Source organism: Tasmannia lanceolata, unplaced genomic scaffold (assembly GCF_043159265.1).
Source record: "Tasmannia lanceolata isolate RefF3 unplaced genomic scaffold, GAP_Taslan_0.1 ptg000018l, whole genome shotgun sequence".
NCBI classification, from domain to species: domain Eukaryota; kingdom Viridiplantae; phylum Streptophyta; class Magnoliopsida; order Canellales; family Winteraceae; genus Tasmannia; species Tasmannia lanceolata.
This window is the reverse complement of record NW_027518695.1, coordinates 5,708,971-5,833,843: the sequence shown is the minus strand read 5'-3', so window position 1 is coordinate 5,833,843 and position 124,873 is coordinate 5,708,971. Positions and strand designations below refer to the sequence as shown.

Genomic DNA, 124,873 nt, shown 5'->3' with positions numbered 1-124,873 from the left:
TCGTTCACACTCTTCATATGTCGACGTGTTGTTCACATTCTACATGTGTAGACATCCCCACATTTGGCGACGCATCTCTACTATAAAAAGGTCATTTCCATTTGTATAAAGGCAGATAAGCTCAAGAAAGAAGTGTTGTTCCCCTCTTCTTCTCAATCGCCGGAAATCCAAACCCAAGGTACAAAAATGTTTTATTCGTCGACCCCTTGAATTGAGTTTTCAATTTTCCCTCTTAAGTGGTGGCACGCCCGCGCATCTCACACACACATCCAACAATCGGCGCACTGACCGACTATACCGGAGACCTTTTACCGAACAGTTATATTAATTTGATTTTCAGAAGTTTAATTTACTCCTTCAATATGGTCGTTCACATTACATACTATAGAGGCAAAAGCCCTTACAAATAGACGATTAAAAGCCATGGTTAGGTGCTTCATGGTTCTTACTAGGGCTGCAACTCGAGCCTGGTTTTACCCGACCCGCATCGACCCGACCCAAAAATAGCCTGGGTTGGGTTCAGGTTTCATGGGTTTCGGGTAGAGCCGGGTTGAGCATTCAAAAGCCCGCATGAATCTCGGGTTGAGCCAGGTTTGAAGGGGCCCGACCCGACCCGAACCGAGTTACATAAGTTATAGTATGTACATTTTTTTCTATTGTTAGTTAAAAGTTAAAAGTGAAAACCCACTTTTATTGTATGTGAGTGTAATTTCTGCTTCTATGAGTTGAGTTGATTCAAGTGTTTGATTCAGCATTGTTTGATTGTAATTACAACATTGTTTGATTACAGCATTGTTTGATTCAAGTGTAATGTGAGTGTAATTACATCATTGTTTGATTCAAGTGTAATGTGAGTGTAATTTCTGCTTCTATGAGTTGAGTTGCCTTGCAAAACAAGAATTTTCCTTAAAAAATTGCGTCAACGTGAAAAAACCCGACCCGACCCGACCCGAGATATTTCTCGGGTAGGGTTGGGTTCTCCAAAACCCGACCCGAGTTGCAGCCCTAGTTCTTACTTATATATTTACAAGAAATCAACACTTGCTCAAACATTACAGATGCGAAAAATATGTGCTTAATTCTTTTTATCTTTGGAAAAAAAATGTGCTTAATTAAATTTTTATGAAACATAGTTATGTGTAACTACCGATTACTCCAAAAGCTTAAGCTGTTGGGGAAGGTGTTATTTATTCTTTTATACTTTAACAAGTTAGATGTCAGAAGCTATTAATTTGCTAGCCTCACACCCTTGGGGCACTCCTAGAATGCTCCAACTTAGTCTTAAGTCAGCCTCTTCCATATGGCCAAGCCTTAGACCTAATGCCCTAAGGCAAGGATGATACTTAGACATTCGGACAAGTGAAAAGAATACCTTTTACTTCTTGTGAAAGTACCTTTTATTATTTGTGAAAGTACCTTTTAAGATTGAATGCTCTAGGTTTAAAAGCTAATTTAAGATAAGCAGGCTTCTTCTAGGGATTGAGCCTCTAGCTCAATGGTCCAGGCTATGTTCTTCAACATGGAGGTAGGAGGTTCAATTCCAGCTTAGCTACTCAAAAAAAAGAAGCCTCTTCTATTTACGTTTTACGCCTTGGAACCACGTCATCAATGGACATTTATAACAGAACTAAAAATATTTACAACCCAACAACTACCTTTTGGAAAAGGAAGGTGTCGTTCGTTAATGGAAGAATAGTAAGATGATGTGGACCCGTTCATTCAGTGGCCCCCGACCTCTCTCCCTCCCTCTCATCAAATACTAATTATAATATAATAAGTAGCTTCTTTTTGAAAAGGAAGGTTCCCAGCTTGAAAGTTTCTTTTTCATGTATTAGTTTATTGCCAAACGAATTGCGCGTTTTATAGTTACGCATCTAGAAGTTGAAGAAGAGGGGAGTGGAAGCTAGGGGGTCCATGGATATGCTTCCAGACAAAGAGGAGTAAAAGAGACCCGCTAACCAACAAGGCCTAACTCTCTTATCACCACCATAAGGTTGGTGGGCCAACCTTCTATTACATGGTAAATATAATTAGACGAGTATAATAAAAGGGAAATGTTATCAACACTATTGTATTTTGATAAGGGCACTCCTCTCTTTATTAAAAGTAAAGTATGGCCCCAACCATAGGATGATCCAAACGGTCCATTACATGGGCCACAGCCTAAATAGGTTGTGCCCCAAAAATCATTTCCATAGGTTGATCTTAACCCTATAGAAGGTTATGATCAACATCGGAGGGTTAGGATCAACCTATGGAAATGATTTTTGGGCACAACCTATTTAGGCTGCGACCCATCTAATGGACGGTTTGGATCATCTTATGGTGCGGGCTATACCGTACTTTTAAAAAAGTGAGAGTGCCCTCATCAAAATACGGTAGTGGTGATAACATTTCCCTAATAAAAATAAGACAAGAACACCTCACACGTTGCTGCAAAATGACTGTTTTGCCTCTTTATCTCTCTCATGTACCCTTTTCTTATTTTTTATTTTTTTGAAAAAAAATATTTATAACCAAAGATTACTGGATTCCTAGTGATATAGCTAGGGAAACAGTCATTGTCAAAATCAATGTTTAACAGTCAATTTTTGGGTCCTACAGTGGGACATGTATGCACAATCAAGATCATTGATAGTAAAAGTTTGGCAAAATTCACTGATGATATTCTACAAGATCAAAGTCCTATGCTACCCAAAGATTGCCTCTTTAACATTGATAGTAAAAGTGACTTAATGCTTAATCGTTTTAGGAGCAATGATAGAGTGAAGGGCGCCCTTGCAAAACTCAGCTCCAAGGGCTCCCCTATTGGTTGATTTATGCAAAGTGCTAGGGCGCCCTTGACCCAAGGGTGCCCGTCATTCTACCATCTCTCTTATTTTAAACTACTTTTCGTTGTAAAGTAAATTTATAAGGGCAGTTTTGTCATATGGTCAAAAGACAACAAAAGCACCTCCCATAATTGCATAAACGTACAAAAAGAAGAACCCCAAAACAGCCGAAAGCAGAGAAGAAAAACCAAACCCCCCACCCCTTATAACCCGGTCACACTTTTCTTCTTCTTCTTCTTCTTCTTCTTCACCACCCACACCTCGTCTTCGTCCTACTTCTAGAAGAGAGTCAAACGAATCAGCGAATAGTCTAAAAGGAGACATCAAGAAAAAAAAGGAAAAATTAATCCAACCCCTCTAGAAAAAGAAAATCCAATCCCCTCTCTTTCTAGAACGAAGAAAAGTAGTTCACGACAGACCTCCAAAGAACCTTCCTCACTTTCTGAGTTTCAGGTCCATATATAATAATGCTCCATCTCTTCACCATCTTAACCCATCAAACAACACCAAAATAATTAAGATGTTCCGATCAAAGGCTCCCACTCCCGTACAAATGCTGCATCTCTCAGATTCCGATTCCGATTCTGACGAAGTACTTTCCTTCAGGGATCTACCGAGAGAATGCGAATTCGAAAACACATCCCAAAGAGAAAATCAAGCACCACAAGATCAAGACCTCTTCGAGTTCTTCAACACTTTCAATACAGAGATGTGCGCTGCAGAAGATATTTTCCTCCGCGGAAAAATTCTTCCCTACAAACCTCCCAAACAGGAATTCGAAAAACGGAAGAGCTTCGTGCATTTCAGATCAGAATCTCTAAACAATTTTCAAACTCCTCGATCGAGTATTGAGAAATTTCATAGGCCTAGCTTTTCCGTTGATTATAAAAAATTGGATAGGGTTTCAAGCTCAAAAACGCCGAATCCGAATCGGAATTCGGTTTCAAGTTGTTTCGGCGGCAATGATTTTCCGGTACGGAGAATTGATTCTTCGAAGCGGAAATGGCAGAATCTGTTTACGTTCGGATTGGTGAAGCCGCGGGTAGAGATGGAGATGAAGGACATTAGAAATCGTCAGAGAAGACGGAATCCGTCGACTTTTTACCCGGCATTTGACGGTGGAGAAACGGTTTCCGTTAGCCGGGATGAGGGGAACAAGAAGAGCTCTTCTTGGAAGCTGATTCGGGCTTTGAGCTGCTCAAGCAATGTAGAGAGGTCGGTGGTGTCGTCGTTGGCACGTGTCAGAACTCGTGGGAGATTTGGTTTTCGTACTTCCTTGTTTTGATATTGGCACCTCTTTGACTCAGTCAACCTTGAGGGGTTTGAGTAAGACTGATTTAACATTTGTTTGAGTGGACTCATTTAACATTTGTTTAGTTAGATTAGGGTATTATGGTTATTTATTAATAAAATTAGGAGGGTTTTTGTACTATGTAAATCAACATTTAGGTGGCATTGCCGACCTGCAAATGAATGAAAAAGTCCTCCCTCCTTATAATATATAGATTTATGAGAACACCAGCGTATCGCGTGAAAGGTATTTATTGCCTTGCTAATTTCAAATTTTTACAGTTGGATTATTTTATCAAGTAATATCGCACAAGACAGAAGATAGAGTTAGAAAGGGGATCAGATAGGAACATATTAAAGGGTTATGTCCCCGAGATAACAAAGGGTGAATTATAAGAGAGGTAAGTGGACGACAATTAGGAACATATTACAGGGCTATGCCCTTAAGATAACAAAGGATTAGCTTAATTGACGGCACTCCAGCTAGGGGTACAATTTGGTCAAGTTGGATTGAGCTTTTCCCAAAAAAGAATTGGAATCAATACGAACCCGACCTCATTTTATGGCAAAAGCTCAACCTGAATTCCCAAAAATCGATCCAAGTCGTGCCCTTTAATCAGGAATTATCCGTGGGTGCATGCATCTATTGACAGAACTGAGTGACAACAAATGCAATGTCGGGTCTTGTTAGCATAACATATTGGAGAGCACTCATAGCAATCCTTATAATGGTTATGTAGAGAACTCAATGCCGAGCTGAACGATGAGAGTTAGAATACTAGCTGTACTACTAATAGTGACAATTATATCATCAACATAAATGAGAATGAGAATCATCATGGAGTTGTCCGGCTTAAAAACTAGAGATCATTTGCAGCATCACGCTTCAAAACGAAGGTGAAGTAAGAAGGTACTCAGCCAATTGAACAGGCTAGTGGTGCCTAGCTATTTCAATCCGTATTGCACCTTGCGTAGAAAACCGACATGTTGAGGATTCCTTTCATCCAGAAAACCGACATGTTGAGGATTCCTTTCATCCGAGAACTCGGTGATTGTTTCATGAAGAGACACTCATCAAGAACCCCATGAAATGAACATCTAGTTGATGAAGAGACCACTTGAATGTAATCGTAATAGTAAGAAACATGGTTTGACCACTGGGCTAAGTGTGCGTAATCAAAACCACACTTTCGATAGTATTCTTTGGCAACAAGGCATGTCTTGTAGCGGTCGAGGGATCCACAGCATGACACTTGAGTTTTTAAAACCATTTAAAATCTACTAAGTGTTGGATTTTGTTCCAATTAATAGTTTCAAATTATCAAATTAATGGAGGCTTTAATGGTGACTTTTCATATTCGTTGAAACGCCAAAAGTCATGACTTTGATTAGTAAATGAGTTGTAGCAATGAATATATTTAATGGTTCACATTAATAGGTTCATGAAAGCTTTGACTCTTTTTGAGCAACTCTTCATATTCCATGACTCTTTGATTAACCTATTAATGGTGACTCTTGGTTTTGAGTACTCTCATTAGTGATGACTCTTGGGATTAATTAGAGATTCAAGTATGACTCTTGGTAGACTTTGAATCTACGAAGAGTCACCTAGAATTCTATAAATCCATAAATTGTCACATTAAATGGGTGTATCTCTTCAAGGAGTTCATTGGTTTTCCAATGAGACCTTTGAGTTACTATTTGAATTCTATAAATAGAGCCATCATTCTAGCATCCAATGAGAATGAAAAAAGAGACTACTTTAGAGCCTCAAGAGGAATAGAAAGTGTCGAATAGAGAGCTTGCCGTATCGAATTGTTGAGCGGTGCATTTCTACAATCCAATTTCTGTTGTTCCTGGAGGTGGTTCAGTCGTGTGATCCTTGCACCAGAGTTGGGCCGAATAACACTTTAAGGTGGGCGTTCAAGGACGTACGGCAGTATCACAATCAAGATCGTTATTAATCCATCCTCCATTCAAGTCAGTATAATTTTATATTTTTGCACTGTTTTTCATTAGTAGATCCTTTGTTTTCAACCACTTGCTCCAACAATCTTAAAGTGTTATTCATTGGAACGCAATGGATACTGGTACTATGGGTTTTAGCAACTTGAAATTGGAAACGTTCGATGGTTCTAATTTCAATGCTTGGCGTCGAAAGGTTATTTTTGGCATGCAACTAGTTAAAATTTATTATGTTGTGACCGATGCCAAACCTATATTTGGTGAGGATGATGCTGCCGAAAATGCTCAATGAGAGCGTGACAATGACTTCTACAAGATCTATTTGCCAAATAGCCTTTTCAACCACCTAGCAATTGTCTATACCCAAAAGGAGTCCGCTAAGGAGATTTGGGATGGTTTGGTCCAGCAATATTGAGATGTAGATAAGCTCTCCAAAACCCACCTCATTGACAAATTTCTTAACATGAAATTTGAAGATGACAATGAGGTTTTTTACCTCAAGTTAAGGAGTTGGAGAAACTTGTTTAGAAGTTGAAAGACGAGAAGGTAGAGCTCGACAACGTCTTTGTCACTGGAACAATTGTAAATAAGTTGCCTCTATCTTGGATGTCTTTCTCTACCGAAATGCACCGCAGAAAGAAGCAAGTGCCACTTTTTTATTTGAAGCGTTTTATCAGGATTGAGGATGAAGTAAGGATTCGTTCCAAAAATGAATTGCTTGCTAATAAAAAACCAACTGCAAACTTGGTAGTTCAGAATACTGGTGAAAGCCAGAAGAAGAAGCAAACCAAGTTCCAGAAAAAAAAGGCGGTAGAACAGAAGTCTAACCTAAATGTTCAGAAGAAGACTTTCAAGAAGAAGGGAAACTGCTACAACTGTGGAAAGCATGGCCACTATGCTAGTGACTGCAAGGCACCGAAAAAAGAGTCTATGGTTGTAGTGGAGAACTTTGTGGCAATGGTCTCTAAGACTATGGATCCCTCTAATGTTACGGACCGGTGGCTAGACACGGGTGCTACATGTCATGTCTGTGCCAACAAGTCCCTATTCTATACCTACACTACAGGATCAGAATCAGTGGCTATGGCAGATCGGTCTTCAGTTGTTGTTCTCGGGGTCGGAACCGTGGTAGTGGAGCTCACATCTAGTAAAACTCTTATGCTGAAAGATGTGAAGCATGTTCCTTCAATAGCCAAGAATCTGGTATCTGTGAGTCTTCTTTGTGATGCTGGAATGCACCTGAATTTTCAAGACGGTAAGACAGTGCTATCATTTAAGAATTTGTACTTTGAAAATGCATACAAGACTAACGGTATGTTTAAGATGAGCGTTGTTACTCATACCCCTGAATTAATAAATGAAGTTTCTACTTACTCCTCTGAGTTGTGGCACAATAGGCTTGGTAATGTTAACTACGGAAAGTTGCATGACATGTGTAAGCTAGGTCTTCTACCCAACTGTGGGGGTGAGAAGCCATGCAAATGTGAGGTCTCTGCGCAGGCCAAGATCACAAGGAAGCCTTTCCTCAATGTCACTAGGAGTACAAAGGTGTTGGACTTAATTCACTCTACCACATGTGACTTCAAAAGTTTTGTTACAAGAGATGGCATAAGTACTTTATCACCTTCATCGACGACCGGACAATGTTCTGTCATGTCTATCTACTGAAGTCCAAAGATGAGGCTTTCGACAAGTTAGTCGAGTTTTGATCTCAGGTCGAGAAGCAGTTGAGAAGTTCAGTCAAGAGACTTCGAAGCGACAGAGGAGCTGAATATCGCTCTAAAGATGCTGAGGCGTACTTCAAAGAACATGGGATTCTCGCTAAAATGACTGCCCCTTATTCTCCTCAGTCAAATGAGATAGCAGAAAGGAAGAACCGGACTTTGACCGAGATGGTGAATTCCATGCTTCTGCTGTCTGGACTTCCAACCTGATATTGGGGTGAGACGCCATCTTGAACAGAGTTCCTTATGCCAAGACGAAGATCTCTCCGCACGAACTCTGGTTCGGGTATCCACCATATTTGGGAATGCTCAAAGTGTGGGGGTGTCTAGCTTATGTTCGAGTGCCAGATGTTAGATGGCCAAAGCTTGGAGCCAAGGCAAACAAGTGCCTTTATAGCAGAGTTGACAAAGGCAAGTTTCTCACAGTTCAATATGAAGGATCTTGGAGCTGCTGACACAATCCTTGAGATCAAGATCTTAAGGACTAAGTCTGGGATTGTTCTATTTCAATCTCATTACATAGAAAAGATGTTGAAGAAGTATGGCTACTTTGGCTTATCAAAGCAGTAAGTCGTATGATTACAACAAGAAGCTCAGACCCAACACTAAGTGCCGTATGATTACAACAAGAAGCTCAGACCCAACACTGGTAGGACAATCAGGCAGTTGGACTACTCGAGGGTGATTGGCAGTCTGATGTATGCCATGAGTTGTACTAGACTAGATATAGCCTTTGTTGTTGGGATGTTGATTCGGTTGACCAGTAATCCGAGAAAGGCACATTGGAATGTTATTCAGAGACTGATGAGATATCTAAAAGCTACCCTTAATCTTAGATTGATCTGTTCTGGGTATCCTGCAATGGTCGAAGGATTCTTAGATGCTAGTTGGTGTTCAGAGCCGGATGAGTGCAGATCGACAAGTGGATTTGTGTTCACTCTGGGTGGTGCAGCCGTGTCGTGGAAGTCTAAAAACAGACTATGATAGCATAATCATCCATGGAATTTGAGTTCTTTGCCCTTGCAAGTGCAGGAGATGAAGCAGAGTGGCTCAGAGATCTCTTGTTAGATCTTCCGTTACAAAAGGAGCAACTGACTGCGATCACAGTGTATTGTGACAATCAGGCTGCTAGTGCTGTTGTTGAGAACTCATTATTCAACGGAAGAAAGAGGACAGTTCGGCTGCAGCACAACTATATATCTATTTTGATGAGTCAAGGAATCATTGCAGTGATCAATGTTCGATTATCAGAGAATGTTGCTGATCCTTTGACAAAAGGTCTGAAAAGGGAGTTGGTCCTACAGACACCTCCATAATGGGACTTATGTCCATTTGAGGTATGGTTATTTGCATTTGAATTATGATCATTTGCATTTGAGAATGGTCATTTGTGCTTATATCTACTATTGTAATGTCATTTATGGTTCAAAGACTTGTTTACCAAATTATAGCATTCATGGTTCAAAGAATAAAGCACAAATAGACTGATTCATGGTTATTTGCATTTGTTGCAAAGTAGACTGTTTACATGTGTTGCAAATCATATTATGTGCATGTGTTGCACAAAGGACTAAGTGCATGTGTTACACAAGGGTCTAATTGCATGTGTTGCAAAAAGGACTATATGCATTTGTTGCAAAAATAGTATCTTACTTGTCGGAATGGGTCTCATGCCTCAGTAATCTATTTGTATTTGTATATACCATTAATCGATATTAGTGGTTCAATGCTTCGTCTACCATCAAATATAGTTCATGGTTCAAAGAATGAAATACGAATGAATTTATTTTGTTGCACTTTAATATAAATTGTTTGAGACCATTCCTGTGTTAGTGCACTTAACCTGTCGGAGTAAAGGATGGTTGTAAGCCTTAATGAGCCCAAAGCACTTTGTGTGCGGGATGCCTGGCAGGTGCATACCCTGAGGGATTCACCTATGTATGGGTAGAGGCATATCACCTCTTATGTAGTCTGAAGAGGCAAGAGTGCTAGAGCCCATGCAGAAACATGAATGAGTTGAGGATGGCATTAGTGCCTTAATAAGCTCTGAGTATTGTGTATACTCGAGTATTTTGTATACTCTGAGAAGCTCACCTATGTGCGGGTGGAGATTTGCAATCTCTTATGTAGTATGAAAGATTCCTAAAGCCCACGCAGAAACTTGTCATAGTAAAGAGGTTGGTTTTTTAAGCCCTAATGTGGTCCGAAGTACTACGGGTACGGGGTGTTTGACAGGAATACACTAAAGGACACACCTCTGTTAGGATGGAAACTGTGTGTCTCCTATGGAGCTGGCATACTCCTAGGGCCCTCACAGATCCGGGACAACACTGTGTGTGCTATTGTTTAAGGCAAGTTTGTGAATAGTGTGATAGTTCAAGGCTTGATCCACTATGCACACATACTCTGGATCTAGTCATGTGTGATTACTGAAAAGTAGAAAGGTGTTGGTTCAAGGCTAAGTCCACCATGTACTTATACTACAATTCAGATAATCTATTTGAAAATTCAAGTCTTCAGACATTTTCATTATGCAAAATGTGACTAGAGCTCTCTAATACTTGATTGATAAGTTTGAAACTTGTGGGGGATTGTTGGATTTTGTTCCAATTAATAGTTTCAAATTATCAAATTAATGGAGGCTTTAATGATGACTTTTCATATTCGTTGAAACTCCAAAAGTCATGACTTGGATAAGTGAATGAGTTGTAAGAATGAATCTATTTAATGGTTCACATTAATAAGGTCATGAAAGCTTTGACTCTTTGTGAGCAACTCTTCATATTCCATGACTCTTTGATTAACTTATTAATGGTGACTCTTGGTTTTGAGTACTCATTAGTGATGACTCTTGGGATTAATTAGAGATTCATGTATGACTCTTGGTAGACTTTGAATCTACGAAGAGTCACCTAGAGTTCTATGAATCCATAAATTGTCACATTAAATGGGTGTGTCTCTTCAAGGAGTCCCTTGGTTTTCCAATGAGACCTTTGAGTTGCTATTTGAACTCTATAAATAGAGCCATCATTCTAGCATCCAAGGAGAATGAAAAAAGAGACTACTCTAGAGCCTCAAGAGGAATAGAAAGTGTCGGATAGAGAGCTTGCCTTATCGGATTGTTGAGCGGTGCATTCCTACAATCCAATTGGGGAAAGGATATGTAGGTCTCTAGCAGTGGGGAAAGGATCTGGGGCCTGGAGGTCTATATGCTCGGCTCAAGACTCTTTCTTAATCCACCTCAGATTTAAAGCTGGAAAAGGTCATTCAATCCGATTCTGGTCGGCCCTTTGGATTGGGAATCAAAGCCTCCAATCACGGTTTCCTGAGATTTTCATAATTGCATCGGATAGAGGCCACAATAGCCGACTATCTGAGGCGGATCGATAATACTGGTGGCATTTTCTGGGATATTAGAATCAGACGCAACTTGAAGGACTCCGAGATTACCATCTTTATGTCTCTTATTGAGTTGTTGGAGAGCCATTACATATCCCTGGTGGAAGAAGATGAATGGATTTGGCGCCCGGACCCCAGTGGAATATTCTCTGTCCGCTCGTTTTTTCAATTATTGAACGATGAATCGGATCCTGATTCAGACATCGCTCGCATCTGGCGAAACTATGCTCCCCCACGGATCACTACATTCATGTGGACTGTAGCTCACAAATGCATCAATACTATCGACAAACTCAAGCATTGCGGATTTCATATTGCCAACAGGTGTGTAATGTGTCTATCTAACGAAGAGAACCTTGATCATTTATTTGTCCAGTGCCCTTTTGCCTACCGTATATGGATGGCTATCTTCAAATTATTTGGCGTAAGCTGGGTCATGGACAATAGAATTGATCCGATGATCATTCACTGGAGGGGCATGTTCAATGGTTGTATTGGTAAGAGCATGTGGTCTGCTGTGCCGTATGCGATTTTGTGGCGTATTTGGTTGGAACGCAACTCTAGAATCTTTCCTAGCAACGAAAAATCATGGCGATTTATCCTCCTCGATGTGAAATTATCAATTATTGCTTGGGCCCAAAGGAAAGGAGAGATCCCTTACTCTATTGGAACTCTAATTCAACAGTGGTCCATATCGCATGAGAAGTGGAGGGTTACTCAAATTACCCCGAAATGGACTCCGCCGCCTGATGGGTGGATGAAATTGAACTTCGATGGTAGCGCTCTTGGAAACCCGGGTCCGGCTGGAATTGGTGGAATCCTTCGAAACTACGACGGCCAAACTTTTATGACATGCTCAGGCCCGGCTGGTTGGTGTGATGCTAACGAGGCGGAAGCAAAAGCTCTTTTAGCAGGCCTAAAATGGTATGCCACTAACAGAATTGGTCCTCTTGTGATTGAGGGTGATTCCTCAAATGTTGTGGGTTGGGCTAGGTACAAAGGGGGTGGTCCATGGCGAATACATGCAATTATTGATGAGATTCGGGACCTAGTGTGGGATATCCAACCTTCCTTAGAGCATCGTAGAAGGACTGCAAATTCTAAGGTGGATATTCTGGCTAAAGAGGGGGTTCATTTATCGGGTATTCGATTTGTTTATCTGCCTGAATCTGGCATACCACCCATTTAGGGGGTATTGTCCTATGATTTCTCTTTCTTTTTATTTTCGGGAACATCTTGTCCCCGCTCTCTGTACTTCGTTTTACTTCTATTAAAAGTTACCTTTCAAAAAAAAAAAGGACGTACGGCAGTATCGCAATCAAGATCGTTATTAATCCATCATCCATTCAAGTCAGTATAATTTTATATTTTTGCACTGTTTTTCATTAGTAGATTCATTGTTTTCAACCGCTTGCTCCAACACTAAGTTCATCTTGGGATTGTACAGAACGAGTCCAGATGCCATTGCGAATTTGGGCATTGAGCTCTTTAGTCGTGGTCACTCACCACATCAGATCCTTGTTTGCTTGGGTGAAGCAAGAGGGATCAATCTTGTAGTTACTTTGCGAACTGTAGCATGTAGGTAAGGGATGCTTACTGGTTAGATATCACTTAGGGCTTGCTAATGCCATCTTTAATCCGGGTGAGCGTTGGATGAGAGGACGTACTAGCGTGTGATTCGGAAGAGGGTATGAGGGGTGGCGAAGTAGACATGGAGGTACGTGAAGTCTCACAGGTAATGGATCTAGGTTCACCTGAATGTGATGAAGATGAACAAAGATCTACAGGATGATGACAAGGCCATCTAGATGATTCTGACCAAGAAACGTTATTGTTGGATCAGATAATTGCAGCCCAGAAGGGCAAAGTAGAAATGACTGAACTGGGCCAATTGAGGCAGTAGGTGGGTAGGTGAGAAAATAATAGAAGAATAGAGAAAGCAAGGCGATGGTACTATAGCCGAGAAAGATACACTGGTTGGATTAAAAATTGAACTTTTTGATAAGGGCAAAAAGTTCTTGTTTTTTTTTTTAAAGCACAACCAAAAACTACAAGGAACATATAATCAGGTATCAACCAAATAACATTTCAAAAGATAACTCATGAACGATAAGAGTAGGAAGCTGATCGATGAGGAAGGTGGCAGTAAAAAAAAAAAAAAGCAAAGTCTCAGTAAGGTTAGAGAATAGAAGCTCGAGCAAGAAGAGTAAGACATGTCTCACCGATATGTCTATGCTTCCATTCACCAGAGCCATTTTGTTCGGAAATGAGATTCAATGAAGGATGCCGTGGTATTCGAAGAATGATTTTCATGGAAGACAGGATTCAATGCATATGAATAGCTGACTTGTTATCCCAATGACGTGAAGCAGGTGATTAAAGAGCCGAACGATTTAACTATAGGAATGATTTAACTGAAGGCATATTTGTTATTTGTCTTTACACATTAACTCAATCTAAAATAGGGGGCATGTTGGTAGCCAGCATAATCTCCAAGCTGAAAGCAGGTTCAGAGTTCAGATATGACAAAAATGGCATGGATAAGATGATCCTTGTTCCGGTATCCTTTATCTTTGCTTTGAATCATTGGGTTTAGACATTACTTCGGTGATCCTTAATCGTTTCAAAATGGTCGCAACATACCTTTTGTTATTTCTTTCTATTGAATCTTCTCTTCCCCTATTTTATTTATTTGTTATTTGATTTCTTGTTTTTGTTTGTGCGTAATGCGGATTTACTATTGTTTTGTTTCCTATTGATAGGAATTCTCTTGTTGAGACCCTATGAATCGATTGAAACCTCAGATTCATACTAGAACCACGATGATTCAATAAAGCCCGAACCACCCAATTAGTGGGCATTAAAATGAACAATTAACACAAAAAACCACCTTTATTGGGAAAACTTTACTGCACGGACACTTAGGAATGATGCAATTTTACCTTTGCCCGGGCGTTTCTGGATGGACCTATGGATAAGGGAAAATACACTACAAAATTCTTATCCGAATTTGTTTAGTTTCCACTAATGGTGAGTCAAAGGTCTCTGATTACTTGGTGAGAAATGCGGAGAATGGTAGAGGAGTTTGGGATATTCAATTACATAGAGATCTTAAAGATGAAGAAAATGAGAGTTTAGCAGCGATGCTCCATACCCTCAACTTCTTCTATTGCTCGGCCTATGTAGCAGATGAGAGAATATGGATGCCCGGCCCTAACGGCAGTTTTTCTGTTAAATCTTTCTTCTCGGAGCTGAACAATGGCCAAAGGAAGGCAAAGCGCAAGGCAAACGCTCCCCAAGAGTGGTAGCGTTTGCGTGGACGGTCGTACATATAAGTAAAAACACATGTGATGGGCTCAAGAGAAGGAAGTTTCATACGGCAAGTAGATGTGTTTTGTGCACGCAGGAGGAGGAAACCTTAGATCATTTACTGCTACACTGCTCATTTTCATAAAAACGTGGGTGGATGCAATCAGATCTTTTGGCGTGGCTTGGGTACCTCCAAGGAGTATTAGAAGATTGCAATTGAGCTTCAAGGGCTCCCCTATTGGTTGACTTATGCGGAGCAGAGTGCATAAAAAAGTGGAATGTGCCGAAAAAAGTAGAAAGCGTGTTGACTTTGCATAAATCCACCAATAGGGGCGCCCTTGGAACTGATTTTTGCAAGGATGCCCTTCATTCTATCATTTCTCTCATTTCAAACAACTTTTTTGTTGTAAAATAAGTTGATAAGGACACTCATGAACTAAAGGGCAGTTTTGTCATACGGTCAAAACACAACAAAAGCCCTTCCCATAAACGTACAAAAAGAAGAAGCCCGAAACAGCCGAAAGTGGAGAAGAAAAAGCAATCCCCCACCCCTTATAATCCCGTCACACTTTTCTTCTTCTTCACCACCCAAACCTCTTCTTCCTCCTACTTCTAGAAGAGAGTCAAACGAATCAGCGAATAGTGAAAGGAGACATCACGAAAAATGAAAAATTAATCCAACCCCTGTTGAAAAATAAAACCCATTCCCCTCTCCTTCTAGAACGAAGAAAAGTTGTCCACGACACACCTCCAAAGAACCCTCCTCACTTTCTGAGTTTCAGGTCCATATATATATATAATAATGCCCCATCTCTTCACCATCTTAAACCCATCACACAATACCAAAATCAATACCAAAAAATTGAAGATGTTCGGATCCACAGATTCCGATTCCGATTCTGACCAAGTACTTTCCTTCAGCGATCTACCAAGAGAGTTTGAATTCGAAAACACATCCCAAAGAGAAAATCAAGCACCACAAGATCAAGACCTCTTCGAGTTCTTCAACACTTTCAATACAGAGATGTGCGCTGCAGAAGATATTTTCCTTCGCGGAAAAATTCTTCCCTATAAACCTCCCAAACAGGAATTCGAAAACCGGAAGAGCTTCAGACATTTGAGATCAGAATCTCTAAACTATTTTCAAACTCCTCGATCGAGTATTGCCCAAGAGAAATTTCATAGGCCTAGCTTTTCCGTTGATTATAAAAAATTGGATAGGGTTTCAAGCTCAAAAACGCCGAATCAGAATCGGAATTCGATTGGAAGTTGTTTCGGCGGAACGGATTTTCCGGTACGGAGAATTGATTCTTCGAAGCGGAAATGGCAGAATCTGTTTACGTTCGGATTGGTGAAGCCGCGGGTAGAGATGGAGATGAAGGACATTAGAAATCGTCAGAGAAGACGGAATCCGTCGACTTTCTACCCGGCATTTGACGGTGGAGAGACGGTCTCCGTTAGCCGGGATGAGGGGAACAAGAAGAGCTATTCTTGGAAGCTGATTCGGGCATTGAGCTGCTCAAGCAATGTAGAGAGGTCGGTGGTGTCGTCGTTGGCACGTGTCAGAACTGGAGGGAGATTTGGTTTTCGTACTTCCTTATTTTGATATTGGCACCCCTTTGACTTAATCAACCCGGGTTGAGTAGATGCAAATAACATTTGTTGTTTAGTTAGATTAGATTAGGGTAAGATTCAAATAACATTTGTTTAGTTACATTAGACTAGGGTATTATGGTCATTATATTAAATTAGGAGGGTTTTTGTACTATGGAAATGGACATTTCGATGGCATTGCCGACCTGGAATTGAATGAAACAGCCCTTCCTCCTTATAATATATAGATTCACGAGAACCCTGTGCATTGCGTGAAAGGTATTTATTGTGGGTTTGGATGTTTGATTAATTGATTTGTTTTGGTCTTAAGAGGAATCTAGGGATATGATATTTTCACCCCTCTGCGGTACTCATTCGCCCCCTTATAACGTGAACATACAACTGACAGAAGATACAGTTAGAAAGTAGAACAGATTAGGAACGTTACTGGGCTATGTCCTTAAGATAACGAAGGATGAATTATAAGAGAGATGACTCAACTCAACTAAGCATTTGTCCCCATTCCCCAACTAGTTGGGGAATTATAAGAGAGGTAAGTAGGTAAGTGGATGAAAATACGTCCTTAAGATAACAAACGATTAGCTTGATGGCATTCCAACTAGGGGTACAATTTGGGTCAAGTTGGATTGAGCTTTTCGCAAAATATGAATTGGAATCAATACGAACCCGACCCAATTTTATGGCAAAAGCTAAACCTGAAATCCAAAAAATCGATCCGAGTTGTACCCCTAACTCAGGAATCATCCATAACTCAGGAATCATCCATGGGCGCATGCATTTATTGATAAAACTGAGTGACAACAAATGCAATGTCGGGTCCCGTTAGCATAACATATTGGAGAGCACCCATAGTAATCCTTATAAAGTAGCATCCATCATTGGCATGCCTGTAGTCGAGGATAGCTTGGACTACATAGCTTTGCACCGTCCATGTGAGTTCGTAGTCTCGTGCAAGTAGGTCACATGTATACTTGATTGAGTCAAGTGGAGACCATCGGAGGTCCATTTGAGTTTCCACATAGAAAAAAATAGTTTTAAGTAGGCCAAGGTGAGGTAAAAAAGTTTAGTAGAGAACTCGAGAAGACCATGCGAGTTGAGCGATAACAGTTAGAATACTAGTTGTACTATCAATTATATCATCAACATAGATGAGAATTTGAATCATCATGGAGTTGTCCTGCTTAAAAACTAGAGATCATTTGCAGCATGACGCTTCAAAACAAAGGTGAAGTAAGTAGGTACTCAGCCGGTTGAACAAGGCTAGTGGTGCCTTGCGTAGAAAACCGACGTAGAAAACCGACGTGTTGAGGATTCCTTTCATCCGTGAACTCGGGTGATTGTTTCATGAAGAGACACTCATCAAGAACCCCACGAAATGAACATCTAGTTGACGAAGAGACCACTTGAATGTAATTGTAATAGTAAGAAACATACAGATAATGAGTGGTTTGACCACGGGCTAAGTGTCTGCATAATCAAAACCACCCTTTTGATAGTATTCTTTGGCAACAAGGCATGTCTTGTAGCAGTCGAGGGACCAATCAGCATGACACTTGAATTTGTAAAACCATTTAAAATCTACTAAGTTCATCTTGGGATTGTGCAGAACGAGAGTCCAGATGCCGTTGCGAATGTGGGCATTGAACTCTTTAGTCATGGTCACTCACCGCATCAGATCCTTGTTTGCTTGGGTGAAGCAAGAGGGTTCAATCTTATAGTAACCTTGCGAACTGTAGCACGTAGGTAAAGGATGTTTACTGGTTAGATATCACTTAGGGCTTGCTAATGCCGTCTTGAATCCGGGTGAGCATTAGATGAGAGGATGTACAAGTGTGTGATTCGGAAGAGGGTATGAGGGGTGGCGAAGTAGACATGGAGGTAGGTGAAGTCTCACAGGGAATGGATCTAGGTTCACCTGAATGTGATCAAGTCTCAGAAGAAGATGAACAAAGATCTACAGGATGATGACAAGGCCATCTAGATGATTCTGACCAAGAAATGTTAGTGTTGGATCAGATAATTGCAGCCCAGAGGGCAAAGTAGAATTGACTGAACCGAGCCAATTGAGGCAGTAGGTGGGTAGGTGAGAAAATAAGAGAAGCACAGAGATGGCCTGTTGATGGACCAAGGCATTGGTACTATAGCCGAGAAAGATACACTGGTTGGATAAAAAATTGAACTTTTCGATAAGGGCAAACTCATGGGCAGAAAGCACAACCAAAAACTTCTCTTTTTTTTTTTTTTGAAAGCACAACCAAAAACTGCAAGGAACATATAATCAGGTATCAACCAAATAACATTTCAAAAGATAACTTATGAAGGATAAGAGTAGGAAGCTGATTGATGAGGAAGGTGGCAGTAAAAAAAAGAAGCAAAGTCTCAGTAAAGTTAGAGGAATAGAAGCTTGAGCAAGAAAGAGTAAGACATGTCTCACCGATATGTCTATGCTTCCATTCACCAGAGCCATTTTGTTCGGACATGAGATTCAATGAAGGATGCCGTGGTAATCGAAGAAAGATTTTCATGGAAGACAGGATTCAATGCTATATGAATAGCTGACTTGTTATCGAAATGAAGTGAAGCAGGTGATTAAAGAGCCGAACGATTTAACTAAAGGCCAGAATTAACTGAAGGCTTATTTGTTACTTGTCTTTACACATTAACTCAAATCTAAAATAGGGGGCATGTTGGTAGCCACCATAATCTCCAAGCTGAAAGCAGGTACAGAGTTCAGATATGACAAAAATAGCATAGATAAGATTATCCTAACCACCCAATTAGTGGCATTAAAATGAACAATTAACACAAAGGTAGAAAGCAGCCGTTCTCCACTGGGATAAAAATCCCTGGATAAACTGTTCCTGGGATTGGCTAACCCACTTGGATGACTATATTTTGAATAAACCGCTGGGATTGGCTACCCTGCTAGTATGGTATACTCAATCCCGGTAGGGGGGTTTATTTTATCGGGGGACTGCTATCCTGGATTTTGGCGACCGCCGGTTACTGGGTTACGCAAGTAGTGCAGATAGAAGGGAAAGGAAGAGAGAGGAGGTAAGTAGGCCACTTTCAGTTAGGTGGCGAGGAGAAGAAATGGAGAACAGGATACTGATATCAGTTACTGTCTCAAAAAAACAGGATATTGAAATCTCATCTTTCAGGCAAAATTTTCATATCGAAGAGGTACGAGACAGTGAGGGGATAGCTGACCAGAAACCAACCATTCGAAAGGAGCTACAGTTGTAAGAGGTAGGATTGGTGCAGGTATCATTTTAACCCGCTACTGTTTCCTGGGTTACCTAGGTTGCGCTTCCTTGTTGCAACCAGAAGGAAGCTGATGCTTTTAGGGGGTGGTTATCAAGAAGATAAGCCATCCCGTGCCAAAGCAGCCCCAATGGGGCTGTTCTCGACCTCAGCAGAGGATATCAAACCTGTCTAAGGACAAATAAACCCCAGCTTCCTATTCCCATGGAGATAGCCCCACAAGGACAACTTTTCAACACCCTTTTTTTTTTTTTGCTACGTAACTTTTTTCTTTTTTTTTTGCTAGGTAACTTTTCAACACCCTTGCTCAAGAAGCTAAGGATCAACTGACAAGATTTCACAGGCTTGATCAAACACAAGCATAGTGGTGGTGGCACCAGCCCTACAGTGACTATTTACCTCAACAAAACTTGTAATCATTTTAAAAAAATATCATATCTTAAATCATCAAGGAATGTTTGCTGAATCAAAAGTATTAATTCAATTGAAAAAGGAAAATAACACACACAGAGATCAATTAAATAACTAAAAAATCATCATAAACTCTATAACACTTCAAGTAGATAGCCTACCTTCATCTTCATAAGAAGCTCTATGCATATATATCTATGCATATATATCTGCTTAGCTTGGCTATGAGATTTATTACCAATAACAAACACATGAACCCTGTTACCGACCTCAATCTAAATGCACCCTGGCTGTTTTTTTTTTTCTCTTTTTTTTTTTTTTTAAATGGTAAATATATTAAAAGGGGAAGGGAACCCGCAACCGAGAAGGTCAATAGTATAAAGAAATGAGAAAAAAAAAACTATACAAATACAAGGAGCTCACCCAACTCTACAAGAGAGTCGCCTCTAGGCCTCTCAAGGCGGCCAAAAGTCAAAAACCTCAAGACTAGCCTTGGAAACGCCTTCCATTGCCATTCGATCCCCACGGCATCTCTATTGGGAGATCTCTCAACATGAATGAAAGTAATCACCGAAAATCCCCCTTTGTTTTGAATTTCGTCAAACGACTCAAACCAATGAGCAAACCTCCAAGGGATGGGTAGACCCCCCTAAATCCATTTGAGCTCCTTAGGTGTGATCCTATGGAACTTCATTATGTATACTGTTGTGGGAAATGTGGAAGGAAAGAAACCAACACACTTTTGATGAACATCTCTCCAGTACCATCGATTGGCATGTAATATCAGGTTTATTGTTGAGAATTGGGTGATGATCGGTGATGCATAAAGAATTTTGGGGTTACTCTATGGACTGCATTCTTAGGAATTGAAAAACCATCATGATAAGCAGAATTCCTAAGATGAAGAAATCCCCTACATGGCAGCCCCCTCCTCTCAATACTGTGAAGATCAGTTCATTGTTGCCCTAATTCCTAAGATGAAGAAATATCCTACATTGCAGCCTTCTCCTCTCAATATTGTGAAGATCAATGTTGACTATTACCCTCTTGGCAACCCTTGCTTAGTAGGCATTGAAGGATTCTTTAAGAACAAGAGTGCCATTTTCCACTCTTTTTCGGGTCCTATTGGTACAACAGACTCATTGGAGGCTAAGATTTGTGCTCTTTATTTGGCCATTAGCATTTTTACTAGTCAGATGGAAGACCTACATTTTGGAGTGTGACTCATCTAATGTGGTGTCTTGGACTAATGGTAACTGTGGCATGACATGGAAGTTAACTAAGATCATTGATGACATTAAAGATATGTCTAGGAGGAAGGAAATCACCTTTGTTCATGTCCTTATGAGTGGTAATGTGTTGGCTGAATGATTAGCTAATTTGGGAGCCACTAGAGATCTCTTTCTTTTTTTTTTGGCAATCCTTGCCCAATGACATGCATTTGTAATCCTGTTTGTCCTAATAGTAGTCATCTCTCTTAATAAAAATCACTTAGCCCGGTGTCAATGCAATAGCATCTTAACCGACATCAATGAGAATGTGCAATCCAAGAGAACACCCCATTATAATAACCAGATGTACACTGCTTCAAGAGCCTAAGATAATGTCTGAGGACCTCAAAGAAATCAGCCTCAAGATAAATCAAGATCCAAGCATAATGAGATATAAGTTGTGGGGAAATCTCTTGCACTGTCAAGTTCTATTTTTTCTTTAATACAATGATGTTCCCTTTGTACAAAGAAAAAGAAAAAACAAGAACAAAGATTCACAGCCAACTACAAAATGTCAATTCTGACCAATGAAAGTGGCACACATGACAATTCTGACAATGGAATGTAGAAGGACATTCTGGTGATAGAACTAAAGAGGATTAGATGTCCACACCATCTCTCTAGCAGCCATAACAGCTCTGTTGACCTCATTATCTCTCATTTCACACCATGCTCTGATGCTCATTTCTTTTTCCTCCATCACTGAAGCAATATATTTTCAAGGAGTTTGTTTTTAATCCAATCATAGTTAGGATATATGGCTGAAACTATATCCAGTCATCATTCCACAAAAATCTTATTAACTACACACATAATTTGGTCTAAATTTGGCAGGTTTAATCAATTTTTAATAACTATATAAGAATAAAAATGATAGCCCCAAAGCAGCCACTGAGAACTGGAACTCTGCAATGAGTTGGATCAATTCCCATATGAGAATGAATTATAATCATTTTCCAAAGATATTAGATTAATACCAATAAAAGAGAAGGAGAGGGAACTGAGATGGCGTAATTGAAAATAAAATTTAAAGAATAAAAATCGGATACAAAAATGAGTCCTATGCACGCATGCAAAATGTAAAATTCTCACTCCAGGGGTACTACAACTAGTTGTCTCCTTGATACTACTAGTTATAACACAATGGACTGTTTGCATTGGGAAAAATACAAAACGATTATATTCCACCGATGGAAATGAACCAGTAACAATTTTAACAACAACCTAACAAAGCTTGGGCATTGTGTCTTCATGTACCACTCCCTCTCTCTCTCTCCCTCAATAAATTTTGCATCTGTGACTTCAATTTGGCTTACAGAGATGTGAATTCTGCAAATAGATAAGTTTAAAACAAACACATTTGACCATGTGGAAAGCAACAGAAGGTACTATTTATTAAACAGGTTAACAAACAACAATTGAAAACAAAAGCTTTGCAAGTAAGAATAGAGACTCAATATGGTTTATCGACCCAACTCCAAAAATCTTACAAACACACTGACAATACTCAGGAAACTACAATAATAGGACAAGTGAAAGGAGAAAATAAAAAACAATACAGGCTGCACGAAGGCAGCCATTTATCTGGCTTAATTGCACATATAAATCCCACTTGCATACCTGTGGTTTACCAAATAAAAGTCCATCTGATCATCAGAAACTGGCCTTAGAGAAACCCCAGATAGTGTACTAGCTCCTTGAACAGAAAACTTCACCAGTCCAACAACTTCAATTTCTCCACTAGATGCATCACTGGAATCCTGGTCAACAGGCATACGCACTCTTAGACAACCTGGAGGACCCTTTAAAGGAACATGCTGCACATGCCATCTCAGTTCCCTCTCCGACCTATTCAAAATTGCCTTTGGCGACACCTTCAACAACGTGGGATCAACTGGCAACTTCAAAATAAATGTTACATCATTTAAGGGAGCCAGTAACTCTGGGTTAGAAGCATACTGAATCATCACAGAAAGCAAAGTCCCACTGTGACGCTGGACGAGACGAACCCTCAAAGGAATTGGAGTGAATTTTGGTTGCAAGCTATATTTCAAGATCGGTATAGGCTCCTCGGCGGATGGTGTTCTCACATGAAACAAACCATTCTCTAGGCTGCTGATGCGCGAACCTTGCATCACAAATCTCTTAACCCCAGTTGTACCATCAACACGGAAAGAGAACTCAGTTTCTTTCCCTCCCGAATTCTTTGGAGGCAAAGTTTTCAAATACACCACACCTTGCAAGCCCACCCTAGCAAGAATCGACTCCCGGAATTCTGCGCTGATCTCTTCTGAAATATACAATTCCGGACCCTTCATTTCCGGCGTTTTCGTCACCAAAAGGTTTTCAAGAGAAGTGCCAGTTCCACTCTCAGTGGGTGCCTCCTTTGTGGCACTCTTCCCTGATTGTAACTCTTCAAGCCCACCAAGCCCCTGTGACTTAGCAACTTTCGTCGGTCCGACAAACTCCGATGCATCCAAACCTCCACCAAAAGCAGCATTAAACCCTTCAAAAGCTTCCGACAGAGTCGCCTCCTCGTTCCCAAATTCCACCCCACCATAGTCTCCTTCAAACCCCTCCACCCCAATGAATGTCGATTGGGTCGCTGCAGCCGGAGGTAGAGTCGTGACATCAAGACCCACCAGAGCTAATGTCAAATCCGACGCAGACGCATCTTTGCTCTTCTTGAACCCACCCACCAATTCTTGCTGCTTATTAACAGCATCACTCGCCGCAAAAGGATCCTTCTCCACCGCAGATTCCTCAACCTTCGGCCGCTCATCCTGTTGCTCAGGCAATGCCGAGCTCTGCGGGACAAGAGACGCCGCAACCTCATCACCAGCTGCCATTGTCTCCATCGGCAGCTCAAAACTCGCATTCGAAAAAAGTTCCACATTCGCCTGGTGCTCAACCGATAGCGCCTCCGCCCCACCAATCCAAGTCTCCGCCCCCCTCGCTCTATTCTCCGCATCAATAGCAGAATATACCATTTTCGCAATCCCCTCCCCGTGCATAGACGATAAGATCTGCGCGAGTCGAATACTACTGACCCCACGAAGAACAATGTCTAAAGCCATATATACCTCAGCGTACTTTCTATGAAGCTTCTCCGGCGTAACTTCCACTCCCCGGCAGGCGGTGACGACGATACTCACCGCCTGATTGACAATACCTATACACTCAAAGACATTGTTGACACAGACATCATCTCGATCGTCGATGGTCGTTATGCCAAGGACATAGATCCCGTTGACGAGGCGGTAGACCACGCGGTATTTGCTCTCGACGCCGACGATGACCTGACCGCCGGAAGCAGCGAGGGGATCGTCGCCGAGGGCGGAGTCGGCGTCATCTGTGGCAGTGGGTTTAACGTTGGAGAAGAAGATTCGGGTCTGACGGAAGGCGGAGAGGGCGGCTAGGGCTCGGGCTGGAGGGAACCATTCACGAGTTTGGAGAAGGATGTCGGATCCGTTTGAGGGTTGGAGGGCTAGAGCTAAGCAGGCCATTGTTTTGTTTTGTTTTTCTAGGGATTTGGATTGTTGGAGATCTGGGTAGGGTTTCTTGTTTTTGGTCCTAGGGTTTTTTGTGGTTCTTGGAAGGGGAGATTTGGGGGAGTGGAAGTAGAGGATTGTGTTTGGGGTTTGGTCTGATAATAATCATGTTGTTGGAGGGTGTTTTCTTTCTAGGGTTTGTTTGTGCTTTCAATCTGAGAAGGATTTCTTGCTCAGATGAAAAGGTGTGAAATTTGAATGTGCGGAAAAGAGAGCTAAATAACAAGAGATAATCACTTACAGAGTATTTTAGCCTGAGCGGAGATGGCGAATTTACGCTTCGGAAACGCAGAGAGAAAACGAGAGAGGAAAGATCACAAAATCAGATCCCTGTTTGATCGACTTGAAATGTTGCGTGTTTTTTTTTTTTACCAAGAATGCCCTCTACTTTTGATATAATAACGAAAAAGCCAATAGTGATAGCGGATACTTTTCTAGTCAGTCGCGCCTGACTGGATATGAGCACTTATCATCAGCTGCCACCAATACTTGTGGACTCGTTAGAGGATCCGGATCCTCTATCTTGTGGACCCCACTGAGCTACTATGGATGTTTTAGATTCTAACAATAGAACGAATTTGGGCTACAAATTAGATGGATGGTCTGGATTGCGAATTTTGAACGAATCAGGACCGTTGGAATTCTAGAACAGTATGACGGGACCCACAAGGTCGTGGTCAATCAGGACATTTGGAATTGTAGAACACTGTGGTGGGACACACGAGGTCCTGGTCCCATGCCTAACAGTAAGTTAAATGGAACAGTTCAATGGACCCGCAATGTCTAGGTCCCATCTTAGATTGATGTCAACTGTCTGCTAAGAAATAGGAAGGAGCCTTTGCGGATGAATGCGGGATAAAATAAACGGTTCGGATCAAAACTAAACAGGGACCCACTACTTTGTTTTAATTCGAAGCGTTCAATGTAAATAAATACGGATTTGCATGTGAGAGCAGCCAGCCACAGCAGCTCACTTTTCAACAGACTTTGTCTTCATTTATGATGTGGCTGCTCTCACATGCAGAAGCCCCTCCACAAAATGCCTTCTCTGCGATGGACGCTAGCAATCCCAAAGGAATAAAGGGCATAATACGATTACCCTAAATATCAAACGGTCAACATTAAGATTGAATTGGGGTTGTCAGCCGGACCAATGGGCCGGATAATCAAAGTGCATTTAGTATTCATTCAGGCATATTTTTCTTAGAGCAAAATTATATGTTCGCCCCCTTTTCTTCGCTGATACAGTCCCTTTTAAGCCTTTAGGGGTAGTCCCGGTGAAGAAAAGGAGCGAACATATATCACTTGCCTTTTCTAAGCCATTACAAATGCTCTGGCATGGCTACCATATTTGTTCTGACAAAAATGTCCTCACCATCATTACGAAATCTATTCTTGCCACAAATGCGCACCTAGCGCAGTTTAGCAAATCAGAAAACTCAACCTAGAATAACATCAAAACCTAATTTCTCTTCTACCTCTTCACGGAATCTCACTAAGGCATGTATAACAGTAGAACATATGAAATAACAGACCAAATTTCTCAAATCAAAACCAGTAATTTTCATTGATAACCATCCAATTCCATAGCCCTAAAAAACAACTATTTCTCCATCCCTAATCCCCAACAAAAAGAAAAACCCACATCTTAAGAAAAAAAACCCATAACAGAATTTTACAGTATCAGAAAACCCTAATAACACCCACAACCCAAATCAACCCCCAAAACCATAGAGGGTCCTGCCCTGGCGCTTGAGGGCATAGACAACATCCATGGCAGTAACAGTCTTGCGACGAGCATGCTCAGTATAGGTAACAGCATCACGAATGACGTTCTCCAAAAAGATCTTCAAAACCCCTCTCGTTTCTTCATAGATCAGACCACTAATACGCTTAACTCCACCACGGCGAGCAAGACGACGAATAGCTGGCTTCGTAATGCCCTGAATGTTATCTCGAAGCACCTTCCTGTGGCGCTTCGCACCTCCCTTTCCCAAACCCTTCCCTCCTTTTCCTCGACCCGACATCTTTCGCTCAACCTTTGGATTTTGCAGAAGAAAAACTAAAAATTATGAAAACAGATGTATGGGTACCTCTGCTTTTTATAGGTTCTTTCTTGATGCGAAGGCCGTTGGATTTAGTTTCGATCCGTGGGAGGAGTTTGTGTTTGTTGTACACCGTTCGATTTCTTTCTTTGCAATTTGATTGGTTGAAAGAAGAGACGTTGGATTGAGGGCTTTGAAACACACGGGTAGAGAAAACACACACTCGTTTCCTATCTATTCTGTACGAATGATGAGGTCGAGGTTCGAGACAGTGGATCGACGATGGACCCTGACGGTCTGATTGGATCCAAAGGATCCGAATTTTACTAAGCAAGATTTGGACAATAGAATCCTAAGGCTCAAAATTATTTTGGATCATCACCCAAGCATAGCCACAAAATCCAATGGAGCATATCTTACCCACTGTACAAAAACGCCCTTCTTATTTTTGTTCCTTTATGTCTAATCATGAAGAGGTAATTTCCTAAAATTTAAAAACCCATCTCATTATAGTTTTCGCTTCTCAAATTTAGGAGGATTTTCTTACCCTGGGTTTCTTTCTCTTCCATGACTTAACCCTAAGACCCCTGACAAAGGTTTTAAATTTCATCCAAAATCCGAATTTTCGGATTTCTGTCAAGACCGAAACCGAAATTGGTGAAATGTACGTACCAAATTTAGTCAATTTCGGCGAAATTTGAAAAAATATATATATTAATATTTTATTCCTTTCCGAAATTTCAGCTGAAGTTACTGAAATTTCAGCCCAAAAATTGACATTTCGTGTGTCTTTACCGGCCTAAATTTCAGGATTTCTGAAATTTCGTTTTCGGCTACGTCCTAAATTACCCCCGAAACTGAAATTTAAAATCTTGGCCCTAACTACGTAAAATACAGAGAAATTATAAACAAGTAACGGTGGTACGAAGGAAGTACCACCCTGGATATTTGATCCAACAGCAACTACTCAAAAAGTGAGTGGCTGTAGGATCAAATATCAAGGATGGGATGATGCGTACGTTTTTATACAACCCTTCATCATATAATTTATCGTACAATATAAGTAGGACCAAGTACATTCTGATGGAGAGTCTAATTTGAATTAATTGTGACCAGAACATGGAAAGTAGATCTGAAAAAGAATCCGTTTGATATGGGATCTAAGTAGAGCATGACCAAGAAACAGGTGGTTCTGTTGACACTCGAATTAGATAGTGCCAAAAATATTAGGGGTGCAACTCGGGTTGATTTTTTGGAATTCAGGTTGAGCTTTTACCTTAAGATCGTGTCGGTTTCGAGTCTATTCTAATTCATTTTTTAGCAAAAACGCAACCCAACCCGACCCGAGTTGCACCCCTAGCCAAAATACATAAAATATCCTCTATATTTTGTCTATTTTAATGATAAACATCAGGGGTATTTTCAAATTTCAATATAGCATATATAATCTTCTCTCTCGTTAGCTGAATTGTAACATTGAAAAACCTAAAATTTGGTTTGATAGGAATTGGTGGTTCGCCCCTTGGTCAATCATTGTCATACTTCATCGATCTCTATAAAGGAGGACCGGGGACATTAATTGAAGATCTGATTCGAAATGGATTATGGCCCATATACCAAAAGTAGGATCCAGATATTCCTCTTATTAGGATCCAAATGGATCGTGACCCAAACATAGGTGGATTCAATCTGAACTGGACTAAAAAAATTCTTTATTGGACTCAAAATTAAATGCAAGTTTGTTTTGGATTTTGAGAAAATCAAGAGTCCCAAAATGATTATTGGACTCAAAATTGCATTTATTTTTTAGTCCAATAACTAGTTTGGACCCAAAATCAATTCTCAAAATCCAAAATGAACAAGGCCTTATTAGACTTGGGAGGATCACATGGGGATAGCGAGATGATTGAATGGAATTTAAATGTAAATTATATAAATATTTATACAAAATAAATATAGCAGTGTACCACAATTCACATGCAATTCATATAAATATAATTATGTGACAGATAAAGGATGGGCTACCTGGAACCCCTTGCTCACCTGCAAGTTCAAAGGTTCCAGCGCAATCACCCCTTCTCACCTGTAATTTTGAAGGTTTCATTTACTATACGTGAGACAGGTGTTCGTTTGTATTGAAGTGCCATCTTCGAATTGCAAGATGCAATATATGATTATAGCATCTTTGAGTATTTACAAGGAATGTAGGATATATGATACATGGCTTGCACTTGTGTTCTGAGTTGCATTTTTTTTTCTTTACCCCCAAAATAACAGTTGTTTAAGTTCTGCGTGCAAGTTTTACAGAACTTTGATTGAAACCAGCTCATGGCTTTAGTTAAAATAATGTGAGATCCCACATCGGAAAAGTTGTTGGGCTATATATGTGGATTCCAACCCGTACAGGTGGGGCTCTTTGGCTTAAAGTCATGGGCATGCACCCCAGTGACGCGAGTTCGAATCCCCCGGGCTTACCCGATGCGCTTGGTTTACGGGTGATTGCGTGCATCCATAGGGAATAGTCCCACCCTTAAAATTGGGGTGGGGATACCCTATGTCATCAAAATGTGTGTGTGTGTGTGTGTGCGTGTGTGTGTGTGTGTGTGGATTCCCCCTTTCCCTATGTAGTCGCATTTTTAGCGTCTTCAAGGGGCGGGCCCCACGGAGGGTGGAAGACCCAAAACCGGACTATATTTACACAGTGGGATCGGGGCGTGACAATATGTAATATGTACACAAGGGGCGAGGGTGGAAGACCCAGAACCAGACAATATTTACGTAGTGGGATCGGGGCGTGACAATATGTACATAAGGGGGGTGGATTGTAAGATCCTACATCGGAAAGGGAGAGAAAGTTCTTGGGCTATATATGTGAACTCTCCTTCTCCCTGTGCAGATGCGTTTTCAGCATCTCCAAGGGGCGGGCGCCATGGAGTGGGTGGGGCACGGTTAGTGCTGCTGGAAAACAAAACTAGGGAGAGTGGGAAAACCAGAACAGGACAATATTTACACAGTGGGGTCAGCGCACGACAAATAACAAACTTGGAAGGAAATCCTATCGTTGCCTATGATCTCAATAAGCTTAATCCTGTGGCATGCAAAACTTTTCAACACAAATGCAGAAGCGGAAGCAGAATACACGGAGGTCACCAGAAATTCACAGACCCAACAATGAATTCTTGAAGCCTTGTTCCATAAACTTGCATTTAAACCACATCCACCTGTTCATTAACCTTCATGGAGCTACATAGTATTCAATTCTGGATAATTCTGTTGCCTCTGGTGAGTCACCATAACTAATCTTTAAAAGAATATCGGCATCACCATTTTCATTAAGAAAAAAGGACTATTTAAAGTGTGAAGAAACATTTTCACAGTTGAGATAGTGGGAATTCATTCATTCTATGAAAAATTATGACCCACCATTTTTTAGAAACAAGGGGTACCAGTTTCAACAATGCAACAACAGAGGTTTGTATGAAGGGTTGGAATATTATTCCAATTGTACTGTAAAGTGTTTAATCTACAATATACGGTATTGATACATCTTGTCAGGAGTGAAATACCTCTTATAATGACCAGAAACACTGACATAAATCGTTCACGATGCATAGAACACGAACGGTACTGCACACAAATTAAGCAACTGTCAGCATCCTCTCCATTCTCCAAGGCTATTTATCCCATTTATACAGATGCTCTGAAAATATCTCAAATGGAATTTTAACATAATTGAGTTTCAATTTTTTGTAAAAAAAAATGAACACCCAAATTCTTAACATTCTTCGTAATGCAATAAGAGGAAATGAGGAATAGATCAGAGAAGCAATTCACGTAATAGTAATATGATGCAGTATAGAAACCTAGATCTTACTTGAACATGAAATTGAAGATAATAGGGGTCAACAGAGCCTTTTTAAGTCTGAAATTTTAGAGGCTAGATCCTTCTGATTTTTGGGGAGGTGCGGTAAATTTAACTTAACAGACTTGTAGGACGATTTAGGTGGCTTTTAAATTGGTTTCCTTCGAAGAAAGTGAATATTATTTTTCTTTCTATATTGAGTTGTAGGAGTCTTTAGTTCTTTGGATCGGCTAAAACAAGGTGCTGCTGCCCTGGAAGTTTATTTTATTTTATTAATAAATGAGAACAGGAAGTTTGGGTCACTAGAAGAACAAGTTAGGGATTTGAAGGCTTGACCTATTTTCTTTAGCGATGAATTATGTTAATCAATTTTTTGTCTAAGCTTTGAACTTTAGCTTTGATGTGTGAAACTTCCTAGTCAGATGAGACACTTGCTTCCGAAGCTAAGTTCTTCTAGCTTCCCAAATTTTAGGGAAACATGTCTCCAACACGCTTCCTACGCATTTCCTCTTCATTAAGTGTACGTGATGCAGGGCAGGGGAAGCAAAATAGGAGAAAGAGAAGAAGGAGAAGAAGAGGGGAAGAAAAGGAAAGAGGGGGAAGAGGAAGAGGAAGAGAGGAAATAGGAGAGAAAGATTTGTAATCAATATTATTCGAAAAAAAAAAAAAAAAAAACTTTTCTTCAGCACATAGGGCTCTCATATGTATAGGCTAACATGGAAAATAAAATCCTAGAAGTCCTATTGGACAAATATGCCACTTGTTAGGCCCCACGGGCTTGAGCCGCGCCTATGATCCTCAACAGTACGCTTCCTACGGGGGTGATTATTTCTAAAAGAATCTTTTCTCCTTTTGATAATGCCCAAAGAGCTTATTTAAAAGAATGTATTTACCAAAAACTTAATATTAAACTATATGCATAAAACATGAGCAACTATAAATCTCTAAAAGTTGTAATAAATCTAATCAGTCAAGAAATCTTCTTCACTACTTGTAATCTTTACCTACCTTAGCCCTCCCTCCCTATCCTGCTATAACCCTACTTTTTCGATACATTTCTTGCTCACTTTCAATGAGGTTTATTACATGCTTCATGTTGACTTTCAATGAAGCTTCTCATATTTTTTTATTCCATCTTTCTTTAGAGATTTTTCGCTTTTGCTTCTGCTCACATATCGTTTCTTGCACGTGCTTTTTTACTCTGGCAACTATGGATACAACCTTATTTCTTCACAATTCTCTTCTTCTAATGCATTGAGTTGATTTTGGCATGGAGTATCATTTTTATATTATGCTCTCTTGAATCTCCCTGTATCAATACGGTGCTACAGCGAGTTAGGACCCTTGGGAACTTGTCTGTTTGATCATGGTTGCATGAGGCCACTGTGAAAATTATGGGAGAATAGCACAGGTACAGAAATGAGCTCAAGCTGGATCTATTCAACCAGGCGTGTCGAATAATGTAATTTGTTGCTCATGTGCGTCGAGAATAGACCAGTGCTCATCGCAAGATAGTTTGACTCTTGATGGATTTCCAGAAGATGATGCAAATAATTCAGAATTTGATGGAGAGGCCGGGTATGATGATCATTCCGATTAAGAGAATGTCTAAACCAATTTTTTATAATCACATCTATGATGGGCATTTTCATGAGGCAGATGGCTCGTGATCACACATGAAGCTAGCCTACAATAATTATTATGTTAAAATCATAAAAAATCTTCAGTGGAGAAAGAAGATTAAAGGGGGAAGATAGAGGATGCTTGGATGCAGGTGCCTTCTATGTGACAATTATGAGGAACTCAAATGCAATATAACATCTCACGTATGTTGGGTGCAAGTCAATCAAATGGAATTATTGAGGAAGAGCTTCCACAATTCCTTTGTCCAAAGTGTGATGAATGGAGAAGTTTTCTTTAACCTAGATGGAATTGATGCAGTTCAAAACACTGTCTTTCAAACATGAACTTGAAAATAATGTGGGTTTAGAGGGCTTCTTTTGGTTTGAAATTTTAGGGCTTGATTTTTCTTCGTTTACAAGGATTCATGATAAGTTTTTATTATTTTTTAGGATTACTTTATATGGGTTTTAAGTTGGCATTGGTATTTAGTATCATAAAGGAAGCTCCACAGACCACCTGCCTTTAGTATTTAGTTCCCAAGCAGTCAAACTACTTGTGTGAGGTCCACAAATTCTTAGCATCATTACTCAACAAATACAGCAGAGTCAGCAATCTGAGTCAAACGTGATTGTCTACCAGCCAAGCCAGCTCAGTTATCGTCAATCAGCCCAATGATCAACCAAAAGAGGTAACAGGAATTAATTTCCACTTTCACCGTTATTGACTGCCAATCATTGTTTGTCATGGAATCACAGGTTTTCTTACGCATAAACTCTCAACACAATCCATCGGCAAGTCTATTGGAACTTGGTATTTTTCATAAAACATGATATTAGATCATTTCAAGACGTATGTTTCTATTTACTCAGGTAAGGAATATATCGAATGCAAATTACTATGAGTAGCCAAAAAAGTGATTTCCCTGGCATGTCTTCAAACTGGAAAGCACAACGAAGCTAGCAGTTTCTTGCCTGGTTAATTATCAGTTTTAAAAAAGAATACATCACTGCATTTCAGACTTGAATGTGGTGCTAGTTTGATATAAGACACATTCTATAGGTGCATCACAATAGAACATGAACCTTTGTAGGTGTTGATCCCTAGTAGTTGACTAATTTCCGTCACAAGGATTTGTACTCTACCCATCATGGTAATTTTGATTGTCAGGAGAATATGAAGTCTGTTAGAAAAATAGAAAAACACTGGATGACAATATTCTATCCTAGCAAAAGCCCGTCCTTTCTGCATCAGGAAAAGCATAATTTTGATCAGCAGGTGTAGAAGACCTAGTCTTTGCCACCCATATTGATTTCTTTCTCTTTGTCTTGAATAATTAATTAATCATCACATATTGATTTCTTTCTGTCTTGAATGATTAAGCATCAGAGCTTAATATCTTCAGAATGTATGATAATGTACGGATGATACTCAATCTTAGCTGAATGCATTATATAAATTGCCACACAGTGCACCTCAGACCCAAGACTCGCCACAAGATCATACATAATCTCTAGTTCATGTATACATCAGAGGAGAGCACAGTAATCTGTATCAATCTTATTTTTTATTAGTTCCTTTCCTAGATTCCAACCTTCCCTTCTTTTGATCTGATTCCAAAACTTCTGATTCAAAGTTGAACCTTACCTTATATCTTTTGATCTGATTCCAAAACTTCTGATTCAAACTTGATATATTACTCAAAGCACGATCCCCATGCCATTCAAATGTCATCTCTTATAAGTCTCTTCAACTTTGTGGTTGGAAGAAAAATTGGTTCCTTATCAGTTAATTAGGCTGGTGTTACAATGAAAGTCAACAGATCCAAGGAAATAATTAAAGCAGGAGTGGACCATTAGTAAAAAGTTAGTGCTATACACAAATAAATGCACACACATTTATTTCTGCATTAAGCATTCTGCTGCGATGATCATAATATGACAATTCATCATTCCTATGAGAATAGTGTTTTTCATCTTTATTTTTTTTTTAAATATGCCCTTGAATTTAGATCTCCAGAAAGAGTTACGAAAACAATTTCCTGCAAGCAGTGCTAGTAACATAAGAACAAACACTAGGCAGTGAGAGCTAGTCCCTTTGTATTTTTTTATTTTTTTTTGGAGAAACTTGAACTAGTCCCTTTGTATGTAATGTGCACGATTCAGCAATAAAATGTAGGATCTTATATAAATGGATTTCTAAGTTCTGCAATTGGCAAAGCATGTGGATTTCCAAAACTTTTAGAATTAATGGTTGTTTTTTATTGCCTTCAGACTTGTTCTCAAGAAATGAGTTCTAACAGTGAGAACTAAAGGTCGGAGTAAAGGGTTCTAGGAGATACCAAATCTTTGAATCAGTATCAGAATCCTAATGAATGGTTGAAAGATATCCATAATTGTAAAGAAAAGAGGACACATATGCATTTATGCACTGGCGAAAAAGGTAATCCATGAGATAATATCAATAAAAACCGAACTAGGCACTAAAACTGGATGCACAGAACCACTACGACAAGCATGTGACAAATTTAAAAAGAATAGCACATATCCAGGTTTTACATTTTAAAATACAATAAATTTATGTTCCAGGTTAACATAAATGGAAACTAGATAGCAGAAATAAAAGAATTAGCAGGGCCTGGTCTACAATTTTTGTCTGATTAAAAGCTGGTTATATAGCATAGGTATGAGCAAGAGACATGTAGTAAAAGTTTTTAGTCGCATTAAAATTTTCCTCATGGTTTTACACTTTTAAAATTATAAAAACTATTTCAGCTGACTTTACTGAAGTCACATTTACAAGTCCTTGGTAGTAAAGTTCTTCACAAGTTCAGGCAGCACAGTTACAGAATATACCGCTTAGGAAAATAGTCAACATGAGCGCAAAAGTGACTTTCAGAGACTGACTAAACTGCCTGTAATATTGTGAAACTTGTACTTGTTGCTGAAATCCTCCATCCCGGCCAAAAAATTGCTGAACATGGGAAGTGTTAGAATATTCTTTGCACCTACTAAAATAACCCTGCTTCTTTCATTTAACACATTCATTCCCTGCTTTAAAAAACAAAAAACGAAAATCAGCAGATCCAAGAGAAAATATTAGCACAAAAGCTGCCCACTCCTAAAGAGATAATGGAAAAGGCAGCAATCTTAAAAAGACCCAAAATTCTAAAATGGTACAAATCTTTTTCTCCTTAAGACAGTTACTCATAAGGGAAATATTCTGTGAGTGAATCCCAGTATACTATTCTGGAGGATATTGAGGGTTGGCATCCACATTCCTAAATATTATACATGTAATCCAGGCTGCTGAGAAGAAAAGCATTAAATTCCCAATACTCGGTGTAACCACAATAAGGAAGCCCACTCAAACAGAAACCTTTTAACATCATAGTCATCCAGACTTGTGATAAATAGTAAACTATCATAATTACCAAAAGTAATTCCTAACAAAAAAAGCTTCAGTTTGAATCTGTGTTAATAATAAATACAGAACACCCCATTGGCAGCAATATGTTAATGTTACATATTTCAGTTTATAGCACAAAACAGGCACACCTAATATATGTATGGCATTAGTTAAGACTTGAGAGGCATCTATGGAAAAATGGATCTAACCTGAGTAAACCTGATAATGTCTCTCAAGTCGCGGTAACTCAACACTCTATTTGACTGGGGATTCTCTTCATCCTTTGCCTTCCAAAAGCTGGTTTGGGCCCACCTTGATTTGGCTGTGGAAGTTAGAAGACCACACAGATTAAATGCAGTAGCAGGTGCCTTTGTGCTCACCTCTAATGTCTTTTTATGCACATCCTCATCAGCAATTACAATCTTCCAAGCACCAATGTCTGGTGAACTCCATGTTCTCCTTTGTTCATTTAATCTCTTTCCATGTGTATGTATCTCGTCCTTGTTTTGGGAAGTTCTTTTGCTGCTAATTCTACTAAGTACTTAGAATCCTTATTAATCACTACAGTCTCTTTGAAACCCTTTATACATTCAGGCGCACTTCCTACTCTGATTGCATCTACACCAATGTCTGCACACTCTTTCTGCTGATTTCCCTGCACACTCTGAGGTTGGTGTTATCAATTTCCTTAACGTGTGAGCTTCCAGAAAGAAACAAAGCAAGATCATCTTGTTCTTCTTCATCTAATTGTACCCATTGGAGAGGTTGCTTCCCTTCGTCGATAAATGAATCCCTCAATGCCTTCTCTAGAAGGGATATTTTTGGTTTTCTAGAGCGACAGCAAATTGCCTATGTCTGGCATTTGTATTATCCGCAGAACGATGTCCATAGCTCAATTGGACAGCCTTCTCAAACTCCTCCAACTGCTTAAGCAATAACAATCATCATCAACACTTAGTTGGAAAAAAAAAACAGACTGGAGCAACCAATGCGAAAAATAGAACAAACAGAAAAAGAAAGGAAAAAATCTAGTACAGTCATTAAAAAAAATTACAATGAGAAACAAAACCAGCAACATACCTGCCATTTAGTGGTGCCAATAGCTATATGGAGCTCCCTACATAGCTCCTCTGAATCATATGATTCAAACCCGTCTCTTCGCTCTCGTTCCCATGCCCGATACATAGATTCCATTCTGAAAAAGGTTCACAAGGTAAAAAATCCCAATAATTTACACCCAGAACCCAAATCACTTAAACAGTTAAAACGATAAAAAAAATACTACAAATTCGTCTTTAAAACAAGCAAATCATAACAATTGCAGAACTGACAATGGAATTACAAAGCAACAGCACCCAAAAGATTAAATGATAAAAAATCACAACATAAATTTTAAGAAAACAGTCAAAACACCCAACAAGCAACAAATTCTAATCATAATCAAATCATAGAGAGGAAAAAAAAGGGAGAAGATAGAAGTAAGAACATATATATCTGTAGATTCCTACACCTCCTCTGCAGCAGAGAAGAACACGTCCTTGGTCCATCGATCGAAACTGTTCTCAACCATCAACATTCTCCCCAACCCACAAAACAAGAGACCCACGTCCTTGGAATTATAGCGCTTGGACAGACAAAAGAGGCTAATGCTCTCTTACTTCCCTCTAAAGCATGTTGAAAAAATTGAGGGTACTTTTGTTGATAGAAAACATAAACTTGTTGCTTAAGGCGTGCTTTACTTAAGACAAGATTCGCCCCCACTAGTAGTGTGCAAAGGGGATCCGCGAATTGCCTCCAAGATACAATGAAGCCTAGTAGGGAAGCCCTACTAATGTTTGATGACGCGTAGCACTAGCGGAGTCAAACCCGAAATGCCCTTCCGAAATTTTAAGCCTTAGAGAAATCTCTAGATTCTGTTTCTGCAGAAAAACAGTATCTAGAACAGTGAACAAAAGAAAAAACAGTATGTAAAAATACTTGGGGATTTTTGTAGGAGGGTAGAAGAGAGTGTAAAGTCTGTCACCTGGTGTCTTTTCAGTGTGAAAAACACCTCTACAGGGCACCTTTCCAGAATATTTGAAATCTGACCGTTAGATCGCACCCATTGATATTGAACGGTCCTGATCGATCCTAGATGTGACTGTTGGTCTGAGTAAAACCTCTCTTCAACCCAGTCATCGTTAGATCAACCATCTATTGTGTGGATCGCACCCCCTTGGCACATGACCGTTGGGGGAAGGGACACAACCCATTTGATCACACCCTTTGACCGTTGGAGTTATGGGCTCGTTGGGCCAACCATTAGGCCCGAACCGAAGCCCAACCCATTCGGCTTGATGGGCCTACGAACCATTTGACCAATCCATCCGACTGGTCCATCTTCATCTTGATCCAACGCCAATATGCGCCCTATAGCCCATTGCCCATTGCCCACGCCGCGCGCGTGTGGGCGTGTGCGAACGGTGCGTTGCACCGTCCCGTGGGTCCAACCATAGGTTCAACCCAATGTGCAATCAAACAAGTAATAGAAAAGTGTAGTGCTTTATAAGCACTTCTCTTTCTTTTCTCTCATCCGGTACGGGACTATCTTTTCAACTACGCTTCTACATCCTTTTGTAAAAGCAAATCTTTCCAAGAAAACATTTTCTTTTTCCCAAACGCTTTTTATAAAATATTTTCCAAAACACTAATACATGATTTTGAAAATCCAAAATCACTAACAAAGCAGAGATAAGAAAGAGAGAGAGAGATAGTAGCAAAGAGACGCCGGAACAAAGGAAATCCCAGCAAAGAAACAAAGACGTAAAAGGAAATAAAACCTCCTCAACCGTTAACCAAAAAAAGAAAAAACCAAGCGAAGAATCTCCTCTGGCCGAAATCTACCAAATAACATAATCAACATTCGAGGAATGCTAAACTGAAGGATGACCTTGCAAAAAGACTAGCTACAAGGTCACCCTCATTGGACCATCTCACCCAACTGAGCTAGTGTTTTTTGTCCTATGCCATTATAAGGGAAATGATAAACGCGCCCCTTTTCATCACCTGGGACACCCGGCTACAGTACATCTATGACTGAAAAGGATCGGATGTACTTCACATTTGAAGGAATGAAGTGACCTGATTGCCACGTTCAAGGCAGCTAGGTGTCCCAAGTGATGGAAAGGGGCGCATTTATCATTACCCTGTTATAAATGGCCGAAGCACTTCGTCCATTGGAATGGTGAGATGGTCCAAGGGTGGAATTTGGTCGGACTAATGGTTGCCATTTAGTGGGAAAGAGGGTAACAACACCTTCAATTTTTTTCTAGCATGTTCCAAGTAGATGTGATGTGAAACTTTTTCCTTTGTTAGGTAAGCTGGGATTGAACCTTCAACCCTAGACTCAAAGGACAAAGCCTTAACTAGCGAGCTAGAGACTCAGTACCAAAAATAGTGGGAATTCCTCCTCGTTGCGATCGACTACTTTACTAAATGGGTCGAGGCGGAGCCTTTAGTGATGATCACCGAAAAGAACACTAGAGAGGTCTCGCTTTGAGTGATCTGAGCCATTGATTTGAATTTCATATGGCCAAAAACTCATTCCAATAGCAGGTCTTACTTTTTCTCATTGAACATGGACGGTAAAAAAGCTACACCTAGTATTGCATGATTGGTGTCATTTTAATGCTACAAGAGATTCAAAGCAAGGCCTATCAAATGGATGGTTCAGAGATCATTCAAAAGTAGGACCCACTACTGTTTAGTGCTCGTGCCTCACTGCCTTAGGAGGTCGCACACACTCGAGCACTCTTTTTCAGCCGATAGCTTTTAAAAGGAGAAATGATATGTAATGTTATAAACTTTTTTTTGATTGGTACTAATGTTGTAAACTTCTAATAGAAAATAAAGAAAGTATTTGGTGGTACAGATTGAAGATTCACCGAGTCGTTGGTGGTGATGAGTGAAGCCACCGGCCAACTCACAAACCTCCCTAAAGTTTTTGGGCCCCACTCATCATGGTCAACCAATGGGTAGATCAACTAATGGTGAACATGCGCTCTCAATGTATTCAATTGACCATTCTTGAAATTTGGTTTCTATATTTTTTTTTAATCAATAGCTGCAAAGTTAGGATACAGGAATAATCAAGGAAATTTTTTGGGAAAGTTGTGAAAAAGAGAAGGTGTTTTTCAATAGTTTTGAACTCTCGCAAGATATATAAATTCTATATGAAAAAATAATACGAGGCATACGAGAGTCATGATTTTAGGCAAGAAGGAGATACCTTTGTTGAAAGATGCTTGTCACATCTTCAAAGAACTTTACTTGGAGGAATTATTGTCCATGTTCTTAATGTCGATCAGTCAGCGTCTGTTACGATAATGACTTATGATAGCGGTTGTTGTAGATGTGGAAGAGGTAACACTTGAGGTCCTGGACCTTTTGGCGGTTGAGACTTGAGATTCAAGGTGATGTGGAGAAAGCCGAGACAACAACTGCTACCAGAACAGAAGATTTCTATAAGCCTATCCTGGGAGATTAGTGTTTTTTATCTACTAGGGAACGGAAGCTAGACTTGTCTCTATCTTGGCTTCCTTCATTTGAAAATATTTTATTGAAGTTATTTGACTTTAAATGGGCCTGCCCTCCTTTTTGGCCCTGAACTACAAGCTACATGCCTTCAACATTCCATCTTTATCATGGGTTTAAGCCGGCTCATCATACTTGCTCTTCTCGGTAGAGGATGTGAGCCGCAAAAGTGCACTCATTGTGGCCTAACCAATCACATTTCATTGACACTTGTTAGGACTTACATCGATGAATCATTGTGATTTTAGTGATTCATTCATAGTTGGCTCCATCGAATGTGTAGCCTCGATCACTTTATAACCCAAAAATCTCAATAATCAATGAGATGCTACTTCTGCAATTAATGCCTGTAACTAATATATTCACCCTTTTTCTTCCCCTGTCCACCCCCATCTAGTGTATTTATGACTACTCTTTTTATACCATGAGATAATGGCCGGGGCAGAAAGGGCTTGAATATTCATGATCTTGCTCTATGTTACTTGTCATGTCGTATTGTGAATTATTACATGCTTGAAAAATCCATTTTTGCTTATGTGGCACCCAAATGCCTAGCAAAACCCCTAAGCCATCCTGGTTTTTGTGCAACCTAACACAACCTTGCAGCTTAATTCTATGGTGAGACTAGTGTCACTATATCTATATCATTTTCCTCTGTATATAATACAAAAAACCTAAGATAAACCATTAACCAAGGTTTTAAATTTCGTCCGAAATCCGAAATTGGCAATACGTACCAAATTTCGGCAAAATTTCATTTCCCAAATTTCAGCCGAAATTAACGAAATTTCGGCCCAAAAAATGGACATTTCATGTGTCTTTATCGAATTTTGGCGGAAATTTCAGGATTTCAGCTGAAATTTCAGTTTAGGCTAGGTCCGAAATTACCATCGAAACCGAAATTTAAAACCTTGCCCATAACAAACATCAAAACCGAAGGCAACAATGAAATCAGCTATAGGCCTTGGTCACAAATATACAGACCAAAACTGCATCTTACTTTATGACTCGACACTTATCTTGGTGACATCTAAAACAGCAAATCGTTGCAAACTCGCTACACTACAAAGACCCAATGACGAAGAACGAAACCGTTCATATAACCAAAATCCCGCTCTCCATATAAAAGATAAAATGAGCCTAAATTCAAGAACAGACTCGCTACACTACAGAACATTTTCTTAACAAACAGCTCTGGAATCCTCACCAAACCAAAGCTACAAGGAGAAGATGATGGGAGCAATGTCAAGAGGCGCTCAGTGCATAAACTCCAAATTTCTCAGGTAACTGCATTTTTTATGCCCTCTGTTTCAGAATATTGGTTTCCTTAGTTCCATTACTTTCTGGTTTGTAGGTCAATGATGAGCAAAGGATATTGCAACCAGGGTTTATGGAATGGAATGGAGAGAGTGGTGTTTAGAGATGACACAGAAGAAGAGAAGAATGAGTGCCAGGTGGAAGGCTATGATAGGTCATGGTGGGTCCCACATCAGCCAACTGGGATCTATTACCCAAAAGGTCGCGAGATAGTCATGGAAGAGATCCCGATTGGAGCTGCTAAGTCAATGGAAACTCATTGTTTTTCTTGTAATGAAGATGCCCACAATGAATGAAAATCTCGCCATTGTTTTGGCCATATATGTGTTACTTTTTAGTTTTTACATGACAAAGTGGGGCATGAAAGTAGAAAATGCCATGGTGTTTGAACTCTCTCTAACTATTGTTGTTATATAAGTGCACCATGAGGTTGATTTGTAGCATATATAAACTGAATATTTTATAGGAATTGAAGTGAAGCTTCTCTTCATTCGTAACTTTAATTTGCAATGGGTAATGAATCGATCCTAACTCTATTAATTGCACTATTTTTTTTAGTTTTTTGAGCCGTCCATTTCACATCTTACCATTTGGATGGCTAGGATCTTCTGTTGGAGAAGGTTTCTCGTACATGGTCTACGTGTGGTGATGACAGACAAACGAACTGTTTAGATAATTGGAAAGTGGCATCCTCCTATACATTTGCCAGCTCATGGTTTTCTTTGAAAAAATGGTTCTTGCCAATTTGTAAATAATTTGGGATTTGCTCGTCGATGTCGCAGAAAACCATTTCACGGCTAACTCTTGCACGAGAGAACAGCCACACAGGCTCACTTTTTAGCAGATTTTGTCTTATTGATTTTAATTCATCTGAGGCGGCTGTTCTCTCGTGCAACTGCGAAATGGCTTTCCGCGAAATTACCTAGCAAATCCTAAATAATTTTTAGGGGAGTGATAAGTCGACCCAATATATCTCAAATCGACTCCCCATGACATGGTCCATGGGTTTGAATGGACCCTATAGTCGTTGTCGAGTCAATCACGTAATAAAAGATGCATTTTGCTTATTGAGCGTTAGTCAGATGGTCCAGATCGTCAAATTAATGGGTGGCAGAAAGTCAATGGTCTGGATCATTGCATATAAATAATTCATTTGTTGGGGCCCGACGTAGATAGGCCATTCTCCTAAAATTCGGACCCATAAGATGATCCTAACCTTCTTATCTCTGAAGGTTTCTATGCCATGCCATCCATTCTAAGCCAGCGAAAAGGGGAGAGTTACGATCTTCCCACGCAGAAGATTTTCGGGCCACAGCACGGACTATCTCCATCGGGGCCCAACCAACCCAACAAATAAATGCTTTAGATCAATCAATAACGTAGGCCCCACTTTCGAGGGCATTCATGTCATTTAAAAAGATGAAGGGACATTATCGTAACTCTCGTTTGATATTTTAGCAGGCCTGCCTCGACCTTTGCCTATATTGCGTTCCATTCCCTCCCTCTCTCTACTGTAGCAGCGGCGGGAGCAAGGGCTCGAAGAAGGCGACGGTGTCTTCTTCCGCTTGATCCAACAGCCGTGGTTCGTCGATCGATCTGAAGCTTACTTTCAAGGGTTTGTGCTCTCCTCTTAGTGCTCTATAAGCCTTCGTCTCTTCATTTTCTTCTATCGTTTCCATTTATTTTTTTGTTGTTCGTCTCCAAATGATGCTGTAAAACCTAGGGTTCTAATCCGCTCCCAAATTGCAGTGTTTGGATATCTCTATCTCTTTTGGAGATTTCTTTATATAAAACCTAGATTTTAAATTTACATAACTTCAAAAATTTCTTTAAGCCTGCGTTCGATCTATTTCTGTAACTTCCAAAAGAAGATTTATGGATAGATTAGGTTTTGTTTTTTCTTTGTTTCACTATTCTTTTTCGTTCCCTTAAAGTTTATCGATTTTTTTTTTTCCTTTTATCTAGTAAGACTTAATAGAACTCATTTCTTATGGTGATATTTTTTTGAGGTTTATGTATATTCCTGTAATATTTCAATTTATTGGCCAAAATGTTGTTGTGAAATGATGATTTATTTTTGCCTTATTAATGTAAGCTCATGTTCGAAAAAAGATGTTGATGTGAAAACATTGTACTTAAATTGTAGACAATATCTTGTTCCTCTCTGTGGCTGGTAATTGTGGCAGGGATTTTAGATATAAAAATGTTGCTGAAGGGACACTCACATTGTGAATGATGAGTAGCAATCTTATTGTTTAAAGTTTTTTATTTTGTATTTTATCGCACGCTGTGAATTTTGTTTCACCTGCTTGTTCAAAAACTATGTCCTCTTGTACACTTAACTTGTGGTTTTGCAGGTGGGCATACACCTTTTCACTTAGATTAAAGATGGTGAACCGTCCAGCACCATTCTCTGTCATTGGAAAGAACGCAAAAGGTAACTAACTAAATTGTATTTTTTTTTTTTTGGGTTCAAATGTTGATGTAATACTTCCTTACACATTTAAGGGAGTAAACTAAGACTGGTGGAGAATTGCCTCTTGGTTGAGATGTTAATTAACGTATCCACGTTTCCTGGTATATGATGGCAAGGATTAGAAAAAACTCCAAAATCCCACACGTCTCTATAGTAAATTGCAATTGTGTGTGTGTGTGTGAGAGAGAGAGAGAGAGAAAAAACTCCAAAATCCCACATGTCTCTATAGTAGATTGCAATTGTGTGTTTGTTTTTTTTTTCTTAGATTGAGTGGTATATTAGGTTGCTATTTAATGTTTACTGTGTAGATGGATCCTACATGCAAGGGGTCAGGCAGTGCTTTAATATGTTTGGGATGAGAATTTTATTTGGAGTGGAAAGTTATAGGTTATTTATAAACCTACGTGTAACGGTTTTGTTTGCACGATTACTAGTAGTTTGTTTTCTAAAATTAATTTTTCCAAAGTTCTCCAACATAGGGCTGGTTCTATATTGTTCTTTGTGTCTTCGTAGAACAACCCTTCGGAGACGCGGATGGGGGCAGGGGGCAATTTCTATTGCAAGTGTAGGCTGATAAAATTGTTAAAGTCAAAAATTTGTTATAGGAAAGACATGGCTGTAGGCGTCATCTAAGTTCAACCCTTTGACAAGATTGGTGTTGTAGAAATAAAATAACAATCACATGTTTCAAATTCCAATTCAAATCCGAAACAAAATGTTCAATCCCGGCTTACCTATCAAAAAAATCTGAAACACAATGAAGCACATACCTCACTAAAAGATGAGCACGAGAACAAGGTAGCTTACGTACCAAAACAAATCCGAAACAAAACGAAGTACTCACCTCACTAAAGGATGAGCACGAGAACAAGGTATGATGCTGCCTTGAAGGAAAAACAACAGATAAAAGAGAAACTCCTTGCATAGACTTCAAAATCATGTAATTGCAAAACCAGCCCAAAGACTTCTTATATGATTCCAAAAACCTTCCCAAAGTAAGGACTCGTACTCCTAACCATTTTCCAACTTTAGAACATACCAAAAAATACTATATTTTAACTAAAACTCTACTCACTCTTAAAAGTTGAACTTCTAATGAAAACTAAGCAGATCTCCTCTAGAAATATAATTTCATATCCTAAACTTTCTTACTACAAACCAATCCTAATTCAACCAGCCTTCAACTTAAACCCCCTCAATTCAAAATAGAAACTCTAGAAGCTTCAAACAATCCCACCTTATCCAAAACGTGGACTTTCTAAATTCCAACAAAAAACTATTCCAAAAAATCAAATACAAATCACCAAAATTCATATACTTTCTTCAAAGGCATCTATCCTTTTCTAATTTTTGGTTTGAAGAACCTATGGGTTTTTGTTGCATCAATTCCCTCCCCATTGGAGAAAATTCAGCCCTCTCAAATTTGTAATCCTCCTGGATTGTTTCTAGTTTTGAATGATGATATTGTGGAGATCCCTTTCAACGAATGTGGCATTTGGACTAGAGCTCTTCATACTCAACTCAACTCAACAAAGCCTTTGTCCCAAACTAGTTGGGGTCGGCTAAAATGAATCCTTTAGAAAAATTTCATGAAGAAGGTGAAGGGAATCTACCCGGCTCTAATCCCGGCTCTAGTTGGATTCTTCTACGTGGATCATTTTCTTCCATTCTATCCTATCCAAGGTCATGTTCTCTATTATGTTCCTAGATATGAAGTCTTTCCCCACTGTTTCTACCCAAGTTGTTTTCGTTTGCCCCTACCTCCTTTTTACTTTATCAATTTAGCACGAGTCGCCTCTTCTCACCGTAGCTCTTCATATCTTCACAAATTCTTTTTGACTTATTTCAAAAGTGCATTTCATCTTCTTAATGGAAGTTCCTATAGTCATTGTGAACATGATTTTAATATCCTCATCTTATCTGAGAAATCTGTCCAAAATCATTGATTCTTGCAAACACTATTATTTAAATTGAAAGTAACCGACAAAATTAATAATGAGATTCCATCACCAATATAGCTTCATCCTTCACAATGAATCCATCAATGGCTTCATAATAAGTTTGCTCATCAAAATTTTCTTCTAGACCATACTGTTCATTGTAATATTCATTGAAATTAGAGTCCTTGTTAAACTTCGAGTCATTCGCCTCCTCTTCACATATTCATCTTTGTCCTGATTATGAGTTCCTTCTTGCAATTCTTCATAACAATTTTTTTTTTTTTTTTTGAAATGGCTTCATAACATTCTTTTCACAATGAATTCTTCATAACCTTCGCCATCTTCGGTGGTAAGTTGGATGGGCCCGAACTAATCTTCTTCATCAAAGGCTTCATCTTCTATGTTGGCATTATTAAGTTTGGTTCCCCAAAACCCCTCTATGTTGAGTTCCATCAAATTTAACCTCGTTTCTACTTCCTTTTTGGGTTGGGACTTGGTTGTTTTCTGTAAAAGGATTGTCGGCCTCTACTGGTGTGGCGCCCCGACCGGTCCTTGTCGCAAGAATGAATCAAGTGCATAACTCAACACATCTATCGTGTCAAAGTGTCTACTTGTCTTGTCTTAGCAGGGCATTAACAATTTCAAAACACTAGTTGGTGTATCCATGTTGCTACTAAAAGTCCTTTGACTTCCTCATAGGGATGTAACCAACTACAATTCCTAAGATTGAACTTGATTCGATATCAATTTTGGTGCAATAGAAATAAAACAATAATTACAAGTTTCAAACTTAAATTCAAATCCAAAAAGAAAGAATCATATCCCCAATAAAAGATAAAAAGAGCAGGATATGTTGTTGCCTCAAAGAGAAAGCAACAAATTAAAAAGTAAAACTGCTTATATCAACTTTAGATCTTTATAGTTTCAATCCCGGCTTACCCATTTTAAAAAATCAAATATGTAATTACAAAACCAGCCCAAAGATCTCATATACAGACCATGCACTTGCTCTTATATGACTCCAAAGCCTTCCCAAACTAAGGAATCTGAATCCTAGACTCTTTCCAATTTTAAGACAGACCGAAGGAGTTCTATTTTAACTGAGATTCTAATTACACATAAAAATTTAAACTTTCCAAAGAAAAGAAGACTAATCAAATTTCCTCTAGAAATATAACTCCCATCCTAAACTTTCTAACTATAAATCAGTCATGATTCAACCTTCCTTTTTTCAACTTAAACCACCCTAATTCAAAATAGTTACTCTAGAAGCTTCAAACAATCCTACTTTTATCCAAAACATGGGCTCTTTAAAACCCAAATAAAAATATTCCGAAAAATCTAATAAAAACCGACACAATTGTTTTCTTCAATGCAATCTTTCGTTTTCCAATTTCTGGTTTGAAAGGCCTATGAATTTATGTTGCCTAAAGGATCTGTTAATCACCAAAAGGGTTGAGATCCACTAGAAGTTAACGATCTTGCCTTTATCCAAAACATGGGCTTTCTAAAACCCAGCACAAATATTCCAAAAAATCAAATGAAAAGCAGCACAATTTTTTTCTTCAAAGCGATCTTTTGTTTTCCAATTTCTGGTTTGTAAGGCCTATGAATTTATGTTGCATAAAAGATCTTTTAATCACCAATAGGGTTTGAGATCCATTGTCCTTCATTTTTTTGCAGTCCTTGATGTTTTCAAGCTCGTATAGGTTCATGATTACTTTCTATATGATTATAGCTGATTGTTATCGAGATTAGTACACATTCTTTTTAACACTCATTTGAATTACTCCAAGAATTTTGGAGCGATTACTTTTATATTAACATTTGAAGCTCATGTTTTCCACTGAATTTACCTCATTCCTTTAATCGTTTTAAAATTTCTATTTTTGCCATTGAGTTGATCTTTAGGGGGCTTGTTTTTTTAGCTTTTCAGTATTTTATTTAAGTCAAATTGCTCTTTGGTCAATGATTGGCCATTTATTGGATCTTTCGTGATGATTCAATCACATTATTTTGGTCTTTGGTTTTCTAAGTCTATCTCCTCATTATGTCACCTTTTTAATATGAAAACGATTGTTGTTTTGTAGATCTTTTGACAAAAGGTTACTTCTTTGACCATAAGTTCACAATGATGATGTTGAGTAGTACTGGGCTGGTAAGTTTGATTTTCCTATATTTTTTAATGGTGATTTCTTATTGTTTTTCATTGATAGCAAGCATACTATCTCAAAAGAAGAGATCGACTTAATGGAAACATACCTCTCACCAAGTGAGCATATGTGGTGTTAGAATGTGTAATATGTCTAAGGGCATAACAGACTTTGTACATATAACTCTCTAATATAAATATAATAGAGTGAGGGGGAGATCCTCTTAACTCATTATTTTCTCTCTAACTCTTTCTCTCAACATGTGTGAACATGCACATAACATACACAAGCTATTTTGCCAGGGTTACCAGTTGTCCACAAGTTGTTTGTTCATATCCTTGTTCTGTTGGATGCATATGCGCACATGTTTACACTTCCATATGTGGGGCCCTGACACTAAATTCCTTGTGATGTTTCATTATCCTTACATACTAGTTATTTTTTCATTTATGGAACACTGACATGGTATTTCTAATCATCTTCTTTGATCATCAACCTTTGGCTTACATGAGAAACAAATTTCACTTGTAAATCTTGTAGTTCTAATCAAGGTTTTAAATTTCGGTTTCGGAATGCGTTTCGGTCCTCACCGAAACCGAAATTTCGTTCGAAATCCATTGAAATAAAATAAAGTAAGGGCCTGTGTGGATACCTGATGCATTTGTATTTTGATTTGGACTTGAGTTTTGGATACAAAATACATCCATCATCTTCATGAACATTTTTTTAGAGAGAGAGAGAGAGAGAGAGAGAGAGAGAGAGAGAGAGAGGGAGGGATGTCTCACTGGTGCCAGAGCAACGTCGAGGAGCAGCGACGGTGAAGGAAGTTGCCACAAATATTGATTTCCAAATAATGCCTCGTAGAACAGATTTGAAACTCGGAATTTTTTGCATTGTCGTAGCTGATTTGGAAATTTTTAGGATCTGATCCAGTTCAAACTGTCAACTAAATCCAAATCTAAATCTTGTGGGTATCCAAACGTGGCCTAATATTTTATCCCGTACAAAATTTCGGCGAAATTACCGAAATTTCGGGATAATATTAAATAGTGAATAAAATTTAGATTTTTTTAGGGATATTCCTTAAATTTCGGTCGAAATTTTGTAATGTTTCAATTTCTCCCAATTTTGGTTTCGGTCGAGGTTTCGGTCTCGACCGAAACCCGAAATTTCGGATTTCGGTCGAAATTTAAAACCATGGTTCTTGTAGAAGAAAATCTAGAATACCTTCGTTTTTTTTATCAAACCCAAAATCTCGAATTCCTCAACCTTTTTTTAATATTATTTGTAAAAAAGAATCCTCTGAATATCCAATCACTAGTACAACTATTTGACATTTTGTGTGATTTTTTGTCAGAATTGCAATTGCAATCAATTTAATGATTGAATTCTTTGATTAATCTTTTTGTAAATCCATTTTTTGGTGCAATAATACCTCTTCAAAGAGTTACTATCTGTCGACATGATTTGGTAATGGTTCTAAGGTTTAATTACAATTATTATTAATGAAACGATAGACATTTACTTAAAGGAAGGAAGAAATAAAAGCCTAGATGGGAAGATGTTGCGTGGCAAATAATACTTCTTTATGTACCCATTCATAGCAAGCAGTCCCTGAAATCATTTGCACTTCTAGTAATAAGTAAAAAAATGAACAATGTTTTATGATGCACAAGTCATTTACTCCATCAATCATATTTGCCAACCTCCATGGATCGGAACTCATCTTTGCCCAAGCTATAACATATGAAGAATCACCTTCCACCGTAAGAGAAACCCAAAACCTGTCCATGAAAATATAAGTCCATTAGGAAGGGCCCACACCTCAGCTTCTTTTGAGTGTCACAACCTCCTGATCATAAAACGACAGTAGTCTTCCCAAGTGGGTTGTGAGAGGTTATTGATTATGAATGTTTAGTTGGGTGGAAAAATAGCAATTTTTGTTGTATATCACTTTTGACATTTCAATGTTGATGCCCGTACGTATATGAAGAAGGGGCATAACAATTCACGATTATTTTTGGCAATGTTATATGATTTCAAACATTGATTTATATTTTTGTTTTCTTCTTTTTCCTTCTTTTCTCCTATTTTTTTTTTTTTTTGCAATGAAAGGTTTACATAGAAATTTCCCTCCAAAACCGATTCCTAACTTCTTGTATTTTTACCTTTTCCTTTTGTATTTTAGTATCAATTACAAAAATCTAAGTGGTTATCAACCTTGTATATATGAACCAATACACTCCACAAGATTTTTGTTGAATATTGGAGTATATAAAATGTTTAGGCTATATATGTTTTGAGAGGTATTAGTGTATTAATTATCTATGTTGTTGGCGGTGCAAAGAGATTTGATCGAGGAGATAAGAGTAGCAATTTAATATTCCTATCGAGATTTGTGGAGTGAATTTACGTGGTTTGAACTTTGAACACTGATGCTATTCTTCTTTTCTTTTTTTGAATGGTAAGATGCTATTCTTCTTCTCTACCTATTTAGTCAAAATCTATTACAGTTTTCTGAATCAATCTATTCACATGGTACCTTTGTATGTGGGTGTGTGCTTTTACTGGAAAGTTATTATTGAAGGTCATATTCTTTTCTTTTTCATAGGCAAATGGTCATATTACTGAATTTATTGTTGAATCAGGTCCTAGCAGATATTTTCTATGTGCATAGTTTGCTGTTGCTGGAATTTTTTTATTGCAATGAATTATTTTTTTTTGGCGGGGGGAGGGGGAAACAGAAACGTTCCGGTTTCGACTGGATAGTTCAGTGGGAATCCTGTAACATCATGAAAATGTATGAAATGATAGAAATTTAAGATTAAACTCTGGGAAGAATGCTAGAATAAATACAAATATACACTTAGAAACAAGGTTGCTAGAGCGAGAAGCGAAGGCTCCCGAGATGGCGAATATCAAACACCTAGTGACATTTGCTGTCGCATAATTCAATACATACTAAATTTCACATGTAATTCATTTAAATATGTATGCATAATATATTTACCACATTTCACATGCAATTCATATAAATAAAATTATGAAACATATACATCTAGCCCTCCCCAGACCCCGCAATGGCGGGAGCCTCGTGCACTGGGCCGCCCATGCTGATATAGTATGATTTTGATTTCAATATGGATTTCAATTTCAGTATCGTTTCAATGGGGATGGAAATAGAAACATTTTGGTCGTTTCGTGTAGGTTTTGGTGGAAATTTAAAACCAAGTTTTCATGCTATGTACTTTTCTTGTTTTTTCCCCTTGTCTTTTCGTGAGATGTTTTTTTAGTTAAAAAAATGGTTAGAGAAACACCTGTTCTTAACCCAGTTTCCCTACCAGTAAAAAAGTGACTTCTTTATCAGAACTTGGGGCGTTATTAAAAGGGACTGAAGTAATTTTTCCCCCCTTAATATTGCTATTAGAAAATTGCATCATGATATTTATCTTCTTATTATCATACTTATTTCCCTTGATGTACTTTTAATTTTCCTCTTCCATATCATTGTATTGCAGATCTTTCCCCCTTTTAACTTTTACAAATTACAAATTGATATGGCAGGGAGTCACAACCACTGGTGTGAAAAGGGATCAACTTTTTATCGGTGACATTAACACGCAGTACAAGAGTGGAAATACTACAGTGAATGTCAAAGTTGATACCAGCTCCAATGTAAGGGGAGAGATACTAAATCAAGTGAAATATCCAGACTTTTCTATACATCTATGATAAATGCTTATGTTTTTGTACGATCTGAGTAGCCCGTTGTATACTAACCTACTTGTGAACAGATATCGACAACAGTGACCGTAGATGAACTTTTCCCATGTGTGAAGACTGCATTTAGCTTCAAAATACCTGACCACCAGTCTGGCAAGGTTAGTAATAAAAAAAAATAGAGAAAACGAATCTGTATTTCTGTGACTTATTTAGAAATGAAGAACATGGCCTTGTGTTTTTTCATAACTGTGTTTTTTCCATCCATAACTATTCTTGTGGACTCATTGAGTCTAATTGTCCAGACATTTTTTGATGGTTTGTGATGAAGGTGGACCTTCTCTGTCCTTAGCAAATTGACAATTTCATCTTCCAATGTCATGTACAGTTTTACATCAGAGATTCCCAGTCGTTTATCTTAGTATCATTGTCATCTTTTTCTGCACACTATAATGTTAAACTTGGTTATTTTGAGTCTTTGACAGGTCATTTTGCAAAACTGTGGGCTTTTTTTTTCACAAAATTCTGGGATATCTATTTCATTTTTCAAATAGAGCAAATCACAAAAGCCTCCTTATTTGGCAAAATTAACAGAATCATCCTGAATTTTTAAATGTTGACAGATAAATGATGAAGAAAAAGGCTAATATTATTTAATTAGGGAAATGATATCCCCCCTTTAACGGTTTCTGTGAGAATGGTTCACTGCTTGAGGAGATAAATTCACACCCTTTAATGTTTTTCTCTGCCTTTAAAACTTAACGAATGACGTTAAAGGAAGAGGGGGGGGGAGGGGGGGGGAGAGAGATATCATTTCCTTTTAATTAATATAAGAAATTAGTCCATCTCTTTGAAGCGGAACAACTGCACGGTCTAGGGACTTCGATAATATTCCTCAGCATCCCTATCACACTCAGTTCGCACTCCCATTTGTCAGGTGTCAAGTCAGCCACCTCTTGGATGGCCCATCGTCAATGGGATTTCTACCTGTTGATTGTGACTATTTCCCTCCTTTCTTTTTAACCAAATACTAGTAGTGCCAGTCTAGCAGTTACCATCATCTGGTCAGTGTAATTTTTGGCTATTAGTCATCCAAGAGGTGACTTTCCGTTGGTGGTTTGAAATGGATTACGTGCACCAATTATATGGGGGTAGGCATAGTTGGGATTGTGATATTGCCTTCATCTCAAGATCATATGCTATAATTTCTATATTTTATAATTCTTATATTGTTTCGGCTATTTGCTCATAAAAAGCCAGGTGTCTATAAATTGTATAAAAAACCAATCGGATTATCAAATCAGAATTCTGATCTTTATCGTGCTTCATTCCTCAGTTGAATGTGCAGTACCTTCACAATCATGCAGCTATTAATTCCAGCATTGGGTTGACACCAACCCCTCTCCTGGAACTCGCGGCAGCCGTTGGAAGCAAAGATGTCAGTCTTGGTGCTGAGGTTGGGTTCGATACTGCCTCTGCCTCTATCACCAAATACAATGCAGGGGTTGGCATAAATAAGCAGGACTACTCAGCTGCCCTCATATTGTATGTACTGACTCTGATTTCTTTAGGCCATGTAGTTCTTTCTTATTTCTCTTTTTGTGAAATGGTGACTTAGTTTTCAGGAAGTTTCTAACATATCTCAGTTACTTTTCTGTTTGCCTCTATCAAATGATCGAATTTTATCAACTAAACGAACACGATGGCCAAAATCTGCAACACATGGAATTGCCAAATTATTTTTCAACCATAAAAAGCTTCAATTTATATGGGCTGTGTTTGATTGCAAGATAGGTTTTCATGGGTAATAACTAATAAAATATCCAGGGTTGCCTCTATTTCTGGATAGAGTGTTTTGAAATTTCTATTCTGTATTATTTCTCTCTGAAAATCATTTTATCTTCAAAAAAAAAAAAGAATAAGTAAAATTCTTCCTTTTGGTTGGAATTGGGGTTGGTTTTTGAAGATAAAGTGGTTTTCTGAGATAGGTCTTATCATGTACAGGTGTGTGGTAAGCAATGGGTAACTCTGTCCTGCAATAATATATCTTACCAGGAGAATCTATCCTACAATCAAACATCCAAATAAAGATGGCACTGTTCTCTGGGTTTTGTTTGAAATTATACACACACACACCCCTATATATATAGGGATTTGCTAGCATCCATCTTAGAAGGCATTTGCGGATGGCCTGTTGCTTGTCAGAGCAGCCACATGGGCTAACTTCTCAGCAGATTTTGTCCTTATTCATGAGGTGGCTGCTCTGACATGCAACATGCCATCTGCGATGGACGCTAGCAAATCCCATCTATATATATGAGAATAGAGTTCCTAAGGGTGCCCTCATATAGCTTATATGAGGTGGCTCTCACAAAACATAAGGGGCCCACATTGTTAGGATGGTCCGAAGCATTCATTTGAAAGGCCCCATCATAGATAGGGTGTGTACAAAAAATCAGCTCCATCGGATCATCCTAACCCCTCCAAAAGTGGGGGCAAAAATGGATAGACACGTTTTGTCCACAAATCTACCCATTTTTGCCCCCACTTTTGGAGGGGTTAGGATGATCCGATGGAGCTGATTTTTTGTACACACCCTATCTATGATGGGGCCTTTCAAATGAATGCTTCTGATCATCCTAACAATGTGGGCCCCTTATGTTTTGTGAGAGCCACCTCATATAAGCTTATATGAGGGCACCCTTAGGAACTCTATTCTCTCTCTCTCTCTCTCTCTCTCTCTCTATATATATATATATATATATATATATATATATATATATATAGAGAGAGAGAGAGAGAGAGAGAGAGAGAGAGAGAGAGAGAGAGAGAAATGGGCATATAAACACCTAAAGGTGGTACCATTAAAAAAAGCACGTAAACGTGGTAGATGGAAGTACCACCCTTGATATTTGCTCCAACAGCAGCTTCTTAAAAAGCGAACTGTGCTTAGATCAAATATCAAGGATGGGATGATGAGTACGTGTTTATACGGCCATCATCATATAATCTGTCTCTATTTATAGTAGTATATTTTGAACAGCAGTAAGTACTGCATATCGTACTATAACGTTTTCCTTGTGTATTCTGTTGTTAACCCTCAGGCATGTGGCTGATGTTTCATCTTACTGTTATGTTTGGAGACATTTTTTTTTTCTGAAATGGATTATGTTCGAAAACTTAGGTCGCTGAAATTGTGTGATATGTAGGGCGGATAAGGGACAAACCTTGAAGGCTTCTTACATTCATGCTGTGAATCCCATTACTGGTGCTGCTGTTGCTGCCGAAATAACCCACAGATTTACCACAGGAGAAAACAGTTTTACTATAGGAAGCTCTCACACTGTTGACCCTTTTACTGTGGTAAAAACGCGGTTTAGTGACAATGGGAAGGTCGCGGCACTATGTCAGCGGGAATGGAGGCCTAAGTCACTGGTAACTCTTTCTGCAGAGTTTGATCCCAAGGCAGTTGAATCACCCACAAGGTTTGGTCTTGCATTAGGTCTCAAGCCTTGAAAATGACTGAGCCCTTGCTCTTACCGTAAGAGGACTCTATCTTATTTTCATCTCATTGTGATTTTTTGTAAACCCATTTTGGTTTAGTTTCTCTGCGTGGGTTATTTCAAGAAAAGTCAACAGGTATACAAAGCTGAACCCAATTTTGGAGGGAAGTCGTCACTTAGAATTTCATAATCACCGATTCTTTTCATTCCATGGCCTATTAGCAATAATGGATTTCTGTACTTTATAGTTTGATTATGTTTGATGAAAATTTCTGTCCAGAGTTATTCTCCCCCCTTTTCTGGGCACCGGCAAACCATGGCCAGTCATCCATCTGCTGGCCTGACATCTGATGGCCATGAGATCACATCAGGTAAGAATGGTTTGGTTCTCCTGCACTTTCCTGTAATTTATCCCAGCTATCTCAGTTATTTGTTGGGGAGTTCTATCTGGATCTTTTAGGTAGCTTTTGGATAAGATTCTGAAAAACTGATTGTGATTCTGACATTTGCTTATTCCATAATCAGTTGTTTAAAAAAATTTATTTTGGCAAGATTGCCTTTTAGGTCCTGTTTATTTTGGATTTTGAGAACTGATTGTGAGTCCAAAACAGATTATCGGACTCATGAAGTTAATTTAGGTCAAGTGGCTACTATGCCTCTCAGTGGTTCACACAAAAAAAATGGTTAAATGACTAAAATATCCTTTGGGGCATGTATCGACTACCAAGGTATGTTGTGAAGCAGTCGACTGTCAAGATGTTAAATGAGAAAATGCACTAAAGATATATACATTGAACAATGCATTTTGCAATGACCTGAATTACTTCAAAATATGGGGAAAAAAAAAAAAAAAAACAACCCACAGACCAAGCCGGCTTTTATTTTTTATTTCTCAATTTTTAGCATTAACCAATGGTTTTTATATGTAATTAAATCAATTTAATTAGTCCAATTGAAGGTGGTAAAGTTGACAAAATTGCACTAGCGTATAGACAGCAAAGGTTATTTTGCTTTTATCACTAGGTAATTTGAGATTTACATTTACCTTCGCAAGCAACTGTTACAGACTTACAGTGACCTTATACAGGCAAAAACACTTCAGAAACCAAATAACACGACTTCAATATAGAATGAACGTCACCACCCTGTTTGGCCCCAATGGAGATGGGAGAGGATCAACTGAGGACTACTAAACTGTCCATCTTATTCAATAGCCCCAACATACAAAGAACTTGTTCTAACTGATATTGACTTACCAAATCCGTAAAATCCAAATTTGGACTCCGTATTCAGACCCAATCTATTAAATGTAAAACAAAGCCCTATTTTAAAGAAAATATGCTTGCATTTTACAACTCAGAATATTTGCGAAAATAAGAACTTTATCTTCTATACATTTTACATTAAAACAGGCCAAAACACTGGTAGAAACTTCCATTTAAGGCAGATTATACTACAATCAGAAATATAAACTTCCAAACCCAAAAATCAGTTTCGATCATTTTCCTTAGTGTTAAACTGGTAACCCCACCTGCTGAAATTTCGTAGTTCCATATTGAATAGTTGGACTAATACAAAATGGATTGAAAGATGATATTGTAAACAGAGTAACATGTAGATTCCCCATATGGACTTGGTAATGAAGAGGTTGGTGCATCTTATCAACAACATCAAAGACGAATCCTATTAGGGTTCAATTTTGAGTCTAATAATCAGTTTTGGAATCAAAATTTAAATCTCAAAATCCAAAATGAACAGGATCTTAAACAATTTATAGAAAATCACTCGTGCTTGATGGTTTTGCATGGATACGTAGCGTGGGAAGAGAGCCTAGTATCGTGTATATAACCCATCAAAGGATTTTGTAGAAGCATCTTGAGTGGAATAGAACTTTCAAATCTAAGTAGGTGTTTATTTATCAAAGTGAAAAACAGCATAGCCCGCCTAAGGAATCATGTGTCCAATTCAAAATAGAAACCAATTGTAGAACAAGGGTGTGTTTGGAAATCATTGTTAAAATTCCTTCCTCTGCTTTTTTATGACGGAGAATGAGAAACCTACAGGGAAATAATATCACCACTACCGTTTTTTGATGATAGCACTCCTCACTTTATTAAAAAGTACAGTATGACCTGCGCCATAGTTTGATCCAAACCGTCCATTAGATGGGCCACAGCTTGAATAGGTTGTGCCCCAAAAATCATTTCCATAGGTTGATCCTAACCCTCCGATCTATAGAGGGTTAGGATCAACCCTCTAATATTATGTCCCTCTATAGATATTAGAGGGTTGATCCTAACCCTCTATAGATCGGAGGGTTAGGATCAACCTATGGAAATGATTTGGGGCATAACCTATTTAGGTTGTGGCCCATCTAATGGACGATTTGGATCATCCTATGGTACCTGCCATACCGAACTTTTTAATAATGTGAGGAGTGTGATCATAAGAAAACAGTAGTGGGGAATGGTGATATCATTTCCCAACCTAAACTATCCTTAAATCTCATTTGGCTACCACGACCTACCGAGTACCAAATAAGTATCAAAATATTGGTGGCATCCGAATAGACTCGTAACTTTGCAATACAAGGACCACTTCATTTTTCCCAACCGGAGTGTCGTAAAGGTGTTCCTAGGTTACCATTGTCGCCATGTACATTCTAATTGTTCATTCAATTCAACTTATCGTGGGTGGCCAGGGGTCCAAAAATCTAACTGATTAGATAAATGTGTATCCGTTTGAATAATCACCTTTTGCTTTAACAGGCTACTATTTTAAGCTCATGATCAGATGCCTCAATTATGCGATCAATGAGATTTTTGGGTTGTAAGTCATCTACAGTGTGCCCCACTAGATGAGCGGTTCGAATGAAGATTCCCAACAATCTGTATGGCTGAGATCAAGAAGGCAGAGGTCTGATATCTTGTGAACACATAGACATGTGGCAATGATGTAGTTATTCTATTGAATGAGGTCGACCGTCCATACAGTGGGCACAAACATTTGCATCCGTTGGATCATCCATGTAATACATTTACTTTTCCCTGTTGAACATAGACCACTGATTATATTATTTCTAGCATCTATAGGATTACTAGAGGAAAGAATAGCAAAGCCATCGATTGCTTACAAAAAATAAGGTTGAGAGCCTGAAATGGGTTGTTTCATTGATCTATTTTTAGAGAATTCCTTTGTCCCTCGGGGTCAGCTTGATCAAAGGGTGTGGGCCTTTGATCCTAGTAGAGCTTTCACAATTAGTTCCTTCTACATGAAGCATGAAACATGGCCACCTATATAAATAGTTTTAAGTAGGGTCTATCCGTACAAGAATCATAAACTACAGGGCCATCCAAGTGAGTCTCAAGAATTTATCAACAAGGAACCGTACGAGGCAAAATATGCATCAAATAAAAAAAAATATCAACGGAAGTAACATCTGTAGTCCTGTACCATGACTAGCCGTGTGCATTATAACCAATCCGAACGAAGAAAGGCACTTGTATTTACATTTCAGAGTAAATATGTTGAAGCATTATGACAAGCCTGAGGCTGATGACTGATGTAGTTGAACCCACATTTACCATAAGATGCAAGGAGCAAGAGCACACACAGCAACAAATCGTAGAAAGGTAAGCTATTTTACAACCCAATTCGCCTAAGGGTCGACGGGACTTTGAAGTCTGAGTAGCATTACATAGATAATATCCATGAAGCTATAATAAGGGCAGGTTTGCTTCCTAGAAGGTGAGATATGTACATGAGAGATCACTCCAGTGAAGGCTAACATCTTACCTTTGAGTAGAGGTCTTCCAGCGCCGAGTACAAGGGTTCCGCAGCCTTGGGTTTGTCTACCGTCCCAAGAAGAATGTCAGTAGTAGTCAGATAAGGATCACCATAGAAGCGTAAATTGGTATCCATCCTAGTTGCAACGAAATTTCCTTCTAATGAAACTCCCACAAAGGCACCTGTGATTTAGTTTTCACCAAAACATCGCACCAGTTATCAAAAAGCCAATTGGGACCCGTTTCTAGGTTTCTTCGTAGGTCATACCCTAATTTTAGGCTAAGCTTTTCTATATTTTTCCTTATTTTTAACCGACCTTATATCAATATGAAAAGATACTTTAACCCAATTCTGTAGTCATTGAGTGCTAATCAATTGAAAACACATTAAGGTTACCTTTGCTGCAACTGTAAGTATAACACATGGCAGACCCTCCATCTCCAGCTCGAAGATCTGCTTCCAGCACTCTTCCCACGGGTCCTGCTGCAGCACTCAAACCAGCCCCAAGAGAAAAATGCATGCGACTACTAAACGTTTTCACAGCTTTAGAATCATGTAGCACAATGATGAAGTCTGTGAGCTCACCCCCAATCTGTAAAATGATATGCATAAATGGTCAAATAGTTTCTTTCATGTGCGTACAATAAATCAGGACTAGACCATCAACTCGTCCATAAACACTATTCACACCAACTCAAAAAAAAAAGAAGTGCTACATAACAATGAAAAAATGGGAAAAAAAATCATGAAAACTGAAAAAGATGAATGTGAAATATAATTTTCTGGGTTCAACGGAGATGTTAGTGACAGTGGCTTCTTAAACATTGCATACAACCCAGAATGGCTATAATGAATCTCAACATTAAAAATGAATCTACTGATTGTATGACTACGGACTACCTGTGCTCCCCATCCCAAGCCAAGAGAGAGTATGGCTGATGGCGCAGACCAAGACCCATCTGCCCTTCGGGCAACTACCAGACCAGTGCCAAGTTTGTAGGTAAGAAGGATGCCTGCTTTAGCAACTGTTAAAATGGCCAGCCCTTTAGCTCCTTTCAAGACTGCCACGGGTATGGATCTCTCAGGATCCAACCTAGCAATCTGCATGTTCCAAGCAAAGGAATAAAAAATTAAAATACCCATGAATTTATGGAAATATACAAGTAAAATCATGCAAATGGCTCCAACATTTGAATGTCAATGTAACTTCCATAAAAACCGTCCAAAAATTGCTAATCAATTCTCAAAATGAAGTGTGATGTGAAGAAAAGATGAACCTGGCAGTAACTCCTCAAAGCATTTGATGACTTATATATCTCATGCTCCATAGATAATCCCACAGGCGCATTTAACCACCCTCTCATGGACGTCCAATCCATCACATCATGCTTTGCTACCTGCATAGCATTGCTGATGGAGTTGATCAATATGCCTTGCAATGGATCAAGCCTATCATAGCAGGTGTCACACACCCTTTGTGGGTCCCTCTCTCTGAACTTCATGGGTAACAAACATCTACCCTTTGTGCATACCCTACAGAAAATACCTCCACAAAACCGACAATGATGCCTGCCACGAGTAAGAGGAGTGAAGGCAGAAGTGCACTGCATGCAGACCTTAGAAGAACTATCTGGCAGCCACTCAGGGGGGTCCGCTTCCAAGACCTCTCTATAAGCACTATAATGTATAGTATCTGGCTCGAGCAGTGGTGGTGCACTTGGTATGTAAACTGACGAGTGCAAGAAACTATCTCCATTCTTTCCAGATCCAAGAAATGATATATTTGAAGGAGAATCCCTTTGATCTTCAATGCCAATGGGTCCTTTATTTCTGCCTGTCAGAATTGCAAATATCCCACCTATAACATTTTTTAAATTCACTTCTGGATGTGTTTTAGGCTGCATAGAAATACGAGAATCCCCGCTTAAATCATATCCTCCATCAAGTAAGTCAGACCCTAGAGCTAATTGATAAGGAAAATCCTGTTTAAAGGACCTCGACCCTGATAGGCTAGTACTCATTTTCTCAGGTGCAACCCAGACATCAGTCTCGAAGTCATCATCATAGTGACGTGTAGCATTCCCTGTATCAAGCTTTGGGAGCGAAGAATATGAGACTCTTCCTTCAGATGCCGCCATACATAAGTGGCAGATAAGGGCCAGATGCTACAAGGAGCTTCTATTGAAGGCCACAAAATGTTAACTTGTCAAAACAGTAAGTATGAAGCAGGACAATATATGATCAGCGTTCCTATACTGTTGGACTAATCATAAGAAATACATTAACAGAGCAGAAAAGAGCTATTTGCTACACAAACTATAGGCTATTCACACTCCATTTTCCAATAATGGCACTCCACTCCGTACTGTTTTAATTAGCTTTCAAAAGCTGTTACCCAAGATGCCCTCAATAGCCAATCAGACCAGTTGTTAATAAAGAGTGGAGTGCCATTATGAACACATGAGTGCATTATATACCCTCTGCAATCCAACATAGAATTTGCTATCCATGCCTTAAGAAAGTCATTATGACATGATAAATTAATAAAAAAACTGAGGTGAAGGAAAAGCATGTATGGTACAGTACAACAAAATTTTCACTAGGAAAGCATTTGCAACCTGTAAACTGATAGGCAAGTACCTAGACCCTGAAAAGCATGTACCCCTTCCCTCAAGGGCAACCCAGACATCAGGTTCATAGCTATCAATCATAGTGACATTTAGCATTCTCTTCATAATGCTTGGAGATTGCAAGGAAAGCATTTGCAAGCAGTAAACTCCACGAGTACTTTAAGAAGAAAGAATAAAAACCATTTTGACTGTCTACAATAGATTCCAATACAGAATACGAGCTCAAGAATTTTAAGAAAATTACCTTTCCGTCTATAAGCACGGCCCAATCAAATCAATCGGACTTAAGATGGCATACCATAATAAACTTGTTAAATGTGTAGTTTCAGTAGACCCACAGGCCCCACAAGCGTTTCAAGAGCCCTCTCTGGTCCCATCTGCAAGAAATTCTAAATTCCTTTGAAAGTCAAGCTAGGAGTTGAGTTTACTAGGTGTTTTCTGCTACAAACATGATGCATGTACAAGTGAACAGTACGGTTTTCAGTTTTGCGGTTTTATCTTATCTTTTTTCCATTTTGCTGTATGGACAATGTTGGTGTTGTTCTAGTCTGTGTTTAAAGATTTGGATTCGGACGAGAAGCCGGACAAGGTAAAAAGGAGTTGAGTGAAGCAAGTCTAATTGAAACGGTCAACTTCTCAATAGCTCAGGTGACTTGAAGGAGTTTTTGTTTGACTTGGTAGGGAAATTTTTTGATCCAGACAAGAACTCAGCCAAGGTAGAAGGGAGGGTGAGTTGATGATTGACTCAGGGAGTTTTTTAACCATGGTTATGGCTTTCAATTTTTTGTTACTATTTCTCTGCAAACTCCCTTCTCCATTCAGGCTTCCATCAAATTTGTATCAAGCCCTTCTTGAAATTTGTGATTTCAGGTATTTCCATGGCTGGTCCAGAAGAAAATTCTGGATTTCAACAAATTGATTCTTCAAGGACTGCTGAGTGCAACACAGCAGAAATATGTTGGAAGAGTTACTTCAACTTCATCGTGATCCCAAAGTAGGATTCCAAGATCTATGGATATTGATAGATGTAGATGTCGACGAAGTGAGAAATATAGGTTTTTTTTTGCAACAATGAGATTGCTTATTGTCAGATGCCAACAGACCAGAAAACCTACTCAAAATCGAACTCTGAGTGAAGAGACACTTGAAGATGCGTTTGCTCATAACTTCCGAGTCATCGATCAAGGCAATAATGATATCTGATGCAAATCAAGAGAGCCTCGAAGCCTCCTTTAGGGAGATTCAAGTTTCTTAGTCAGAAATTTAATGAAATTGGGTTTCTATGTGTGCTGGGATTTGAGTTTAGCCAGATGTTTGGAAAATGAAGGAGGGATACAATTAGTAATTTGGGTAGGATTAGACACTTGGAGTCTTTGCAATTGGATTTTTATTCTCAACTCAACTCAACTAAGCCTTTGTCCCAAACTAGTTGGGGCAATTGGATTTTTATTACCGAAAATAAATCCTTTACCAATTGTGTTAATGTCACAGGAATTTGTTTTTCCTTTTAATTCAATACCGATAGTTGTTTATATGAGCTACCTATTCTATGCACAACAAAATTGAGTATTCAAGTTCCCGAGCGTGAAAATTTTTAAACAAGATTATTGAGGGATGAAAAATAATCTGTTAATACATCATTGTCAACTGTTGTACAATTTTTCTGATTGAAAGAAGTCTTACTATTCTTGAAAAAAACATGAAAATAACTTGCAAAGAGTTTTAAATTCAGTTTTATATTACAGACCCAAGAGAGAACAAATGACTTAGCAAGCAATGTTGTTTTGAATGTTTGGTGTATTTCATTATTCTATATAATCACAAAATGTTACACATAGACTAAACTTCGATGTGAAATTTTAGAATAACATTTGAAAACTACAAATTCACTTATGATTTACAATCCAGTACCGTTATTTGCCCCCAATCTGATCCGAGGTAGAAAACATATTGGTAATGTGTGCCTATAAAGTCTGAAAAGATTTAATTAATAATTGAACTAGCTTGAAGCAGCATTAGTAAGTACAATTCAAAAGTCTAAAACATATCACTTTAGGGTATAAAATACTTCTGGAAAAGTAAAATTAGAACGCAAATCAATGAGTAAATGAATAGATGATGTGCACAGATGGGGAGTTATACAAAACCCTAACGAATCGAACAAGAACTTGGAAAAACAAAATGAAAAATTTACCAAAACAAACAAGAAAGTGCAGACAAACCCTAAATAATGAGAAAAGATAAACAATTGATAGGGAAAGAAAAACCTTCGGCTGAAGAATTCTTGCAGAACCCTGATGAAATATGTTGGAAGGGAGACGTGCGATAAGGAGGAGAAAGGCGGAGGAGTTCGAGAGGTCGAGATTGGGGCTTTTTTTCTTTTTTCTTTTTCTCTCGTTTTATATTTTCTTCGTGGGAAGTGATAATATTGTTTGGGAAATGATATCTGCGCCTGAGTGTTTTGATAAACATGCACTCCACTTGTTTGTCGTCTAGGATATTTAAAGGGTTTTAAGAGCTTTTTGAGAACCGTAGTATCCTCAGATATCCATTTAAATACTACACGACAGACAAGTGGAGCGAATGTTTATAAAAAACACTCGCTTTCCATATATCATTTCCCTATTGTTTTTTGCCCATATTTTTTGTCTTTTATTTATAATTTAAAAAACTGCCAAAGATTATTTATTAAAATTCCTCAAAAACTTGGACAAGCTAATTTTTTGCAAGGGAATTTCGCAGAAAGGCATTTCGCAGCTGACTTTTGCATGAGAGAACAGCCACCTCACATGAATTAAATAAATAAGACAAAATCTTTTGAAAAATTAACCAGTGCGGCTGTTCTCTCGTGCAATTATTAAAACATGCTTGTTTTTCCTTTTGCCTTGACCATTGAGATAGAGGCTCAAACCGTGTTAAAACATGGTTGTGCATGTGATGAGATCATATCCCTATTTTTATTTTTTTCTAATCCTCCCCTTCTTGATTGACACATTGACAAAAAAAAAAGGAAGAAAAGAACTCACACCTGCAAAGAATTCATTGTGCTTTGTGCTTTTGGAGATTTTAAGTGAGTGTGCATAGAGTCCGGTATTCTTTTTTCAAAAGTAGAGTGGAGCCCACTAATAGGATGATCCAGACCGTTCATTTGTTTGGCAATAACATTAATACGCTGTACGATGCAGTTCATCTCTATATGATGATCCTAACCTTCCAATCTGTAGAGGAACTGCACATTACTGAAACTTCTATTGATCAGAGGGTTAGGATCATCCTATGGAGATGATCTATTTGGTAAAGCCTATTCACGTTGTGGCTTGATAAGCAAACGGTTTGGATTATCCTATGAAGTGAGCCCCCTCAACTTTTGAAAAAATGCTAGGCTGCCTGTGGTGTCTGAAAGCCCAATTTTCACGTTATGTATACTACTGATAGATAGAGTAATGAGACACTAAATTGTTAAGTACACGGCCACGTTACGTGCGTGCAGACAATCCAAACTTTCTACTTAAATATATTATCTCAAATACATGTATCAACACAAAATTTACATAAAGAGAAGTCATAGCCTGGGGAAGAAAAGGAGTCCCAGACTGTTTTGATTGCTTGAATGTGGGCCATCTGCTTTATTCTAACATACCACTTTATCATGTCTCCTAGGAAATGTGTTCGCGAGTAGGCAAAATGAACAGAACCATCCATATGTGAACCACATATATACTTGTATCATGTACAAAAACTAGGGGCTCATGACAAAGAACTCGAACCATGCACTTTACATTGTAGAAGCATATCGCCAAACCAAATACATTTCATCCTACTATGATTGCTACCCAAAATCACAAACATGATTTTTTCAGCTCAACAAAGAAATTATATGTAGTATACAGTGAAGGAGAAGATGTTAAAAAAAAAAAAGTAGAAGAAGAGAAAACAGAAAGAATCTTTTGTTCAAGAGAGATCATGTTCTAAACAACTAATCTCTCATCAGGCCATCACCAGTTTCCACGGAACCAAGCCCTGTAAAAAAAGGCTTATACATTGTAGAATTAAACCTCCCAAAACTCCCATGGACTCATGTCTCTCTTTATTTTTCTTTAATTTTAACATGAATCTTCTTCAATCCGATAGAGTCCTCTCAAGTCTCTTCTCCTTGCAGTACCGGAGTTCAAGAGAAACTTGGCGTTCCATCTTAATATGTCGATAGAAATTTGCTATAAAGATCTCTGCTCTCTGATCAATATCATCGCTAGCCGTCCTTCGAATTATTGGCAGTGAAGAACCCACCTCACAGTTGTCCTCCATAACCAAGCTCGGCATTTCTTTAAAACTGCATTGACGCTCTCTCTAGGAACCGATCGCTAGAGGATGTCGCCATTTGATGATGTTGAAGCTTAGTAGGAACTTTAACTTCTGTATGACGGCCTAGCAATAACAAGTTGCTTAAGACCATGGTTTATGAGAGAAGAAGAGATCGTGATGGAAGGATTAAAGGTGGGTATTGGTTTATATAGGAAATAGAGGCTAGTAGAAAGAAAACTGAAAGATCCCACATCGGAAAGGGAGGAAAAGTTACTGGGCTATATATGGGCTATATATGTGGATTTCTCATCTCCCTATGTAGATGTGTTTTCAGCATCTCCAAGGGGCGGGCCCCACGGAGTGGGTCGGGAACGGTTAGTGCTGCTGGAAAACAAAACCGGGGAGGGTAGATGACCCAGAACCAGATAATATCTATACAGTGGGGTCTGGGCGTGACATAATGGTATCAGAACGGGCCTCCCATTCAGTACGGTGTGCCAGCGAGGACACTGGGCCCTAAGGTGGGTGGATTGAAAGATCCCACATCGGAAAGGGAGGAAAAGTTATTGTGCTATATATGTGGATTTCTCTTCTCCCTATCATAAACGATTCAAATGCTGCTTGGCTTTCAATCTCAATTCATGGTGTTTGAACCACTGGGTTTAACACTCCAGTTCTCCAGTGGATTTATCTTTTCAGTACGGAAAGACTTGTATCGGAAACAGAAGTACTCCTTCATGGCACTAAACTGACTACTCTGCCCTGCTTGATCAATCCATGAAATGATGGATCCTACATTGTGTTGCATGCGTCCTGAACTAAAGCAGCCGCTCCACATCGGATTGACGGAGCAATGGCTCTTCCCCTTGAATTGAGTGGGTCCTGAACTGTAATGTTGGTTTCGATTATCTTCAACAGGGGGTAAGTATTATTTTGGTAGAGAAAAGCTAAGATGACACAAGTCCGAACAATTGCCAATAGGACTGTCTTGATCGGATGTTCTTAGTCTCATTTATGGTTCTAGAAAGAAAATAGATAAACGGTTGATTTATATAGTCCTTTGTCTGTTGGGCATGGGTGGGTTACCTAACAATTCCATATGATCAATGTTCTCAATTACACATGCATGTACCTTTGTGGGCCTAAAAGTTGATTGTTAGCATTGATCCTATTAAATGTCTGCCTAAGTCTTTCTTATTTTTCCAAGCTGGGCTTCTACTCGTATTACTATTCCTAGTGTGAATCTTTGCCTGAGTCAGTCTTTCTAGTCCTCCATTACTTTTACCCTTTCAGTAGGTGGGACCACCGGTTGGGGCAGTAGTCTTTGCAGCACCTGTTGGAGAACATTGGCAACGTCCTCGTACTATTGGCCGAGTTGGTCGAACATGTTCATTGTCACCGGCGTGTCACCGGACGTGATAGTTTGCTCCGCCGGTGGTTGTTGATCTTGTTGGTTTGTTTGGCTTCTCATTGCTACTTGTTGGGTTGGGGATGAGATGGGGCATTCGAAGTTTATGATTTCGACGTGTTCCCATGGATGACGACAAGCTGATGATGCCTGGAGTCAGATTGATCGATCTAGCCTGATAAAGCTTGTGTCATGCACTCACAGAAAGAGAATTAGTGGGCCCGGAAATGTGGCTCCGGGCGGCCACTTCGACACTCAAGTCAAAAGCGGGCAACACAGACAAACAGGACGATGGAAAGTCAGCGAGAGCTAGAACGGATTACCAATCAAAATGGATATGAATGCTTGCCCTTCTCTGAGTATGAGGATGCCTTTTTATAGTAGGGGAGGTCCACGGCGTCCACGACGCTCATTACACCCATGATGCTGCTGGCGTGTCGCGGATTTGACAGCGGTTACTAGGGGTGTAAACGGATCGAATTCGGAGCGGATATGGCTATATCCGAATTCGATTACAGTATACACTATCCGAATTCGGATTCGACGGATATTTAATATCTATTACCGAATTCGTATCCGTCGGATATTGTTCGAATTCGGATATTATCCGTATCCATTTATCCGGTAAATTCGAACATTTTATTGCAACACTTTATCTTTTTTCTCCTACTTACTCGAATGAATTTTTCAAACCTTAAAACTAGACCTCTACATCCTCTTCACAAAATTAACTCTCAAACCCTAAAATATATGAGATCCTCTTTTTCCTTTTAAAACAAAGGCAGAGAGAGAGAGAGAGGGAGGCGATGGGGATGGATGATAGTGTTGGTAGTGGTCTTTGGATTTTTCCTCTTTTTTTTGTATATGATGGAATGAGTTTGGGCTATTTTGATGGAATGGGTTTGGGCTATTTTTGTTTTATTTTTTTTTCTAAAAAGAATATTCACTTTTCTTATAGAAACAAAAGATAGTGTGTCATTACTAAAAATAAATATTAATGATATTATTAATAATAAATAAAAAGGATTTACTTCTCGGATTCGGATGTTAAACGGATCGGATATACCATTTACCAGATTCGCATCCGCTAAGAGCCGGATATCTCATAAACGGATTCGGATAATATCCGCTTGAAACGGATTCGGACAATATTCGCTTTAAACGGATTCAGATGCGGACGGTAATCGAATTTCCGAATATCCATTTACACCCCTAGCGGTTACAATCGTGAGGGCGTGATCCTAGGAATGGCCAAACGGGGATGGAGGAATGGCGGGCGTGGCAGGAGCCCACGATCTCTCTTTCTGTTGTGGTGGCATGATTCATGTAATCAGTCCACCGGATCTTTCGCTTGTTTACGGGATTTCCGTTGTGGTGTCCTTTTCCCATGTGGGTCATAGTCTAGGGCGTCCGCCTACTCTGGGCGTGGCGTGGATTTGGGAAGAGACTTTACGGTCGGTACTGAATAGTACGATTTGACCCCTAACACTTTTCATGCAGAAGTTCGATATTGTGGCGCTGCTTGTGCTGGTGGAGAATTACAAGGTGACGATTTGCTCCGATCCTGCCGCTGATTATACTGGAGTTTTGCCAAGAGGCCACTGATAGTAGCGGCGAGTGAAATGGGAGCAGCCTAAACCGTGAAAACGGGGTTGTGGGAGAGCAATACAAGCGTCGTGCTGCTAGGCGAATCGGTGGAGTGTGGACAGTTATGATTTGTCGTCAATCCGGAAGGTCATGTGTGGTGCAGGGCCAATGGGGAAGGAGCTTGAAGACAGAGCGAGAGCAAAGTTTTCCAATGCCAAGCTTGGGCAGGTATGGAATTTTTATTAATTGTTTCTTCTTAATCTTGTTTGTAATTTGGTAAGGGAAATGTATTTTGATGAGCACTCCTCACTTTACTAAAAGTATGGTATGGCCTGCACCATAGGATGATCCAAACCGTCCATTAGATGGGCCATAACCTAATTAGGTTGTGTCCCAAAAATCATTTCCATAGGTTGATCCTAACCCTCCGATCTAAATGTTAGAAGGTTGATCCTAACCCTCTACAGATCGCATAACGCAAAACCATTGGGCGACTCACTTTTGCACGAGACAACGGGCACACACGCTGACATTATTGATTTAGTTCATGATTGACCAAATTTGGACGATAGTGATGACCAATTTTGACTTTTTAAGAACGGTCCATCTCACCACTCTCTCTTCATCGAAGGAAAACCAAAAGAGTGGGTAACAATATCGATGTTTGAAATTGTGAACGTAGATCCAACCCGATTATTTTGTGGGAGCCACTCCAATGATTTATATATAATATTATTCTTTAGTTGGTTGCTGTTAATATTTTTTAGGGATTTGCTAGGGACCATCTCATAATGCATTTCTTGGAAGGGTTATTGCATGTGAAAGCAGCCACCTAAGGTGAATTAAATGAATAAGACAACATTTGAGCCTGTGTGGCTACCCTCATGTCGTAGGGGTGCAACTCGGGTTGGGTTGGAACGGGTTGAGGCCAACCCTAACCCTACCTGAGTTAGCATTCCTTCCACCCTGACCCAACCCAACCCGAGCCTTGGGTTGAGGATGGTCAACCCAAACCCAACCCACCTCTAAATATCTCAACACTAACCCAACCCATCTAACCGAAATTGGTGGGTTCATTGTGGGCCAATCAGAAAAATACAATAATCCAAAGAAAATCTAGATAAAATTAGAGGACGGAAGTCGGGGTTGAGTTGCCAAGGCGTCAACCCTAGCCCAACCCAAAATTTAATCGGGTTTGCTTTTCCCAACCCGAGGAAATGTGAACCCAAAATCGGGTTGTACCCGTCGGGTTTGGGTTTAGCCCGACCCAAGTTACACCCCTACTCACGTGTAACAGCCCCTGCGAGAAATGCCTTGTGCGATTGTCCTAGCAAATCCCTATTTTTTAAAATAAAAATTTGGTTTTCAAACACCGTGAAAAGTAGGGTTGCAACTCGGGTCGGGCGGGTCGGGTTTTCAAGAACCCTACCCTACCCAAGAAACCATCTCGGGTCGGGTCGGGCCGGGTTTCTTTTTGGAAAACCCACTATTCATAAACCCGGCCCTACCCGAGATAGTTTCTCGGGCGGGTCGGGTCGGGTCGGGTTTTTCCGCATTATCGCCCTGAGCTTCATTCAAGACTTCACCTATCAGAGGTTGTTGCCTGAAAAGTAACCTACTTAATCTAAATCAATGGCTTGCAAAGATATTTGTTACAAAAACTAAGATAAAAGGTTGTTGCTGGAAAAGTTACCTAATTTTTTTAAAATGGCAAATGAGTAGTTACCTAACATTCACTAAACAGAAAGTAGATAGTGATTTTACAATAAGAGCTAAAATTTTCCATCCAGGTTGCTAACTTTGATAACAAAGCCCCGAGAAGACCTAAAATTGCCCAACATGTAGGTAAACGAGCTCCCTTCATGGAAATTTTAAATCTGTAGCCAACATGAATTTGCAAAGAATCCAACGCTATATAGTACTATAATTCTCCCGCTTTGAACAGAAACAAATTTCCTCCCATCTTCCTCCCATCAATGGATCACCATATTTAGAAATAAAAAAAGTTTCCAAAGCAAAAAAGGCATGTGTATACCACTCCAAAAGAAGCATGTCTAACAACTCACCACTCTTCAGGATCTAAACCCAAACAACCCGTATGCTTTCTAATCCTGAGACATTCAGTCAGCATTCAGTTCTCAAGCAAATACACCAGGATATAGTAGCTACATTCGTGGTTAGTGAATTTTTTGGTTGTTCTGTCTTTCAATATAAAAGAGAAAAAACAGGGGAGGTTTGACATAAAAAGAGAGAAAACAGGGGAGGGAACGAAAGCTCTTAGCAACTCAATTACTTGTTAGTGAAGCTTCGTATATGAACTTTGTCCAGAGTGCAACAGTATCAAATGTCCACCCTCCTTCCTCTAACTCTTCTTCTTCTTCTCTTTCATCTTCTTCTTCCTAGATGGGATGCTTTGCATTGTAACACAGATGAAGCTTTGTCCAGAGTGGCTTCTTCTTCTTCAAATATGGAGAAGGCTAGTAACCGAAATCAGAGGAAAAAGTTAACCTGTAGCATTGACTAAAATGAATATCAAATTAATGCCATGGACAGCTGGCCTTAGGATGGTGTGCCACAGATGTGAAACCCTCCGTAGCTTCAGGTAGGAAAGTAGCTATTAAGCCTAGCGTTCCTTGTAAATACAAATATAAAGTTTGGTCGGGTTTAAAATTCGGGTCGGGTTTTTCCCCTCTAAACCCGGCCCTACCCGAGAATACCCCGGGCTTTTGAGTTTCAAACCCGACCCAGCCCAAAACCCACCCTCCTTAAACCCGACCCAGTGTTTTTTCGGGTCGGGCTGATGCGGGCCGGGTAAAACCCGACCCAAGTTGCAACCCTAGTGAAAAGTGGCTGCTAATTGCCCACCCACGCTATCCTCAAATCCCAAAAAAGTCCAACTTGCACGTATACTTTTATTGACCAAAGTGCCTTTTCTACAAAAAAAAAATTATTCGTCTCCCTATTTCTATTATTAGAAATGAGTAACCTATTTCTATTATTAGAAATGAGTAATAACATAAAATCCAAAGTTTTTGCATCAATAACATTGTTGATTTTAGAGTTGTACAATGTGTAAAAACAACATTGATTGTGTTTAGAAAATTACTTTTTAAGGGGTTTGCTAGCGCGCGTCCATCCCATGTTACCTGGTGAATGAAGACAAAATCTGCCCAAAAGTAAGCATGTGTGGCTGCTCTTACATGCAAATCTTAAAATCTCGTGCAAAACTCTGTAGAAAAAAAGAGAGGAGGGAAAGATAATGAGTAGAGCCTTCTTTCACGGGCCTTTATTGTCAGACATTTAGAAAATGCAAGAGAAAATCCTTATGAAGAGTGATGGTTTTTTTTTTAATTCGAAGAGGACCTACAAGGCTACAACCATGGTTTAAAATTTCTGTTTCGGTAACTGTTTCGGACCCCACCAAAAACCGAAATTTGATAATTTGGTTCGAAATTCTGGACCGAAATTTTGTAACACTTTTTATTATTATTAAATAATGGCATTTAATAGAAATTTCGGCCAATTTTGGTTTCGGTGGGGACCGAAAGCGAAATTTCCCGAAATTTGATACTTCGCGAAATACTAAATTTTGGCTGAAATTAGAAATTTTGGAGTTTTTGTACAAAATTTCAGAAATTTCAGTAATTTCGGTCCGAAATTTCGAGAAAATGGCATTTAAAAAAAATAAAAAATGTTACAAAATTTCGTCTGAAGTTTCGGAATTTCATACCCAAATTTCAAAGCTTAATACGAAATTTCGGATTTCGATGGGGTCCGAAATAGGTACTGAAACGGAAATTTAAAACCTTACCTACAACTACAAGACAATTTTTTCATTCAAAGAGGACCCACAAGCATGGTTTTAAATTTCGACCGAAATCCGAAATTTTGGATTTCGGTGGGGACCGAGACCGAAATTTGGTGAAATTTTAGATTTCGGCCTTTCGGAATTTCAATAATTTTAGTCCGAAATTTCGAGAAAATGTAAATTTTTTTTCTTAAAAAAAGTGTTACAAAATTTAGGCCGAAAATTTGAAATTAATTAAATACACATGTTAATTTTTACCAAATTTCGACCGAAATTTCAGAAATTTCAACTACCGTAACCGAAAATTTAAACCATGCCTAAAAGACAACGTGGGATGAAATAGCACGTGTACCGAGAAAGGGCTCATAAACATGTTGGTCCTCTCACTATCATATGAAGATCCTTATCACTTGATCAAGGGTACAGTTTTTAGAACAAGGGCCCACAAGACCTTTTTTTTTCTCTAGGGCATTGAATATTGGACTTAAAATGGCATTTTGGATTTTGAGGATTGATTGTGTCCAAAACCGATTATTCGACTGTAAATTGAGTTTGATTTTGAGTCTAATAATCAGTTTTCAACCAATATCTATTCTCAAAAACCAAAACGAACAGTGCTTTAATATAAAAATAATATCAGCTCCATTAGATAATATCTTGATCTTGAATAACAGCTTAGAGACGCATCCGCTTCTAGAAAATAGTTAAAACAGAGCATTTGAAAATTTATATTAAATTTTAAAACAACTCTAACATATAAAGTGCAATTATGCAGGCTATCTCAACGATCCGGACCATCGACAAGGAGGGCTTTTTGCACACCCGAGATGTGGGATTTGTAGACAATGATTATGAAGTATTCATCGTCGATAGACTGAAAAGAACTCATCAAGTACAAAGGATCCAAGTGTCCCCCATGGAACTTGAAGCCATGCTCATTAATCATCCCAGCTTAGCTGATGCGGCTGTAGCTCCGCAAGTATTATATAATAATCAATTAAAATAAATGTAGTTATATTTGTTTTTCCAATTCAAATCCACCAAATCCGAATGAAAGAGGATCTAGCAGGGGAGGTTCTGGTGGCATTCGATGTCAAATCCAACGGCTCAAAGATCACCGAGGAAGAAATAAAGCAATACATTGCTAAACAGGTAAATTTAGAAAAAGAACAAAAAAAAAAAACCCCTACAAAATTATGAGAAGTGTGAAACAACCAATCACTCCAAAAGCTTAAAGCTGTTTGAGTTGGTGTTATTTAACTATTTATACTTAAACACTCCCCTCACATGTATTGTTTAAAAGGTAATGTTTATTAATAAGTTTAATTGAAAACTCATAGGATGGACAAGACTTCCCCGTGCAAGTTAGGGGTGCAACTCGGGTCAGGTTCAACCCGAAAAAAGGTCGGGTCAGGTTCGGGTTAGAGAAAAGGGTTCCTCGGGTTGGATCGGACCGAACCTCATCGGGTTGGAAATCAGGTCGGGTGGGGTTTGGGTTGGAAAAATGGGTTCCTCAGGTCAGGTCAGATTGGCCTCAACCCGACCCAACCCGACCCGAGTTGCACATGTAGTACAAGTTCATGTTAGACCACAGAGACGGAGCCAAGGGAGGGCGGGCGAATTGCCCCCCCTGGATTTTTGCCGGGGAAAAAAAATTCCCTGTTTTAAGCGATTTGGATAGATCCGAATTTAGGTAGCCAAATTTTTTTCCTATTTTGGATGAAAAGTTGTACCCGAAAATCCAGACATGATAAGAGGGCGTGGTCTCGGTTCCTAGATGAGAAGTTTGCGATTTAAAGTATGGGGAATGATATATTTACCCATTTTATTACTTGGGACAGCCCCCTTTAGTGTAAAAGAGGAGTCATAAATGCACTAAAAGGGGCTGTCCCCAGTAAGAAAATGGGGTGAAAATGATACAGGGGAAATGATATTTCTAGTTTTCTACCCCTTTTCCTATATTTCCAAACCTTTTTTTGTCTTTCCTAAACTAAATCTATTATTATGGAAGAATCATTTATGCCATAACTCAAAATCAATTAAGCCTTTGTCCCAAACTAGTTGGGGTCGGCTAATCATTTATGCCATCTTTGACAAAAATGAAAAATTATTTCATGGAATGTGTGTGGGGAGAGACTTAAAAGAGGGTACAAGATTAGAGAGACAGAGCATAGTAGACATGAGAAATAATTAAGAAACATTGAAAACAAAAATTCCTCTCATGTTCACATCACTCCCACTCTCTCGAATTTATCCTCGCATCCATCTCTCCCAACAGCCCCCACTTGCATTTCATAATTTTCAAAGGATGCTTCTAATATTAAATGTAAGAATATGGAGACCCATTTGGGGACCTAGGAACCAAAGTTATAACCCCTTTACAAATTAGCAATCTTGGCTCCTTTTTATTAATGAAATCTTCTAATGTTGTATAAAGTAGTTATCTTCATTATTTATTTGGGCATCATATGTGGCATTTTCATTTTTAAGTAACAATTTTTGGTTATTATCCTCTCAAAAATAAGCAACAATGATATCTCATTTATCATGAAAATAATTCATGGTTGCCAAACATGACCTTAAAACATGCCATCTAGGTCCTAGAAAAACATTGTATTAAGAATAAATATTCTTTGAATGAAGAAATACTTGGAGTTTTATTAATATTCTTCAACCATCTTCATAAATACGATAAAAAAGCATTCGTCTCACAAATCTAATCTTCGTAACTATGGTAAATTGCGGAATATAATTGAATAAATTGTTTGCAGGCAGAAAAAATAAATATGCATGTTTTTTAAATTAAATATAAATGATTTTTAAATTGAAACTAATTTGAATTAAAAATTGTGTGCAAATTTAACTTTTTTTTTTTACTTTATAATGATTTGCTTATTATTGTGTAACAACTATTTTTTGCCCCCCCCCTGAGCAAATTCCTTGCTCCGCCCCTGTTAGACCATAACATTAAGCAAGGAGACCCACATAGCATACACACCCTACTCTGTCACAATATCCATAAGTTTAACAGTGAGTATACAATGAAACCACAAGAAATTCTCAAAACACTCCCCCCACATGTGGCCCCACTTTTTTTCGGTTAGCCCTACGCGGGGCATGCACATGGGGCCCCTCTTTTTGGTGTGCCATACACGTGGATTTTTAATATCAAAAGAGTGATGTGGAAGAATTTTTCCTCCATATTCATGAACCTCGTAGAGATCACCATCGGCTCATTCGCCACCACGGAAGGGGAAGGAGAAGGCTTCAATGGAATGCCTTGGATGGCTATCGGCGCGGCGAAAGGAGAGGATTCGGTTGGAATCCGGCATCTTCCATACCCACCTCTACCTCTCTCTATGAAGCTATACCCACCCTTGTCTGTGAAAAATGTGGACAACGTCATGTTGATGGGCAACTGATTCTCACCTTGGTGGGAATCAGTTTGCCATTTTGAAGGTTTCTGTGATTTGGGGTCAATGGTATCTATTTATGTTTTCTGAAAATGGCCCATTTTGAATGTTTTGTAATTAGGGTCATGAGTTGATGTAAACCAACCCTCAGACTTCTATGTGTTTTGTTTTAGTTAAAAACCATGAGCTAAGAACCTAGTATTTGTCAGTTTCCTTTGACATGATCAGTGGAGATACAGATTCTGTAATTCCTGTTACATCCACTCGGTACAATATAGATGTCTTCTTCTTCACTGTTTATTTCTTGTTTTGTTTTGAAATGATTAAAGCTTGCCTTTTCAATTATAGAAATTGGGCAGCTATATGGGGGGATTTCATATCCCCTCCTCCTCACATGTGAAGAGGAAAAGGAGAAGGGAGGGGAAGGCAATGGAACTGAAGTGGGACGCAAAGGAAATGGAGAGGGAGGCAATGCAAATTGAAATGGAAATGGAGTAGGAGGCAATGAAAATGGAGTGGGAGGCAATGGAAATCGAAATGGAAATGGAGTGGGAGGCAATGGAAACGAAAATGGCGTGGGAGGCAATGGAGGCAACGGAAATGGAGTGAGAGGCAATGGAGAGGAGGAGCCTGAGGAGACATGTCAGTGTATTCATTGTGGTATAGTATTTAAACTCCGTGATGATCTCACGCATCAAGGAGAAAAAAAGCATGGAGAGCTTTTTCACTTCGGCAAGGTATGTTATAACAGGTATGCTAAGGGTGAACATCACATATGCCCTAAAAAGAAGAAAAGGGGGGAGGAGAAAAAGGGGAGTGATGTGGATGAATTTTTCCTCCCTAATCATGAACCCCGTAGAGATCACCATCGGCTCATTCGCCACCACGGAAGGGGAAGGAGAAGGCTTCAATGGAATGCCTTGGATGGCTATCGGCGCGGCGAAAGGAGAGGATTCGACTGAAATCCGGCATCTTCCATACCCACCTCTACCTCTGTCTTTGAAGCCACACCCACATCTGTCTGTGAAAAATGTGGACAACGTCATGTTGATGGGCAACTGATTCTCACCTTGGTGGGAATCAGTTTGCCATTTTGAAGGTTTCTGTGATTTGGGGTGCATGGTATCTATTTATGTTTTCTGAACATGGCCCATTTTGAATGTTTTATAGTTAGGGTCAAGTGTTGATGTAAACCAACCCCCAGGCTTCTATCTGTTTGGTTTTAGTAAAAAACCATGAGCTAAGAACCTAGTATTTGTCAGTTTCCTTTGATATGATCAGTGGAGATACAGATTATGTAATTCCTGTTACATCCACTCGGTACAATATAGATATCTTCTTCTTAATAGTTTATTTCTTGTTCTGGTTTGTAAGGATTAAAGCTTGCCTCTTCAATTTTAGAAAATGGGCAGCTATATGGGGGGATTTCATATCCCCTCCTCCTCCTCACATGTGAAGAGGAAATGGAGAAGGGAGGGGAAGGCAATGGAACTGAAGTGGGAGGAAATGGAAATGGAGTGGGAGGCAATGAAAATAGAAATGGAAATGGAGTAGGAGGCAATGGAAATGGAGTGGGAGACAATGGAAATCGAAATGGAAATCGAGTAGGAGCCAATGAAAATGAAGTGGGAGGCAATAGAAATGGAATTGGTGTAGGAGGCAATGGAAATGGAGTGGGAGGCAATGGAAACGAAATTGGAGTGGGAGGCAATGAAAATGGAGTGGGAGGCAATGGAGGCAACGAGAATGGAGTGGGAGGCAATGGAGAGGAGGAACCTGAGGAGACATGTGAGTGTATTCATTGTGGTATAGTATTTAAACTCCGTGATGATCTCATGCATCATGGAGAAAAAAAGCATGGAGAGCTTTTTCACTTCGGCAAGGTATGTTAAGGGTGAACATCACATATGCCCTAAAAAGAAGAAAAGGGGGGAGGAGAAAAAGGGGAGTGATGTGGATGAATTTTCCCTCCCTATTCATGAAAGGAGAGGATTTGGCTGGAATCCGGCATCTTCCATACCCACCTCTACCTCTGTGAAGTCATACCCACCTCTGTGTGAGAAAAAGGTGGACAACGTCATGTTGATGGGCAACTGATTCTGACCTTGGTGGGAATCAGTTTGCCATTTTGAAGGTTTCTGTGATTTGGGGTCCATGGTATCTATTTATGTTTTCAGAACATGGCCCATTTTGAATGTTATGTAATTAGGGTCATGTGTTGATGTAAACCAACCCCCAGGCTTTTATGTGTTTTGTTTTAGTAAAAAACCAAGAGCTAAGAACCTAGTATTTGTCAGTTTCGTTTGATATGATTAGTAGAGATACAGATTCTGTAATTCCTGTTACATCCACTCGGTACAATATAGATGTCTTCTTCTTCGTAGTTTATTTCTTGTTCCGTTTTGAAAGGATTAAAGCTTGCCTTTTCAATTTTAGAAAATGGGCACCTATATGGGGGGATTTCATATCCCCTCCTCCTCACATGTGAAGAGGAAATGGAGAAGGGAGGGGAAGGCAATTGAACTGAATTGGGAGCCAATGGAAATGGAGTGGGAGGCAATGCAAATGGAAATGGAGTGGGAGGCAATGAAAATGGACTGGGAGGCAATGGAAATCGAAATGTAAATTGAGTAGGAGGCAATGGAAATGGAAGGGGAGGCAATGGAAACGAAATTGGAGTGGGAGGCAATGAAAATGGAGTGGGAGGCAATGGAGGCAACGAGAATGGAGTGGGAGGCAATGGAGAGGAGGAGCCTGAGGAGACATGTGAGTGTATTCATCGTGGTATAGTATTTAAACTCCGTGATGATCTCATGCATCATGGAGAAGAAAAGCATGGAGAGCTTTTTCACTTCGGCAAGGTATGTTATAACAGGTATGCTAAGGGTGAACATCACATATGCCCTAAAAAGAAGAAAAGGGGGGGGGGGGAGGAGAAAAAGGGGAGTGATGTCGATGAATTTTCCCTCCCTATTCATGAACCTCGTAGAGATCAGCATCGGCTCATTCGCCACCGCGGAAGGGGAAGGAGAATGCCTCAATGGAATGCCTTGGATGGCTACCGACGTGGCGAAAGGAGAAGATTCGGATGGAATCCGGCTTCTTTCATACCCACCTCTACCTCTCTCTGTGAAGCCATACCCACCTCTGTCAGTGAAAAATGTGGACAACGTCATGTTGATGGGCAACTGATTCTCACCTCGGTGGCAATCAGTTTGCCATTTTGAAGGTTTCTGTGATTTGGGGTCCATGGTATATATTTATGCTTTCTGAACATGGCCAATTTTGAATGTTTTGTAATTAGGGTCATGTGTTGATGTAAACCAACCCCCCAGGCTTCTATGTGTTTTGTTTTAGTAAAAAACCAATAGCTAAGAACCTAGTATTTGTCAGTTTCCTTTGATATGATCAGTGGAGATACAGATTCTGTAATTCCTGTTACATCCACTCGGTACAATATAGATGTCTTCTTCTTCATAGTTTATTTTTTGTTCTATTTTGAAAGGATTGAAGCTTGCCTTTTCAATTTTAGAAAATGGGCAGCTATAAGGGGGGATTTCATATCCCCTCCTCCTCCTCACATGTGAAGAGGAAATGGAGAAGGGAGGGGAAGGCAATGGAACTGAAGTGGGATGAAATGGAAATGGAGTGGGAGGCCATGAAAATGGAAATCGAAAGGAGTGGGAGGCCATGAAAATGGAAATGGAAATGGAGTGGGAGGCAATGGAAATGGAGTATGAGGCAATGAAAATGGAGTGAGAGGCAATTGAAATGGAAATGGAGAGGGAGGCAATGGTAACGAAAATGTAGTGGGAGGCAATTGAAATGGAAATGGAGTGGGAGGCAATGGTAACGAAATTGTAGTGGGAGGCAATGAAAATGGAAATAGAGTTGGAGAAAAGGGTTCCTCGGGTTGGATCGGACTGAACCTCATCGGGTTGGAAATCAGGTCGGGTGGGGTTTGGGTTAGAAAAATGGGTTCCTCAGGTCAGGTCAGATTGGCCTCAACCCGACCCAACCCGACCCGAGTTGCACCTGTAGTACAAGTTCATGTTAGACCACAGAGACGGAGCCAAGGGAGGGCGGGCGAATTGCCCCCCCTGGATTTTTGCCGGGGAAAAAAAATTCCCTGTTTTAAGCGATTTGGATAGATCCGAATTTAGGTAGCCAAATTTTTTTCCTATTTTGGATGAAAAGTTGTACCCGAAAATCCAGACATGATAAGAGGGCGTGGTCTCGGTTCCTAGATGAGAAGTTTGCGATTTAAAATATGGGGAATGATATATTTACCCATTTTATTACTTGGGACAGCCCCCTTTAGTGTAAAAGAGGAGTCATAAATGCACTAAAAGGGGCTGTCCCCAGTAAGAAAATGGGGTGAAAATGATACAGGGGAAATGATATTTCTAGTTTTCTACCCCTTTTCCTATATTTCCAAACCTTTTTTTGTCTTTCCTAAACTAAATCTATTATTATGGAAGAATCATTTATGCCATAACTCAAAATCAATTAAGCCTTTGTCCCAAACTAGTTGGGGTCGGCTAATCATTTATGCCATCTTTGACAAAAATGAAAAATTATTTCATGGAATGTGTGTGGGGAGAGACTTAAAAGAGGGTACAAGATTAGAGAGACAGAGCATAGTAGACATGAGAAATAATTAAGAAACATTGAAAACAAAAATTCCTCTCATGTTCACATCACTCCCACTCTCTCGAATTTATCCTCGCATCCATCTCTCCCAACAGCCCCACTTGTATTTCATAATTTTCAAAGGATGCTTCTAATATTAAATGTAAGAATATGGAGACCCATTTGGGGACCTAGGAACCAAAGTTATAACCCCTTTACAAATTAGCAATCTTGGCTCCTTTTTATTAATGAAATCTTCTAATGTTGTATAAAGTAGTTATCTTCATTATTTATTTCCAATCATTTTATTTGGGCATCATATGTGGCATTTTCTTTTTTAAGTAACAATTTTTGGTTATTATCCTCTCAAAAGTAAGCAACAATGATATCTCATTTATCATGAAAATAATTCATGGTTGCCAAACATGACCTTAAAACATGCCATCTAGGTCCTAGAAAAACATTGTATTAAGAATAAATATTCTTTGAATGAAGAAATACTTGGAGTTTTATTAATATTCTTCAACCATCTTCATAAATACGATAAAAAAGCATTCGTCTCACAAATCTAATCTTCGTAACTATGGTAAATTGCGGAATATAATTGAATAAATTGTCTGCAGGCAGAAAAAATAAATATGCATGTTTTTTAAATTAAATATTAATGATTTTTAAATTGAAACTAATTTGAATTAAAATTTGTGTGCAAATTTAACTTTTTTTTTTTACTTTATAATGATTTGCTTATTATTGTGTAACAACTATTTTTTGCCCCCCCCTTGAGCAAATTCCTTGCTCCGCCCCTGTTAGACCATAACATTAAGCAAGGAGACCCACATAGCATACACACCCTACTCTGTCACAATATCCATAAGTTTAACAGTGAGTATACAATGAAACCACAAGAAATTCTCAAAACACTCCCCCCACATGTGGCCCCACTTTTTTTCGGTTAGCCCTACGCGGGGCATGCACATGGGACCCCTCTTTTTGGTGTGCCATACACGTGGATTTTTAATATCAAAAGAGTGATGTGGAAGAATTTTTCCTCCATATTCATGAACCTCGTAGAGATCACCATCGGCTCATTCGCCACCACGGAAGGGGAAGGAGAAGGCTTCAATGGAATGCCTTGGATGGCTATCGGCGCGGCGAAAGGAGAGGATTCGGCTGGAATCCGGCATCTTCCATACCCACCTCTACCTCTCTCTATGAAGCTATACCATCCCTTGTCTGTGAAAAATGTGGACAACGTCATGTTGATGGGCAACTGATTCTCACCTTGGTGGGAATAAGTTTGTGGGAATCAGTTTGCCATTTTGAAGGTTTCTGTGATTTGGGGTCAATGGTATCTATTTATGTTTTCTGAAAATGGCCCATTTTGAATGTTTTGTAATTAGGGTCATGAGTTGATGTAAACCAACCCTCAGACTTCTATGTGTTTTGTTTTAGTAAAAAACCATGAGCTAAGAACCTAGTATTTGTCAGTTTCCTTTGACATGATCAGTGGAGATACAGATTCTGTAATTCATGTTACATCCACTCGGTACAATATAGATGTCTTCTTCTTCACTGTTTATTTCTTGTTTTGTTTTGAAATGATTAAAGCTTGCCTTTTCAATTATAGAAATTGGGCAGCTATATGGGGGGATTTCATATCCCCTCCTCCTCACATGTGAAGAGGAAAAGGAGAAGGGAGGGGAAGGCAATGGAACTGAAGTGGGACGCAAAGGAAATGGAGAGGGAGGCAATGCAAATTGAAACGGAAATGGAGTAGGAGGCAATGAAAATGGAGTGGGAGGCAATGGAAATCGAAATGGAAATGGAGTGGGAGGCAATGGAAACGAAAATGGAGTGGGAGGCAATGGAGGCAACGGAAATGGAGTGAGAGGCAATGGAGAGGAGGAGCCTGAGGAGACATGTCAGTGTATTCATTGTGGTATAGTATTTAAACTCCGTTATGATCTCACGCATCAAGGAGAAAAAAAGCATGGAGAGCTTTTTCACTTCGGCAAGGTATGTTATAACAGGTATGCTAAGGGTGAACATCACATATGCCCTAAAAAGAAGAAAAGGGGGGAGGAGAAAAAGGGGAGTGATGTGGATGAATTTTTCCTCCCTAACCATGAACCCCGTAGAGATCACCATCGGCTCATTCGCCACCACGGAAGGGGAAGGAGAAGGCTTCAATGGAATGCCTTGGATGGCTATCGGCGCGGCGAAAGGAGAGGATTCGACTGAAATCCGGCATCTTCCACACCCACCTCTACCTCTGTCTTTGAAGCCATACCCACCTCTGTCTGTGAAAAATGTGGACAACGTCATGTTGATGGGCAACTGATTCTCACCTTGGTGGGAATCAGTTTGCCATTTTGAAGGTTTCTGTGATTTGGGGTGCATGGTATCTATTTATGTTTTCTGAACATGACCCATTTTGAATGTTTTATAGTTAGGGTCAAGTGTTGATGTAAACCAACCCCCAGGCTTCTATCTGTTTGGTTTTAGTAAAAAACCATGAGCTAAGAACCTAGTATTTGTCAGTTTCCTTTGATATGAACAGTGGAGATACAGATTATGTAATTCCTGTTACATCCACTCGGTACAATATAGATATCTTCTTCTTAATAGTTTATTTCTTGTTCTGGTTTGTAAGGATTAAAGCTTGCCTCTTCAATTTTAGAAAATGGGCAGCTATATGGGGGGATTTCATATCCCCTCCTTCTCCTCACATGTGAAGAGGAAATGGAGAAGGGAGGGGAAGGCAATGGAACTGAAGTGGGAGGCAATGGAAATGGAGTGGGAGGCAATGAAAATAGAAATGGAAATGGAGTAGGAGGCAATGCAAATGGAGTGAGAGACAATGGAAATCGAAATGGAAATAGAGTAGGAGCCAATGAAAATGAAGTGGGAGGCAATAGAAATGGAAATGGTGTAAGAGGCAATGGAAATGGAGTGGGAGGCAATGGAAACGAAATTGGAGTGGGAGGCAATGAAAATGGAGTGGGAGGCAATGGAGGCAACGAGAATGGAGTGGGAGGCAATGGAGAGGAGGAACCTGAGGAGACATGTGAGTGTATTCATTGTGGTATAGTATTTAAACTCCGTGATGATCTCATGCATCATGGAGAAAAAAAGCATGGAGAGCTTTTTCACTTCGGCAAGGTATGTTAAGGGTGAACATCACATATGCCCTAAAAAGAAGAAAAGGGGGGAGGAGAAAAAGGGGAGTGATGTGGATGAATTTTCCCTCCCTATTCATGAAAGGAGAGGATTTGGCTGGAATCCGGCATCTTCCATACCCACCTCTACCTCTGTGAAGTCATACCCACCTCTGTGTGAGAAAAAGGTGGACAACGTCATGTTGATGGGCAACTGATTCTGACCTTGGTGGGAATCAGTTTGCCATTTTGAAGGTTTCTGTGATTTGGGGTCCATGGTATCAATTTATGTTTTCAGAACATGGCCCATTTTGAATGTTATGTAATTAGGGTCATGTGTTGATGTAAACCAACCCCCAGGCTTCTATGTGTTTTGTTTTAGTAAAAAACCAAGAGCTAAGAACCTAGTATTTGTCAGTTTCGTTTGATATGATCAGTAGAGATACAGATTCTGTAATTCCTGTTACATCCACTCGGTACAATATAGATGTCTTCTTCTTCGTAGTTTATTTCTTGTTCCGTTTTGAAAGGATTAAAGCTTGCCTTTTCAATTTTAGAAAATGGGCACCTATATGGGGGAATTTCATATCCCCTCCTCCTCACATGTGAAGAGGAAATGGAGAAGGGAGGGGAAGGCAATTGAACTGAATTGGGAGCCAATGGAAATGGAGTGGGAGGCAATGCAAATGGAAATGGAGTGGGAGGCAATGAAAATGGACTGGGAGGCAATTGAAATCGAAATGTAAATTGAGTAGGAGGCAATGGAAATGGAAGGGGAGGCAAAGGAAACGAAATTGGAGTGAGAGGCAATGAAAATGGAGTGGGAGGCAATGGAGGCAACGAGAATGGAGTGGGAGGCAATGGAGAGGAGGAGCCTGAGCAGACATGTGAGTGTATTCATCGTGGTATAGTATTTAAACTCCGTGATGATCTCATGCGTCATGGAGAAAAAAAGCATGGAGAGCTTTTTCACTTCGGCAAGGTATGTTATAACAGGTATGCTAAGGGTGAACATCACATATGCCCTAAAAAGAATAAAAGGGGGGGGGGAGGAGAAAAAGGGGAGTGATGTGGATGAATTTTCCCTCCCTATTCATGAACCTCGTAGAGATCACCATCGGCTCATTCGCCACCACTGAAGGGGAAGGAGAATGCCTCAATGGAATGCCTTGGATGGCTACCGACGTGGCGAAAGGAGAAGATTCGGATGAAATCCGGCATCTTTCATACCCACCTCTACCTCTCTCTGTGAAGCCATACCCACCTTTGTCTGTGAAAAATGTGGACAACTTCATGTTGATGGGCAACTGATTCTCACCTCGGTGGCAATCAGTTTGCCATTTTGAAGGTTTCTGTGATTTGGGGTCCATGGTATCTATTTATGTTTTCTGAATATGGCCAATTTTGAATGTTTTGTAATTAGGGTCATGTGTTGATGTAAACCAACCCCCCAGGCTTCTATGTGTTTTGTTTTAGTAAAAAACCAATAGCTAAGAACCTAGTATTTATCAGTTTCCTTTGATATGATCAGTGGAGATACAGATTCTGTAATTCCTTTTACATCCACTCGGTACAATATAGATGTCTTCTTCTTCATAGTTTATTTTTTGTTCTATTTTGTAAGGATTGAAGCTTGCCTTTTCAATTTTAGAAAATGGGCAGCTATAGGGGGGGATTTCATATCCCCTCCTCCTCCTCACATGTGAAGAGGAAATGGAGAAGGGAGGGGAAGGCAATGAAACTGAAGTGGGATGAAATGGAAATGGAGTGGGAGGCCAAGAAAATGGAAATCGAAAGGAGTGGGAGGCCATGAAAATGGAAATGGAAATGGAGTGGGAGGCAATGGAAATGGAGTATGAGGCAATGAAAATGGAGTGGGAGGCAATTGAAATGGAAATGGAGTGGGAGGCTATGGTAACGAAAATGTAGTGGGAGGCAATGAAAATGGAAATAGAGTTGGAGGCAATGGAAATGGAGTGCGAGGCAATGGAGGCAACGAAAATGGAGTGAGAGGCAATGGAGAGGAGGAGCCTGAGGAGACATGACAGTGTATTCATTGTGGTATAGTATTTAAACTCTGTGATGATCTCATGCATCATGGAGAAAAAAAGCATGGAGAGCTTTTTCACTTCTGCAAGGTATGTTATAACAGGTATGCTAAGGGTGAACATCACATATGCCCTAAAAAGAAGAAAAGGGGGGAGGAGAAAAATGGGAGTGATGTGGATGAATTTTTCCTCCCTATTCATGAACCTCGTAGAGATCACCATCAGGTTATTCGCCACCACGGAAGGGGAAGGAGAAGGCTTCAATGGAATGCCTTGGATGGCTATCGGCGCGGCGAAAGGAGAGGATTCGGCTGGAATCTGGCATCTTCCATACCTACCTGACCTTTCTCTGTGAAGCCATACCCACCTATGTCAGTGAAAAATGTGGACAACGTCATGTTGATGGGCAACTGATTCTCACCTTGGCGGGAATCAGTTTGCCATCTTGAAGGTTTCTGTGATTTGGGGTCCAAGGTATCTATTTATGTTTTCTGAACATTGCTCATTTCGAATGTTTTGTAATTAGGGTCATGTGTTGATGTAAACCAACCCCCAGGCTTCTATGTGTTTTGTTTTAGTAAAAAACCATGAGCTAAGAACCGAGTATTTGTGAGTTTCCTTTGATATGATCAGTGGAGATATAGATTATGTAATTCCTGTTACATCCACTCGGTACAATATAGATGTCTTCTTCTTCATAGTTTATTTCTTGTTCTGTTTTGTAAGGATTGAAGCTTGCCTTTTCAATTTTAGAAAATGGGCAGCTATATGAGGGCATTTCATATCCCTTCCTCCTCCTCACATGTGAAGAGGAAGTGGAGAAGGGAGGGAAGGCAATGGAACTGAAGTGGGAGGCATTGGAAATGGAGTGGGAGGCAATGAAAATGGAAATGGAAATGGAGTGGGAGGCAATGAAAATTAAAATGGAAATGGAGTAGGAGGGAATGGAAATGGAGTGGGAGGCAATGGAAATCGAAATGGAAATGGAGTAGGAGGCAATGGAGTTGGAGGCAATAGAAATGGAAATGGAGTGGGAGGCAATGAAAACGAAAATGTTGTGGGAGGCAATGGAGATGGAGTGGGAGGCAATGGAGAGGAGGCGCCTGAGGAGACATGCCAGTGTATTCAGTGTGGTATAGTATTTAAACTCTGTGATGATCTCATGCGTCATAGAGAAAAAAAGCATGGAGAGCTTTTTCACTTCTGCAAGGTATGTTATAACAGGTATGCTAAGGGTGAACATCACATATGCCTTAAAAAGAAGAAAAGGGGGGAGCAGAAAAAGGGGAGTGATGTGGATGAATTTTCCCTCCTTATTCATGAACCTCGTAAAGATCACCATCGGCTCATTCGCCACCACGGAAGGGGAAGGAGAAGGCTTCAATGGAATGCCTTGGATGGCTATCGGCACGGCGAAAGGAGAGAATTCGGCTGGAATCTGGCATCTTCCATACCCACCTCTATCTCTCTCTATGAAGCCATACCCAACCCTGTCTGTGAAAAATGTGGACAACGTCATGTTAATGGGCAACTGATTCTCACCTTGGTGGGATTCAGTTTGCCATTTTGAAGGTTTCTGTGATTTGAGGTCAATGGTATCTATTTATGTTTTTTGAACATTGCTCATTTCGAATGTTTTGTAATTAGGGTCATGTGTTGATGTAAACCAACCCCCAGGCTTCTATGTGTTTTGTTTTAGTAAAAAACCATGAGCTAAGAACCGAGTATTTGTGAGTTTCCTTTGATATGATCAGTTGAGATACAGATTATGTAATTCCTGTTACATCCACTCGGTACAATATAGATGTCTTCTTCTTCATAGTTTATTTCTTGTTCTGTTTTGTAAGGATTAAAGCTTGCCTTTTCAATTTTAGAAAATGGGCAGCTATATGAGGGAATTTCATATCCCTTCCTCCTCCTCACATGTGAAGAGGAAGTGTAGAAGGGAGGGAAGGCAATGGAACTAAAGTGGGAGGCAATGGAAATGGAGTGGGAGGCAACGAAAATGGAAATGGAAATGGAGTGGGAGGCAATGAAAATTGAAATGGAAATGGAGTAGGAGGGAATGGAAATGGAGTGGGAGGCAATGGAAATCGAAATGGAAATGGAGTAGGAGGCAATGGAAATGGAGTGGGAGGCAATAGAAATGGAAATTGAGCGGGAGGCAATGGAAACGAAAATGTAGTAGGAGGCAATGGAGATGGAGTGAGAGGCAATGGAGAGGAGGCGCCTGAGGAGACATGCCAGTGTATTCATTGTGGTATAGTATTTAAACTCTGTGATGATCTCATGCGTAATAGAGAAAAAAAACATGCAGAGCTTTTTCACTTCTGCAAGGTATGTTATAACAGGTGTGCTAAGGGTGAACATCACATATGCCTTAAAAAGAAGAAAAGGGGGGAGGAGAAAAAGGGGAGTGATGTGGATGAATTTTCCCTCCTTATTCATGAACCTTGTAGAGATCACCATCGGCTCATTCGCCACCACGGAAGGGGAAGGAGAAGGCTTCAATGGAATGCCTTGGATGGCTATCGGCATGGCGAAAGGAGAGAATTCGGCTGGAATCTGGCATCTTCCATACCCACCTCTATCTCTCTCTGTGAAGCCATACCCAACTCTGTCTGTGAAAAATGTGGACAACGTCATGTTGATGGGCAACTGATTCTCACCTTGGTGGGATTCAGTTTGCCATTTTGAAGGTTTCTGTGATTTGAGGTCCATGGTATCTATTTATGTTTTCTGAACATGGCCCATTTTTAATGTTTTGTAATTAGGGTCATGTGTTGATGTAAACCAACCCCCAGGCTTTAATGTGTTATGTTTTAGTAAAAAACCATGTGCTAAGAACCTAGTATTTGTCAGTTTCCTTTGATATTATCTGTGGAGATACAAATTCTGTTATTCCTGTTACATCCACTCGGTACAATATAGATGTCTTCTTCTTCATAGTTTATTTCTTTTTCTGTTTTGTAAGGATTAAAGCTTGCCTTTTCAATTCTAGAAAATGGGCAGCTATATGGGGGATTTCATATCCCTTCCTCCTCCTCACATGTGAAGCGGAAATGGAGAAGGGAGGGAAGGCAATGGAAATGGAGTGGGAGGCAATGAAAATGGAAATGGAAATGGAGTGGGAGGCAATGAAAATGGAAATGGAAATGGAGTAGGAGGGAATGGAAATGGAGTGGGAGGCAATGGAAATCGAAATGGAAATGGAGTATGAGGCAATGGAAATGGAGTGGGAGGCAATAGAAATGGAAATGGAGTGGAAAGCAATGGAAACAAAAATGTAGTGGGAGGCAATGGAAATGGAAATGGAGTAGGAGACAATGGAAATGGAGTGGGAGGCAATGAAGGCAACACAAATAGAGTGGGAGGCAATGGAGAGGAGGCGCCTGAGGAGACATGCCAGTGTATTCATTGTGGTATAGTATTTAAACTCCGTGATGATATCATGCATAATAGAGAAAAAAAGCATGGAGAGCCTTTTCACTTCTGCAAGGTATGTTATAACAGGTTTGCTAAGGGTGAGCATCACATATGCCTTAAAAAGAAGAAAATGGGGGAGGAGAAAAAGGCGAGTGATGTGGATGAATTTTCCCTCCCTATTCATGAACCTCGTAGAGATCACCATCGGCTCATTCGCCACCACGGAAGGGGAAGGAGAAGGCTTCAATGGAATGCCTTCGATGGCTATCGGCGCGGCGAAAGGAGATGATTCGGCTGGAATCTGGCATCTTCCATACCCACCCCTACCTCTCTCTGTGAAACCATACCTACCTCCGTCTGTGAAAAATGTGGACAATGTCATGTTGATGGGCAACTGATTCTCACCTTGGTGGGATTCAGTTTGCCATTTTCAAGGTTTATGTGATTTGGGGTCCATGGTATCTATTTATGTGTTCAGAACATGGCCCATTTTGAATATTTTGTAATTAGGGTCATTTGTTGATGTAAACCATCTCTCAGGCTTTTATGTGTTTTGTTTTAGTAAAAAACCATGAGCTAAGAACCTAGTATTTGTCAGTTTCCTTTGATATGATCAGTGGAGATACAGATACTGTCATTCCTGTTAAATCCACTCGATACAATATAGATGTCTCCTTCTTCATAGTTTATTTCTTGTTCTGTTTTGTAAGGATTAAAGCTTGCCTTTTCAATTTTAGAAAATGGGCAGCTATATGGGGGGATTTCATATCCCCTCCTCATCCTCACATGTGAAGAGGAAATGGAGAAGGGAGGGGGAGGCAATTGAACTGAAGTTGGAGGCAATGGAAATGGAGTGGGAGGCAATGAAAATGAAAATGGAAATGGGGTAGGAGGCAATGGAAAGGGAGTGGGAGGCAATGGAAATCGAAATGGAAATGTAGTAGGAGGCAATGGAAATGGACTGGGAGGCTATAGAAATGGAAATGGAGTTGGAGGCAATGGAAATGGAGTGGAGGCAATGAAAACAAAAATGAAGTGGGAGGCATTGAAAATAGAAATGGAGTGGGATGCAATGGAAATGGAAATGGTGTAATAGGCAATAGAAATGGAGTGGGAGGCAATGGAGAGGAGGAGCCCGAGGAAACATGTGAGTGTATTCATTGTGGTATAGTATTTAAACTCCGTGATGATCTCATGCATCATGGAGAAAAAAAGCATGGGGAGCTTTTTCACTTCTGCAAGGTATGTTATAATAGGTATGCTAAGGGTGAACCCATATGCCCTAAAAAGAAGAAAAGGGGGAAGGAGAAAAAGGAGAGTGATGTGGATGAATTTTTCCTCCCTATTCATGAACCTCGTAGAGATCACCATCAGCTCCTTCGCCACCACGGAAGGGGAAGGAGAAGGCTTCAATGGAATGCCTTGGATGGCTATCGGCACGGCGAAAGGAGAGGATACTGCTGGAATCCGGCATCTTCCATACCCACCTCTACCTCTCTCTGTGAAGCCATACCCATCTCTGTTTGTGAAAAATGTGGACAACGTCATGTTGATGGGCAATTGATTCTCACCTTGGTGGGAATCAGTTTGCCATTTTGAAGGTTTCTGTGATTTGGGGTCAATGGTATCTATTTATGTTTTCTGAACATGGCCCATTTTGAATGTTTTGTAATTAGGGTCATGTGTTCATGTAAACCAACCCCCCTGGCTTTTATGTGTTTTGTTTTAGTAAAAAACCATGAGCTAATAACCTAGTATTTGTCAGTTTCCTTTGATATGATCAGTGGAGCTACGGATTCTGTAATTCCTGTTACATCCACTCGGTACAATATAGATGTTTTCTTCTTAATAGTTTATTTCTTGTTCTGTTTTGAAAGGAATAAAGCTTTCCTTTTCAATTTTAGAAATGGGCAGCTATATGGGGGGATTTCATATCCCCTCTTCCACACATGTGAAGAGGAAATGGAGAAGGGAGGGGAAGGCAAACGAACTAAAGTGGGAGGCAATGGAAATGGAGTGGGAGGCAATGCAAATGGAAATGGAAATGGAGTAGGAGGCAATCAAAATGGACTGGGAGGCAATGGAAATGGAAATGGAAATGGAGTAGGAGGCAATGGAAATGAAGTGGGAGGCATTAGAAATGGAAATGGAGTAGGAGGCAATGGAAATGGAGTGGGAGGAAATGGAAACGAAAATGGAGCGGGAGGCAATGAAAATGGAGTGGGAGGCAATGGAGGCAACGGAAATGGAGTGGGAGGCAATGGAGAGGAGTAGCCTGAGGAGAAATGTCAGTGTACGCATTGAGGTATAGTATTTAAACTCCGTGATGATCTCATGCATCATGGAGAAAAAAAAGCATGGAGAGCTTTTTCACTTCGGCAAGGTCTGTTATAACAGGTATGCTAAGGGTGAACATCACATATGCCCTAAAAAGAAGAAAAGGGGGGTGGAGAAAAAGGGGAGTGATGTGGATGAATTTTCCCCCTATTCATGAACCTCGTAGAGATCACCATCGGCTCATTCGCCACCACGGAAGGGGAAGGAGAAGGCTTCAATGGAATGCCTTGGATGGCTATCGGCGCGGCGAAAGGAGAGGATTCGGCTGGAATCCAGCATCTTCCATACCCACCTCTGCCTCTCTCTGTGAAGCCATACCCACCTCTGTCTGTGAAAAATGTGGACAACGTCATGTTGATGGGATACTGATTCTCACCTTGGTGGGAATCAGTTTGCCATTTTGATGGTTTCTGTGATTTGGGGTGCATGTTATCTATTTAAGTTTTCTGAACATGGCCCATTTTGAATGTTTTGTAATTATGGTCATGTGTGGATGTAAACCAACCCTCAGGCTTCTATGTGTTATTTTTTAGTAAAAAACCATGAGCTAAGAACCTATTATTTGTCAGTTTCCTTTGATATGATCAGTGGAGATACCGATTCTCTAATTCCTGTTACATCCACTCGGTACATTATAAATGTCTTCTTCTTCATAGTTTATTTCTTCTTCTGTTTTGTAAGGATTAAAGGTTGCCTTTTCAATTTTAGAAAATGGGCAGCTATATGGGGGATTTCATATCCCCTCCTCCTCCTCACATGTGAAAAGGAAAAGGAGAAGGGAGGGGAAGGCAATGGAACTGAAGTGGGAGGCAATGGAAATGGAGTGTGAGGCAATGAAAATGGAAATTGAAATGGAGTAGGAGGCAATGGAAATGGAGTGGGAGGCAATGGAAATCGTAATGAAAATGGAGTAGGAGGCAATGGAAATGGAGTGGGAGGCAATAGAAATGGAAATGAAGTGGGAGTCAATGGAAACGAAAATGTAGCGGGAGGCAATGGAAATGGAAATGGAGTAGGAGGCAATGGAAATGGAGTGGGAGGCGATGGAGAGGAGGAGCCTGAGGAGACTTGTGATTGTATTCATTGTGGTATTGTATTTAAACTCCGTGATGATCTCATGCATCATGGAGAAAAAAAGCATGGAGAGCTTTTTCACTTCTGCAGGGTATGTTATAACAGGTATGCTAAGGGTGAACCCATATGCCCTAAAAAGAAGAAAAGGGGGAGGAGAAAAAGGGGAGTGATGTGGATGAATTTTTCCTCCGTATTCATGAACCTCGTAGAGATCACCATCGGCTCATTCGCCACCACAGAAGGGGTAGGAGATGGCTTCAATGGAATGCCTTGGATGGCTATCGGCATGGCGAAAGGAAAGGATTCGGCTGGAATCTGGCATCTTCCATACCCACCCCTATCTGTGAAAAATGTGGACAACGTCATGTTGATGGGTAACTGATTCTCACCATAGTGGTAATCAGTTTGCCATTTTGAAGGTTTCTGTGATTTGGGGTCAATGGTATCTATTTATGTTTTCTGAACATGGCCCACTTTGAATCTTTTGTAATTAGGGTCATGTGTTGATGTAAACCAACTCTCATGCTTCTATGTGTTTTGTTTTAGTAAAAAACCATTAGCTAAGAACCTAGTATTTGTCAGTTTCCTTTGATATGATCAGTGGAGATACAGATTCTGTAATTCTTGTTACATCCACTCAGTACAATATAGATGTCTTCTTCTTCATTGTTTATTTCTTGTTCTATTTTGAAAGGATTAAAGCTTGCCTTTTCAATTTTAGAAAATGGGCAGCTATATGAGGGGATTTCATATCCCTTCCTCCTCCTCACATGTGAAGAGGAAATGGAGAAGGGAGGGAAGGCAATGGAACTGAAGTGGGAGGCAATGGAAATGGAGTGGGAGGCAATGAAAATGGAAATGGAAAGGGAGTGGGAGGCAATGAAAATGGAGTAGGAGGGAATGGAAATGGAAATAAAAATGGAGTAGGAGGGAATGGAAATGGAGTAGGAGGCAATGGAAATGGAGTGGGAGGCAATAGAAATGGAAATGGAGTGAGAAGCAATGGAAACAAAAATGTAGTGGGAGGCAATGGAAATGGAAATGGAAATGGAGTAGGAGGCAATGGAAATGGAGTGGGAGGCAATGAAGGCAACACAAATGGAGTGGGAGGCAATGGAGAGGAGGAGCCTGAGGAGACATGCCAGTGTATTCATTGTGGTATAGTATTTAAACTCCGTGATGATCTCATGCATAATGGAGAAAAAAAGCATGGGGAGCTTTTTCACTTCTGCAAGGTATGTTATAATAGGTATGCTAAGGGTGAACATCACATATGCCTTAAAAAGAAGAAAAGGGGGCAGGAGAAAAAGGGGAGTGATGTGGAAGATTTTTTCCTCCTTATTCATGAACCTCGTAGAGATCACCATCGGCTCATTCGCCACCACGGAAGGGGAAGGAGAAGGCTTCAATGGAATGCCTTGGATGGCTATCGGCGCGGCGAAAGGAGAGGATTCGGCTGGAATCCGGCATCTTCCATAGCCACCTCTACCTCTCTCTGTGAAGCCATACGCACCTCTGTGTGTGAAAAATGTGGACAACGCCATGTTGATGGGCTTCTGATTCTCACCTTGGTGGGAATCAGTTTGCCATTTTAAAGGTTTTTGTGATTTGGGGTGCATGATATCTATTTATGTTTTCTGAACATGGCCCATTTTGAATGTTATGTACTTAGGGTCATGTGTTGATGTAAACCATCCCCCAGGCTTTTATGTGTTTTGTTTTAGTAAAAAACCATGAGCTAAGAACCTAGTATTTGTCAGTTTCCTTTGATATGATCAGTGGAGATACAGATTCTGTAATTCCTGTTACATCCACTCGATATAATATAGATGTCTTCTTCTTCATGGTTTATTTCTTGTTCTGTTTTGTAAGGATTAAAGCTTGCCTTTTCAATTTTAGAAAATGGGCAGCTATATGGGGGGATTTCATATCCCCTCCTCCTCCTCACATGTGAAGAGGAAATGGAGAAGGGAGGGGTAGGCAATGGAACTGAAGTGGGAGGCAATGGAAATGGAGTGGGAGGCAATGAAAATGGAAATGGAAATGGAGTATGAGGCAATGGAAATGGAGTGGGAGGCGATGGAAATAGAAATGGAAATGGAGTAGGAGGCAATGGAAATGGAGTGGGAGGCAATAGAAATGGAAATGGAGTGGGAGGCAATGGAAACGAAAATTTTGTGGGAGGCAATGGAAATGGAAATGGAGTAGGAGGCAATGGAAATGGAGTGAAAGGCAATGGAGGCAACGAAAATGGAGTGGGAGGCAATGGAGAGGAGGAGCCTGAGTAGACATGTGAGTGTATTCATTGTGGTATTGTATTTATACTCCGTGATGATCTCATGCATCATGGAGAAAAATAGCATGCAGAGCTTTTTCACTTCTGCAAGGTATGTTCTAACTGGTATGCTAAGGGTGAACCCATATGCCCTAAAAAGAAGAAAAGGGGGCATGGGAAAAAGGGGAGTGATGAGGAAGAATTTTTCCTCCGTATTCATGAACCTCGTAGAGATCACCATCGGCTCATTCGCGACCACGGAAGGGGAAGGAGAAGGCTTCAATGGAATGCCTTGGATGGCTATCGGCGCGGCGAAATGAGAGGATTCGGCTGGAATCCGGCATCTTCCATACCCAACTCTACCTCTCTCTGTGAAGCCATACCCACCCCTGTCTGTGAAAAATGTGGATAACGTCATGTTGATGGGCAACTGATTCTCACCTTGGTGGGAATCAGTTTGCGATTTTGAAGGTTTCTTTGATTTGGGGTCAATGGTATCAATTTATGTTTTCTGAACATGGCCCATTTTGAATGTTTTGTAATTACGGTCATGTTTTGATGTAAACCAACCCCCATGCTTCTATGTGTTTTGTTTTAGTAAAAAACCATGAGCTAAGAACCTAGTATTTGTCAGTTTCCTTTGATATGATCAGTGGAGATACAGATTCTGTAATTCCTCTTACATCCACTCGGTACAATATATATGTCGCCTTCTTCATTGTTTATTTCTTGTTCTGTTTTGAAAGGATTAAAGCTTGCCTTTTCAATTTTAGAAAATGGTTAGCTATATGGGGGGATTTTATATCCCCTCCTCCTCACATGTGAAGAGGAAATGGAGAAGGGAGGGGAAGGCAATGGAACTGAAGTGGGAGGCAATGGAAATGGAGTGGGAGGCAATGCAAATGGAAATGGAAATGGAGTAGGAGGCAATGAAAATGGAGTGGGAGGCAATGGAAATCGAAATGGAAATGGAGTAGGAGACAATGGAAATGAAGTGGGAGGCATTAGAACTGGAAATGGAGTAGGAGGCAATGAAATGGAGGGGGAGGCAATGGAAACGAAAATGGAGTGGGAGGCAATGGAGGCAACGGAAATGGAGTGGGAGGCAATGGAGAGGAGGAGCCTGAGGAGACATGTCAGTGTATTCATTGTGGTATAGTTTTTAAACTCCGTGATGATCTCATGCATCATGGAGAAAAAAAGCATGGAGAGCTTTTTCACTTCGGCAAGGTATGTTATAACAGGTATGCTAAGGGTGAACATCACATATGCCCTAAAAAGAAGAAAAGGAGGGAGGAGAAAAAGGGGAGTGATGTGGATGAATTTTCCCTCCCTATTCATGAACCTCGTAGAGATCACCATCGGCTCATTCGCCACCACGGAAGGGGAAGGGGAAGGCTTCAATGGAATGCCTTGGATGGCTATCGGCGCGGCGAAAGGAGAGGATTCGGCTAGAATCTGGCATCCTCCATAACCACCTCTACCTCTCTCTGTGAAGCCATACCCACCTCTGTCTTTGAAAAATGTGGACAACGTCATGTTGATGGGCAACTGATTCTCACCTTGGTGGGTATCAGTTTGCCATTTTGAAGGTTTCTGTGATTTGGGGTGCATGGTATCTATTTATGTTTTCTGAACATGGCCCAATTTGAATGTTCTGTAATTAGGGTCATGTGTTGATGTAAACCAACCCCCAGGCTTCTATGTGTTTTGTTTTAGTGTAAAACCATGAGCTAAGAACCTAGTATTTGTCAGTTTCCTTTGATATGATCAGTGGAGATACAGATTCTGTAATTCCTGTTACATCCACTCGGTACAATATAGATGTCTTCTTCTTCGTAGTTTATTTCTTGTTCTGTTTTGTAAGGATTAAAGCTTGCCTTTTCAATTTTAGAAAATGGATAGCTATATGGGGGGATTTCATAACCCCTCATCCTCCTCACATGTGAAGAGGAAATGGAGAAGGGAGGGGAAGGCAATGGAACTGAAGTGGGAGGCAATGGAAATGGAGTTGGAGGCAATTAAAATGGAAATGGAAATGGAAATGGAGTAGGAGGCAATGAAAATTGAGTGGGAGGCGATGGAAATCGAAATGGAAATGGAGTAGGAGGCAATGGAAATGAAGTGGGAGGCAATAAAAATGGAAATGGAGTGTGAGGCAATGGAAACAAAAATGTAGTGGGAGGCGTTGGAAATGGAAATGGAGTAGGAGGCAATGGAAATGGAGTGGGAAGCAATGGAGGCAACGGAAATGGAGTGGGAGGCAATGGAGAGGAGGAGCCTGAGGAGACATGTGAGTGTATTCATTGTGGTATTGTATTTAAACTCCGTGATGATCTCATGCATCATGGAGAAAAATAGCAGGGGGTGCTTTTTCACTTCTGCAAGGTATGTTATAACAGGTATGGTAAGGGTGAACCCATATGCCCTGAAAAGAAGAAAGGGGGGTGGAGAAAAGGGGGAGTGATGTGGAACAATTTTTCCTCCGTATTCATGAAGCTCGTAGAGATCACCATTGGCTCATTTGCCACCACGGAAGGGGAAGGAGAAGGCTTCAATGGAATGCCTTGGATGGCTATCGGCGCGGCGAAAGGAGAGGATTCGGCTGGAATCCGACATCTTCCATACCCACCTCGACCTCTCTTGGTGAAGCCATACCCACCCCTGTCTATGAAAAATGTGGACAACGTCATGTTGATGGGCAACAGATTCTCACCTAGGTGAGAATCAATTTGCCATTTTGAAGGTTTCTGTGATTTGGGGTCAATGGTATCTATTTATGTTTTCTGAACATGGTCCATTTTGAATGTTTTGTAATTAGGGTCATGTGTTGATGTAAACCAACCCCCAGTATTTGTTTTGTTTTAGTAAAAACCCATGAGCTAAGAACCTAGTATTTGTCAGTTTCCTTTGATATGATCAGTGGAGATACAGATTCTGTAATTCCTATTACATCCACTCGGTACAATATAGATGGCTTCTTCTTCATTGTTTATTTCTTGTTCTGTTTTGAAAGGATTAAAGCTTGCCTTTTCAATTTTAGAAAATGGGCAGCTATATGGGGGGATTTCATTTCCCTTCCTCCTCACATGTGAAGAGGAAATGGAGAAGGGAGGGGAAGGCAATGGAACTGGAGTGGGAGGCAATGGAAATGGAGTGGGAGGCAATGAAAATGAAAATGGAAATGGTGTAGGAGGCAATGAAAATGTAGTGGGAGGCAATGGAAATCGAAATGGAAATGGAGTAGGAGGCAATGGAAATGAAGTGGGAGGCATTAGAAATGGAAATGGAGTAGGAGGCAATGGAAATGAAGTGGGAGGCATTAGAAATGGAAATGGAGTGGGAGGCAATGGAGGCAACGGAAATGGAGTGGGAGGAAATGGAGAGGAGGGGCCTGAGGAGACATGCCAGTGTATTGATTGTGTTATAGTATTTAAACTCCGTGATGATCTCATGCATCGTGGAGAAAAAAAAACATGGAGAGCTTTTTCACTTCGGCAAGGTCTGTTATAACAGGTATGCTAAGGGTGAACATCACATATGCCATAAAAAGAAGAAAAGGGGGGAGGAGAAAAAGGGTAGTGATGTGGATGAATTTTTCCTCCCTATTCATGAACCTCATAGAGATCACCATCGGCTCATTCGCCACCACGGAAGGGGAAGGAGAAGGCTTCAATGGAATGCCTTGGATGGCTATCGGCGCGGCGAAAGGAGAGTATTCGGCTGGAATCCGGCATCTTCCATAGCCACCTCTACCTCTCTCTGTGAAGCCATACCCAGCTCTGTCTGTGAAAAATGTGGACAACGTCATGTTGATGGGCAACTGATTCTCACCTTGGTGGGAATCAGTTTGCCATTTTGAAGGTTTCTGTGATTTGGGGAGCATGGTATCTATTTATGTTTTCTGAACATGGCCCATTTTGAATGTTTTGTAATTAGGGTCTTGTGTTGATGTAAACCAACTCCCAGGCTTTTATGTGTTTTGTTTTAGTAAAAAACCATGAGCTAAGAACCTAGTATTTATCAGTTTCCTTTGATATGATCAGTGGAGATACAGATTGTGTAATTCCTGTTACATCCACTCGGTACAATATAGATGTCTTCTTCTTCATAGTTTATTTCTTGTTCTGTTTTGTAAGGATTAAATCTTCCCTTTTCAATTTTAGAAAATGGGCAGCTATATGGGGGGATTTCATATCCACTCCTCCTCCTCACATGTGAAGAGGAAATGGAGAAGGGAGGGGAAGGCAATAGAACTGAAGTGGGAGGCAATGGAAATGGAGTGGGAGGCAATGAAAATGGAAATGGAAATGGAGTAGGAGGCAATGGAAATGGTGTGGGAGGCAATGAAAATGGAAATGGAAATGGAGTAGGAGGCAATGGAAATGGAGTGGGAGGCAATGCAAATGGAAATGGAAATGGAGTAGGAGGCAATGAAAATGGAGTGGGGGCAATGGAAATCGAAATGGAAATGGAGTAGGAGGCAATGGAAATGAAGTGGGAGGCATTAGAACTGGAAATGGAGTAGGAGGCAATGGAAATGGAGGGGGAGGCAATGGAAACGAAAATGGAGTGGGAGGCAATGGAGGCAACGAAAATGGAGTGGGAGTCAATGGAGAGGAGGAGCCTGAGGAGACATGTCAGTGTATTCATTGCGGTATAGTTTTTAAACTCCGTGATGATCTCATGCATCATGGAGAAAAAAAGCATGGAGAGCTTTTTCACTTCGGCAAGGTATGTTATAACAGGTATGCTAAGGGTGAACATCGCATATGCCCTAAAAAGAAGAAAAGGAGGGAGGAGAAAAAGGGGAGTGATGTGGATGAATTTTCCCTCCCTATTCATGAACCTCGTAGAGATCACCATCGGCTCATTCGCCACCACGGAAGGGGAAGGGGAAGGCTTCAATGGAATGCCTTGGATGGCTATCGGCGCTGCGAAAGGGGAGGATTCGGCTGGAATTCGTCATCCTCCATAACCACCTCTACCTCTCTCTGTGAAGCCATACCCACCTCTGTCTGTGAAAAATGTGGACAACGTCATGTTGATGGGCAACTGATTCTCACCTTGGTGGGTATCAGTTTGCCATTTTGAAGGTTTCTTTGATTTGGGGTCCATGGTATCTATTTATGTTTTATGAACATGGCCCATTTTGAATGTTTTGTGATTAGGGTCATGTGTTGATGTAAACCAACCCCCAGGCTTTTATGTGTTTTGTTTTAGTAAAAAACCATGAGCTAAGAACCTAGTATTTGTCAGTTTCCTTTGATATGATCAGTGGAGATACAGATTCTGCATTTCCTGTTACATCCACTCGGTACAATATAGATTTTTTGAACCTTCCAACTGGTACTCCTGTAAGATTTGGTGGCCTTACTTGCTCTTATTAATAAAATAATATTTTGGCAGTTTAATGAGTGATAGGGTTAACTCCCTTAGTGGCTAGTGATAGGTCAGTGCAGCCCGTGTGTGAAATGGAGGCTATCATGCTTCTGATGCACTCCTGTGCACGCTATGAGCAAGACATGATGAAGTACTTTGGGATAGGACCTGACAAGTTTGAGAAGCCCTGGGACCATGGTTATGAAAGTCGTGTTTTTGTACAAATATTTGATTTCAAAAGTGTTTATTTTATCCTAAGTTGCCTTTGTATAAAAAGATTATACACACACACACACACACACACACACACACACACATATATATATATATATATATATATATATATACATTAAGTATATAAGATTAAAACTATGTTATATATATAGTTATAATATTCTTAAAGTCAAACATGTTTGAATTTGTTAAAAATTAATGAAGAGGGCAAACTTGGGAATTGGAATCAAGAGAGACAAAAGTTAAGGGTGAAAAGGTAAATGGTTGATGGTATTTATTTTGGGAGTATTGTGCACATGTGAACCACGGAATGCATTTCATGTTCAATGTATGTACTTATTGCATACACGAATATGTAAAGCACATGTTGGATTCTTGGTTTAACGTATGCTCTTATTGCATACATGAACAATGTGCATGGTTCATTCTCTCATTAATAAACCCACATTAAGCCATGTTAGCTTAACTCATCATTAACTAAAAATTTAAAGTTCCTTAATAACCAAGGCACCTTTAGAACTCTATAAATAGCATACCCTCAAGCCTCATTTGGCATTCTCTTGTGTGCTTTCGTGGGTTCTCTTTCAAAGTTCTCTTGAATGATTCCAATTAAAGTCTTTCAAAAAGGTTTCTTTTAGTTTTCTTAAGCAAGTCAGGTCCCTTGTCCATTAGAGCTTCGTAGGCAGACTTGGTGTTCAAGCTTTGGAGAGACACCCAAGTGCTGTGAAGTTGAGGATTGCAGAAGACTTCTGGTCCGTTCCTGCATGTCTCACCTGCGACGCCTACACAAGCTCTTCTAAAGTCAGCAGAGCAAGTGAATCGCTTGTGGATGATTCGTAGATGGTGCTTTCATGCATCTTTGGTTTAGTGAATGGCTCTATTTGATTCAAGACATTTTCGTGTTATCATTTAATCTTGTTTTATTCTTTTGTTTCAGTTTATTACATATATACTTGTGCTAATGGATCCTTCTAGAGATCCCATCTCTTTTTCTATATCCCTTGGCAATGAACAGGTTCCTGATGGTCAGAATCATAGAGTCGAAGCGACGCAAGTGAACATTGAAGGTATTCGAAGAACAACATGAGATATTTATAAGTTGATGAATTCCCATTATTATTTTTATTTGATTCATTTAGATAGGAGCTAGAATTAAGAGAGTGAAAAGGGAGATGAGAGAAAGTTGTAATCTTGTACTCATGACACAGTGGAAATGTATCATTTCTTGTTTTTCATTCAACATTAATAAATATAGCAACGAATTTCTCCAGAACATGAATTGCTTCCAACAAACACAAACGAGATCCTATTTCTAGGGTCCCCTTGTTCTGAATCAGAGATTCGTTGCGGTAGTAGCTCCATTAAAAATACAATCAGGGATAGGTGGGAGCTACTAGTAGAATCCGAAGCAAGTTTAGAGGTCCGATATATATATATATATATATATATATATATATATATATATGTTTGCTTATATCGTTTAGATTTGATCTAATGCTCAAGATTCTTTTCTTTACATACCCATGTATGTTGGAACATGGATACTTGTTAATTTGAAAACCTAAGCAAAAGTGCGATGAATTATCTTTTTTAGCAACAATGATTTTTTAATAGAGTCGTCTCTCTAGAGGGGTAAAAGGTTGTCCCGTTGGAGGGTTGCCCTGCTCTATGAAAATCATTGATGACAAAAGAGATTATTTTAACCCATGCAACTTTATGTCATATGATTATATATTTATATATAAAGGAAGTTTCCCTAATTTACCGGGTATGTGTTGTTTTCTTAAACGTCGGATGCCTGTAGGCATAGGGGTTGAGATTACATACACATTGAAAAGTACTTTAGGAAGTTTGTGGCATAAAAATATCGGATGCCTGTAGGCATAGATATTTTTAACACAAATTGTTTTGAGACAAAAACTATTTATGGAATTGCCTTGCTACTTATAAGAGCGAAGATTAAAACCCCACCTAAGAAGTCTCTTTTCACATGATATAGATGTTCAAGTATTGTCTGCGCCTAGTGTTGCTAGTGCCTATGCCAAGATTCTCAAAGACTGTGTGTTGAGTGGAAAGAATTATGAGGATTGGCGTCGTAGGATCATTATGGTCCTTTCCTTTAACAAATATAAGTTTGTTTTGAGTGAGGTTGCTCCACTTCCGCCTTGTCTTGAATCATCAGCCCGAGACCGTGTCATTTCACAAAATTGGCATACTGCCAATGAGTCATCTTTGTTGTTCATGCAAGGTTCCATGAACAATGAACTCCAGTGTTTCTACCAAGATTTCAAGACCGCTAAAGATGTTCCAGACAGTTTGGATTCTCGTTTTGACAAAAAGTCCATCTCTCATATTAATTCCCTGTGGCAATCGTTTATCCATATTAACTTAGAAGAGGGTGGCGATGTTAAAGAGCATATCCAAAAGATTATCAACTCAGCTCATGAATTGCTGGTTCTAGGGAAACAACTTGATAATGAGACTATCATTTCCACCATTCTAAGTTCTCTACCAAAGTCATTTGATGAAATTGGAAGAATATATTTCATGTCAGGCTTCGATTGGAATATTGAAACCTTCATCCAAAAGATGGATGCAGAAGTTGATCGACTTGCCCTTTTGGGCACTGTTCGCCCTTCCGTGCAGTTAGTTGTTGAACCTCCCAAACAAGCCTCGTCCTCCAAGAAAGACAAGAGAAAGAAGGAAGTTTCGTCCTCATGCCAAACAATTCAAGAAGAAGTACCAACCATTTCCTAACAAAGAAAATTCACAAAAGAAGTTTCCTAGACAATACAGTAATCAGATGAATCAACAAGGTCAAGGGAAAAATGTCAAACAAGTCATCTGCTTCAATTGTCACCGACCGGGTCACATTGCAAAATATTTTCGGAATAATGGTTCCAACTCAACACCTCAAGGTAAACCCTTAGAAATTCCTTTACATGTGATAAATTCCATTTACATAAAACTTAACTCTTGGTGGGCTGACTCTGGTGCTATGGTCCATGTGTCCTTTGATCAACAGGGGTTCCAAAACCTTAAAGATGTTGATAGCGAGGATAATTTCATCCTTATGAGTAACGACGATAAAGTTGCTGTCATGGGATTGGAGACTATGTCTTAAAGTTAGATGGTAATGAAGAGTTTATATTAAATGACTGTTTGTATTCTCCTTCGATCTGAAGGAATCTTTTATCTATTTCGAAATTAGAAAAGCATGGTTTTGAGTTTTATTTTGGTAATGGAAAGTTTCTTATGTAGAAAAATGAAAAAAGTGTTTTGACTGGATTTAGACTAAACGATATGTACAAAATCAAATTGAATGGGGATCAAAATTTTCAAGTAGAAAAATCCTTAGTTAACCCAACCCAACTCTGGCACCTTAGACTAGGACACCCAAGCAAAGAGAGATTGGGTAGGCTACTCAAGATGAGAATTTTGAAAGATCTAAGTCTAGAGAACTTTCCAGATTGTGAAGCTTACCTATCAGGAAAAATAACCAAACTTCCCTTTTCCAAAGCCCAAAGAAGTGAGGAAGTATTGGAATTGATTCACTCAGATATTTGTGGTCCTCTGAGTAAAATATGTAGAAGTGGAGAAGAGTACTTTATCACTTTCATAGATGATGAATCTCGATATGGGAAGGTGTACCTATTACATAAGAAGTCTGAAGCGCTAGAAATAATTAAGAAGTACAAATCTTGGGTGGAAAACCGTTTAGAGAATAAAATCAAAATTATGAGAACCGATAGAGGAGGTGAATATTGTTCTGACTTGTTCCATACCTTCTGTGAAGATAATGGAATAACCCACCAAACCACTGCTCTTAGGACTCCCGAGCAAAATGGGATAGCTGAGAGAAGGAATCGAACTCTTATGGATATGATTAGATCCAAGATGTCTGTTGCAAACCTACCGACATCCTTTTGGAGTGAAGCTCTTTTCATAGCCGTCCACATCCTTAACCGTCCTCCTTCCAAATCCTTAGCTTTAACACCATATGAGATCTACTATGGGTGAAAACCAAGTTTATCATATATCAGAGTTTGGGGATGTGTTGCTTTTGTCCTTGACCAAGATCCTTTAAGAAATAAGTTGTCACCTAGGTCTCGTAGATGCATCTTCACTGGCTACGCTGAGAACTCTAAACCATATAGATGGGAGAAGAAACGTAAGCAAAGAGCCATGACATCCATGTCACCTTTTCTAGGTCAACATTCTCAGATGTCACTTTAAAATGTCCCTTTTGATGGACGACGGGAACTTTTGATCTATCATCAAGTTCAGAATTTGATGCTGCAATAACACACTTCAGCTATAGGGGGTAAACCATAAATTCTACAACATAAAGAGAGTTTCACATATAACCAAATCTTCACGGAATGTCAGAGTAAAATAGGAAACAATTCTCTGTACCTGTCAGCTTGGAAGATGTAGGAATAGTTTCAAATTTGTTGCGAACAGAATCATCCGCTGTCTGAGAAACGATCGATCCATTGCAAGTTCCCGTATTCTGCAGCTGAGTATGTTGCTTATCACTGAAGAATTTAGAACACACAAGTCAAAATGATTAATTAGAACAGAACAGACAAATGTTCCATGGCTGATAAACAGAATATAGACGCAATTAAAAAATAATAATCTATATCAAGTGAATGCAGACTTGTGTGTTAAATCTCATTTGCCCTGAGGAAAAGGGGAAGAATCTCACAAGGTGAGACGAGAAAGGAGAAACAATAAATTCATGAAAAAAATTAAAGAAAACCTCCAAGCAATCATGGGAAGTAAACTCTGATCATCTCACCTGCATCAAAGCCGCAAAGTGAGGATGCCACATTTGGATGCTTTAGTCATACTAAAAGAACAGTTGTAACGTGTCCAACAACAGTCACGGAGAATTCTGATTGTGAACTCTGTTTTTAAAGTCTTCCAATTTATGAGGCTTAACTGGAAATGCTGCTGGTAGCTTACAGTTTATTGCAATGACATAAATTTACCAGGATAACTTGGCTGCTTCAGATATAAAGCAACTCTATGGAAGTTACATAATATCAGCTACATGAAAAAGTTTCTCGTCATAAAATGTAAAAGGTAGCAATGGTGTTGGGAAATGTGCTGAAATAGTGATCTAATTTCTAAGGAAAACGAAAAAAGACAAGAAATTATATCAATGCTAATTAGAAAAATCAAATATGAGAAGGAAAAAATGAAAACGGATGTCGAGATCTCTTTCCTCCTTCCCATTAGCCTCCTCTGTTATCTCTTCTTTCCCTTTCCCCTTGTTTCCTCCTTGGTAATCCCATTAGCCGCCACAGCCTCATTTTTCCTCTCTATTTCCTTCATTCCTCCACATGTGAGGAAGAGTGTGGGATTTGAATCCCCTTATAGGCTGCATATATTCCATATTAGTCTAAGCAACATTAATCTGTGCAAAATGGAAACGGAAAAAACCTGGCGAAGAAGATGACCCCCTGCATGCTCGAGACGGCGGAGGTGTCTTCGCTCTTCAGAAGATAGAAACAGCTTCATAGGTTCACGAGATGTCGAGATCTCTTTACAGAAAAGATATATGATACGGGGACCGGGAGTACCACCGTGATGAGCCAAAGCATTCCAAGTGAACCTCTTCCTTCCGAAGCGACGAGGATGACGATAGGCATCTTTTCCTGGAGCATAATTGGGGATGGGCCATTCGTCCACCTTTGTAGCCTCCTTTTCAGCCCTTTTAGGGCATTCGCTTTGGTGATACCTGATGGGGTCCGGACTCAGCACTGAGGGAATCCGGACTCAGCACTGATGGGTCCGAACTCAGCATCCAATTGGCTGCTGGCACGTGGCCCTCACAAGGACCGTTGGAAGGCCAACACCTGTCCCTACTAGGTGTGACACCTGGACCAATCAGGGACTTCCACCTGCCCTCCTTAGGTATGAGACCTGGTCCATACGGAGGCCACCACCTGCAATCAGGGACTTCCACCTGCCCTCCTTAGGTATGAGACCTGGTCCATACGGAGGCCACCACCTGTCTTGGACAGGTGGCTCAGAACTACCACCTGTCTAGGACAGGTGGCTCAGAATCACTATAAATAGCCTTCACTTGTACTAAGGTGAAGGTCCTGAAATCTGAGAATCAAAACTCTAAGCTTTTGCTCTGACATTGCTCTGCACTCCTGCTCATACTGACTTGAGTGTCGAAGCGCCCGTCCGGAGTATCACTCCGGGTTGGTCCTCTGACCCTTTTCTTTCTTGTCTGTACCCTTGTGCAGCGCAGGACTCAACCAGCCCTTCAGTCGTGACTTGTTAGCTCGGACCATCCAGCCCTACCATAACCTGTTACCAATTTTAGGCCTAACAATACCGATATCCACCCTTTGGATACCAGTTGTAACAAGCCCTGCATAATCCCGGAAGCTCTCAATGCATCTTCTTGCCGTGATGAATGAGATCACCAGGGCGGCGAAAATCGTCTTTGCCACAGATAGTACAGAGCCATTTCTCATTAGCCTCTGTCATATTTTCTTTTCTTTTCTCTTTCCTATCTTCCTCCTTGGTAATCCCATTAGCTTCCTCTATCATCTATTCTTTCCCTTTCCTCTCTGTTTCCTCGTTGGTAATTTCATTAGCCTCCTCTGTCATCTTTTCTTTCCCTTTTCCCTATGTTTCCTACTTGGTTATTCCATTGGCCTCCTCTTTCATCTCTTCTTTCCCTTTCCCCTTTGTTTCCTCCTTGGTAATCCCATTAGCCTCCTCTGTTATTTCTTCTTTCCCTTTTCCCTTGGTTTCCTCCTTGGTAATCCCATTAGCCTCCACAGCCTCATTTTTCCTCTCTATTTCCTTCATTCATCCACATGTGAGGAAGAGTGTGGGATTTGAATCCCCTTATAGGATGCATATATTCCATATTAGTCTAAGCAACATTAATCTGTGCAAAATGGAAACGGAAAAAACCTGGCGAAGAAGATGACCCCCCGCACGCTCGAGACGGCGGGGGTGTCTTCGCTCTTCAGAAGATAGAAATAGCTTCACAGGTTCATGAAATGTCGAGATCTCTTTACAGAAAAGATATATGCACATCTTTATTTGTTTGAGTAATGATATGGGGACCGGGAGTGCCACCAATTATGGGACCAGTAATAGAAGATCGCCACATGGAAGGAGAAAAACCGGCTAACCCGGCAAAGAATAGTGGACTTATCTCAAAGTCACCACATCCATTGGACAACTTCATCAACGACCATGGTTGGCCGGGTTGGTGTCCAGTCCAACCCGGCAAAGACATAGGTAGATAAGACGTAATTGATATTAATCTCTATCGCAAGGCTTTTGGAATTCCAACGAAAATGGCTGTTGGATTGGAATTCGCCTTTTTTAAATAGATAAGACGTAATTGATATTTATCTCTATCGTAAGGCTTTTGAAATTCCAACGAAAAATGGCTATTGGATGTCGACTTGTTCCTTATGTTTCTTCTATTGAATGCGAATGACAAAGTCGCCCTGGGCTCTAGGACACAAGTGGAAATAAAGGCAAACGGTTGAAGAAAATAATCCACCATTTTGCCTTTATATATAGTAGTTAGATTGTTCCTTTTCTTTCTTTCGGAGCTCGTTTAGTTATTTTGTGTCTTATTAAATTGTTTGGTTAATTTTGCCATATTAGATCCTTTTTTTATTATTATTATTATTATACTGATTGTTATGATTTCGTCTTATTACTCTGTCTTAATGAAATAATATCAACACCGTCATGCTTTTATAATTGCACAAAAACAATGTGTCCTTTTAATATTCAATGAGAAATCACACCTTCATTATTTTTTTCGAAAAGCTCCCACAAGCCATAAAGAAAAGACAAGTTGGGACAGTGCAATTATAAAACATGATAGTGCTGATATCATTTCCATGTTTTATCCTTGTTTTTTATTTTGTTCACTCTACTTTTTTTTGTCTTTGTATTGTAGTTTCGTGAGCTTGTGCATGGAGGTGGTCAGAGACTCACAGCAGGTTTAGCAAGTTCTGGGTGAATAGAAATGGTTCCTAATTGGAATCAAATTGGGTTTCAGGGTGCGTGGTAATCGAAGTAGGCTTTGAGTGAAAACTAGGTGGAGTTGGGTGAAATTTGAAGTGGCTTTTAAAGTTGAAATCTAAGTGAGTTTGTATGTGAGCTTATGCCTGTAGGTTTTAAGAGTCAAGTTACTGTCTTGGTTGTAGAGTCTAAGTGGGTTTGGTTTTAGAACCCAAGTGAGAGTGGGCTAGGTTTGGTTCAATCGAGTGGTTAAATAATTATAATAGGCTGTTGCAATTAAAAAGAATTTTATAGACTACGTTGATAAAAAGTAGAAATCATGTAGGCTGTGATTACGTGCAGTAAATCGAATGGGCTGTAGTTAATTCTGGATTGTTAATCAGTGGATTTAATTTTCTAGGATTTTGAATTCTAGTTTTTATCTATATTGGAAAATAATTTCCATGCTGGAAATTACACTAGAAAACAAGTTCCAGCATGGAAATTACACTAGAAAATGATTTCCAACCTGTTTTTCTACCTTGGAAAACAATTTCCAGCATGGAAACTACATTGGAAAACAATTTCCAGCATGGTTTTTACATTGGAAAATAATTTCTAACCTGGAAACTATATGGAAAGAAACGTGTGATCACCTTTGGGAGAAAACACAATCTGTTTTTATAAGAAGAGAGAGATCTCAGTTTCCAAAATTTTAGAGAGAGAGTGTCACCAAAAAACCCCAAACTTATGTCCTTTTTCTAATTTAAGAGAGAGAAAAACAATCGCGATCCAATTTCTTTAAGAATCAAGAGAGAGTGTTTTAAAAAAAAAAGAAAAGATAGAAAGAAGGCTACACAACAATAAAACATGTGATGAGGCCACCCCAAAAAAAAAAAAAAGGTGGTCGGTTATGTTTATTTGGGAGACTTTACCTATTGGAATTCTATTCAAATTCCACATCCTTAAGAGATAAAGTACAGATGAGGCGAGGCTTTTCCATAGCCTTTTCCATAGCCTTGTATCTTTGATCCATAATCTCCTGGATTTCTTCTTTCAACAAGACTCAAATCCTTATTAGACTCAAGTTGGTCAAATACATGGAACAATAAAAAACAACCGGAATTATATGGTGGGCCCTACTACATTGGTCAGATTCCCTTTCTATTAAAATCTCGGAAATAGTGAGCCCCAACATAGGCTAACCAAGACCAATGAGTTTGGGAAGAAAAGTGAACCCAACTCAATTTTAATGGAATTCCATTATGCCCTTTAAAAGTAGAAATTTCCAAACATTAGCGCCCCCCTTTTTTCTTTTTTGCATACATAGTTAATCTTTTAGAAAAATATGGTGACCCACTCATTTTGGCCGTAACATCCACCCTTTGGAACTCGAACTTTCTATAAGAAAACCCCTTGGAAAATGTCACTAAGATGGACGATACAGTATAGAAAACTCCACTGATCAGGTTAGGCTCAACCTATGGAGATGAAAAAATGAATGGTTTGGATCACCTAAACAATGCAAGCCCCACGTTAATTTTGGACAGCAGGTGCCTGCACGGCTATTCACGGGATATATGCATAAGGGGGGCAAGTTTAAACAGGCTTGTGCATAAGGGGGGAAGGCCTTCAAATTTTAAAGGGAGTTGGGTCCAATTGAGTTGGGCCTATTAAGTTGGGCTACTGCCCCTCTTCTGTAGCTGCCCCTGCACACAGGCCCACATTATTTGGGTGATCCAAACCATTCAAATTATTTGGGGCCTATATATACATCATTTACATGAAGAGCTTCTTAGTGGAGACTCTCCATATCTCTACTCTTCTTCTTCCTCTTTCTAACCCTAACTCCATCGCTAACACCTATATTCGAGAGTATGCAGAAACTCTGAGGGGCCGTTTGGATATGCGGATTTTATAATCTAGGTTTTTAATTTGAAAACAGTGTAAAAGAGGGTTCACGAAGAAATCCCGGATTCTAAAATCCGCGTATCCAAACGGCCAAACGACCCCTAAGTGCGTGTTTGGCGTACCGTTTAAAACGCCGTTTGGCGTTTGAAACACCGTTTTGGGGCCAAACGGCCGTTTGGGAGTGTTTGGGTGCGCAGCCTCCGTTTGAAACGCCGTTTGAAACACCGTTTTGAACCCTCAAAACGGTGTTTTGCAAATGGAGGGGGGAGGTCCGTTTACAAAACGCCGTTTTGAACGGAGTTTTTGGGTTTTGGGTTTTTACATGTTTACCCTCACCAAACCCATTTTTAAACCTTTGTTTGTTTGGAAGAGCTTACATTACACCGTACAAAATCTCTGATTATGATTAATTTGGAAGGATATTATCATAAATTGTAAGTCTCTCTAAACAAAATTTGAATTGGGTTTGTTCCGATTATCTTTTTTTCAAGCCTAAAAAAAGTAAGAAATTTTAGAAATATTTTTCCTTCCCTAACTTTTCCACAAAATTCTTGCCATACAAACATGACCATAGGGGCCTTCTATACATGCACAATTCTTTGAAAAAAGACCTCTCTTTTACTGGATTACACGTCTCGTAATGGCTCCGTGGAAGATAGGCAGTGGGCGGAACCAAAGTTTATCGGCCGACCCACCGACAAATAATCTGGATGTAAAAGATAGTGGGGCCACCTGCAAAATTATGAGGATATCGTGTATTTATGAGTCAAAAGGTGGGTCCCACATTTTTAAGATATGATAGTGGGACCCACTAGTCCACTACCCTACCCATCACCATGTGAGAAACTTGTCTGTTTTTTCCTGAATTGAAAATGATTTCCCACCTCCTCTTTAGCATACCCTATACCTTTTGTTTTGTATTTTTTTGGCAATGATGTTTAATTTTAGTAGTGTTTGAATGAGATCCTAATGACCTTTTAATATTTGGCGTAATGAGAGAGTAGTTGAGTTACATTGAGGCCAACCAAACAATGCCCTTTTTGGTCATTTTACCACTAAAACTCTGTTTTGTGGCATTTGCAACCAAACACACAATACCTCCGTTTGCCGTTTAATATGCCGTTTTGATCTGGCCAACCAAACATGAAAACGCCGTTTGGCAAAACACCGTTTTGAACCAAAACACCGTTTTGGGCTATTTCAAACGGTACGCCAAACACACCCTAAGTCATTCAGTCAACATAAATACTCCGTTTACGAATTCTTAAGCTTGCCGTATTTAACATCAATAAAAGCCTAAATCTAGGCTAAAGAAACTGAAATGACTAAGATAACAAAGTAAGATAAGATCTAAAAGATTTAATAGCACAATAAAGTAAAGATAATGGCGAAGATTTCGGCGGAAAGCTCGCTTTTTTTTTTAAATCTCAGGTGAACAAATAAAACATGAAAAGGAAAGCACTTCTCATTCAACCCCAATAATTTGATAGAACAACAATCAATAGTGCTATCAAATCACAAAATCCTCAAATTTCTATTATCAGAGAACAAAGATCTAGAACCATTACTAAAACCAAATAAGTACTAGAGAAACCATAGCAAATTACGAAACTGAGAAATGAAAATTCTACTTGGATCTTTGCCTCATCTTTCGGCGTTTTCTCTTCAACCGCCTCATTCGCTTCTTTTTCCACTGAAAATCATTAAAAAAAAAATGTATCGATATCAAATCGTTGTTCTATAATAATAGAACTGGTATTCGAGAATGCCAAAATAGATCGAAACATAAAAACAGATGAGAAAAATTATCTCACCTAAGCACGCATGGTGAAAAGCTTGAGATGAAAACCCTAACCCTTTCCTCGCCTCAAAAGAAAACCCTATTCTTTCGAACAGAGGCCTAAGTTTACCGCATATAAAATCTCTTATTTATTTTCAAACCTAATTGATGTCAAGACTCAAGAGGACACGGTCACGGGTTCGAATCACATCACATGCAATGTGGTGATGAGTTTTCATATGGTATGTACATGTATGTGCAAGTAGGTATTTCTTAAAAATATGGTGGGGTCCGCTCTAGAGATCGGAGGGTTGGGATCATCCTGTGGAGATGATTTTCAAGGCACGACCTATCTAGGTGAGGGGCCAACAAATGAATGGTTTGGATCATCAAACCATGTGGGCCCGGCTATATTTTTCTAAAAGCACTTACTCAGTCTTTATCCCGTGTGTGCACATATTTAGAAATGTAAGTATTTAAAACAATGGTGGGCCCGCTCTACAGATTAGAGGGCAAGGATTATGTGGTTCAGACAGAAAAGTTGAAAAAAAAAAAAAAAAACAAGAGGCGAACCACAAGATGCACACCGAGATTTTATGTAGTTCATCAAAGATTGCCTACATCCAAGGGAGAAAACACGATCTTCCACTGTGAGATAAAATAAAATTACAATATTACAATGGGTTAACCCCAACCCAAAAGCCTGCAACCCTTTCCCTTGTCCTATTCACCGAGACTGTACACAAGAGAAATCCAAGAGATAACCTAAGAAGAAACACAGAGAAAAAACCCCCTCCTCCCCTCTCTCTCACACACCTCGGGCAAGAGAAAAAGCCACGCTCTTGTTTTGCAGAAGAAAAACATCTTTTTATATCATAGGTTTTCCAAAAAACCTAAAAATGGTACTTTCTATTTTGTCCCCCCGCCCCCCGCCGGAGACAAATTCCTGGCTCCGTCCCTGTTTAGAGGAATCACGCCCAAATGACCATAGAAATGCAGTTGCATGAACGAAGAAAAACTGGTTTTACTTCATAAAAAATGAAGCTAGGAGTGTCGGATTAGCTTGTGATTGTTCATTCCACTTGGTGAATAAAAATTCCTAAAGGTAAAGGGATTGATTACGAGTCTGAGTACTTGTATTTTTTGTGTGAGAAATTAGGGAATATACTATAAAGCTGCCAATCACTCTAGCCTCTATCTACTTGTACTATTTGTTTGTTAGCTTGGTAATGAAGCATACATTATTGTCCTGTGTCAGAGCAAAAAAATATCATAAACAAGTACAACTGCCCAAACATGAGATCTTATATGGTGTAAGGCCTTACGACAATATGGTATGGGCACCGCCCTTGATATTTGATCCAACAGCAGCTAACTTTTTGAGCTTTTTGAGGAGCTGCTGTTGGATCAAATGTCAAGGGTGGTACTAAGGCCTTACACCGTAAAATTTCTCATCAAACATGCCATCCGTACATATAAAGAAACTAAGCATGATTTGTAAAAAAAACATATTGTAGATATCTAAGCCACCAATTAAAACATGCATCACCTTTCTTCCAGGCCTCACAAGCCTCAAAGCAACTTCATCTGCAGTGTTAGCAGCTGCAATAACATCTGCAGCCTTCCCGGTGACCGGCCCTTCCTTGATAACATGAGTATGTGCAACCACAGAAATGAAACCATCTATATGACTACATGACACCCCATATCTCTGCAAACGTTAAAGATTTCAGTCTCTTAACGGTCATCTACCATAACCCAATGGAGCAACACACACATCCTAGTTCATTGTTGGAAAGTTGACTTATTTCCCACCCACCGTAGGTGGCTTGGGTGGGAAGGCAAGAGTCAAAGATAGAAACCCTTTTATTTAGGTTTCTTGGAAACAACTAAAAAGAGGAAGTTGCTTTCTTCTTTGGAGTGTGGAAAAATCAAGAGAGAAAAAGAAAGAAAAAGAAAAAGAGAAGTGAAGAGAGAGAGACAAAGGGAGAAGAAGAAGAATAGAGGATTTTCTATTTGAGTTTTCTTCTTAGGGTATTCTCTTGGGTTTCTCTTGGGGTTTTCTCTCGGATTTTCTCTTGGGTACGATCTTAGGTTTGAGAAGCAAGGAAATAGTTGCGGGTTTGTGGGTTTGAGATTAATCCATTGTAATCATTGTATATTGTTTTTCTCATAGTGGAAGATCGTGTTTCTCGCCCGTAGAGTAGGCTTTGCCGAACCACGTAAAATCTTGGTGTTCATCTTGTGGCTTGTTTGTTTATTTTATCTTTCCGTTTAATTTGTGCACGATCGGATCGGATTGCCCGACTGGATTTTCTCAACAAGTGGTATCAAAGCTCAGGTGGAGCGATCGTCGAGGCTGGGTGGAGTGATCGTGGGTGTTCTGATTGGATCGCGGTTAGAGCGATTTTTTTGGGTGGAAAGATTGTCAAAGAAGATTCTTGTTCGAGGTGGAGCGTTACACCGAGAAGTGTGAAGTAATATGAGATAACTGTAAAATCGAGTTCTACTCAGTTCAACATCGACAGATTTGACGGAAATGGCAGTTTCACCCAATGACAGATGAGGGTGAATGACATCTTAGTTCAACAGGGCTTGGCTAAGGCGTTGAAGAGAAATGATGGAAAGCCGAAGAAGATGACGGGTGCCGAGTAGGAAGACATAGTGTCGAAAAGGCGGTCAGCACAATTATACTATGTCTGGCAGATAGCGTTATGTTTAACGTTATGGAAGAAGAAGATGCGCCTAAATTGTGGGAGAAGTTGGAAAAGCTTTACATGTCAAAAAGCTTGGCCAACCGGTTGTATCTGAAGCGGCAATTGTACGGGCTGAAGATGCAGGAAGGCGGGGATCTTCTAGAACACATCACGGTGTTCAACGGGCTTGTGGATCAGCTCCACAAGGTTGACGAAAAGTTGAAGGAAAAAGACAAGACCATTTTGCTTCTTACTTCTCTTCCTGATTCGTATGACAATCTGGTGATAATTTTATTGTATGGTAATGATACGATAAAGTTGGAAAAAGTCACAACGTCACTCTTATCGAATGAGATGCGGAAGAAACATGTTCTTGGTGCAAGTGAAGAGCATGGGTTGGTTGTTCATGGTGGGAATCAAAGAGGAAGGTCGTCTGACAGGGGATCAGGAAAAGGCAGGTCAAGATCCAGAGTCGGCGGAGAGGGCGTGTTACCATTGCAAGGAATATGGCCACATTAAGCGGGATTGTCCAAAGGGAGCTGGCCGGGTGGACAATGGTGCTACGAATGCTGTGGTGGCGGGAGAACAGAGCTAAGTGTTTGGAGACGTTCTCACAGTCTCCTCAGGTAATCACACTTCTCATGATGAGTGGATTCTAGATTCAGGTTGCTCTGTTCATGTATGCTCCAAGAGGAAATATTTTGATACGTTCCAAGAGACAAGGGCAGGTGTAGTGTCCTTGGGTGACGGGTCTACTTGTGACGTCACGGGAGTTGGAACGGTAAAGATCAAAATGTTTGATGGAGTGGTTCGTACTTTGGATGGTGTGGCGTATGTCCCAAAGATGCGAAGGAATCTAGTGTCTCTTTGCCGGTTGGACTCCAAGGGTTGCATGTTTTCAGCTGCAGGTGGAGCCATGAAAATCGCACGCGGTTGTATGGTTCTTATGAAAGGAGAGAAGTGTGGCGGATTATATCGTCTGGTCGGGGACACGGTGACTACTGTTCCCAAGATCTCGATGGTTAGTTGGAAACGGAGTGGTGACGCGTGCACGCGTAGGGTCTCTTTCGTAGTTGGTACAGAGACAGGTTTCCAGGTTGCAGACGATGGTGAGAGGATGACGGTACCTGCGTTGGGGAGGATGGATCGAGATCCCTCTCCAGGGTTAACTGGGTGAGTCAACGGGTTGGCAGCTACACATGTGCATTGGCCGTGTTGATCGAATCGGGAAGAGTCAGAACCAAGGTTATTCGAGGGATGTGTAGCTGGTACTTCAGAAGGCCAATGGTGGTTTGTAGTGACAGCAGACCGGTAGAGACATCAACGGAAAATCTTCAGGTGGCTGAAAAATAAGCCAAGGTGGAGATTGTTGGAAAGTTACCTTATTTCCCACCCACCGTAGGTGGCTTGGGTGGGAAGGCAAGAGGCAAAAATAGAAACTCTCTTATTTGGGTTTCTTGGAAACAACTAAAAAGAGGAAGTGGCTTCTTCTTTGGAATGTGGAAAAATCAAGAGAGGAAAAGAGAGAAAAGTAAAAGAAAAGTGAAGAGAGAGAGAGAGAGAGAGAAAGGGAGAAGAAGAAGAATAGAATGTTTTCTATTTGGGTTTTCTTCTTGGGGTATTCTCTTGGGTTTCTCTTGGGGTTTTCTCTTGGGTACGATCTTAGGTTTGAGAAGCAAGGAAAGGGTTGCGGGTTTGTGGGTTTGAGATTGATCCATTATAATCCTTGTATATTGTTTTTCTCATAGTGGGAAGATCGTGTTTCTCGCCCATGGAGTAGGCTTTGACGAACCACATAAAATCTTGGTGTTCATCTTGTGGCTTGTTTGTTTATTTTATCTTTCCGTTTAATTTGTGCACGATCGGATCGGATTGCCCGGCGGGGTTTTCTCAACAATATGTATATATAATTCAAGGATATGAAGAAAGCTCTCACATTGTGACAACATCATTTTCTCCCAAGACACTTTCATCGCTCCCTAGAGGAGAAAAATGGCATACGGTGTTGTTGACCGAAATACATGTAGGGAAAGCAACAGCCCTTTCTATCTTCTTCTTAACATTCTTGTACGTATTCCCAGATTGCCTATGCATGAAGAACAAATCAACCAATAAACCAAACATAAAATTCACATTCCTATATACAAAATAGAGAGTATTACTACGTATGTATATGTGGGACCCGGGCCGAGCAAGAGAGTATACAATATGCTCAAATAAGAAACAGCCGATAAGGGGAAAAAAATTAACAGATGGCATAAAAGCACTCAATTGGGTAGATGCTCCAACTGATAATGAAAGGGAAATGACATCAGCATAACCATGTTTTAGTAATTGCACAAACTCAGCTTGTCTTTTCTTTTCTAATGGGCTTTTGACAGCTTTTTGGGAACTGTAATAGTCTTTGACAGCTCTTTAAATAAGAAAAAGAACAAGATGGGTTAGTGTGATTATTAAAACATTGGTTGTGCTGATATCATCTCCCTAATGCAACAGGTACGTGTTCAAGCCAATACCAACAAGGATCAATCTCAATGAAACTATTAACTTTACAAGAAAATGAAAAAAACTTACTCTCTGATAAACACATCACCCTTCTCGCATATGTCTACAATCTTAGCTTTTGGTTTTCAATCCAACAAGACCAGTTGCAAAGCTTCTGCATGTTTTTTGCATTATTCTTCCAATGTTATTACAAATATACAAACGAGAATAAAGAAAATAAAACTAAAACGCTAATCTGAAATAACCAATAAGTTTAAATCGTTTTCTAGGGTTTCGGCGTGACAAGCAAATGAAAACAAAATGGTAGAGAGAGAGAGAGAGAGAGAGAGAGAGAGAGAGAGAGAGTTACTGTTGAGGATTTCGGCAGCGTTCTTATATTTGTCAACAACTGTAGTAGTAAGATCCAACTCCTTTTCCTCCTTTGTTTCATCATCCGACATTGTTCAACAAAAAACGAATATAAACAAACCCTAAAAAAATCAGACCTGAGAGAGAGAGAGAGAGAGAGAGAGAGAGAGAGAGAGAGAGAGAGAGGCTTATAACTAAGCCAGGGTTTTGAGTGGAGTGTTGAAGAAAATAGATTTCTCTTCTCTTCTATTTTTGTGTTGTGATTGAAGAGGCGGTTAGGGCAACTATTCTTCTCTTGTCTTGTCATCTTTATTTATACATGGACGATGGTGGATTGCACGTACGAGAAATGTGCAGTTTTAGGAAGCGTGGCTGTCACGTGAGATATCACGATTGACGGCAATTGCACGTGCCTGTTATTCTTCTTCTCATTTGCCTTCTTTGGAAAGGTAAATCGACCCCCTAGTATCTTAAATCAACCCCATCTCTCTCTCTCTCTCTCTAAGTACTGCCCCACACTGGAGTCGATTTAAGATATATTGGGGTCGATTTGTCTGTGGTGTCTGAAGGCCCAATTTTCACGTTATGTCTAGTTTGATAGATGGAGTGATGAGATACTAAATTGTTAAATACATGGTCACGTTACGTGCCTTCAGACAATCCATACTTCATACTTTACATATATATATTTTCTTTAACTACATGTATTAACTATCAACACAAAACTTACATAAAGAGAATTCATAGCGTGGGGAAGAAAAGGGGTCCCAAACTGTTTTGATTGCTTGAATGTGGGCCATCTGCTTTATTCTAACATACCACTTTATCATGTCTCCTAAGAAATATGTTGACGAGTAGGCAAAATGAACAGAACCATCCATATATGTATTATTTTTTTTGATTGGTAATCCATCCATATATAGTGAAGGAGAAAATGTAAAGAAAAGAAGGACGAAGAAGTGAAAACAGAAAGAATCTTTGTTCAAGAGAGATCATCTTGGAGACAACTAATCTCCCATCACCAGTTTCCACTGATCCAAGCCCTGTAAAAAATTTCTTACATTGTAGAAACCTCCCAATTCTCATGTCTCTCTTTATTTTAACATTCGTATACCTCAATCCGATAGAGTCCTCTCAAGTCTATTCTCCTTGGAGTACCGGAGCTGAAGAGAAACTTGTCGTTCCATCTGAATATGTCGATAGAAATTTGCTATAAAGATCTCTGCTCTCTGATCAATATCATCGCTAGCCGTCCTTTGAATTATTGGCGGTGAAGAACCCACCTCACAGCTGTCCTCCATAACCAAGCTCGGCGTTTCTTTAAAACTGCGTTGACGCCCTCTTGGAGAACCAATCGCTAGAGGACGTCGCCATTTGATGATGTTGAAGCTTAGTAGGAACTTTAACTTGTGTATAGCCCTCCTTAGACGGTTTAGCAATAACAAGTTGCTTAAGACCATGGTTGATGAGAGAAGAGGAGATTATGTTGGGACAATTAACGGTGGGAATCGGTTTATATAGAGGTTAGTAGAAAGAGAAAGGTCATAGAGAAGATGCTCGCGCGTTTTGAGAAGCTGCTTGGGAATTGGCTAGAGAAGAGTAACAAAGAGGAGTACCGTGTGAGTCGTAGTCTGCACGAAAGAAACACGAAAAGAGGTGAAAAATTCAAGGTGAATGTACATATGACCGGTGACTTGACCGTATTTTTTTGTGATTAAGAACTGGCAAATAGCGGCTGCAGGCGTGACTCTTTAGCATAAGGATGTTACTATGAGCCTTCTATATTGGAATAACATCATCTAGATGTCAACGGTTCCTCTTTGGATCGGATCTACCTATGTCTTTGCCGTTCAAATTAAATCTTTATTAGTTCGATCTTTTTGGATCCTACTTCAATTATGACAGTCTGGGCCACTGCCCATTTTGAATATCATTTTGAATCGGACTGTCCATCTAATTAAGTGTCCAAGGCCTGTCTAACTTAAGTTGTACACAATTAGAGCATAGAGTTCGGGGAGCAAAGATGGAAGTAATCGAGAAAGAGGAAAACAGAGAGAAGCATAATCGAAATGAAAAATATAAAATAAAATGACATTTTTCATTTTGAGTAGGGTTTTTCAATGTTACAAAATTACCCCTTATAAATAGACATAAATTAACAACAATTTGAAGTGTAATTTTGTACACTCCACTCTAATCTAGCACGCTCTATCGGATCTTGTGACTATGTCTCCATCACAATCTAAAATAATTTGGACCTACAATATGTCAATATGGATCCAATGGACACGATGGATCCAGCTATTGTGCCCAATGCTTGTTCATTAGGGGTTTTGCTTGGCTTTTGGGTGTCATGTCAGCAAAACCCTTTGTATGGTTGCCAATATGGTGTTGAAAAAGAAGAAGAAGAAACTGAACAAATTCAAATTCTCGAGCATGGTGGCTAGGATTGCCTAGTGAGTATTTTTAGATAGTTCATCTCGTTTAATGTGAGCAGACACTAAAGCACAGTGGGTTCAAACCTTGATTTATCTCAACTGTCAATTTAGTACACCTTGCAAGAGATCTCCTGGTGCCCAAAAGTTCTGCCAATCAACATCTACTAATGTCTACTTTTTTGTGGCTGAGACGGCCAAAAAACTATAAAGGCGATGGTTCATGTTCAGCGACAACATTACAAATTTTTTGATGTTCCGAATGCATGATTGGTTTATTTTTGGACCATAGGAGACCCAAAGTGAGGAGCCTCAACTAAATGGTTTTACCCGATCAAAGGCCAAACTCATTATACTGTAGGGTGCTGGTTAATCCCAGACGTAAGATTATATTATATATAAGTTAAAAGTTAGAATTAGGAGTTGTGTTCACTAAAGTATCAAAACATTTGATGTTTTATTAAATTTTCTAGTTTCTCTAATTTTCTCCACCATGAAAGTTTGATTTTAGTCGAAATTTGGAAAGCTGGAAAAGTAATTATGAGAAAACCTTGATTTTATAGTGTAATTTGGCCACTCTTAAACTTTCTTCTCAAAGTTTTTGACCACTCCCCAACTTTTATCTCATGTTTAGCAACAATGAGAAATTATTACATGAAATATTCGTTGGCCAATTGTGAAAGAGGAGCCTAGGAGTGAATGGGGTAGATTTGAGAGGGCATGAGTAGAGAGAGAATGAGAAAGCATTAAGAAAACCGTGAAAAAAATATGCTACTTCAATTTGAGGGTTTTTTCCCCCCTATTCTTCTATGGGCTTTTCATGCTCTCCTCACTCCCACCCCATTGAGTTTCTTCCTCTCCACCCATCTCTCACAACTGGCACCGCCAATATTTAGGGCATGTTTGGTTACCATTAATTTTTTTCATGATAAATTGGTGTCTCCAAGTGGAGATGCGGGTGAAGTGGTTAAAAATCAGGAAATAAAAAACAGGAATTTAGTGTCTCCAACTGGTGAGAAGTTGCTAAACATTAGGGAACAAAAAAAACTTTTTCCTGTTTTTAGCCTCACGTAAACCGTGCCCTCTCAAATCTTTCTCTTCCCACCGGCCCTACGCCTCTCTCACCACACCGATACACCGATTTTTCATGAAAAAATAATTCCTGGCTGCCAGACATGAAAATGCTTTTCGAGAGGGCACGATTGAGATATGGTGAGAAGTGGCTAAAAATCAGGAAAAAGTTGATCCTATTTTCAGTAGATGTTTTTTGTTTCATAATTTTTAGCCACTTCTAAGCACTTGGGAGACACTAGTTTACTGATTTTTAGACACTTCACACACCTTGTCCCTCTCTCACTACCTGGAGTAAATAGTGCCAAACTTTTGTGCCTAGAGAGAGAGAGAGAGAGAGTAACGTGCTATTTCCCCACCACCCTTCGACATTCCCCAAAGTTTTTCCTTGAAAATTTAGGTATGAGAGGTAAAATTGGTAATGTTTGCCATCAATGTAGACATTATTCACTTGATGATACAAAAAACCACCTGCAACGAGTTCTTTGGGAAGACTTAATTACAAAAAGGTAACGCAAAAGGTAATCTGAACACTTTACTCGAACTAATTAGGGTCTAACCTAATAAGGTCTTCATATTTTCTATATTTGTACAAGGCATTTATATTCTCCGGGTATTCAAGTTGTATGAAAGAGTTATAATTTTAGGTTTGAGAGTGGTGAGTGAGATAAAGCTTGTAACAATTATATTGAATATGTTACATATATGTAGAAATTGTATGTCTCCGTATAGGTAAGCACACTGTTGAACCACATAAAGTCCATTGTGTTCTTTGTTGTTGCTTTATTTTTTTTAATACCGTTAAGTTTGCTTTGAATTTAGGTATTAGCTTACATAAGTCGAGTTGCTTATAAATAAAGAGCTCTATTCTTCTAGGAGCTCTATTCATTTAGGTAAATCCCACTCTTGGATTTTGCTTTTGAAAAGATTAACTTCCAAGCAGAAGAAAGGTCGTGTTTGGACTCTAGGGATTTTTTGGGGGGATTCTTATCCTTTTAGCTAAAACGTGGCTTGCAAGATGTGGAGAACCAAGGGAAAAAGTAGGGCGGTGATATTTTCACCCCCTCTGATGGATATTTCCCCCCTATAACAGATATCGTTAGGATATACAAAGGGGTGGAGGAGCGGTGTTAACTCCAAAAGGCTTAAAAGTTAACGATTTCTGTTTGGGGGGGAGGTTGGCTGTGGGGGAATATCACTGCCCAAAAAGTATGAAACATCTCTTAATGAAGAAGAGTGAAAAAACGTCTTCAAGAAAGAGTAGAGGGATTTTGGATCTCTTGATGAAGAAGAGTGAAAAAACGTCTTCAAGAAAGAGTAGAGGGATTTTGGGCGGGGGGGAGGGGGTGGGGGGGGGGAATATCACTGCCCAAAAAGTATGAAACATCTCTTAATGAAGAAGAGTGAAAAAACATCTTCAAGAAAGAGAAGAGGGATTTTGGATCTCTTGATGAAGAAGAGTGAAAAAACATCTTCAAGAAAGAGTAGAGGGATTTTGGATCTCTTGAGGAGCGAGGCTGAAGAAGCATGGCCAACAGGAAGAGCATCGACGCTTGGATTGATCCTATATGGCATCGAGTGTACCGAGTCTGTCTCTTGTGTAATTCGGAGGGAGTTTATGTCTTGTATCTACGAAAATTTCAAAAAACTTACTTTTTCGCTCTGCATTTTCGGTCTTATATATTTATCTAAGGCCTCCTTATTTTTTTAGCCGTTTTCATTCTACAAAAGACATTGTATAACCAATTCATCATGTCACTAAGTACATAGCAAACATTGAAAGTTGTCACTTTCTCATCTTTGTCTAAACTCGGATTGAGTGGGTTCGTGTTCTTTAGGGAATAGTTAAGCTGGCTTTGAAACATATGCCAACTTTAGTATATATTGATAACTAAAGGAATAAGTGTTTGGCCCATTGAACTTGTCATGATGCGCACCTGTAATCATCAACCGGACCATGTTGAACTAAACTAATAATCTATCTTATTATTGTTGCATAATTTAGGGTATGTAAATTAGTTCATCTGTCTAAATGATGTATATCAAGTGAATAATCTAAGTTGCTTGAAACTAACTTTACATGTAGTGTGTATAATCCGCAAAATCCATATGTAAAATCCAATTTATATTAGCTAGAAATTAAATAAATTTTGAGTGATACAGGAATGTTGTAGATGATTACCTATCAAAAAAATAAAAATGTTGTAGATGATCGCTCCTACCCATTCGACCTATCTCCAAGGATACAACACCACTTGACGACGCCTTTGACAGTATGTATGCACCAACTTGGACTTGGCAAAAATGATCTATACTGACAATTTGCCCAATTTGAGGAAAGGGTCGTAAATGCGTGCGATTACTTTCTTTTTTGGGGGGAAATGATATCAGCACAACCATTTTTTGATAATTACACTGAACCCATCTTGTCATCATAATTAATTGGGAACTGTAATAATCCTTTGAGAGCTCTGTAAATAATGAATGATAAGATGGGTTCCGTGAAATTATCAAAACGTGGTTGTGCTGATATCCTGCTTTTTTGCTCGGATTGGTTTTCTTTCGAGGTGTCTTTTTCTAAAATTTGGCTACAACACCACTTGACAACGTCTTTGGCAGTATGTATGCACAGACTCGGACTTGGCAAAAATGTTCTGCACTGACAATTGGCCCAACTAAAAATAAAATTGGAGAATATTTGATGCTTAAAGATAAAAAACACTTGTTACGAGCTTGATCGTAAGATGCAAAACAATAAGAACACAGATGTAGAGGAGAAATAGCGAGGAGAAGCATGTAATCTTCTCAAAAGACGTTTTGCAAGAGAACATAACATAAAAAAGACATCAAATCCATTAATGTTTAAAACGTTATATAGTAATAAAAAGGTGCAAGGGTTAGGGCGGATGGGAGGAGACTTGAGAAGGCACAGATATAGGTATACTAAACACTAAGGCCATGTTGGGTAACCATTAATTTTTTTTCATGATAAATTAGTTTCTCAAGTGGTGAGAAAGGATTGGGGCGGATGGGAGGAGACTTGAGAAGGTACAGATGAGCAGAGTGTGAGAAGTAGCTAAACAACAAGGAAAAAATAAATCAATGGGGTGGATTTTTTTTTTCGCTTTTTTGTTTTTTCAGGCTTTTCCCTCTTCAATCCCTCTCGTGTCTATCCCTCTCGCACCTTCCCTCACTATCTGTGTAAGCTAATATTCAAGGAAAAAAAAAGTCATGGTTGCCTATTTGAATATAAAACTTCAACATTATCTCCATATCTTGAAGAACTTTGATTGGTTGAACTTATTTTTTTTACTCTAATTTATTGTTCAATAATTCTAGACGTTCCATTATTTCATTGAAAGTATGATTTTGAGTCTT

General features: G+C 39.7%; 7 protein-coding genes, 2 long non-coding RNA genes and 1 pseudogene across 11 annotated transcripts; 5 read left to right on the top strand and 5 right to left on the bottom strand.

The window, feature by feature from the left end:
• The first annotated feature begins 3,384 nt into the window (after window positions 1-3,384).
• On the top strand, window positions 3,385-4,116 carry LOC143849552 (uncharacterized). Its single transcript, XM_077358609.1, has one exon. The coding sequence runs from the start codon at window positions 3,385-3,387 to the stop codon at window positions 4,114-4,116; it is 732 nt and encodes a 243-aa protein (XP_077214724.1).
• A 4,042-nt stretch (window positions 4,117-8,158) lies between these two features.
• LOC143849548 (secreted RxLR effector protein 161-like) lies at window positions 8,159-8,794 on the top strand. Its single transcript, XM_077358606.1, has 2 exons — window positions 8,159-8,376; window positions 8,530-8,794. The coding sequence occupies exons 1-2, from the start codon at window positions 8,159-8,161 to the stop codon at window positions 8,792-8,794; spliced, it is 483 nt and encodes a 160-aa protein (XP_077214721.1).
• A 6,592-nt stretch (window positions 8,795-15,386) lies between these two features.
• Window positions 15,387-16,124, top strand: LOC143849547 (uncharacterized). Its single transcript, XM_077358605.1, has one exon. The coding sequence runs from the start codon at window positions 15,387-15,389 to the stop codon at window positions 16,122-16,124; it is 738 nt and encodes a 245-aa protein (XP_077214720.1).
• A 6,323-nt stretch (window positions 16,125-22,447) lies between these two features.
• LOC143851221 (uncharacterized) lies at window positions 22,448-24,952 on the bottom strand. The gene has a single exon (XM_077360568.1). The coding sequence runs from the start codon at window positions 24,582-24,584 to the stop codon at window positions 22,668-22,670; it is 1,917 nt and encodes a 638-aa protein (XP_077216683.1). The 5' UTR covers window positions 24,585-24,952; the 3' UTR covers window positions 22,448-22,667.
• A 1,216-nt stretch (window positions 24,953-26,168) lies between these two features.
• Window positions 26,169-26,707, bottom strand: LOC143850011 (histone H4). The gene has a single exon (XM_077359351.1). The coding sequence runs from the start codon at window positions 26,654-26,656 to the stop codon at window positions 26,345-26,347; it is 312 nt and encodes a 103-aa protein (XP_077215466.1). The 5' UTR covers window positions 26,657-26,707; the 3' UTR covers window positions 26,169-26,344.
• A 3,246-nt stretch (window positions 26,708-29,953) lies between these two features.
• LOC143850806 (uncharacterized) lies at window positions 29,954-37,064 on the bottom strand (annotated as a pseudogene). Its single transcript, XR_013236059.1, has 4 exons — window positions 36,645-37,064; window positions 35,774-36,487; window positions 35,012-35,206; window positions 29,954-30,301 (listed from the first exon to the last, which is right to left on the bottom strand). The product of XR_013236059.1 is annotated as an uncharacterized LOC143850806 (transcript).
• Window positions 37,065-41,265: 4,201 nt separating this feature from the next.
• On the top strand, window positions 41,266-41,853 carry LOC143849364 (uncharacterized). Its single transcript, XR_013235658.1, has 2 exons — window positions 41,266-41,419; window positions 41,491-41,853. It is a non-coding gene; the product is annotated as an uncharacterized LOC143849364 (long non-coding RNA).
• A 1,058-nt stretch (window positions 41,854-42,911) lies between these two features.
• Window positions 42,912-55,813, top strand: VDAC4 (voltage dependent anion channel 4). The gene is made up of 7 exons (XM_077359295.1): window positions 42,912-43,068; window positions 43,811-43,890; window positions 47,960-48,027; window positions 51,587-51,697; window positions 51,817-51,903; window positions 53,079-53,287; window positions 54,952-55,813. The coding sequence occupies exons 2-7, from the start codon at window positions 43,842-43,844 to the stop codon at window positions 55,256-55,258; spliced, it is 831 nt and encodes a 276-aa protein (XP_077215410.1). The 5' UTR covers window positions 42,912-43,068; window positions 43,811-43,841; the 3' UTR covers window positions 55,259-55,813.
• Window positions 55,814-58,633: 2,820 nt separating this feature from the next.
• LOC143849976 (uncharacterized) lies at window positions 58,634-64,084 on the bottom strand. 2 transcript variants are annotated; one of them, XM_077359299.1, is made up of 5 exons: window positions 63,929-64,084; window positions 60,309-61,209; window positions 59,929-60,132; window positions 59,428-59,623; window positions 58,634-59,213 (listed from the first exon to the last, which is right to left on the bottom strand). In XM_077359299.1, the coding sequence occupies exons 2-5, from the start codon at window positions 61,167-61,169 to the stop codon at window positions 59,029-59,031; spliced, it is 1,446 nt and encodes a 481-aa protein (XP_077215414.1). In that variant the 5' UTR covers window positions 61,170-61,209; window positions 63,929-64,084; the 3' UTR covers window positions 58,634-59,028. The 2 variants fall into 2 exon arrangements, with proteins under 2 accessions (XP_077215414.1, XP_077215415.1); XM_077359300.1 differs by having other exon boundaries at window positions 59,932-60,132.
• A 47,952-nt stretch (window positions 64,085-112,036) lies between these two features.
• LOC143849412 (uncharacterized) lies at window positions 112,037-112,637 on the bottom strand. The gene is made up of 2 exons (XR_013235667.1): window positions 112,475-112,637; window positions 112,037-112,353 (listed from the first exon to the last, which is right to left on the bottom strand). It is a non-coding gene; the product is annotated as an uncharacterized LOC143849412 (long non-coding RNA).
• Window positions 112,638-124,873: the final 12,236 nt, after the last annotated feature.

Excerpts from the sequence above, each read along its gene's own strand:
- LOC143849552 (XM_077358609.1), top strand. The coding sequence starts at position 3,385 with ATGCTGCATCTCTCAGATTCCGATTCCGATTCTGACGAAGTACTTTCC.
- LOC143849548 (XM_077358606.1), top strand. The coding sequence starts at position 8,159 with ATGTTAGATGGCCAAAGCTTGGAGCCAAGGCAAACAAGTGCCTTTATA. Across the intron at positions 8,377-8,529 it reads TACTTTGGCTTATCAAAGCA|ACTAGATATAGCCTTTGTTG; the intron begins GTAAGTCGTATG and ends GAGTTGTACTAG.
- LOC143849547 (XM_077358605.1), top strand. The coding sequence starts at position 15,387 with ATGTTCGGATCCACAGATTCCGATTCCGATTCTGACCAAGTACTTTCC.
- LOC143851221 (XM_077360568.1), bottom strand. The coding sequence starts at position 24,584 with ATGGCCTGCTTAGCTCTAGCCCTCCAACCCTCAAACGGATCCGACATC.
- LOC143850011 (XM_077359351.1), bottom strand. The coding sequence starts at position 26,656 with ATGTCGGGTCGAGGAAAAGGAGGGAAGGGTTTGGGAAAGGGAGGTGCG.
- VDAC4 (XM_077359295.1), top strand. The coding sequence starts at position 43,842 with ATGGTGAACCGTCCAGCACCATTCTCTGTCATTGGAAAGAACGCAAAA. Across the intron at positions 51,698-51,816 it reads AAGTTGATACCAGCTCCAAT|ATATCGACAACAGTGACCGT; the intron begins GTAAGGGGAGAG and ends ACTTGTGAACAG. Across the intron at positions 51,904-53,078 it reads CTGACCACCAGTCTGGCAAG|TTGAATGTGCAGTACCTTCA; the intron begins GTTAGTAATAAA and ends TTCATTCCTCAG.
- LOC143849976 (XM_077359299.1), bottom strand. The coding sequence starts at position 61,169 with ATGGCGGCATCTGAAGGAAGAGTCTCATATTCTTCGCTCCCAAAGCTT. Across the intron at positions 59,624-59,928 it reads TGGGATGGGGAGCACAGGTA|ATTGGGGGTGAGCTCACAGA; the intron begins GTCCGTAGTCAT and ends ATCATTTTACAG. Across the intron at positions 59,214-59,427 it reads TACTTACAGTTGCAGCAAAG|GTGCCTTTGTGGGAGTTTCA; the intron begins GTAACCTTAATG and ends ACTAAATCACAG.